This window comes from Bufo gargarizans, chromosome 1 (genome assembly GCF_014858855.1).
Source record: "Bufo gargarizans isolate SCDJY-AF-19 chromosome 1, ASM1485885v1, whole genome shotgun sequence".
Lineage (NCBI taxonomy): Eukaryota > Metazoa > Chordata > Amphibia > Anura > Bufonidae > Bufo > Bufo gargarizans.
This window is the reverse complement of record NC_058080.1, coordinates 55,451,017-55,595,195: the sequence shown is the minus strand read 5'-3', so window position 1 is coordinate 55,595,195 and position 144,179 is coordinate 55,451,017.

Here is a 144,179-nt window from a genome sequence, read left to right as displayed (position 1 = left end):
TCCCCCATAACAGTGCCATCCACAGATCCCCTCCATAACAGTGCCATCCACAGATCCCCCATAACAGTGCCAACCACAGATCCCCCATAACAGTGCCAACCACAGATCCCCCATAACAGTGCCATCCACAGATCCCCCATAACAGTGCCATACACAGATCCCCTCCATAACAGTGTCATCCACAGATCCCCTCCATAACAGTGTCATCCACAGATCACCCATAACAGAGTCATCCACAGATCCCCTCCATAACAGTGTCATCCACAGATCCCCTCCATAACAGTGTCATCCACAAATCCCCTTCATAACAGTGTCATCCACAGATCCCCCATAACAGAGTCATCCACAGATCCACTCCATAACAGTGTCACCCACAGATCCCCTCCATAACAGTGTCATCCACAGATCCCCTCCATAACAGTGTCATCCACAGATCCCCATAACAGTGCCAACCACAGATCCCCATAACAGTGTCATACACAGATCCCCCATAACAGTGTCATCCACAGATCCCCCATACCAGTGCCATCCACAGATCCCCCACAATAGTGCCATCCACTGATCCCCATAACAGTGCCATCCACTGATCCCCATAACAGTGCCATCCACAGATCCTTCATAACAGTGCCATCCACGGATCCCCAATAACAGTGCCATCCACAGATCCCCTCCATAGCAGTGCCATCCACAGATCCCCTCCATAACAGTGTCACCCACAGATCCCCTCCATAACAGTGTCATCCACAGATCCTCTCCATAACAGTGCCATCTACAGATCCCCTCCATAACAGTGCCATCCACAGATCCCCTCCATAGCAGTGTCATCCACAGATCCCCCATAACAGTGTCATCCACAGATCCCCCATAACAGTGCCATCCACAGATCCCCTCCATAACAGTGTCATCCACAGATCCCCCATAACAGTGTCATCCACAGATCCCCTCCATAACAGTGTCATCCACAGATCCCCTCCATAACAGTGTCATCCACAGATCCCCTCCATAACAGTGTCATCCACAGATCCCCTCCATAACAGTGTCAGCCACAGATCCCCTTGATAACAGTGCCATCCACAGATCCCCCGCAACAGTGCCATCCACAGATCCACCATAACAGAGTGCCATACACAGATCCCCCATAACACTGCAAATAGACCTCTAGCACAATTCCCTTAAAATATCGCATCGCATCCTGTTTGGGAAAAGCTGGTCTACTGTGATAATATAAACAATGGGGGTTCTACAAAAGAGCTATTGTGGGGCAAAATTCATATTCGTGTTTACACACGTGTTTTAAAATGAATGCTTTCGCCTTTTATAAACTATATATAAAGTAAATAATGACGCAATGTTGTGGGGCTGGTATGCAATTTTTTCCAGGGCTGGTTTTTATCCCCAGTCTGGACCTGCTTCGCACGGGTATATTTCATCTATTTAATTTAACAGTGACCTCACAGTACCCTGCTGCCTTAACAGTGACCTCCACAGAAGTTTCCCCTTTAATAGTCTAAAGCTGACCTACAGCAGTGAAGAAAAATAGCTGGGTTGTTATGGAAACCTGGAGTAAAACTGTGTGTATGTGGAGACTAAGGGCCTGTGAGCTTCTATTGGCTGATAAGTGACATGTGACCGTGTGTATGGCAGAGGGGATATGAAGAGAAAGACTTGCAGGCTTGTATTGGCTAATGCAGGTCATTTTTTGGGAATATCTCAGGAACAGTACGTCCTAAAGAGCTGAGACCCCCACAAGATTTCTTTCCAGGTAGCAAGGGATGTGTATACCAAGTTTCGTTGAAATCAATGGTTGGGTTTTTGAGTAATCGCGGAACATAGTACATACATACATTCATACGTCCTTCTTTATATACAGTATATGTAGATTATAGTCTTTTCCTTTTTTCTAGATCTGGAAACTCCTAGTTTGGTAAAATATAACAATCAGGTCTTTACTTGTTATTGCTGAGTTAAGAAAGCCCCTGGCTGTATGACAGCATTCATCACAACGGAGCCACACTCATGGGGCTGGGCTCTTCCTTCACCCTTAAGTTCAAATAGATGTTCACCTAGTTGCTGAATCTTGCCTAGTGCATTTATTTAAGGATTAGGGTACACAAATGTTTTTGCAAACCTACTACCCTCATCATTGTGTATATTGTGTGGATTTCATGGTTGAAACCACAAGGTATAGTATAAAGACATTCCTCCTGCCTAAAGGGGATGGACGTTTTTTTGGCTACCGTCGACCAATGTGTAGGCAAGATTGCAATGAGCCGTAGGGGCATGAACAACTATGGGTGACCAGATGGAAGTAGTAGTAGTACTCACAATTGTGACGCTGGGCTCATACAGTGATATAGAAGGGCGCACCTTTCTTCCTTTTGGGGTATACTGTGGTTCTGGGGTTCTCCTACTTGACAAGAGTTGAGGTGCCCTTGATGTTGAAGGTTTTGACGTGCAAGGCAGGGTCCTGGTTCTATCACGATCGGCGTAACTGTCACATACGTGACACGGAGGGAGGAAAAGAGGGAGGCCCTGCCCTAGTGAGAGGGAAGGTGGTGACCCCTGACTCACCTTGCGACTGGCGCCTGGCTGCCCTGTCGTCCCTAGACGGGTTCCTCACCCGTACGCCGATCACGTGCCTAAAACCCTGGCTTTCCCTAGGATGAGCCCTAGATAGTGAACAGGGCGGTGGGAACACTAGTCCGCACCACTAGCTCTAAAGGAAAACACCAAGGGGAGGACAGACAATACAAACTAAACATATAATCCCAGGAGGGCAAAAACAGGAGACAACAAAAGCCCAACAGGGATCCGGAGGGTAGCACTCTGGAACAACAACCAGATTCTCAGCTCCAGTGGGTCAGCATAGATGTCCAGGCAGGAAGCTCTATAACTGGCAACAAGAGAAGTGTGAGAGGAGAATATAAGGAGTTTGGGAGTGGCAGACAAGAAACAGCTGAGGAGAAGCTACGGATCCCTGAGTGAGACAAAAAGGATAGCAAGGCAAACACAGAAAACAAACACTAAGAAACACTGTGATCTTTAGAGATAGAGCGCGCAGCCACCCGCTGCGACTTCCTGACCCCGGGTATAACGGAGTCAGACGTGGCTCTTGACACCCTCGTGACAGTACCCCCCCTTTCACGAGGGGCCTCCGGACACTCAGGACCAGGTCTCTCCGGATGAGAGACATGGAAAGCCTGAATCAACCTGTTGGCGTTTACCTCTGACGCTGGAACCCACATTCTTTCCTCGGGACCGTAACCCCTCCAATGCACCAGATACTGAAGAGAGCGGCGGACCCGACGAGAATCAACAATTCTGGATATTTGAAACTCCAGATTACCATCCACAACAACAGGAGGAGGTGGCAGCGGTGATGGTTCTAGAGGTGGAACATACTTCTTGAGCAGCGACTTATGGAAGACGTTATGGATCTTAAAAGTCTGAGGTAGCTCCAGGCGAAAAGCCACAGGGTTAATGACGGCTACAATTTTATAAGGACCAATGAACCTAGGACCCAGTTTCCAAGAGGGAACCTTCAACTTAATATTCCTAGTAGACAACCACACATAGTCATTCACTCCTAGGTCCGGACCTGGCGACCGTTTCTTATCGGCCATGCATTTGTATTTACCACTCATATTTTTCAAGTTAGCTTGCACCTTCTGCCATACCGATGAAAGAGATGAAGAAAACCGTTCCTCTTCGGGAACCCCAGAAGACCCCCCCTCTTTGAAAGTACAAAATTGGGGATGAAAACCGTATGCACCAAGAAATGGTGACTTGCCAGTGGATTCCTGACGGCGATTATTTATGGCAAACTCGGCTAACGGTAAATATGATGACCACACCTCTTGGTTTTCAGACGCAAAACACCTTAAATATGTTTCTAGGTTTTGGTTGGTACGCTCAGTCTGTCCATTCGACTGAGGATGGAAAGCTGAGGAAAAGGATAAGTGTACCCCTAAACGGGTACAAAAAGCTTTCCAAAACTTAGAAATAAACTGGGTTCCCCGATCCGAAACCACATCGGAAGGGACCCCGTGAAGCTTCACGATTTCACTGATAAACACCTGAGCAAGAGTCTTAGCATTAGGAAGTGCGGGTAGCGCAATAAAGTGTACCATTTTGCTAAACCTGTCTACTACTACCAAGATAACTGTTTTACCCGCAGACAAAGGTAAGTCAGTGATGAAATCCATTGATAGATGTGTCCATGGTCTATTGGGGATGAAAAGTGGCAATAAAGACCCTGCTGGACGTGTATGAGAGACTTTCGCGCGTGCACAAGTAGAACAAGTAGACACGTAATCTATTACATCCTGACGCAACCTTGGCCACCAAAAACGACGAGACAATAGCTCCAAGGTTGCTTTACTACCCGGGTGCCCAGCAAGTGCCGAATTATGATGTTCCTTCAATAACTCAAGACGCAGGTTTAACGGTACAAACAATTTCTCTGAGGGGCAAGAGGCCGGGGCGTCCCCCTGGGCCTCTAACACCTTTCCCTCTAGAACAGAGTGTACAGCAGAGACAACCACTCCTCTTTGTAAAATAGGTACCGGATCACTAACATTACCCCCTCCAGGGAAACTACGAGACAATGCGTCTGCCTTGGTATTTTTTGCCCCAGGACGATAGGTGATTACAAAGTTAAATCTGGTAAAGAATAGCGACCACCTAGCTTGTCTAGGGGTGAGACGCTTAGCCGATTCTAGGTACAGAAGGTTTTTGTGATCCGTAATTACCGTGACGGGGTGGATTGCTCCCTCTAAGAAGTGACGCCACTCTTCAAACGCCAGTTTAATCGCCAACAGTTCCCTATTTCCAATATCATAGTTCTTTTCTGCTGCAGATAATTTTTTGGAAAAGAAAGCGCAAGGACGCCATTTGCCAGGAGACGGACCCTGAGACAATACAGCCCCCACTCCCACCTCCGACGCATCAACTTCAACAATAAAAGGCTGGGAGACATCAGGTTGAATTAGGACAGGTGCCGAGGTAAATCTCTCTTTTAGAGAGGAAAATGCAATTTTAGCGGCGTCAGACCATTTAGAAAAATCAGTCCCCTTCCTAGTCATGTCAGTAAGGGGTTTAACGATCACTGAATAATTTTTAATAAACTTTCTGTAGAAATTTGCGAAACCCAAAAACCGTTGTAGAGCTTTAAGGTTCTCAGGAAGATCCCAATCTAAAATTGCCTGGACCTTCCCAGGATCCATACGGAAACCTGAAGCAGATAATAGATACCCCAGGAATTGTATTTCCTGAACGGCGAAGACACATTTTTCAATTTTCGCATATAATTTATTCGTCCGTAGGACCTGCAGTACTTGCCTGACATGTACTTCATGTGTTTTCAGATCAGCCGAATAAATTAAGATATCATCTAGGTATATGACTACAAACCTGCCGATGAGATGACTAAAAATATCATTAACGAAATGTTGGAAGACAGCAGGGGCATTGGTCAGACCGAAAGGCATGACTAAATTTTCGTAATGCCCCTCAGGGGTGTTAAAAGCTGTCTTCCACTCATCCCCTTCCTTGATACGAATCAGATTGTAGGCCCCCCTAAGATCAAGTTTGGAGAACCACCTAGCACCCGCAATCTGATTAAAAAGGTCAGGAATGAGAGGAAGAGGGTATGGGTCTCGGACGGTTATCCGGTTTAGCTCACGGAAATCTAGGCAAGGACGCAGGCCCCCATCTTTCTTTTTAACAAAGAAAAACCCTGCAGCCACGGGTGAAGAAGAGGGTCTGATGTGTCCCTTGGCCAGACTCTCGGAGATATAATCTTTCATGGCTTGTCTCTCGGGACCCGAAAGATTATACAACCTGGACTTGGGTAATTTTGCACCGGGAATCAGGTTAACCGGGCAATCATAAGGACGATGAGGTGGTAGCTTCTGACAACCCTTTTCAGAAAAAACGTCCTCAAAGTCCGAAATAAATGTAGGTAGGGAAGCTATGGAGGCGATTAAGCAATTGTTATTTAAGCAATTCTCTCTGCAATGCTCACTCCACTCCAATATCTCCCTGGCCTGCCAATCCACCACTGGATTGTGCGCTACCAACCAGGGAAGACCCAATACCACAGGAGAGGGAAGGCCCTCCAGAACGTAACATGAAAGACGCTCCTTATGGTGGTCCCCTACCCGAAGATGTAAGTTATGGACAACGTGAGTGAGGTTTCTCTGAGACAGAGGAGCAGAGTCAATAGCGAATATGGGAATGGGTCTCTGCAGCGTACAGAGAGACAAACCCATAGTGCGGGCAAAATGGGCATCTATCAAATTTACCCCTGCACCACTGTCTAGAAAAAAAGAAATAGACTCCGTCTTAACACCAAAAACAATAACCGCTGGCAACACAAATTGAGATGTTCGTATGGAGGAAACGTATACCCCCCGGCTGACATCCTCCGCACAGCCTGGGGTTAGTAGTTTTCCGACGGTCTTTTGTTTTTGGGAAAAGGAGGGACAGACATTAATGAAATGACCCTTCCCCCCACAGAAAAAACAAGCCCCCCACCTACGGCGAACCTCAGGAGGACGGACCTGACGAGAAGTTCCTCCTAGCTGCATAGGCTCATCCAAGTCAGTACAGACTAACTGCTGCTTGGGAGAGGTTACCGATTGCTCAGGAATTTTCGATCTCTCCCTAAGACGTCTATCTATCCTGATAGAGAGGGACATAACAGCATCAAGGGAAAGGGGGGTCTCATACAGCGCCAGCGCATCCTTAACCCTTTCAGATAACCCAGAGCAGAACTGACTCCTGAGAGCCGGGTCGTTCCACTGAGTATCCGTAGCCCACCTGCGGAACTCTGAGCAATATTCCTCTGCTGGCCGATCTCCCTGTAGGAGTCTCCGTAACTTCGACTCAGCCAGGGCGACACGGTCAGGGTCATCATATATGAGACCCAAAGCCCCAAAAAATCCCTCCACTGACCGGAGAGCCTGGGAACCAGGGGGTAACGAGAACGCCCAGGATTGCGGGTCCCCCTGAAGCAGGGAAATAACAATCCCCACCCGCTGTTCTTCATTACCTGAGGAGTAAGGGCGCAGCTTAAAATATAACTTGCAGGCCTCACGGAACAACACAAATTTGTCCCTTCCCCCAGAGAATCTGTCAGGAAGAACAACCTTGGGTTCTGTAACAACCTGGTTACCCATAGCAACCGCTGGGCTTACGGTCTGCTGCATTTGCTGCTGCTGTTGGAGGACAGACGCCTTCAATCCTGCCACCTCCAAAGACAGGCCTTGAAGCTGTTTTGCCAAAGCAGCAATAGGATCCATATTGGATTCTAAGTAGAGAAAAAAAAAAAAAAATAATTATATATTTTTTGTTTTTGTTTTTTTTTTTTCTCAAAAAAAAACATAAGGGCCAGTTATAATATCACGATCGGCGTAACTGTCACATACGTGACACGGAGGGAGGAAAAGAGGGAGGCCCTGCCCTAGTGAGAGGGAAGGTGGTGACCCCTGACTCACCTTGCGACTGGCGCCTGGCTGCCCTGTCGTCCCTAGACGGGTTCCTCACCCGTACGCCGATCACGTGCCTAAAACCCTGGCTTTCCCTAGGATGAGCCCTAGATAGTGAACAGGGCGGTGGGAACACTAGTCCGCACCACTAGCTCTAAAGGAAAACACCAAGGGGAGGACAGACAATACAAACTAAACATATAATCCCAGGAGGGCAAAAACAGGAGACAACAAAAGCCCAACAGGGATCCGGAGGGTAGCACTCTGGAACAACAACCAGATTCTCAGCTCCAGTGGGTCAGCATAGATGTCCAGGCAGGAAGCTCTATAACTGGCAACAAGAGAAGTGTGAGAGGAGAATATAAGGAGTTTGGGAGTGGCAGACAAGAAACAGCTGAGGAGAAGCTACGGATCCCTGAGTGAGACAAAAAGGATAGCAAGGCAAACACAGAAAACAAACACTAAGAAACACTGTGATCTTTAGAGATAGAGCGCGCAGCCACCCGCTGCGACTTCCTGACCCCGGGTATAACGGAGTCAGACGTGGCTCTTGACACCCTCGTGACAGGTTCAGTCTAAGTAGCAGTGCAGAAAGCAATAATGAGGCAGTTGTGCCATAGAACAGTTCTCACTGCATAAATAAAATGAAAACAGATCAGGACAGTTCATAGCATCAAAATGGACTGGCAGTTGGGGCAAAAAAAATGCACTTTACAGAGACGTTACAGGTTTCACTGTTGCATAGGCAGTTGATAGGCTAAAGTGTCTATTTAAAGTAGTCTTCCTTACACTGCACTTCTCTAGCTAACTTGTACTTAAGCGTCCAGGCATGGGATATAACACTTCTTGTAAAGCAATGCAATGCAACCAACAGGGTGGTTCCCACTAAGGCAAATGCTCTGCACCTTTCATGAACAGGTTGTTAATCCACTATTCCCCTGTGGGAAGTGGGTAATGTACTCACACAGATGGCCAATCTCTGGTATGTGTCCAGGCACCAGAGGAGTACTCCTGAACACAGGACAATGGAGACTTAGTGGTCTTCTTACAATTCTCCAATGACTGCAAGGTCCCATTCAGACGACTGTATGGCCGCCATGCCCATATTGCAGACTGTAAACAGCAGGTCCACAAAACACGGGCACCAGCCACACGTGGGCCCAGTGACTTGAATGGGTCAGTGATGCGCAAGATGCATTGAAAGATAGGACATGTCCTATCTTTTGCGACACTGAGGCACAGACCTGGAAACCAACGGAAGCCCTTCTGTGGGCTTCCAGGTCTGTGGTGGCTTTCCAAAATTTGCAAAACTTTAACCTAGAGCATAAGGTATCCCACAGGCTTTTAACAAGTAACTATGGAATCCTTTAGCAAAACCTGGAATGGGGCTCCACCCTATGATGACTTCACAGCGCACTAGAAGCAATGATCTGCAGTGGGAGAAAGGAGGTGAGAAGGGGAAATGGGACAACCCCTTTAACTACCACAGACCTCAGACCAGACTCTAAAATTAATTCTGACCCCAGACCAGCTTCTCACTCCAAGGTCTTCTCCACATCCAATCACTGTCGCACGTAATGTCCTGGTGCTGGTTGGAGGTGAAGAGGAACCAGGACAAGGAGCATTTAAAGACTCCAGCTGCTGGCTAGCGAATCAAATGCAGTAGGTAATGGTTGGCATCAAGCCTCTTGATTCCACAGGCCTGACAGTGGCACAGGAAGGTATGCCCCTTCATTTCATGTTACCTTTGGATACATTGTTTTGTATATAATACAATTACTTTTCGTCATGTTTCTAGGTGTCTCCATATCACAAAAGCAGTTCTTAATAAATAGACAACTTGGAACCTTCTCATGTTTTAGTTTACATAAATAGTAATGTTATACTAAGAGAGTCCTCCTTCTATTATCTCTTCTCGAGCCTTGGCTTGAGATGATACACATCCAAAATGATGACATTATGAATGCTTTTATAAAGTTTCTTCGGAGCTGGCTAATTGTTCTATTGTGGGATGCATTTAGTCGTTGGATCAAGGTACTCGGGTGGATGATGTGCCGCACCAATTCACTGCACCTGGTCTAAAGAGAAGGCTTTTTGATCACGTTCTGTGTTTATAACATTGAAAGGGAACATTCTTATTATACCTTTGGTAAAGCCTTGGAAGGACTGAGAATCTGAAAAGCAGTTGCTCGGTACAATGATTCTCTTTGTTATTATTGACATGTAGAGCCATATAGAAAATCCTTGCTTGGAATGTTTGGATAAGGATCATTGATTGAGCAGATTGGGAAAGGCATACATCAGACATTGGCAGAATTCTACTGAGAAGACAAGAGATGGAGTAGAAAAGTAAACCAACAAAGGTGATGAAGTAGTTGAAGTAGCTGGTACTATAGTGGAGACACCATGGACAACTGGTACTCTGGGAGGTCGACTAGAGACTACGGGCACTGTTGTGGTGGCTCTGTGAACAACTGACATTACTCTGGGGAAACTGTGCAGCAACCCAGAGGGAATGTGGAGTGGATGGGAGTAGTAGTGTACAGGAGGTAGGTGTTAGTCATGGTCTTCATGGTGGCTGGGCATCTCTCCACCAAACCTCCTTGACTCATAGGGCTGGTCCAGTGATGAGGGGGTCGCTTGAGCTGAATTTGGGGTAGTTATACTGCCCTGGCATTTTAGGGGCCCTAATGTGTGAGAAGTAGTTTGAAATCAAAATGTGTAAAAAATGCCCTGTGAAATCCGAAAGGTGCTCTTTGGAATGTGGGCCCCTTTGCCCACCTAGGCTGCAAAAAAGTGTCACACATGTGGTATTGCCGTACTCAGGAGAAGTTAGGCAATGTGTTTTGGGGTGTCATTTTACATTCCCATGCTGGGTGAGAGAAATATCTCGGCAAAAGACAACTTTTCCCATTTTTTTATACAAAGTTGGCATTTGACCAAGATATTTATCTCACCCAGCATGGGTATATATAAAATGACACCCCGAAACACATTGCCCAACTTCTCCTGAGTACGGCGATACCACATGTGTGACACTTTTTTGCAGCCTAGATGCGCAAAGGGGCCCAAATTCCTTTTAGGAGGGCATTTTTAGACATTTGGATCCCAGACTTCTTCTCATGCTTTAGGGCCCCTAAAATGCCAGGGCAGTATAAATACCCCACATGTGACCCCATTTTGGAAAGAAGACACCCCAAGGTAATCAATAAGGGGCATGGCGAGTTCATAGAAAAATATCTTTTTTGGCACAAGTTAGCGGATTTTTGTTTTCTCACAAAGTCTCCCTTTCCGCTAACTTTGGACAAAAATTTCAATCTTACATGAACTCAATATGCACCTCACGGAATACCTTGGGGTGTCTTCTTTCCTAAATGGGGTCACATGTGGGGTATTTATACTGCCCTGGCATTTTAGGGACCCTAAAGCGTGAGAAGAAGTCTGGAATATAAATGTCTAAAAAATTTTACGCATTTGGATTCCGTGAGGGGTATGGTGAGTTCATGTGAGATTTTATTTTTTGACACAAGTTAGTGGAATATGAGACTTTGTAAGAAAAAAACACAAAACAAAACAAAAAAAAATCAATTTCCGCTAACTTGTGCCAAAAAAATGTCTGAATGGAGCCTTACAGGGGGGTGATCAATGACAGGGGGGTGATCAGGGAGTCTATATGGGGTGATCACCACCCTGTCATTGATCACCCCCCTGTAAGGCTCCATTCAGACATCCGTATGTGTTTTGCGGATCCGCAGTGTCCGTGTTTTGCGGATCCACGGATCCGCAAAACACATACGGATGTCTGAATGGAGCCTTACAGGGGGGTGATCAATGACAGGGGGGTGATCACCCCATATAGACTCCCTGATCACCCCCCTGTCATTGATCACCCCCCTGTAAGGCTCCATTCAGACGTCCGTATGTGTTTTGCGGATCCAATCCATGGATCCGTGGATTCGTACAACACATACGGACGTCTGAATGGAGCCTTACCAGGGGGGTGATCAATGACTGGGGGGGGATCAGGGAGTCTATATGGGGTGATCACCCCATATAGACTCCCTGATCACCCCCCTGTCATTGATCACCCCCCTGTAAGGCTCCATTCAGACGTCCGTATGTGTTTTGCGGATCCAATCCATGGATCCGTGGATTCGTACAACACATACGGACGTCTGAATGGAGCCTTACAGGGGGGTGATCAATGACAGGGGGGTGATCACCCCATATAGACTCCCTGATCACCCCCCTGTCATTGATCACCCCCCTGTAAGGCTCCATTCAGACGTCCGTATGTGTTTTGCGGATCCGATCCTTGGATCCGTGGATTTGTAAAACACATATGGATGTCTGAATGGAGCCTTACAGGGGGGTGATCATCCCATATAGACTCCCTGATCACCCCCCTGTAAGGCTCCATTTAGACGTCCGTATGTGTTTTGCGGATCCCATCCATGGATCCGTGGATCCGCAAAACACATACGGACGTCTGAATGGAGCCTTACAGGGGGGTGATCAATGACAGGGGGGTGATCAATCACAGAGGGTGATCAGGGAGTCTATATGGGGTGATCACCCCCCTGTCATTGATCACCCCCCTGTAAGGCTCCATTCAGACGTCCGTATGTGTTTTGCAGATCCGATCCATGGATCAGTGGATCCGTAAAACACATACAGACATCTGAATGGAGCCTTACAGGGGGGTGATCAATGACAGGGGGGTGATCAATGACAGGGGGGTGATCATGGAGTCTATATGGGGTGATCAGGGGTTAATAAGGGGTTAATAAGTGACAGGGGGGGTTGTAGCGTAGTGTGGTGTTTGGTGCTACTTATTACAGAGCTGCCTGTGTCCTCTGGTGGTCGATCCAAGCAAAAGGGACCACCAGAGGACCAGGTAGCAGGTATATTAGACGCTGTTATCAAAACAGCATCTAATATACCTGTTAGGGGTTAAAAAAAATCGCATCTACAGCCTGCCAGTGAACGATCGCCGCTGGCAGGCTGTAGATCCACTTGCTTACCTGCCGATCCTGTGAACGCGCGCGCCTGTGTGCGCGTTCACAGGAAATCTTGCGTCTCGCGAGATGACGCGCCAATGCGTGACTCCAGAATCCTACAGCATACAGGGTGTCGCTGGAATGTCAGCATGATGTCCTCTGGATCCCAAACAAGGTCTGTGGTGACAGAGCAAAAAGAATAATCACATAAGGAAGGGATGGTGACTTCCCAGCAGGGGGGCTGTGCTGCCCAGTAAGACCGAGCCATCCCAATAAAACGGTGTGTGGCCCCTTCACAGTAGTTATATCCACCTTGTGCCCCTTCACATTAGTTATACTCACCTTTGTGCCCCTCACGGTAGTGATGCCCATCTTTGTGCCCCTTCACGGTACTTATGCCCACCTATTTGCCCCTTACAGTAGTTATGCCCACCTTTGTTCCCCTTCACAGTAATTATGCCCATCTTTGTGTCCCTTCACAGTACTTATGTCTACCTCGTGCCCCCTTTACACTAGCTATGCCCACCTTGTACCCTTCACAGGAGTTATACCCATAGTTGTGCCCCTTCACAGTAGTTATGCCCACTTTTGTGCCCCCTCACAGTTGTTATACCAACCTTTGTGCCCCCTTCACACTAGTGATGTCCTCCTTGTGGCCCCTCACTGACTGTGGAAACTTCACACTGGACCTCAAGCGACTTGGATTGTGTGCCTCTCCGCCCGTCCTCCAGATAATTATTTTGACCATGTGGTATAAAACGCTGTTGAAAACGCACCTGGTTTTAATGGACAAACAGAGTGAGGGCATAGGACCTTTTACCTCACTTAAAGAAAAAAGTAAAAAAATGCCACCATCTGAGGGTGTCTCATGTTTGGATGTCTTCCTCCAAATAGTCACCTTGGAGCTGGGGGAAGTAGCATCTCGCAGGGTGTCGGGCAATCTATCCAGTGGTGAACGGGAGGCCATCTCCGCTCTAAAAAACGATCATACAGTCACAATTAAACCATTTGACAAGGGTGGGAATACTGTCATTATGAATACTGAGGACTACTGCAGAATGTGTCGACAACTCTTGACTGATAAACAAAGTTATGGTATACTCACCACAAACCCTACTGTTCCCTACTTGGTAGAATTGCACGAAATCCTGCTAGAGGCGAAAACTAGTCGGATTATTTCGGAGACGGAATTAGATTTTTTTATATCAGAAATTTCCAGTGACCGCCACCTTCTACGGGTTACCTAAAATCTATAAAGGCACAAATCCCTTAAAAGGACGACCTATCGTCTCAGGAGTGGGGAGTATCTCACAGAATTTGGGCAAATACATTGATAGTATACTTGTACCATTTGTGATATCCCTGCCCTCGTACATTCGTGACAGTATGGATCTCCTCAAAAGGATAGATGGTATTACATTGGATCACCAATCTATCCTTGCAAGTATTGATGTGGAGGCACTCTACTCATCCATTCCGCATGAAGCAGGCCTCCAGGCAGTGAGCTACTATCTAAGCATGAGGGGAAGACAATTCAGGGAACTCAACCATTTTGTCCTGAAACTTTTGAGATACAACCTCACCCACAACTTTTTTCTTTTTGATGGCAAGTGGTACCACAAGCTCAGGAGCACCGCAATGGGATGTTCCTGTGCACCATCCTATGCAAATTTGCTCCTTGGCTGGTGGGAAGCAACTACTGTATTCAGTGATGGGATGTCGTCATGTACCGGACCCATTTCAATGTGGACCCGGTATATTGATGACATCTTCATCATATGGAACGCGACAGAACTGGACTTTTCAACATTTGTTGAAAGGCTTAACAATAATGACTTAGGACTACGTTTCACGTATGAGACACATAAGAACACTCTCCCCTTCCTGGATATTTTAATTTAAAAAAAGGGTTCTGACGAACTAACCACTAGTATCTATCGGAAACCTACTTCCACAAATTCGGTACTACACTTGAACAGTGGCCACCCTCTACCTCTGAAGAGAGGAATTCCACGTGGCCAATATTTGCGCATGAGACGCAACTGTTCTGACAAATCCGAATTTGTGAAACACGCCGCTATCCTTAGGAGTAGATGTCTCTCCAGGGGATATCCTGATTCAGTTTTAAGACCGGCCTATCAGGCTGCGCTCTCAGTAACATGTGATGAACTACTAGTACCTAAAATTAAACCTCAAACGGAGCAAAAAATCTGACTGATAGGTTCTTTTGATGAGGCAGCCAACCAAGTCAGAAACATCTTACAGAAACACTGGTCAATACTATTAATGGAATAAGATCCATAATTATCCACAGATAACATTTCGGAGGGGGAACAGCCTCAAGGACTTACTGGTGCATAGCCACTACAATCCATCCCCCAGGGGGAGTACATGGCTGGATCGCACACGCCCTTGGGCTGTTTTAGATGTAGTAGGTGTGTTGCCTTTGGCACTATGCAGACAGGCAAGGCGTTCACGAGGTCCTTTACAATCAAGGACTTTGTCAACTGCAGAACGCGAGGCGTTATCTATAAACTAACATGTAATTGTCCTATGGAATACATAGGAAAAACAAAGAGAGAACTACGTAGACGGATAGGGGAACACCTGGGGGACATCTCCAATCAGAGAGACACAGCGGTGTCCCGCCATATGCAAGAGTTTCATCATGGGGACCCCCAGAGCATCAGGGCCATGGGCATCGAGGTCGCAGGGGAAACTGGGACCGCGTACTACTCCAACATGAGGCCCGATGGATCCATATTTTACGCACTGTGCTCCCCTAGGTTAAAATGAACAACTCTGCTATAGTTGGTTTATTTAATTATACTGCGTTACTATGAATACATACATCTTAAGTAATGATCCTTGCAGGCATAGAATCTCCCTTTATAATGCCTGGTTCAGTGCCCCATTGGGATAAACTCGATAATGGGGCAGATCCTATATACCTCCATTTAACTATGTCCCTGTATGTGGGCCTTTGTAATCAGTAAACCTTTATATTTTATTATTATTTTTCCACAAAATGCCTGATTTGTTGAGCGCTGCTTTAAGGTTATGACAGCGCTGTATGGCAACGGTGTTCACCTTAGCCAATGGAGTATATGCGTCTGGGGCTGATGACACACACACTCCACTGGCGTCCGCAAATGACGTATGCCCGTTCGGCTGCGCCTTAATTGCAAGATGTAGTCCTGGAAGCGCTACGATCCACAGTGCGGACTGCACATGCGCGAGTGCGTGACCCGCCCCCCTTACGTCACCACGCTGTGCTCCAAGCCTCATTCTGAGGTTTGGATGGATTCAAAACAGCGCGGGCGAGCGTCCTCAGGTAGGCACATCATAGCCTCAGGACATATCGCGGCACGCTGTACGTCAGGGAGCTGTACACCAGCAGATCGCCCTGTTAGATATATGGCCCCATCTTCTTAGGCCTGTTTCAGCCCTGATACTAAAATGGAACCTGCACTATGGGTTTACCCTTTATAAGTGTCCTCATTGTGTCACACTTGAATATCCTCAGTGTGAATATTTGAATCATTTGAACTAACATTTCCTGTGATTTATGCCCTGCTCGATTGCACAACTGTTCCCCTGATGATTGTTTCATGAAACATGCATGTAGGGATCAGCTGCACTAGGGCACAACAGGGCCAAGTAGCGTTAGGGTAAGGTTCCGGACGGGCTCGTTCTTTTTAGAACGAGTGCTCCGTGGTTAGGACGCCAGGGACAAGTTAGTATCCCTATCCTAGGATGTAATAGGGACTTAGAGCCAGGGGCGTAGCTATAGGGGGTGCAGAGGTAGCAGTCGCTACCGGGCCCAGGAGCCTGAGGGGGCCCAAAGACCCTGGTGCCACATAAGAAGACACTGGTATTATAGAAAGTGCATACTGGTCAAGTTACACCTCTGGCTAGAGGAAAGGGGTTAGATCAAGAATTTGGCATGGGGGGGGGAATCGTTTCAATTTTTGCCTCAGGCAGCACCAAGTATGTGCTCCCCTGCCCCTGGCCACAAAGCACTGAGAGAAGGGAGGCCTAAGCTGAACTCTTGCACCAGGGCCCATGAGCCTTTAGCTACGCCCCTGCTTAGAGCCCACCATCATCTACGTCTGGTTCCTCCCAAAGAAAAACTATTTTCTCTTACAGCAAGACCATCATCTTCTGAATATCTGTAAAGACCGGAAGACACCTGGGTCACGGTAGGACAACCGGTTAATCTCTCAGGTGCCACCGCGCACTTGTTACTCATTGTGTAAATGGGCACTTTTTTGTTTGTTTAAATTTAGGGATCTTTTTCTATCTTTGCATTAATTAAAAGTTAAGTTTTAACAAGATCACCATTTCAACCTTCCTTTGTATTCGGCCTGGTTATTAGCCATGCAATTTATATGAATGAAATACATTTATGCTACTTTTTTAACCTGGAAAAATGCATGACAAATATACAGTAACCACATCGCAAAACCGCAGCAATCCTCACATAATCCCCTCAGTGTCCTAGATCACCAGGTGTACTGACATCAACCCCTTCACTACTCTAAACCATCAGGAATATTGACATTAACCTTTTCATTGCCATAGATCACCAAGGATGCATACATCTTTGATGCCATTGACCACCAGTCAAACAATAACCCATTCACTGCCCTAGACCTCCAGGGATGTAGACATTAACCCTCACTGTACTAGACCTGTATGCTGTCTAACACTAGTTGCCCGGATGCTATGTGTCTCTGTATATCTGGCTGCCTAATAGCTAATTATTAGGGCACTGTAAGGCTTAAAGGGAACATTGCCCGAAATGCAGCTGAAAGCTATGGGCCACGGCCAGAGGGAATGAAGAGAAGCTGCACAGTAGCGTCCTAAGCACCATTAGCAATGCCCCTGCACCACAGACATTGCTCTTGTTTAAACTTTCCACTAGAAAGATTTCCCATCCTTCCAGGGTTGTCAACTGTCCAGAAATTTCTGTTAGTTCTTAAAAAAAGGTAACTTTTTTCCTGTGTCCTTGAAAAAAAGTAGATGTGAATTTTTTGAGACAGGTTGTACTTGACTAGAATATTTTGGTGGTAATCATCATTTTATAGCTCACAGTAAATGCTGGTAATGAGTTTGTATCAGTATATTAAGCTACAGGCCTGTATTATTTATAATCCTTATAATTCATTGCGGTTTTCCAATAAGTCCGTAGGAAATGTTGTCTGTCCGTGATTTTGGGATAAGTTGTCCAGAAAAAAAAAAAATTCTGGTTGGCAACCCTGCATCCTTCTCATCGTTGGTACAAGATACAGAATAAAGATTTCTTTGAAATTCCAAAGAAGAGCGTCAGCAGAGTATCTGACTGCACATTACATTTTATAAAGTAGAAACAAATTGGGCGTGCAGAAGTATCCATGATGATGTTGATTAGAGATGAGCAAATCGAAGCTGACAAAGTCAAATTCGTTCCGAATTTCACCAAAAATTTGATTCTGAATGAATGCAAATTTCCTCGCGCTTCGTGGTAACAAATCGCAATTTTTCCTACTATGGAGGCTACAATGGCGGCTAAAATGGTGGCTACACGTGTGAGGACATGGGACAAGGAACTCTGGGATGATCCATAATGCCATGCATGCAGCCAATCAGCAGCCAGCTAGCCAGTGATTATAAATACGGCGGCTATCTTAGATTCTGCCATTCACCATTGTACTTTGTTCAGGGACAGGCGTGTATGCAGGCGTTAGGGAGAGTGGAAGGAAACCTCATTGTGAAAAAGAAAAGCGTTTTATAAGTGCATGATAAGGATAGGGAGGAATCATTTCACATCATCTAAGTGAAGGGACAGACGTTGCAGGGTCTACGGAGATTGATATAGAAAACATCATTGGGAAAAAAAAAATATTTACAAGTGCAGGGAAAGATTATTTGGGGATCCAAATAGCCATTATACAGCTCTGTCATTCCAGCAATTTGTTATAGGGGTGCAAGTGCTATGTTGAAAAGCCTTTAGTGGCTTATATATGTGGAAAAAGAGAAATATATACTCTGTTCACTTCTGCAGCTATATGTGGTGAAAGCGTTTAGTGCCCTAAAACAAAATGCAAAAAAAAACTTTTTGTCTGCTGCTGGGCAAAAAGTTTGCGTAGTAAACAGTGTATGAAAATGTAATGGAATAGCAAAATTTCTAAAAAAAGTCTTACTTGAGCGAGGCCCAGTACTGTTAAAAGTGCTTCCGGCATCTGCTTTTGCGTTTGTGAACGGTCATATTTTCCCGTTGCAAAACCCAGCAGTAGTCCCCCATCATGTTGGGATTCCAGCGGCCATTGTAGAAATATCTTTATGGAACCGCTCTCCATGTTCATCACTTACGTGTCCCAAATTGGGTGGGAAAAAGTCAAGATGGGAATGTAAGAAATGCACTTTCAATGACATTCGGCAGCCAAGTTGTTCATCTGCTGTAAGGATGTTGTCTACTAATTCAGCAGAGTTTGCAGCTCGTCTGTTCCCAAGGAAGTTCTGAACTACGAGCACAAATGCATCCCAAGTCGTAAGACGCACTCGCTTTGTCAGATTTTTGCGCTGATCATACGTAGTGTATTTGCCACATATGTAGTAGAAATTGTCTGGATCGTTAACACATTTGCGTTTATCCATCTTAAGTATCAAAACTGATAGCACTATAACAGATCACTTTATCAAAATCTGTCCAGCTTGCCTTATATACTAACTGCTGACATCAGCCTGAGTGCGTCCGAACAGGTCTGGACATGTCAATTGGAATATCTCCAATATAATGCATTAATGTTATAACTGAATAGGCTTTGCATGTACTTAAAATCTAGACATGTCAGGCAAATTCAGCGCGCTAATTTTAGCATAAATCACGTTTTTCTCTCAGTAGCAAAATCATTGTTGTGCAGTGGGCACAATGCGAGAAAAATAGACGCTGTTCACATATGGTGTTATTTGCGCTAAAAGCATTTCTTATCATACTTCTAGAGAAAAGGAGAAAAATACACGCCGTTCACATTTGGTTTTATTTTCGCTAAAACAATTATTGTCAGTTCAGTACAATACGAGAAAAATAGACGCTGTTCACATTTGGTGTTATTTGCGCTAAAAGCATTTCTTATCATACTTCTAGAGAAAAAGAGAAAAATACCTGCCGTTCCCATTTGCTGCTATTTGTGGCAAAAACATTTATTGTCATATTTCTAGAGAAAAAGAGAAAAATACACGCTGTTCACATTTGGTGTTATTTGCGGTAAAAACATTTATTGTCAGATCAGTACAATATGAAAAAATAGACGCTGTTCACATTTAGTGTTATGTGCACTAAAAACATTTATTGTCAGTTCAGTACAATACGATAAAAATAGACGCCGTTCACATTTGGTGTTATTTGCGCTAAAAGTGTTTCTTGTCATACTTGTAGAGAAAAAGAGAAAATTAGACGCTGTTCACATTTGGTGTTATTTGCGGTAAAAACATTTATTGCCAGTTCAGTACAATATGAGAAAAAAAAGACGCTGTTCACATTTGGTGTTATTTGCGCTATAGGGAAAAAGAGAAAAATACACACCGTTAACATTTGGTGTTATATGCGCTAAAAACATTTATTGTCAGTTCAATACAATACAAGAAAAATAGACGTTGTTTACATTTGCTGTTATTTGCGCTAAAAGCGTTTCTTGTCATATTTCTAGAGAAAAATACACGCCGTTCACATTTGGTGTTATTAGCGGTAAAAACATATATTGTCAGTTCAGTGCAATACGAAAAAAAATAGACGCTGTTCACATTTGGTGTTATTTGCACTAAAAACATTTATTGTCAGTTCAGTACAATACGAGAAAAATAGACGCTGTCCACATTTGGTGTTATTTGCGGTAAAAACATTTATTGTCAGTTGAGTACAATACGAGAAAAATAGACGCTGTTCACATTTGGTGTTATTTGCGTCATAAGCGTTTCTTGTCATATTTCTAGAGAAAAATACATGCCGTTCACATTTGGTGTTATTTGCGCAGAAATAATTTAGTAGCCTATTTCAGTACAATACGAGAAATATATTCGCAGCTTTTAGGGGTGTTTTGATTTCTGTTTAATTTGTTTAGTTCAGCTACAAGTATGTCAGGTAGAGAAGTGCCAGGCCGTGCACAGAGGAGTGACAGAGGCCTGAATGTTTCTGGCGCAAGCAGAGTAAGGGGGCGTGGCAGCAGGAGTCGCAGCGGGAGGCCTGAGCTCCCGGTGTCATCTAGCGGTCGTCTTGACCAGCAACCCAGCGGTTCTTGATTGGTTAACTCGGTCATCTACGCCATCCCAAGTGATATCAGACACCCCTAGCCAACAGTCGGTGAGTTCGTCAGACACAACCATTAGTTGGCATGGCCCGGGAGCAGGCCCTGTGCCCTCACCTGTCCTCAACCTGCCTCTGTCCTTTTATGTTCCCTCACCGCGAGAAGTATTATATGCTGTATATTCGGCTCCACTTTTCAGCGAGGAAGAACTACTAGAGGACAGTCAGCAGCTACTGCCCAGCCAAGATCTGGAGGAGACATCTGCCGCTTCCTCCACTAGGCGGGCAAGTAGCAATGAGGAGAGTGGTGTGGGAGCTTGTGTTGCGAGCGGTCAGGCTCATGACCCAGAGACCATTGAGGAGGACATCAGTGATGTGCAGACACTACTCGATGATGATGAAGCTGTCATGGTCTTACCTTCTTGCTGTTCTCCTTCGTTTGACATGTGCTGGCGGCCATCTTGGTTTCTGGGTTTCTTGTAGCCTCCCACCCTGCGGCTTCTCCTTCCCACTGGGAGGAGCTGGATGCCTAGCTCATATATATAGGAGGTCTGTGGCTTCAGTTCCTTGCTTGGTCCTCCTGTGTTCACATGCTTCTAAGACTGCTGCTGCTTCTGGTTCCTGATCCTGGCCTCGTCTGACTACCCCGCTGGTTCCTGATCATGGCTTCGTCTGACTACCCTGCTGGTTCCTGATCCAGGCTTCGTCTGACTACCCTTCTGGTTCCTGACCTCTGGCTACGCAAGACCCTGCTTCGGTTTAGCCATCCGTTTGGACTTTTGCTTACAGCTTGATTTTCAATAAAGCCTTCTTATTTCCACTTATCTCTTATTGTACGTCTGGTTCATGGTTCCATGACAGAAGCCTATCGCACTTGGGAACCAGGTGAAGAAGGGGCTTCGTCATCATCAGGAGAAGAGGGTGGCAGCTTCCCCGTGAGCCAGCGGCAAAGCCAGCAAGTCGCTAGCGTGGCCGGAAGTCAGCAGGGTGGCAGCAGTGGGAGGTCGGGAGCCAAATGGGCATGGGGTAGAACACCCGCTTTGCAGCAGCCTACCTGCCCGGAAATGATTGGTGGAGGGGTTCACGGAGGCAGCGGCGGTAGCAGTCATCCAGTGAGCAGTGTTGGGGGAAAATCAGGTACTCAGCGGTGTGGCAGTTTTTTGTGAAGCTGCCAGAGGAGGTCAACATGGCCATATGTAGAATATGTGGACAGAAGGTGAAGCGTGGGCAGGGTGCAAATGTTGGCACCACAGCCCTGCGGCAACATATGCAGCATCACCATAAAGTGGCCTGGGAGAACCCTGGCTCTGATGTGGTGGTCCAGCCTGCCGCAGCTACCGCTACATCACCCAGTGGCATGCACCCAGTTTCAGCCAGTCAAGGCTCCACCACCTCAGCCGAAGGGAGCTGTCTGTCAATCCCATCTTCTGCTGGTCCTGATGCTTTTGATCCTCCTCCTCCTACTCCTCATCAGTCATTCCGTCAGCAATCGATCATCAAAGCGATTGCCAAGAGACAACAGTATGCGTGCACGCATCCAACGGCGCAGAAGCTGAACGTGCTCCTGTCCAAGTTGCTGGTGCTGCAGTCCCTCCCTTTCCAAGTGGTGGACTCTGCACCTTTCAGAGAACTGATTGCTTGTGCCGAGCCGAGGTGGAGAGTCCAAAGCCTTCATTTCTTTGCAAAAAAGGCTGTACCAGCCCTGCACACACATGTAGAACAGAAGGTGGGCCAGTCCTTGAGCCTGTCGGTGTCTGCCAAAGTGCACGGCAGTGCTGACATGTGGAGCTGTAACTATGGTTAGGGACAATACATGTCCTTTACGGCCCACTGGGTGAATGTGGTTCCTGCACAGCCACACCAGCAACTTGGCCAGGTGACGTCGCTTCCCCCTTCACGTTGTCACGCCATTGGTCCGGCGACAATGTCTGCCTCTGCCTCCTCATCCTCCACCATGTCCTCAGCCTCCACTGCAGGAACAAGTCATAGTGCCACTCCAGCAGGACACGGCGGTGTCACGCTGTTCTGCACCTGTTTTGCCTTAGCGAACGGAGTCACACAGGGGAGGAACTGCTCCGCGTGATGCATCAAGAAATCGAATCCTGGCTTTTTCTGCGACAACTGAAAATCTGAACCATAGCGTTTTATATGGGGGGCTCTGTATAGGGGCATTTTATACTGGGGCACATTATGGTGGGTACTATGGGGAAGGGGAGAGAGGAGTACTATGGGCTCATCTATGGGGGGCACTAAGAAGGGGTATTTTATACTTGCAAATTATGGTGGACACTGAGGGCATCTCCTGGGGCACTATATAGCCGTATTTTATACTGGCACATTATGGGGGCACTATGGGGACATTAGCTCAACAGGGGGCACTAAAAGGGGGTATTTTTTGCACTGGCACATTATAAGGAGAATTATTACTACTGGGGGGCATTATGATGGGCTTTATTACTACTAGGGGTCTATGGGGAACATGATTACTAGTATGGGCACTATGGGAGCATTATTACCTCTGGGGCACAGTGGGGACATGTTGGTGGCACTGTAGGAACACTATTACTACCATGTGTGCTCTAGCAGATAATTATTCCTAAGAGGCACAGTATTGGGGGTGGTAGGATGATTTGTCCAGAAGATGGGAGGATGATGGAAAAGTAGTAAAACTAAGATTTTGTTTGTCAAACTGCAGAGATGAGAAATGGCTGAAAAATGGTGTCTGGTCTGAAGAAGAACATCTTCATTAAAGAGACGTCACTGGTTATAAGAGGAATGTAGCGCTGTAATACCCTGTATGTAGGGGTGTATGGAGGGGTTAGTAGTACAGTACTATCTGCACATTGTAAGAAAAAAAAAAAGTAATCTGCAAAATACTATATATTTGTGTCAGAAGTTGTGCTTTTTTAATTTTTAGAATAATGATACAGCCATTTTATTTGATAATTTAGATTCATTTTTTCTCTCTATATTAACCGCTTGCCGTCACACTAACGCCGAAAAGCGTGAGTGCGGCGGCTCTCTCAGGTCACACTAACGCCGAAAGGCGTTATCTCGTGAGACCCGAGATTTCCTGTGAACGCGCGCTCACAGGATCGCGCAGTTCAGAAGTTCATCTACAGCCTGCCGGCAGCGATGATTGGCTGGCAGGCTGTAGATTTTTAAAAGATCCAATCAAAGAGGTATATCAGACGCCATTTTGTAAATAGCGTCTGAAATACCTGCTACCTTCTCCTCTGGTGGTCCCTTTTGCTTGGATCGACCACCAGAGAACACAGGCAGCTCTGTAAGTAGCAGCAATCACCACAAATACACATTACACCCCCCGTCACTTATTAACCCCTTATTAACCCCTGATCACCCATATTAGACTCCCTGATCACCCCCCTGTCATTGATCACCCCCTGTAAGGGTCCCTCATCACCGCCAGGTAGTTAGCTACTTGCTAGGGAGTTAGCGCCTAGCCCACCGCACCGCAGTCACTGATTAGTCACTGATTAGCGTCATCGCTGTCGCTAATCAGCACTAGTACTATATAGTATCTGTAAGTGATCAAGACTGATCGCAATCAGATCTATTTAAGTACATTAGGGTCACCTTAGGCTCTACAAAAAACGCAGTGTTCGCCTGATCAGGCCTGATCTTGTGCGCACACTTGCGTTCAGTCCGCCCCACTGCAGTGACAGAATTTTTTTTTTCTGATCACTGCAAAAACACCGTAAAATCGCTGCTCCGCTATAAAGATCACTTTTGAGCTTTTGGGATCTTTATTAGCGATCGCAGCTTTACCTTGCAAGCACTCCTTTTTACTAGGCAGGTTTGCTCTTTTTCCTGGGTAGTCTCAGAGGAATACCCCCTAAATTTAGTGAGCCCAAAATTTCAAACAAGGGGTATTCCGCTGAAGAGGACTACAGGATTCTGGCCGTGATGGATAAAAGCGATGGGGACGCCTCACCCGCTAAATCCAGTGGTTCAGAATATGAACCTGTAGACAGCAGTGGCACTCTAACCGCTAGCGAAGATGACGAAGTTGAGGTCCCTGCTACGGTCAGGCGTACCTGATCCCATGTCAGTGTTCTGCATACCCCGCATGATGCGCCTCATTTGCAGCAGAGTGGTGCTAGCGCTGATCTTGTTTATGGTGCGGCATACACCAGCAGCGCAGCACACCCTGGACCTTCTACCAGCACTGCCGTATTCCCTGGTGAAGTGGCGAGCACCAGAAGGGCAGTTCAAGCTGGTACGGTGGCACGTGCAGTAACTCCCCCGTCGCAGCCACCACGTTCACAGGCCTGTAGAGCCCTTAGTCTCCCAGAGGTGCTGGCAAACCCTAATTGGCACTCCCCTGCTTCCGCCGCACCAGTATTACCCCCTTTCACCGCCTAGTCTGGAGTTCACGTGGAGACAGCTCATTTAGGATCAGCCCTCGAGTTTTTTGCGCTGTTCTTCACCACGGATCTCTATGACTTAGTTGTGGCAGAAATCAACCGATACGCCGCAGACTATATTGCCGCCAAACCGGAAAGCTTCTATGCCCAGCCTTACCGGTGGAAACCAGTCACAGTTTCCGAATTACATATTTTTTTTGGCCTTATCCTAAGCATGGGTCTAACTAAAAAAAAATTGATTGCGGTCCTATTGGTCTAAAGGTCCAATACATTACATGCCCATGTTCTCTGCTGCAATGTCCAGGGCACGTTTTGAGGTCATCATGTGCTTTATGCATTTCGCTGACAATAAAACCTGACATCCAAAAGGCCACCCTGCTTATGACCGGCTCCACAAAATTCGGCCCCTCATAGACCATTTGTCATCCAGATTTGCAGATGCCTATACCCCCAATCAGAACATCTGCATAGACGAGTCCCTAGTACATTTTACCGGGCGCCTTGGAATCAAACAGTACATCCCCAGCAAGTGCGCCCGGTATGGAGTCAAACTGTATAATCTCTGTGAAAGGGCCACAGGCTAAGCATATCATTTTAGGGTCTATGAGGGAAAAGACTCAAAACTGGAGCCGGTTAGATGTCCTGACTACCTGGGGAGCAGTGGCAAGATTGTCTGGGACTTGGTGTCACCCTTACTCCACAAGGGGTACCACTTATACGTGGACAATTTTTACTCAAGCGTGGCCCTCTTTCGGCACTTACATCTAGTCGGAATTCAATGCTGTGGCACCGCGCGACCTAGTCGCCGGGGCTTCCCCCAACGGCTCGTTAATACTCGACTTGCACGGGGGGAGAGGGCTGCCTTGTGTGACCAAGAACTGCTCGCGGTGAAGTGGAGGGACAAGAGGGACGTTTACCTTCTGTCCACCATTTACGCAGACACGACAGTGCAAATTGAAAGGGCAACTAGAGTCATTCAGAAACCCCTCTCTGTCCACGACTATAACCTTCACATGGGAGGGGTGGACTTCAATGACCAGATGTTGGCTCCCTATTTAGTGTCCCGCCACACCAGATGCTGGTATAAGAAGGTGTCTGTATATTTAATTCAATTGGCTGCATATAATAGTTTTGTTCTCTACAGTAAGGCTGGGAGAACAGGATCCTTCCTAAAATTCCAGGAAGAGATCATTTCGGAAATCCTGTATCCAGGAGGGTCTGTGCCCTAAGTCCCTAATGTAGTGAGCCGGCTACATGGCAGACACTTCCCGAGTGTCTATCCTGGTACTCCAACTCAACGTTCCCCAAGAAAAAGATGTTGTGTCTGTAGCAGGGGTGGAATAGGGCGTGACACCACCTTTTTTTGTCCTGACTGTCCTGACCAGCCTGCCCAATGCATAGGGGAGTGTTTCCGCAAGTACCACACACAAGTACACTATTAGTGTAGGGATTGTGTGACACAGGATAGGCACACAGGGGTCTTAGGGCCCTTTCACACAGAGCTGCCACAAACCTCTCCTTTCACACGGGACAAAGTGCATAATGTACTTTGTCACATCTCTGGTCGATTTGGGCTTTGCACATTGTCCCATGGGGAAGGAGAGGTTTATCCTCTAAAGGTAAAAAAACAAACAAAAAATAAATAAATAAGGTAAGCAAAAAAGTTAATGTTCTTTTTCAAAAGTTCAATAAAGTTTGTAAAAGTTAATGTTCTGTTCAAATAATATATAAAGTTAATGTCAATAAATTTATTGCGCTGCGGCCTGTTTTTTTTTTTTACCTTCTAGGTGGACAAAGGTGGTGCAGCACTGATGTGCATTCTGACAGAAGCATTGCGCTGTTGTCAGATTACAAAAAGTCGGTGTATGCGGCGCTGCAAGACAAGATTTCTCCTCTGCAGTAAAAAAGATACGTTTGCTGAGGCTTATGAGCTGAGGGGCAGTGTTCATATGCTTTGGCAAACATTTTTTATAAAAAAAAAAAAAATTCTGGCAATGATTTATTCATCCACATCGATTGATGTGAATGGAGAAATCGGGTTTGCCAGGGCATACGGGCTGAGTGGGCGGAGCTCCTATGTCCTGGCAAACGCCTTTCCCCTCCTTTTTTTTTTTGCACATTTTTTGGCAGAGATTTTTTCATCCACATTGATCGATGCGAATGAAGAAATCTGTGCCGTTAATTTTTTCTTTCAGCCCAGAGGCTGAACGGAAAAAAAATCTCATAAAAAATCTCATAAAAAATCTCATTACCTGTATGCTCAATATAAGGAGAATAGCAGAAACTCCTAATGCTGGCCATACATGTAATGATTGTGGAGACCCTCAAATGCCAGGGTAGTACAAACACCCCACAAATGACCCAATTTTGGAAAGAAGACACCCCAAGGTATTCGCTGAGGGGCATATTGAGTCCATGAAAGATTTAACTTTTTGTCCCAAGTTAGCGGAAAGGGAGACTTTGTGAGAAAAATACTAATAAAAAATTTCCGCTAACTTGTGCCAAAAAAAAAATCTTCTATGAACTCGCCATGCCCCTCACGGAATACCTTGAGGTGTCTTCTTTCCAAAATGGGATCACATGTGGGGTATTTATACTGCCCTGGCATTTTAGGGGTCCTAAAGCGTGAGAAGAAGTCTAGATTCCAAATGTCTTAAAATGCCCTCCTGAAAGGTACTCATTGGAATTTGGGCCCCTTTGCGCACCTAGGCTGCAAAAAAGTGTCACACATGTGGTATCGCCGTACTCAGGAGAAGTAGGGCAATGTTTTTTGGGTTGTCTTTTTATATATACCCATGCTGGGTGAGGAAAAGGAAAATGGGAAAAGTTGTCTTTTACAGAGATATTTCTCTCACCCAGCATGGGTATATGTAAAAATACACCCCAAAACACATTGCCCTACTTCTTATGAGTACGGCGATACCACATGTGTGACACTTTTTTGCAGCCTAGGTGCGCAAAGAGGCCCAAATTCCAATGAGTACCTTTAGGATTTCACAGGGCATTTTTTACGCATTTGGATTCCAAACTACTTCTTACGCTTTAGGTCCCCTAAAATGCCAGGGCAGTATAACTACCCCACAAGTGACCCCATTTTGGAAAGAAGACACCCCAAGTTATTTTGTGAGGGGCATGGCGAGTTCATGTAAAATTTTATTTTTTGTCACAAGTTAGTGGAATATGAGACTTTGTAAGAAAAAAAAAAAGAAAAAATCATTTTCCGCTAACTTGTGCCCAAAAAAAATATATTCTAGGAACTCGCCATGCCCCTCACGGAATACCTTGGGGTGTCTTCTTTCCAAAATGGGGTCACTTGTGGGGTATTTATACTATCCTGGCATTCTAGCACCTCAAGAAACATGACAGGTGCTCAGAAAGTCAGAGCTGCTTCAAAATGCGGAAATTCACATTTTTGTACCATAGTTTGTAAACGCTATAACTTTTGCGAAAAAAACTATAAATATTCACTTATTGGATTTTTTTATCAAAGACATGTAGCACAATAAATTCTGACACAAACTTGTATAGAAATGTGTAACATCCTGAAGTATGTTACTAAACTCTCTTTCCCTGCTACAACATGTTAAGTGTAATTTTACTGTCCGTCTGTATAATTATTTTGTCATTAATGTCATTTAATGTATTTTTAGGTCTGTTTCATATATTATGCTGTAATTTCCATGTGCACCAGCAGGTGGCAGCAATGTATGATCAAGTCCATAGCCAGTTTAGTATTGCTAGACTGGAATATTTAATTCCAGTTTTAGCTCCCCCTCCTCTGTGAGCAGAAGTGGGCTGGTCCCATGTCCTATCTCATGGGGAGGAGAAGGAAGTTAAGTTAGTGTAGCAGCTACCCCCGCTTGGGGTAGGCTGTGTTAGTAGGAGCTCCCAGAAACAGGGATCCCAAGTCAGGACCCTGTCTCGGTTGAGACCAGAGAACCTTTCCAGCCTGAGCCATCAGCCTCAGCTGGTTGACAAGAAAAGCAGCCACCTCCAGCCTCCAGGAAGAAGCATTCCCTGTGAGCCAAACTGTGAGTACATATCCAGAGTCCAGGAGAAGCCAAATTCCTCCTCAGTAGAGTTGAGCGAACACCTGGATGTTCGGGTTCGAGAAGTTCGGCCGAACATCCCGGAAATGTTCGGGTTCGGGATCCGAACCCGATCCGAACTTCGTCCCGAACCCGAACCCCATTGAAGTCAATGGGGACCCGAACTTTTCGGCACTAAAAAGGCTGTAAAACAGCCCAGGAAAGAGCTAGAGGGCTGCAAAAGGCAGCAACATGTAGGTAAATCCCCTGCAAACAAATGTGGATAGGGAAATGAATTAAAATAAAAATTAAATAAATAAAAATTAACCAAAATCAATTGGAGAGAGGTTCCATAGCAGAGAATCTGGCTTCCCGTCACCCACCACTGGAACAGTCCATTCTCAGATATTTAGGCCCCGGCACCCAGGCAGAGGAGAGAGGTCCCGTAACAGAGAATCTGTCTTCATGTCAGCAGAGAATTAGTCTGCATGTCATAGCAGAGAATGAGGCTTCACGTCAGCCACCACTGCAACAGTCCATTGGCATATATTTAGGCCCAGCACCCAGGCAGAGGAGGGAGGTCCCGTAACAGAGAATCTGTCTTCATGTCAGCAGAGAATTAGTCTGCATGTCATAGCAGAGAATGAGGCTTCACGTCAGCCACCACTGCAACAGTCCATTGGCATATATTTAGGCCCAGCACACACACAGGCAGAGGAGAGAGGTCCCGTAACAGACAATCTGGCTTCATGTCAGCAGAGAATTAGTCTGCATGTCATAGCAGAGAATGAGGCTTCACGTCAGCCACCACTGCAACAGTCCATTGGCATATATTTAGGCCCAGCACACACACAGGCAGAGGAGAGAGGTCCCGTAACAGAGAATCTGTCTTCATGTCAGCAGAGAATTAGTCTGCATGTCATAGCAGAGAATGAGGCTTCACGTCAGCCACCACTGCAACAGTCCATTGGCATATATTTAGGCCCAGCACACACACAGGCAGAGGAGAGAGGTCCCGTAACAGAGAATCTGTCTTCATGTCAGCAGAGAATCAGTCTTCATATCATAGCAGAGAATCAGGCTTCACGTCACCCACCACTGTAAGAGTCAATTTTCATAAATTTAGGCCCAGAACCCAGGCAGAGGAGAAAGGTCCCGTAACAGACAATCTGGCTTCATGTCAGCAGAGAATCAGTCTTCATATCATAGCAGAGAATCAGGCTTCACGTCACCCACCACTGTAAGAGTCAATTTTCATAAATTTAGGCCCAGAACCCAGGCAGAGGAGAAAGGTCCCGTAACAGACAATCTGGCTTCATGTCAGCAGAGAATCAGTCTTCATATCATAGCAGAGAATCAGGCTTCACGTCACCCACCACTGTAAGAGTCAATTTTCATAAATTTAGGCCCAGAACCCAGGCAGAGGAGAAAGGTCCCGTAACAGACAATCTGGCTTCATGTCAGCAGAGAATCAGTCTTCATATCATAGCAGAGAATCAGGCTTCACGTCACCCACCACTGTAAGAGTCAATTTTCATAAATTTAGGCCCAGAACCCAGGCAGAGGAGAAAGGTCCCGTAACAGACAATCTGGCTTCATGTCAGCAGAGAATCAGTCTTCATATCATAGCAGAGAATCAGGCTTCACGTCACCCACCACTGTAAGAGTCAATTTTCATAAATTTAGGCCCAGAACCCAGGCAGAGGAGAAAGGTCCCGTAACAGACAATCTGGCTTCATGTCAGCAGAGAATCAGTCTTCATATCATAGCAGAGAATCAGGCTTCACGTCACCCACCACTGTAAGAGTCAATTTTCATAATTTAGGCCCAGAACCCAGGTAGAGGAGAAAGGTCCCGTAACAGACAATCTGGCTTCATGACAGCAGAGAATCAGTCTGCATGTCATAGCAGAGAATCAGGCTTCACGTCAGCCACCACTGCAACAGTCCATTGTCATAAATTTAGGCCCAGCACCCAGGCAGAGGAGAGAGGTCCCGTAACAGAGGATCTGGCTTCATGTCAGCAGAGAATCAGTCTGCATGTCATAGCAGAGAATGAGGCTTCACGTCAGCCACCACTGCAACAGTCCATTGGCATATATTTAGGCCCAGCACACACAGGCAGAGGAGAGAGGTCCCGTAACAGAGAATCTGTCTTCATGTCAGCAGAGAATCAGTCTTCATTTCATAGCAGAGAATCAGGCTTCACGTCACCCACCACTGTAAGAGTCAATTTTCATAAATTTAGGCCCAGAACCCAGGCAGAGGAGAAAGGTCCCGTAACAGACAATCTGGCTTCATGTCAGCAGAGAATCAGTCTTCATATCATAGCAGAGAATCAGGCTTCACGTCACCCACCACTGTAAGAGTCAATTTTCATAAATTTAGGCCCAGAACCCAGGCAGAGGAGAAAGGTCCCGTAACAGACAATCTGGCTTCATGTCAGCAGAGAATCAGTCTTCATATCATAGCAGAGAATCAGGCTTCACGTCACCCACCACTGTAAGAGTCAATTTTCATAAATTTAGGCCCAGAACCCAGGCAGAGGAGAAAGGTCCCGTAACAGACAATCTGGCTTCATGTCAGCAGAGAATCAGTCTTCATATCATAGCAGAGAATCAGGCTTCACGTCACCCACCACTGTAAGAGTCAATTTTCATAAATTTAGGCCCAGAACCCAGGCAGAGGAGAAAGGTCCCGTAACAGACAATCTGGCTTCATGTCAGCAGAGAATCAGTCTTCATATCATAGCAGAGAATCAGGCTTCACGTCACCCACCACTGTAAGAGTCAATTTTCATAAATTTAGGCCCAGAACCCAGGCAGAGGAGAAAGGTCCCGTAACAGACAATCTGGCTTCATGTCAGCAGAGAATCAGTCTTCATATCATAGCAGAGAATCAGGCTTCACGTCACCCACCACTGTAAGAGTCAATTTTCATAAATTTAGGCCCAGAACCCAGGCAGAGGAGAAAGGTCCCGTAACAGACAATCTGGCTTCATGTCAGCAGAGAATCAGTCTTCATATCATAGCAGAGAATCAGGCTTCACGTCACCCACCACTGTAAGAGTCAATTTTCATAAATTTAGGCCCAGAACCCAGGCAGAGGAGAAAGGTCCCGTAACAGACAATCTGGCTTCATGTCAGCAGAGAATCAGTCTTCATATCATAGCAGAGAATCAGGCTTCACGTCACCCACCACTGTAAGAGTCAATTTTCATAAATTTAGGCCCAGAACCCAGGCAGAGGAGAAGGTCCCGTAACAGACAATCTGGCTTCATGTCAGCAGAGAATTAGTCTGCATGTCATAGCAGAGAATGAGGCTTCACGTCACCCACCACTGCAACAGTCCATTGGCATATATTCAGGCCCAGCACCCAGGCAGAGGAGAGAGGTCCCGTAACAGAGGATCTGGCTTCATGTCAGCAGAGAATCAGTCTGCATGTCATAGCAGAGAATCAGGCTTCACGTCAGCCACCACTGCAACAGTCCATTGTCATAAATTTAGGCCCAGCACCCAGGCAGAGGAGAGAGGTCCCGTAACAGAGGATCTGGCTTCATGTCAGCAGAGAATCAGTCTGCATGTCATAGCAGAGAATCAGGCTTCACGTCAGCCACCACTGCAACAGTCCATTGTCATAAATTTAGGCCCAGCACCCAGGCAGAGGAGAGAGGTCCCGTAACAGACAATCTGGCTTCATGTCAGCAGAGAATTAGTCTGCATGTCATAGCAGAGAATCAGGCTTCATGTCAGCCACCACTGCAACAGTCCATTGGCATATATTTAGGCCTAGCACACAGGCAGAGGAGAGGTTCATTCAACTTTGGGTAGCATCGCAATATAATGGTAAAATGAAAATAAAAATAGGATTGAATGAGGAAGTGCCCTGGAGTCCAATAATATATGGTTATGGGGAGGTAGTTAATGTCTAATCTGGACAAGGGACGGACAGGTCCTGTGGGATCCATGCCTGGTTCATTTTTATGAACGTCAGCTTGTCCACATTGGCTGTAGACAGGCGGCTGCGTTTGTCTGTAATGACGCCCCCTGCCGTGCTGAATACACGTTCAGACAAAACGCTGGCTGCCGGGCAGGCCAGCACCTCCAAGGCATAAAAGGCTAGCTCTGGCCACGTGGACAATTTAGAGACCCAGAAGTTGAATGGGGCCGAACCATCAGTCAGTACGTGGAGGGGTGTGCACACGTACTGTTCCACCATGTTAGTGAAATGTTGCCTCCTGCTAACACGTTGCGTATCAGGTGGTGGTGCAGTTAGCTGTGGCGTGTTGACAAAAGTTTTCCACATCTCTGCCATGCTAACCCTGCCCTCAGAGGAGCTGGCCGTGACACAGCTGCCTTGGCGACCTCTTGCTCCTCCTCTGCCTTGGCCTTGGGCTTCCACTTGTTCCCCTGTGACATTTGGGAATGCTCTCAGTAGCGCGTCTACCAACGTGCGCTTGTACTCGCGCATCTTCCTATCACGCTCCAGTGCAGGAAGTAAGGTGGGCACATTGTCTTTGTAGCGTGGATCCAGCAGGGTGGCAACCCAGTAGTCCGCACAGGTTAAAATGTGGGCAACTCTGCTGTCGTTGCGCAGGCACTGCAGCATGTAGTCGCTCATGTGTGCCAGGCTGCCCAGGGGTAAGGACAAGCTGTCCTCTGTGGGAGGCGTATCGTCATCGTCCTGCCTTTCCCCCCAGCCACGCACCAGTGATGGACCCGAGCTGCGTTGGGTGCCACCCCGCTGTGACCATGCTTCATCCTCATCCTCCTCCACCTCCTCCTCATCCTCGTCCTCCTCGTCCTCCAGTAGTGGGCCCTGGCTGGCCACATTTGTACCTGGCCTCTGCTGTTGCAAAAAACCTCCCTCTGAGTCACTTCGAAGAGACTGGCCTGAAAGTGCTAAAAATGACCCCTCTTCCTCATCCTCCTCCTCCTCCTCCTGGGCCACCTCCTGTTCCATCATCGCCCTAAGTGTTTTCTCAAGGAGACATAGAAGTGGTATTGTAACGCTGATAACGGTGTCATCGCCACTGGCCATGTTGGTGGAGTACTCGAAACAGCGCAACAGGGCACACAGGTCTCGCATGGAGGCCCAGTCATTGGTGGTGAAGTGGTGCTGTTCTGTAGTGCGACTGACCCGTGCGTGCTGCAGCTGAAACTCCACTATGGCCTGCTGCTGCTCGCACAGTCTGTCCAGCATGTGCAAGGTGGAGTTCCACCTGGTGGGCACGTCGCATATGAGGCGGTGAGCGGGAAGGCCGAAGTTACGCTGTAGCGCAGACAGGCGAGCAGCGGCAGGATGTGAACGCCGGAAGCGCGAACAGACGGCCCGCACTTTATGCAGCAGCTCTGACATGTCGGGGTAGTTGTGAATGAACTTCTGCACCACCAAATTCAGCACATGCGCCAAGCAAGGGATGTGCGTCAAATTGGCTAGTCCCAGAGCTGCAACGAGATTTCGCCCATTATCACACACCACCAGGCCGGGCTTGAGGCTCACCGGCAGCAACCACTCGTCGGTCTGTTGTTCTATACCCCGCCACAACTCCTGTGCGGTGTGGGGCCTGTCCCCCAAACATATGAGTTTCAGAATGGCCTGCTGACGTTTACCCCGGGCTGTGCTGAAGTTGGTGGTGAAGGTGTGTGGCTGACTGGATGAGCAGGTGGAAGAAGAGGAGGAGGAAGCCGAGAAGGAGGAGGTGGCAACAGGAGGCAAAGAATGTTGCCCTGCGATCCTTGGCGGCGGAAGGACGTGCGCCAAACAGCTCTCCGCCTGGGGCCCAGCTGCCACTACATTTACCCAGTGTGCAGTTAGGGAGATATAGCGTCCCTGGCCGTGCTTACTGGTCCACGTATCTGTGGTTAGGTGGACCTTGCCTACAGATGGCGTTGCGCAGTGCACACTTGATTTTATCGGATACTTGGTTGTGCAGGGAAGGCACGGCTCTCTTGGAGAAGTAGTGCCGGCTGGGAACAACATACTGTGGGACAGCAAGCGACATGAGCTGTTTGAAGCTGTCTGTGTCCACCAGCCTAAATGACAGCATTTCATAGGCCAGTAGTTTAGAAATGCTGGCATTCAGGGCCAGGGATCGAGGGTGGCTAGGTGGGAATTTACGCTTTCTATCAAATGTTTGTGAGATGGAGAGCTGAACGCTGGCGTGTGACATGGTTGAGACGCTTGGTGACGGAGGTGGTGGTGGTGGTGTTGGTGGTACATCCCCTGTTTGCTGGGCGGCAGGTGCCAACGTTCCTCCAGAGGCGGAGGAAGAGGCCGAGGCGGCAGCAGCAGAATAGGCCGAGGCGGCAGCAGCAGAAGAGGTAGCAGGGGGAGCCTGAGTGACTTCCTTGGTTTTAAGGTGTTTACTCCACTGCAGTTCATGCTTTGCATGCAGGTGCCTGGTCATGCAGGTTGTGCTCAGGTTCAGAACGTTAATGCCTCGCTTCAGGCTCTGATGGCACAGCGTGCAAACCACTCGGGTCTTGTCGTCAGCACATTGTTTGAAGAAGTGCCATGCCAGGGAACTCCTTGAAGCTGCCTTTGGGGTGCTCGGTCCCAGATGGCGGCGGTCAGTAGCAGGCGGAGTCTCTTGGCGGCGGGTGTTCTGCTTTTGCCCACTGCTCCCTCTTTTGCTACGCTGTTGGCTCGGTCTCACCACTGCCTCTTCCTCCGAACTGTGAAAGTCAGTGGCACGACCTTCATTCCATGTGGGGTCTAGGACCTCATCGTCCCCTGCATCGTCTTCCACCCAGTCTTGATCCCTGACCTCCTGTTCAGTCTGCACACTGCAGAAAGACGCAGCAGTTGGCACCTGTGTTTCGTCATCATCAGAGACATGCTGAGGTGGTATTCCCATGTCCTCATCATCAGGAAACATAAGTGGTTGTGCGTCAGTGCATTCTATGTCTTTCACCGCTGGGGAAGGGCTAGGTGGATGCCCTTGGGAAACCCTGCCAGCGGAGTCTTCAAACAGCATAAGAGACTGCTGCATAACTTGAGGCTGAGACAGTTTCCCTGGTATGCATGGGGGTGATGTGACAGACTGATGGGGTTGGTTTTCAGGCGCCATCTGTGCGCTTTCTGCAGAAGACTGGGTGGGAGATAATGTGAACGTGCTGGATCCACTGTCGGCCACCCAATTGACTAATGCCTGTACCTGCTCAGGCCTTACCATCCTTAGAACGGCATTGGGCCCCACCATATATCGCTGTAAATTCTGGCGGCTACTGGGACCTGAGGTAGTTGGTACACTAGGACGTGTGGATGTGGCAGAACGGCCACGTCCTCTCCCAGCACCAGAGGGTCCACTAACACCACCACGACCATGTCCACGTCCGCGTCCCTTACTAGATGTTTTTCTCATTGTTATGGTTCACCACAACAACAAATATATTATTTGGCCCAATGTATTGTATTCAAATTCAGCGGGATATAAATTTGAGGCCTAGTATTTAGGCGCTGGGTGACCGGTATGGATTTAGTGACAGAATTAGACTTGGAAATGCACAGAAGCGTGTGTGTGAAGTTATTCTGAATGACCCAATGTGCACCTTGAATATTATATACCCTTTTAGGGATAGATTTCAAATAGCTCTGATATAGCAGAAACCACTAAATTATGAAATTGCTAAATTGGGAATTGTACTTCAACCCAGAACAAAAAATGTGCTTTGACGGACACTAAATAACTTTCCCAGCCACAACAGGACAGCGGTAACGAGAGATTTAGAGGGATTTAAATTTGAGGCCTAGTATTTAGGCGCTGGGTGACCGGTATGGATTTAGTGACAGAATTAGACTTGGAAATGCACAGTAGCGGGTGTGTGTGAAGTTATTCTGAATGACCCAATGTGCACCTTCAATATTATATACCCTTTTAGGGATAGATTTCAAATAGCTCTGATATAGCAGAAACCACTAAATTATGAAATTGCTAAATTGGGAATTGTACTTCAACCCAGAACAAAAAATGTGCTTTGACGGACACTAAATATCTTGCCCAGCAACAACAGTACAGCGGTGGGTAACGAGAGATTTAGAGGGATTTAAATTTGAGGCCTAGTATTTAGGCGCTGGGTCACCGGTATGGATTTAGTGACAGAATTAGACTTGGAAATACACAGTAGCGGGTGTGTGTGAAGTTATTCTGAATGACCCTATGTGCACCTTCAATATTATATACCCTTTTAGGGATAGATTTCAAATAGCTCTGATATAGCAGAAACCACTAAATTATGAAATTGCTAAATTGGGAATTGTACTTCAACCCAGAACAAAAAATGTGCTTTGACGGACACTAAATATCTTGCCCAGCAACAACAGTACAGCGGTGGGTAACGAGAGATTTAGAGGGATTTAAATTTGAGGCCTAGTATTTAGGCGCTGGGTCACCGGTATGGATTTAGTGACAGAATTAGACTTGGAAATACACAGTAAGCGGTGTGTGTGAAGTTATTCTGAATGACCCTATGTGCACCTTCAATATTATATACCCTTTTAGGGATAGATTTCAAATAGCTCTGATATAGCAGAAACCACTAAATTATGAAATTGCTAAATTGGGAATTGTACTTCAACCCAGAACAAAAAATGTGCTTTGACGGACACTAAATATCTTGCCCAGCAACAACAGTACAGCGGTGGGTAACGAGAGATTTAGAGGGATTTAAATTTGAGGCCTAGTATTTAGGCGCTGGGTCACCGGTATGGATTTAGTGACAGAATTAGACTTGGAAATGCACAGAAGCGTGTGTGTGAAGTTATTCTGAATGACCCTATGTGCACCTTCAATATTATATACCCTTTTAGGGATAGATTTCAAATAGCTCTGATATAGCAGAAACCACTAAATTATGAAATTGCTAAATTGGGAATTGTACTTCAACCCAGAACAAAAAATGTGCTTTGACGGACACTAAATATCTTGCCCAGCAACAACAGTACAGCGGTGGGTAACGAGAGATTTAGAGGGATTTAAATTTGAGGCCTAGTATTTAGGCGCTGGGTCACCGGTATGGATTTAGTGACAGAATTAGACTTGGAAATGCACAGTAGCGGTGTGTGTGAAGTTATTCTGAATGACCCTATGTGCACCTTCAATATTATATACCCTTTTAGGGATAGATTTCAAATAGCTCTGATATAGCAGAAACCACTAAATTATGAAATTGCTAAATTGGGAATTGTACTTCAACCCAGAACAAAAAATGTGCTTTGACGGACACTAAATATCTTGCCCAGCAACAACAGTACAGCGGTGGGTAACGAGAGATTTAGAGGGATTTAAATTTGAGGCCTAGTATTTAGGCGCTGGGTCACCGGTATGGATTTAGTGACAGAATTAGACTTGGAAATACACAGTAAGCGGTGTGTGTGAAGTTATTCTGAATGACCCTATGTGCACCTTCAATATTATATACCCTTTTAGGGATAGATTTCAAATAGCTCTGATATAGCAGAAACCACTAAATTATGAAATTGCTAAATTGGGAATTGTACTTCAACCCAGAACAAAAAATGTGCTTTGACGGACACTAAATATCTTGCCCAGCAACAACAGTACAGCGGTGGGTAACGAGAGATTTAGAGGGATTTAAATTTGAGGCCTAGTATTTAGGCGCTGGGTCACCGGTATGGATTTAGTGACAGAATTAGACTTGGAAATGCACAGTAAGCGGTGTGTGTGAAGTTATTCTGAATGACCCTATGTGCACCTTCAATATTATATACCCTTTTAGGGATAGATTTCAAATAGCTCTGATATAGCAGAAACCACTAAATTATGAAATTGCTAAATTGGGAATTGTACTTCAACCCAGAACAAAAAATGTGCTTTGACGGACACTAAATATCTTGCCCAGCAACAACAGTACAGCGGTGGGTAACGAGAGATTTAGAGGGATTTAAATTTGAGGCCTAGTATTTAGGCGCTGGGTCACCGGTATGGATTTAGTGACAGAATTAGACTTGGAAATGCACAGAAGCGGTGTGTGTGAAGTTATTCTGAATGACCCTATGTGCACCTTCAATATTATATACCCTTTTAGGGATAGATTTCAAATAGCTCTGATATAGCAGAAACCACTAAATTATGAAATTGCTAAATTGGGAATTGTACTTCAACCCAGAACAAAAAATGTGCTTTGACGGACACTAAATATCTTGCCCAGCAACAACAGTACAGCGGTGGGTAACGAGAGATTTAGAGGGATTTAAATTTGAGGCCTAGTATTTAGGCGCTGGGTCACCGGTATGGATTTAGTGACAGAATTAGACTTGGAAATGCACAGAAGCGTGTGTGTGAAGTTATTCTGAATGACCCTATGTGCACCTTCAATATTATATACCCTTTTAGGGATAGATTTCAAATAGCTCTGATATAGCAGAAACCACTAAATTATGAAATTGCTAAATTGGGAATTGTACTTCAACCCAGAACAAAAAATGTGCTTTGACGGACACTAAATATCTTGCCCAGCAACAACAGTACAGCGGTGGGTAACGAGAGATTTAGAGGGATTTAAATTTGAGGCCTAGTATTTAGGCGCTGGGTCACCGGTATGGATTTAGTGACAGAATTAGACTTGGAAATGCACAGAAGCGTGTGTGTGAAGTTATTCTGAATGACCCTATGTGCACCTTCAATATTATATACCCTTTTAGGGATAGATTTCAAATAGCTCTGATATAGCAGAAACCACTAAATTATGAAATTGCTAAATTGGGAATTGTACTTCAACCCAGAACAAAAAATGTGCTTTGACGGACACTAAATATCTTGCCCAGCAACAACAGTACAGCGGTGGGTAACGAGAGATTTAGAGGGATTTAAATTTGAGGCCTAGTATTTAGGCGCTGGGTCACCGGTATGGATTTAGTGACAGAATTAGACTTGGAAATGCACAGAAGCGGTGTGTGTGAAGTTATTCTGAATGACCCTATGTGCACCTTCAATATTATATACCCTTTTAGGGATAGATTTCAAATAGCTCTGATATAGCAGAAACCACTAAATTATGAAATTGCTAAATTGGGAATTGTACTTCAACCCAGAACAAAAAATGTGCTTTGACGGACACTAAATATCTTGCCCAGCAACAACAGTACAGCGGTGGGTAACGAGAGATTTAGAGGGATTTAAATTTGAGGCCTAGTATTTAGGCGCTGGGTGACAGGTATGGGTTTAGTGACAGAATTAGACTTGGAAATACACAGTAGCGGGTGTGTGTGAAGTTATTCTGAATGACCCAATGTGCACCTTCAATATTATATACCCTTTTTGGGATAGATTTCAAATAGCTCTGATATAGCAGGAACCACTAAATTATGAAATTGCTAAATTGGGAATTGTATTTCAACCCAGAACAAGAAATGTGCTTGAACGGACACTAAATAACTCGCCCAGCTACAGCACTAGGGACAGATTTAGCTGGATATAAATTTGAGGCCTAGTATTTAGGCGCTGGGTGACCGGTATGGATTTAGTGACAGAATTAGACTGGGATATGGCCAAAAAATAAACAGACTATTGCTGGTTAAATGCACTTGGTGTGACAGCTTCACCCTGATGTAGGCTTTAGCCAAAAAACAACCACACCATTGAGGGTTAAATGCACTTGGTGACAGGCGCAGCTTGCCCCTGATTTTGTATATGGCCAAAAAATGAACAGACTATTGCTGGTTAAATGCACTTGGTGTGACAGCTTCACCCTGATGTAGGCTTTAGCCAAAAAACAACCACACCATTGAGGGTTAAATGCACTTGGTGACAGGCGCAGCTTGCCCCTGATTTTGTATATGGCCAAAAAATGAACAGACTATTGCTGGTTAAATGCACTTGGTGTCACAGCTTCACCCTGATGTAGGCTTTAGCCAAAAAACAACCACACCATTGAGGGTTAAATGCACTTGGTGACAGGCGCAGCTTGCCCCTGATTTTGTATATGGCCAAAAAATGAACAGACTATTGCTGGTTAAATGCACTTGGTGTGACAGCTTCACCCTGATGTAGGCTTTAGCCAAAAAACAACCACACCATTGAGGGTTAAATGCACTTGGTCGCAGCTTGTGCTGGCGCACCACAAGACACAAAATGGCCGCCGATCACCCCAGAAAAATGAGACTGACAAACGGTCTGTGCAGCCTAAAAACAGTGAGCAATTGAGGATCAGCAGCTCAATGATCCACAGCTGCAGATCGATCAGTTAATCAAGTCCTTTGGAGGAGTTAATCTGCCTAATCTCGCCCTACTGTCGCAGCCGCAACCTCTCCCTACGCTAATCAGAGCAGAGTGACGGGCGGCGCTATGTGACTCCAGCTTAAATAGAGGCTGGGTCACATGGTGCTCTGGCCAATCACAGCCATGCCAATAGTAGGCATGGCTGTGATGGCCTCTTGGGGCAAGTAGTATGACGCTTGTTGATTGGCTGCTTTGCAGCCTTTCAAAAAGCGCCAAGAAAGCGTCACAAAAGCGCGAAGAAAGCGACGAACACCGAACCCGAACCCGGACTTTTACGAAAATGTCCGGGTTCGGGTCCGTGTCACGGACACCCCAAAATTCGGTACGAACCCGAACTATACAGTTCGAGTTCGCTCATCCCTACTCCTCAGCTAGTCAGGCCCATACCAAGCAGAAGACAGACAGAGCAGAAGATAAATACCTGCCAGATTCTCCAGGCACATAGTATAGAAGCAGAAGAGATATTGATCCCTGCCATACATCGCCTATACCTGCTGGGACCCAAGACTATTGCTGTAACTTGTATGGATTTCTGCTGCCATTCAGTAAAGACAAGTTGGATTATATCTCCAGTCTGGATCTCATTTACTATTACCAAAGTTCCTCAGTTACTCCTATTAACAACACTCATTTTATTGCAAGTGAGCCAGGGTCCAGGAGTCTAGCCGTACCAAGGTGGGAGACACCGTTGACACTACCATATCTGCTATACAGAGACATTATCCCCCTCTGGCATTCCTCACCTGGTACGTGAGCTATAACATCTTAAAGGGCCCTGCTACCGTATCTGCGCAAGCTGCAATTGGCGTCACAAACTACTCATAAATATATATACACATATCCTGACCTACTGCATCATTTGCCATTGTTCCAGTGTCCTGCTCATTGCAAATGTAATTATATTTGAACAATTTAACCAGAGAAAGTTAAAAATACACTTTTTTTGAGAAAATTGCGGCCTATTTTGATTAATATCGGAAAAACGAAAAATCTTAGCAGCAATCAAATACCACCAAAAGAAAGCTGTATTTGTGAGAAGAAAAGTAGGTAAAATAAATTTGGGTGCCAAGTTGCATGACCGAGCAATAAACCGTTAAAGTTGTGAAGTGCCGATTTGTAAAAAAGGCCTGGTCACTAGGGGGGTATAAACCTGTGGTCCTTAAGTGGTTAAGGGACACTATAGTCACCAGAACCACAACAGCTAAGCGTAGTAGTTCTGGTGTCTATAGCATGCCTCTGCAAGCTTTTTAATGTAAACACTGCCAAGGAACACGTCTAGTGGCCACTCATCATTATTAAAGTTTACTACTCTACGAGGTGTGTGGATTTTTTTTTGTGTGTGTGTTGTTGTGGAGGGCGTGATTGCATGCTAGGGTGTGAGAGGGCTGGATCAAGGGGGCCCAAATAAATTTTTGCCCAGGGTCCAATCAATATTAAAGATGGCCCTGCTGGGTAGCCAAACTGGATTTGTGGTCACAACTGGCAGAGTTTGCCCTGGAAAAGCTGTCCTGCCCGGCCAGTAGGGTGTTTAGTGCGGCGGGGGCCATAGTTACCCCAAGGAGAACTCGCCTGTCCACCCAAAATGTGGAGAAACTGACTTTTGTCAAGATCAATCAGGCGTGAATCAGCCAGCATTTCCAACTACCAATTCCTGATGCATTAGACTAGATAATCCATGGTGCCACACCAACAATTTAATACGGTTTCTTCTGACTTCCTGCCTCAGCTACTACTTTGATGCTGCAACCCTCCTGATGCCACACATCTGATGCCAAGTGCTCCTTATTTCACCCACCTTCATCAGTGGGTACTGGTATTGCCACCCACAGCCCCACTTTGTTACAGGGTCACTTTGTTGTCTCCTGATGCAGTTGCTGCTGCCATCACCAAACGATGTCACCTTGCCACTCTGTGGTCTCCGGATGCTGCTGCCATATCCACACTATGTCACCTTGCCACGCTGGCCTCCTGATGCTCTTGCCACCTCCAAATTATGTCACCTTGCCACTCTGTGGTCTCCTCATGCTGCTGCCACCTACAGACTCGTTCATTATGCCACTCTGTGGTCTCCTCATGCTGATGCCAACTCTAGACCCTGTCATTGGGCCACTCTGTGGTCTCTTCATGCTGCTTCCACCTCACCACTATGTAATAGGTCCACTCTGTGGACTTCTCATGCTGTTCCCCCTACTCCCCACTTCATGACTGAGGCACTATTTTGCCTTTCGGCCTGGCTGACATCATGATTTATATGATTTATTTGACCTTTCTTCTGATCTGTCAGGAGGAAGGAAAAAAGAGACGCACAACGGATCCTGTCTGTGTAGCAGCTGTAAGGCCTGTATGGTCCCATCTGAATTGGCTTATGATTTGGTAGCCAAAAGTAGGAGTGGGTACAAAACACAGAAGACATGCAAATATTCCATTCACGTGTCATCTCTGTTTTAGATCCACACTTTTTTTTTATATTACCAATACTGATGGATTATTGAGCGAATGCTGACTGAGTGAAGGCGCATGCTCCACAGACAGGATCTGTTTTTTGTGGGTTATTGTTCTGACGGATCAGAGGAAGGGCAAATTAATCAGTGACGTCAACACAAACTTACTGCTAACACCCTCTCCACTCTGTCGGGGGGCTCTACTTGTATAAGTGTGTAATAGAACAGGTTCTGTAGACATCTATGTGGAATCAGCTGATGACGGTGTAAAAGGAGCGCGCTTCTTCTTGACACTAACATGGACCCTTTAAGGCTGAGTTAATACTTGAGTTATTTGGTCAGTTTTAGGGAATTTAAGTATACTTTCTTATAATTTTAATCAAGTTTTGGTTCAATTTAATATTAAATATTTAATGAATTTACTAATAAAAATTATATGTTGCCTAAGACAGGAGAGAATCGGCTAGTCTTCTGTTTATTCAACAACGTGGTGTTTTGCGATGGAGAAAGCATGCCAAGAAAACAATTCCTCTCGACCTGGAGACGAATCCTGTCAAGATTGCTGCAAGTGCGGTATTGACTGCTTATCGACCAAGATACTTCTGGGGGAAATCTGCCTGGCATGAACAGGCCTCCAATAGCTACTGTAAGGAACCGTACTCACTTGACCAGTGTACAGAGGCAGGGATACCACAAAGTTCATCAAAGTCTTCTTTATTTAGGCTTGTCCAAATACATACAGCCGATAAATCCGGATCACAGCCAGGTCCAACAAACACAGCACACACTGACAGTGTTACCTCACACTGTCTACCTTCTTCCCCAGACTGAGACACACCTAAGTCCAGCAACAGGATTAAATAGAATCCCTGGACATGAGCATGCCCCAAGTCCTGGACTGGAGCATGGGGAACAGGCACCCACCAAGCACATTGCCTGTTCCTAGTAAAAGCCTGAACCAGACTAGCTGGAACCAGTTATGCTGTCTATCCTGGTGTCCACCAACTACCTTAGTGGACACCTAATCTATGGGCCTTTACTCCACCAAGGCCGGGCACCTTGGTGACACGTTCCCGGTGCAAACAAAACCTCTTTTAGAATGTTTCCTGCAGCATTCTGGGTGACACATATCTCCCATCGTAAATTACCCCTGTCACTACCTCACACTACAGACAATAAGAAAACAAAGTGGTGCACGGAGATAGAGAGGGTCTTCTAAAATATACGGACGTCTCAGAAATAAACCGCTGCTCCCAACAGTAGCTCCTTGGAAGGTCATGGAGCTTCCCAGTCATCTGGCATCTATTCGCCCCACTGTAGGATTATTTTTAAAGTCTGTAGAAGCCACACAGGGCCCTCACGCTGCAGATTTATCATGGAGACACCGGATTTTACAATATTACATTATTATTTTGTGCTTTAGCAATACTGATGGATTATTGAGCAAATCCTGATCGAGTGAAGGCGGATGCTCCACACAGGATCCTTTTTTTTGTGGGTTACTGTTCTGACAGATCAGAGGAAGGGAAAAATATTCAGTGACGTCAACACAAACTTACTGCTGACACCCTCTCCACTCTGTCGGGGGGCTCTACTTGTATAAGCGTTTAATAGAACAGGTTCTGTAGACATCAATGTGGAATCAGCTGATATCGGTGTAAAAGGAGTGCGCTTCTTCTTGACGCTAACATCGACCTGTAAGGCTGAGTTCATACTTGAGTTAGGCCCCTTTCACACGGGCGAGTTTTCCGCGCGGGTGCAATGTGTGAGTTGAACGCATTGCACCCGCACTGAATCCGGACCCATTCATTTCTATGGGGCTGTGCACATGAGCGGTGATTTTCACGCATCACTTGTGCGTTGTGTGAAAATCGCAGCAAGCTCTATTTTGTGCGTTTTTCACGCAACCCAGGACCCATAGAAGTGAATGGGGCTGCGTGAAAATAGCAAGCATCTGCAAGCGAGTGCGGATGCGGTGCGATTTTCATGCACGGTTCCTAGGAGACTATAGTGAAAACTCAGCTCTGAAAAAGCTTTTATGCAGACAGATCTGCGGATCCGTCTGTGTGAAAGTAGCCTACGGCCACGGACCACGGACGCGGATGCCAATCTTGTGTGCATCCGTGTTTTTTCACAGATCCATTGACTTGAATGGGTCCGTGAACCGTTGTCCGTCCAAAAAATAGGATTTTTTTGACGGACAGGAAACACGGATCACGGATGCGGCTTCAAAACGGTGCATTTTCCGATGCACGTTGGTATGTAGACACTTCAATTAAGCGCTATAGTTACTAGCACATCATGGTCCTCCTTCCCATTGGTGATCCTACAAGGAGTTTGCTCTATTAGTGAAGCACCGTCTCCAATGTATATATGAACAGGTATTTATTATACTCACAAACTTCCATAAAAGTATAGACAAGTCAAGGGTAAAACACAGCAGCCTTGTGCACGCCCAACCTGGGTTTCGCCTCAAGCTTCGTCAGGGGCATAGGTCTCTGGAACTGAATACACTATCGTATTGTCATTGGTCTAATAGCCACCGCTCAGTACGTTCTACAACCATAGACCCATTCATAAAAGCGCTCCACCACGTGATCCAACTAGTAGTCAGTCACATGGTTTTACACCCACCAATCACAGTTCAGATACACCGGTCAGGTACGCTGAACATAGGGTAATTTGTTTTAAACTACTGGGACATATTTCCTAACCAGTCAGACAGGGTTTCAAGTCAAATTCCACATTCAATTCCCGAGGCTGGATCGTGTCCAGATCGTAGATCCACTTCACCTCCTTACGGTCTCTTAGCCACAGCATCTCCCCCCCGCCAATTCGTCTTCACTAATTCAATCCCTGTAAGGCCTCATGCACACGACAGTATTTTTTCATGGTCCGCAAAACGGGGTTCTGTTGTTCCGTGATCCGTGTCCGTTTTTTCTTCCGTGTGTCTTCCTTGATTTTTGGAGGATCACCAGACATGAAGGAAAGTTAAAGAAAAGTCGTTTTGGTGTCCGCCTGGCCGTGCGGAGCCAAACTGATCCGTCCTGACTTACAATGCAAGTCAATGGGACGGATCCGTTTGACGTTGACACAATATGGTGCAATTGCAAACGGATCCGTCCCCCATTGACTTTCAATGTAAAGTCAGGAGTCCCTATTGGTGCGGCACCTAAGGGGTTAATTGTGCGGATCACAGCCCCCTGTAAGAGATCGGGTGGTGCCAGGCAGCAGGGGGCAGTCATGTACACAGTTCTTAGTATATTTTAACTTGAAGCGTCCCCATCACCATGGGAACACCTCTGTGTTAGAATATACTGTCGGATCTGAGTTTTCACGATGTGAAAACTCAGATCTGAAAAGCTGTTATGCAGACGGATCTGCGGATCCGCCTGTGCGAAAGTAGCCTACGGACACGGATGCGGATGAGAATCTTGTGTGCCTCCGTGTTTTTTCATGGATCCATTGACTTGAATGGGTCCGTTAACCGTTGTCCGTCCAAAAAATAGGATTTTTTTGACGGACAGGAAACACGGATCACGGATGCGGCTGCAAAACGGTGCATTTTCCGATTTTTCCACGGACCATTGAAAGTCAATGGGTCAGAGAAAAAAAACGGAAAACGGCACAACGGCCACGGATGCACACAACGGTCGTGTGCATGAGGCCTTATCCACATGTTTGCGCAGCCGGCATCTCTTCTGTTTTGTTCTGTGAGGAATAGGACCTTTGATGACGTCACTACGCTCATCACATGGTCCGTCACCTGATCTTTTATCATGGTGATGGATCATGTGACGGACCATTTGATGACCGTAGTGACGTCATCAAAGGTCCTATTCCTCACAGAACAAGACAGAAGAGATGCCGGGCTGCGCGAACAAGTGGATTAAGGTGAGTTAAATTATTTTAAATTTTTTTTAACCCCTCCAGCGCTATTTTACTATGCATTCTGTATTCAGAATGCTATTATTTTCCCTTATAACCATGTCATAAGGGAAAATAATACAATCTACACAACCTTCAACCCAAACCTGAACTTCTGTGAAGAAGTTCGGGTCTGGGTACCACATTCAGTTTTTTATCACATGCGTGCAAAACGTATTCCACCCGCGCAATAAAAACTGAACAACGGAATGCAATCGCAGTCAAAACTGACTGCAATTGGGTACCTACTCGCGCGGGTTTGCCGCAACGCATCCGGACCTTATCCGGACACGCTCGTGTGAAAGAGGCCTTATTTGGTCGGTTTTGGCCCCGTGACTGCCCAAATAAGTGAAGTGTCCAGTGATTCTAATAGCGACGCCTGTCATCTGCATGTCATACGGACTAACATTATTATTACACTCCCTATGCGTGTTACTGCAAGGCACAGTGTTCTACACCCATCTAAAGGCTATATGCAGCCAGGAAAAAGATGTTTTGTTTATGCAAATTAATTCGGATTGAAGCTAATTTTTCTGGAAAAATCGGCGAACCGGCCGAATCAAATTGTTTACAAATTTCGCTAATCTCTAATGGTGATGAAGAATAAAATGCCAGGAGCCAGTCTGCAGGAACATAAATAAAGCTGCTGCCTGCCTTATGACCTGGCCCATGTGCTTCTGTATTCTCAGCTGCTCGTTTGCATTGTGCCTCCAACTGTGATTAAAATGAGCACCTGCTTACACGACAGAACTGATGTCTACTCGTTGCCAACATCAACTGTGTGCCAAGTGAAGGGCATTGGTTCTCATTTCTTTTAAAAAATCCAGGGCATGATGTCTACCATGTGTTGGAGGAACACAGGAAGGATTCTGCAGCTATTTCAAATTCCACAGCTGCAGAATCTAAAGCCGGCACATATCTAGTAAGGAGGACATATAATAACTGTGCTCACTTGTTCTCATTTCTCAGAAGATATGGCTGCAATAAAATGGGAATTCCCAATGCCAAGTGTGTAGCGGGTCCCAGATATGTGGCTCATTGTTGCATCAGTAAATGACACACATTATATCTTATAATAATGATGCTGCAAAGGATGTCTTGCCTAGATGACCCTTCCGTGAACTAGGGGTTTGCTGAAGAGCAGCTGAGTAGAAGCTCCAGTCTGTAGATGTGTGATAATCTGAATAATTGACATTTGCAAATTTTGCCATGTACATTGTTGGTGGAACCTAAATCCTGGTGAACTAATAGAAAAATTATGAATCTAGTTGGTGAACAGCTTCCATGAGTGAATGATAAAGCACGAGAATGTTATAATGTTATTGTGTGGAGGCATCTGAATGAGGTTGCCTCGTGTTGGCAGCTGGGCTTACACAGTTTTGAGGATCATCATCTCTTGTGTCTACAGCTGGGAAGCCAGGTACAGGGGAGCTAAGAGTCACAACACAGTGTAAAGATAAGACCCCTCCAAACCAGGTGGATAAGTTAAAGCTCTTTGGTATTATTGTATCTTAACAAAGAGCTGACACCTTGCTGAAAGAGCCAGGATTGGAGATAACTCCAGTCATTGACATTTACCCTAGTAGATGCCCTGGTCAAAAGCAATCTAAATGGGTTTGACAGGATGACCCGTAACCCCTTCGACAAACCCCACAACAAGATTGTGGTGCCCCAGAGGGTCATCATGGAGGCTTTAGGAAGACCTCAGGTTTACCATCTTTGTACAGCTATCTGGTCATAGTCAGGGCCTAACAAAATGCCTGTCAGCGTAGTGTAGTACACTACAGTACAGTAGTATTGGAGGATATTGTATGAGTTATCATAAGAATGCATAGGCTATTCTCCTAGTAGGACAAAAAAAGAATATATATGGGGTATTTTATTAAGACTGACATTTTAGATGCTGGCCTGAATACCCCTTGCGCTGGCGGTGGATGCACCTAAGTTATGTAGAGGCTGGCCTCTACATAACTTAGGGGCATCCACCGCCAGCCTAAATCTACGCCAGCTCCCTTGCTGGCGTAGATTTAGATAATTTTCTACGTCTAAAACAGGCATAGAAAATGATAAATGAGACGGGCCAGCAGGCCCGTCCCCTTCTTCTCCCCCTTTTTTAGATCTGGCGTGAGTGGGGAAAAGTCACAGATTCGGCTGCAAATCCTCTTTGCGACCAAATCTGTGACAGATATACGGTATGCCAAAAATGTGTGTATATCTAGTAATAAATGACCCCCATAATGTCTAAATATATTAGGAAAAAAGACACAAAAATGTTTTTCCCATTAAAAATGTTTTACTAAGAAAAAATAAGAAAACAACAAAAATTAGCACATTATTCGTATCACTGCATCCATAACAACATATACTATTAAATGAATAGGCTGTATATCCTGCATAGTATACACCATAAAAAAAAGACTATGCACCGAGGAAACCACAAAACTTAAGGCAGTTGTTTATTCCACTGAAGTCTTGGCTTTTGCTAAACTTCAATTCTAGGAACTGGAGTTTTGCAACAGCTGGACATCCACAGGTTGGCAGCCTTCACTATAGACTTTCAGGGAAGTTTTTATGGGTTTTCTCTATTTTTCTCACAGTATTGTACTCTCCTTAGTTGTAAAGCTTTAGAAGATGTTGGTGCTATCTTCTGCAGGATAGGGCAGGTGAGTTTGGAAACCCAGTTGATCGACAGTAATGCACTTGATGATAAGGACTGAAGGAGGGATGGATCATAGGACAGTCAAAAAGGGTAATTACCCAAAGTTCACCACCTAGATCCTCCACCTTTCAGTTCTACCAAACTTTGCAAATAAGACATCTGAGATTAAATTGTTTTTGAGAGAACACAGTACAATATGTGACCTGGTGCAGAAGAAACAATTATGGAGATCCATTCTTCACAAGATGAGTGGGTAGCAGAGGACGCTGCTGGTGGGGAACAGAGACATACAGTACATTGGAAAGAATGGTCTCAATTAAAAGGTTTTTTTTCAAATTCATCCCTTTAAATTGGTCTCTTACTATTGGAAGTGACCACCTAAATTTTTTATATATTTTTTGTCCTTTACCCGTGTTATATTTATCATCATTTAACCACCTCAGCCCCCCTAGGTTAAACCCCCTTAATGACCAGACCACTTTTTACAATTCTGCACTACACTACTTTCACGGTTTATTGCTCGGTCATACAACTTACCACCCAAATGAATTTTACCTCCTTTTCTTCTCACTAATAGAGCTTTCATTTGGTGGTATTTCATTGCTACTGACATTTTGACTTTTTTTTATATTAATCGAAATTGACCGAAATTTTTGCAAAAAAATGACATTTTTTCACTTTCTGTTGTCAAATTTTTCAAATAAAACTACATTTCTATATAAATGTTTCTCTACATTTATTGTTCTACATGTCTTTGATAAAAAAAAAATGCAATAAGTGTATATTTATTGGTTTGGGTAAAAGTTATAGCGTTTACAAACTATGGTGCAAAAAAATTTATTTACGCACTTTGACTTTCTGAGCACCTGTCATGTTTCCTGAGGTTCTACAATGCCCAGACAGTAGAAACACCCCACAAATGACCCCATTTCGGAAAGTAGACACCCTAAGGTATTTGCTGATGGGCATAGTGAGTTCATGGAAGTTTTTATTTTTTGTTACAAGTTAGCGGAAAATGATTTTTTTTACCTTAGGGTGTCTTCTTTCCAAAATAGGGTCACATGTGGGGTATTTATACTGCCCTGGCATTTTAGGGGCCCTAAAGCGTGAGAAGAAGTCTGGAATCCAAATGTCTAAAAATGCCCTCCTAAAATGTACTCATTGGAATTTGGGCCCCTTTGCGCACCTAGGCTGCAAAAATAGTGTCACACATGTGGTATCACCGTACTCAGAAGAAGTAGGGCAATGTGTTTTGGGGTGTATTTTTCACATATACCCATACTGTGTGTGAGAAATATCTCTGTAAATGACAACTTTTTACATTTTTTTATACAAAGTTGTCAATTTACTGAGATATTTCTCTCACCCAGCATGGGTATATGTAAAAATACACCCCAAACCTCATTGCCCTACTTCTCCTGAGTACGGCGATACCACATGTGTGACACTTTTTTGCAGTCAAGATGCGCAAAGGGGCCCAAATTCCAATGAGTACCTTTAGGATTTCACAGGGCATTTTTACGCATTTGGATTCAGTGAGGGGTATGGTGAGTTCATGTAAGATTTTATTTTTTGTCACAAGTTAGTGGAATATGAGACTTTGTAATAAAAACAAAAAAAACAACAAAAAAAAAGTCTATTTCCGCTAACTTGTGCCAAAAACAAAATCTTCTATGAACTCGCCATGCCCCTCAAAAGTGATCTTTATAGCACCGCAGCGATTTTACTGTGTTTTTGCAGTGATCAGAAAAAAAAAATTCTGTCACTGCGGTGGGGCGGACTGAACGCAAGTGTGCACACAAGATCAGGCCTGATCGGGCGAACACTGCATTTTTTGTAGAGCCTTTAGAATATGTCCTATTCTTGTCCGCAATTGCGGACAAGAAAAGGCATTTTATATATAGTTCTGGCAATGTGCGGATCCGCAAAATGCGGAAAGCACATTGCCGGTGTCCGTGTTTTGCGGATCTGCGGATCCGCCAAAAAACTCACGGACGTCTGAATGGAGCCTTACAGGGGGGTGATCAATGACAGGGGGGTGATCAGGGAGTCTATATGGGATGATCAGGGGTTAATAAGGGGTAAATAAGTGACTGGGGGGGTGTAGTGTAGTGTGGTGATTGGTGCTACTTACAGAGCTGCCTGTGTCCTCTGGTGGTCGATCCAAGCAAAAGGGACCACCAGAGGACCAGGTAGCAGGTATATTAGATGCTGTTAACAAATCAGCATCTAATATACCTTTTTGGAGTTTAAAAAATCGCATCTACAGCCTGCCAGCGGATGATTACCGCTGGCAGGCTGTAGATCAACTCGTTTACCTCGCGATCCTGTGAGCGCGCGTTCACAGGAATACTCGCGTCTCGCGAGATGACGCGCCGACGCGTCAAGGAGGAATAACCCGGCCGCCTGTAGGACGCATCCCTGCGTTAGGCGGTCGGGAGGCGGTTAAAGAGGTTTTCCTTTTCCTGAGGATAGGCCATCAATATCAATGTGACAGGGGTCAGGCTCTAGTTACAGTTGCAAGAAAAAGTATGTGAACCCTTTGGAATAATATGGATTTCTGCACAAATTGGTCATAAAATGTGATCTGATCTTCATCTAAGTCACAACAATAGACAATCACAGTCTGCTTAAACTAATAACACACAAAGAATTAAATGTTACCATGTTTTTATTGAACACACCATGTAAACATTCACAGTGCCGGTGGAAAAAGTATGTGAACCCCTAGACTAATGACCTCTCCACAAGCTAATTGGAGTGAGGTGTCAGCCAACTGGAGTCCAATCAATGAGATGAGATTGGAAGTGTTGGTTACAGCTGCCCTGCCCTATAAAAAACACCCACCAGTTCTGGGTTTGCTTTTCACAAGAAGCTTTGCCTGATGTGAATGATGCCTTGCACAAAAGAGCTCTCAGAAGACCTCCGATTAAGAATTGTTGACTTGCATAAAGCTGGAAAGGGTTATAAAAGTATCTCCAAAAGCCTTGCTGTTCATCAGTCCACGGTAAGACAAATTGTCTATAAATGGAGAAAGTTCAGCACTGCTGCTACTCTCCCTAGGAGTGGTGTCCTGTAAAGATGACTGCAAGAGCACAGCGCAGACTGCTCAATGAGGTGAAGAAGAATCCTAGAGTGTCAGCTAAAGAGTTACAAAAGTCCCTGGCATATATAACATCCCTGTTAGCGAATCTACGATACGCAAAACACTATACAAGAATGGATTTCATGGGAGGATACCACAGAGGAAGCCACTGCTGTCCAAAAAAAACATTGCTGCACCTTTACAGTTTGCACAAGAGCACCTGGATGTTCCACAGCAGTACTGGCAAAATATTCTGTGGACAGATGAAACCAAAGTTGAGTTGTTTGGCTGAAACACACAACACTGTGTGTGGAGAAAAAGAGGCACAGCACACCAACATCAAAACCTCATCCCAACTGTGAAGTATGGTGGTGGGGGCATCATGGTTTGGGGCTGCTATGCTGCGTCAGAGCCTGGACGGATTGCTATCATCGAAGGAAAAATGAATTCCCAAGTTTATTAAGACATTTTGCAGGAGAACTTAAGGCCATCTGTCCACCAGCTGAAGCTCAACAGAAGATGGGTGTTGCAACAGGGCAACGACCCAAAGCATAGAAATAAATCAACAACAGAATGGCCTAAACAGAAGAAAATACGCCTTCTGGAGTGGCCCAGTCAGAGTCCTGACCTCAACCCGATTGAGATGCTGTAGCATGACCTCAAGAAAGTGATTCACACCAGACACTCCAAGAATATTGCTGAACTGAACCATTCTGTAAAGAGGAATGGTCAAGAATTACTCCTGGCCGTTGTGCACGTCTGATCTGCAACTACAGGAAACGTTTGTTTGAAGTTATTGCTGCCAAAGGAGGTTCAACCAGTTATTAAATCCAAGGGTTCACATACTTTTTCCACCTGCACTGTGAATGTTTACATGGTGTGTTCAATAAAAACATGGTAACATTTAATTCTTTGTGTGTTATTAGTTTAAGCAGACGGTGATTGTCTATTGTTGTGACTTAGATGAAGATCAGATCACGTTTTATGACCAATTTGTGCAGAAATCCATATTATTCCAAAGGGTTCACATACTTTTTCTTGCAATTGTATATAACATTTAGGCAGTACTTTTAGTGTATATGCTGGGTTAACCTCCTGACATATATACATCAATCATATGTATAGTCCATTGAAAGATGTCAAAAAAGTTTCCTACCAACATCTATCAGGCTGGTTTCCCAATCCTCTTATATTGATGGCCTATCCTCATTATGGATCTTCAATATCTGATCGGCAGGGGTCCGACACCCTTACTCCCAACGATGAACTGTTCTGCAATAGCTCTGTCCATTGCGAATAGTAAATGGAGAGGAATACAGTAGTGCTGCTCCTATTCACTTCAATGGTAGAAGCACTGCCGTAACCAAATCGGCCTACAACACAATGGATGGAGCTGTGGTTCCGGTGCAATGTCTGGCACCAGAACTACTGCAGAACATCTGCCTGGAGGGTGGTGAGGTGTTGGATCAATCAGATATCGCTGGCCTATCCTGAAGTTAGGCCATCAGTATAAAAGGATCGGAAAACCAGCCTGATCATTGCAGGTAGGACACTCTTTCAACACTCTGTCAGTTGATATGGATTATGGATATGATTGATGTATATACGCCAGGAGGTTTCCCAGCAAATACACCAAACATACTGTTTAAATGAGATGTGACCAAACGCTAAGATGTATAAAAGGCCTCGGACTGTGCTCATGTTATCATGTTATCCCCTTTCATTATCTTTTTTCTCACATATACTGAGTCATATGCCTTTGTGGTAAACCACAGCTCTGCTCACCACCGGATCACATGTAGAAGGTTTCCGTTGGTCAATCTTATGATATGTCTGTATACAGTTCATTATTTGGATGGCTTATATTCTTGATTTTAAATGTCATATCATTCTGTTACTATAGTTTTACGTTAGTTTCTAAAATGCCTATTTAAAGGTGACAACCAATGAGGCTTCACTTCCTGTTGTTGCTTGTGCTAAAATGGTCGCCAAACCAAAAGAGAATGTGGAGATTTAGGAAAACTGTCTAAAATACTGACTTTGTTGCCATTAGCAACCAATCACAGCACAGCTTTCATTTCATATTCTGCTCTTGAATCATGAAAGCTGCACTGTGATTGGTTGAACACAGAAACACAATGATCAAACTATGGCTGCTGCTCTACCATCGGATTCGCTTATATATGGATATTTAAACTGTGTTTATTCCATTTTAAAAAGATAATAAGTAATATGACAACCCTGCCGCCATATATAAAGCATGCAGAGTAGTCAGTGCAGCAATATTCTTTCCTTAGGATAATTGACTTCTCTAGGCAGAATGCGGCCATACTGAATCAACAGATTCGCCTCTTTGGTCTAAAATTATATTTGTTCCCTTAGTATTGGGAAATCGGCAGTATAAAACGAGTACAGGCACAAAATATGCTATAAAGCAAAATATTTTAAATAATAATTTGCATAGGCAAATTAAATAGAAAGATATCTGACAGACAGATCATGACCCGGTACAGACTGCGCTCACCATCTGGTCATTGAATTTGGACTGGACTACAAGCTCAGGAAAAGCACACCGTTCCAACAACACTTTATGGTGCAAGGCTCTGGTAGGTAGGTAAGTAGGTAGATAGATAATAGATAGACAGACAAGACAGGGTGGGCATGGAAAGAGGCATGCCTCACCAATATTTGGCCTATATAAATAATGCTACTGTGTTCTTGTGCACTCAAACATGGTTTAGAACAGTAATTCTCAACCTGCGGTACATGTGCCCCAAGGGGTACCTGCCGCAGGGAGAGGGGGTTCACGGGACTGCAGCTGCAGTCTCACAGTGACGGAGATGGCGGCACTGAGCATGTACAGTACATACAGTGAGGCTGATGCCCTTATTATGTACTGTAGCGCACAGGCCCAGGCAGAGCGTGGAGAGGTGACAAAACAGGCAGAGGGGGAGGGTGATGGCGTAGGGAGTTAGAAGTGCATGGGGAGGGAACGGGCTCTCTGAAGAGTCAGGCTTGGGCTATACAGGGCAGATGGCTTGGGATCATTAAAGGGGTTCTCCGGGAATTAAGAAAACTAAAATGCGTAAATATTAATTTATCATAAATATATTCCCAAATACCTTTCATTAGTTATAATAGCTCGTTTTGTCTAGGGAGCAATCATTAGGAGAAACAAAATGGCCGCTGTCCTATTAGTGCACGCAAAGCCTTTCCTAATCGCACAGGAGGACAAGTTACTTCACAACACTGAGGTAAAGATCTGCCTCATCCTCCTCTCCTACTTGGATCATGATCCTGAATACAGATGAGAAGATCTTCAGCTGAATCTCTGTAGGAATGGAGCTCATGAGGAGACATGAAGTACTGAGAGGACGGACAGGACAGGCTGTGGTAATGTGGGGCTGTGGTAATGGAGACTGCATACAAGTGCTGCTGCTCATTAGCCACATCTGCTCATGAACTCCATTCCTACAGAGATTCAGCTGATGACCTTATTAAACTGTATTCTGGATCATAATCCCTGACAAGCAGAGCACAGCCCCACATTACCACAGCCTGTCCTGTCCGTCCTCTCAGTACTTCATGTCTCCTCATGAGCTCCATTCCTACAGAGATTCAGCTGAAGATCTTCTCATCTGTATTCAGGATCATAATCCAAGCAGGAGAGGAGGATGAGGCAGTTCTTTACCTCAGTGTTGTGAAGTAACTTGTCCTCCTGTGTGATTAAGACAGGTTTTGTGTGAACTAATTGGACAGTGGCCATTTTGTTTTGCCTAATGATTGCTCCCCCAGAGAAAACAAGCCATTATAACTAATGTAAGGTATTTGGGAATATATTTATAATGAAGTAATATTTAAGTATTTTCATTTTCTTAATTCCCAGAGAACCCCTTTATTATAAAAACAAAAAGACAGTGGCAGGGAAGCTGAAACTACCACAATTTGTTAAAATACATAAAATTTTGCAATGGTCCATTGGCTTCATCAAGCAAGATCATGCCTGATGAAGCTGACCCACTGTCGGCTAAACGCGTTGCTTATTGGCCAATTTATATCCTTATCTGTTATGTTTTACGTATTTTAATAAATCGTGGTAGATTTAGCTCCCCTGTCACTGCTTTTTTTGGGGTCATTTATCAAACTGGTGTAAAGAAAAACTGGCTTAGTTGCCCATAGCAACCAATCACAATCCACCTTTCATTTTCCAAAGGAGCTGTCAAAAATAAAAGCTGGAATCTGATTGGTTGCTATGGGAAACTAAGCCACTTCTATTTGATAAATGACCCCATTTGTTTTTATATTATTAATCATTGATCGGGAACCAAAATGGACATCCTGCTACAGAAGGGAGCTGCTTCATTATCGCGTTCACCTACCTATAAGCGATTTCCAGCATTGTGCCTGTTTAGCACAACCCTTTCCAGTGAGTTACAGTCCCCGGGCACTGAAGGTTTATCGGTCTAGCAGAGTTCACAAAGGGGACGTGGTCTTCTCTGTTCTTTGGAAGTTTAAAAATGCCTTGCTGGTCTTAATAAGCCCCTGCACTGACAATGGATTTGCCGAAATTATGAAGAGGCATTGGCCTCTCCATAACTTCGGCGCATCCAGCGCCAGTCTAAATGTAAGCCAGCTTCCTTGCTGTCTTACATTTAGACCATTTTATACGCCTAAAAAAGAATACCAAACGTTTGAGTGTACAACTGCACAGTTGCATTACTTATATAGGCCAAATATTGGTGATAGATTACCTTTAAGATGAACCAACATACGCGACAATTTTGGCACAAAGTGAGCCAACCAATATGTGGTATAAGGCCAAAGAAAAGTGTCTAAGGAGGCACCAGATTTAAATGTTTTTATTTATAATTTTACTAGGCTAATGGTTAGTAGATCTGCCCTAATGTCTCTTGCTTATGGCATCAGACGGATTATTTTAGAACAGATGCCTATTTTGTTATATCAACCAATTGGGGGTTTGGTGATGTTCTCTTATTAGGAATCAGTGCCTTCTCTCTTTTCAGCCTCTACAACCCAAGAATCTCCAGTCTGTTCTGATGCTACTTTTCAGCCTTAAGAGGAAATGAAATTCTGCAGCAGTCACTGACCATAAATGAAAAAGCAGAGCTCGTATTAACGGAGCTTATGTGGCTGCTGAAAGAAAATGAAATCCACGTAAAAGGTTTCCTTCTCTCTAAAGCAGACTCCTACTGCTAGCCTAGAGGATGAATAGATAGACTCAAAATACGAAGATTTAATCATCTGAAGGGATTTATTAAGTGGAGAGACCTATGGACAAATGAATTTTTGTAGCCAAAAATCAAGCTCTAGCCAAGTTTCCAAAACATCTTGCTGGATAAACAGCCTATTGCCAACATCTAAACTCATTTCTCATTCCATCCATATTATACTTAATTATGGAAAAAAATAGCCTTCTGCTGCCAGGCTTTTGAGGGCAATGAACACGTTCTTTGATAAGAGCTGTTATTGTAAGACTGGTGGGATTTTGTCTTTTGGACTCAACCATCATGATGAAATTCCAAGGGCTAACCCAGTATTCTTCAAATTGAAACTAATTTCTTTTTTTTTATATTTTAGCTTTGTGTTCCTTAAGGGATTGAAACTGGTGGAGCTTATGTTTCTTGGCTGATTTTCAAAGTGAAATCTATTTGTAAATGTTCTTCTCATTCTAACCATGTGTCTACTGTCCATCTAGAGCACTAGCTGGATAGTAAATCTGACTTCATCCAATTAACTGAAACTTTTTAGACATTGCTTCATCTTAGACTTACAATCATTCATTTTACTATATATAAAAATAAAATTGACTTGTGGATTTGATGGACCATATCCCAGTCGATTTGAATCTATTCAATGTGTGAGATTAGAGAAATGTTCTCAACTGCAGGTCTTGTTGCTAAAAATGTTGACATCCCTCAATGTCAAATGTATTATTACTCATGGAGGGGTGGCAAACTGGATAATTGCTTAGAGTAGCTCCAATGACTGGACACAGAGTAGGGCTGGACGTTCAGTTGTTAAAGATGGGACCATCCCAAATGTCCAGTATAATAATACTTGTAAAGCTGTTTTTAGGGGGTGTCAAACTAGGTTATTACCTAGGAAGTTCTAGTGACTGAACTTCCTGGGCTGGAGGTTTGGTTGCTGTAGATGTGGATATCCTTAAATGTCCAATGTAGTATTACTAGCAGGTCTTGTTTTAGGAGGTGGTAAACTGCAGTTGCTTAGGGAAACCCCAATGATGACTCCCAGGATGAATCTAAGAGTGGAGCTAGAATTTCAGTTGCTGAAGATGTGGGCATCCCCAAATTTTCAATGGGGTTACTAGCAGAAGTAGTTTTAAGGATGGCAAACTAGGCAATTGCTCCCAGGAGCAACTTGATGCTAGAGATGGAGGTTTGGTTGCTGATGATACAGTATGAACATTCCCAATTTCCAACACTTGCAGTACTATTTTAAACTGGGTATTTGCCGTGGAGAGCTAAAATGATAGGTCTCCTAGAAGCAACTTAAGGGTAGAGATGGAGGATTGGTTGCTGAAGAATACAAGCATCCCCAAATGTCCAATGTAATATTTCTAACAGAGCTGATTTTAAGGGTTGGCAAACTGGACATTTGGTTAGAAGAGTCCAAAAAACTTTAATCCTAGAAGAAACCTGTGAGCAGATAATGAAATATAATGACCACCATCATGAGATTAAGTGGATGTCTCATCTTAAGATCTCCTTGCCTGCTTACAGCTGTGAGGGCATGCTAGGAGTTGTATTTCCCCTAGAAGCTGGAGAGTCACAGACTCTACTATGTAGATATTTTCTATCTATATATATTTATCCTTAATAGGTCAACTATTAAACTTGACTTGTAACAATTACACTAGTTTTAACTTGTTAGTTTTGGCTTGGGAAGAGTTAAATTATTGACATAAATCTGTCAACTTTTATATTACCCGTCACAATGTTCTACTATGAGACTATGTAGACAGAACTGGAGGCATTTGCGCCAGTTGTTGCAATATCTCACATCAATCTGTCACAACTGGGACTAAATGTTGCCATTGTTAAACCCCCTGTCTTAAGTGTTAGAAAATATGCCAAAATGAGGATAACGAAGGAGTAAAAAGTTGGCAGCAGTAGAAATACCAAGAATGTGACATTAAACTGCTCTCTTCTCCCACTCACAATGAGCATTTGTGAATCGCTCAGGCAGTAAGTTTGTGAACACCATGGAGGGCCTGCCCTCTACGGGACACAGCTACACTGCACAGATGTGCTGACTTAGATAAGGAGCTCATTCTTACCACTTTGTAGAAAAGGGCAAAATTCTTCTGTTTCTCTTCATAGAAAAAGAACTAAACTCATTCCAGTTTTTATTGTGTGTGAGATTAGATCTGTGACTACAATTTAATTGTGCATTGTGAAAAGTGTTATGTAGGTGGTCAAGGACACATCATCTGTAGGAAGAACTTGATATTAAAATGTTCTTAGCCTATACAAGTAGTATACAGCACTTGTGTGAAAAATGTTCCATATAAATGTTATTTTTAATCAAGTATTCCAATCAATATTTGCTGTGATTGCCCTTTGCCTTCAAAACAGCATCAGTTCTTCTAGGTAGACTTGCACACAATTTTTGAAGGAACATGGCACGGAGGTCATTCAAACATCTTGGAGAGCTAACCACAGATCTTCTGTGGATAAAGGCTTGCTCTAATCCTTCTGTCTCTTCATGTAATCCCAGACACACTGGATGATGTTGAGATCAGGGCTTTGTGGGGGCCATATCATCACTTGGAGGACCCCTTGTTCTTCTTTACTAGATAGTACATAATTGACTGTTTTCTTGGGGTCATTGTCCTGCTGCAGGATAAAGTTGGAGTCAATCAGATGCCTCCTTAAGGTGCAGGTGAATGGGCCACACAGTTAACTCTTTCTTTACTGAAGCAGTTTGGCGCGTTTTCCAGTTGTAAACACCAGTGGACCACCACTGATCACAAGAATGGGGACCCTATACCCCACGTTGCCCACTGAATTGACTGGAACGGCAGGTTGAGCATGCTACTGCCACTCCATCTCTATCGGACTGCCAGAAATACCTAAGCTCTTGTACTCTGCTATCTGTGGCAGTCCAATAGAGATGAATAAAGTGGCAGCAGGGGCGTAGCTATAGGGGAAGCAGGGGAAGCGGCTGCTTTGGGGCTTGAATTTAGAAGGAGCCCATCCAGGAGGAGGACTAAAAGATTTTATTGTCAGGGCCCCCTCAACAGTATTATACAACGACATTATATACAGTGACACTGTAGGAAACAGCACCTCATCTGACTAGCCACAGGAGTGGGGATTGCAAATCAGTTACTGAGGGCGTTAAAAAAATTTCTGTGGGCCCCAGTCATTTCTAGTTACACCACTGAGTGGCAGTATGTATGCTTGATCTGTCACTCCATGAATTTCCGGGGCTCTGCAGGGTACACGGTACCTGTTGTCATGATAGATGGAGGTCCCTCAAGTCAGTCCCCAAACAATCTATTATGCCCCATCCTGTAGATAGGGGATAACTTTTTACAACTGGATTATCCCTGTAACTATACATGCCAACCTTTCATTGCCGGCATCAAGGAGGCAGGAGACCTTTTTTTGACATGCCACATCTTTTTCCATGATTTATCATACCCTCTACGTAAACATTTGGGTGCCGGGACTAAGTCTGATGATGCAACATCTCAGCGCCACATACAGTTAGAGTTGATAGAGGGCTGATTTGTAGTAGAAAGCAGCCCTCCACACAGCACCCTTACAGGAGATTTACCAGCTCTCCCCTTTTTCCGGGAACCTCCTGGACGTTCCTGGAGAGTTGACGTTAACAGTGATGAGTGCAGTATGTTTTCCATACTCATGTATAACGGGAACAGTCTATATAATATTAATGATGGCAGTCTCTTGAATCTAAGAACAATTTCAGGCCACAGTCCCAAGTATATAACTCAGCCCATGTTACTATTATTTTACCTCAGTCTCTTTGAACACCAGGTGCCTTATTCTGTGTGTAAGGCCATACTCAGCGATGCTATCATTATTCCTTTCCGGAACTCACTAACACTTTGCTTGCCACCAAGTATCAGGTTGATTCTAATCATGGCTCTCTTGTTCTAGACAGATTCTTGCAGATCCTCTGTACCAGGACCAAAAGACCATAATCTCTCTTGATTCTCTGGTGCTGCAGTGAGTAAGCTCTAAGTTGTCAAGATAAATGGAAAATGTAGGTAGCCAATCATGGTCTGAAAGTGATATCAGGACAAGAACTTGACTATTGAGCACTAGAAACAGGCCACAACATACAAAGACATTTTACACAATTGTCACTTCCATCTTTGTGGGAACAGTTTGGAGAAAGTACTTTCATGTTCCTGCATGACTTCCACCCCAGTGCATAAAGGTAGAACGTGTTGTGATTAGTTTTGGTGTGGAGAAACCCAAGTGGCAACCCAACACCTTTGGGATGAATTAAAATGTATATTATGCGCCAACCTTTCTCAACCAAACCCAGTACCTAGCGTCAAAAATGTTCTTTTGGTTGAATGGGCAAAATTAAAGACTAATTAAAAAATCTTGTGGAAAGCCTTCCCAGAAGAGAGGAGTGTGTTAAATCTGAAAGAGGCAGGGGGCAACTTAGAAATCAGTTGCATCATTCTGTGGAAAAAGAAAATATACCATATGCAACTGAGCAGCTAAATGCACCAAGGATGGGTCCAAGCCACTTGCTTCTCCTTCTTCCTCTGCCAGCTCCTCCCCTTCCTTCTTGATAGGGTGGAGATGACTTTGCAGGAACCTCACCCTGCCAATCAAGAAGAATAGGCAGGGTCTGGCAGAATAAGTGGAAGGGGCTTATTTAAATGTTTATTCTGACAAAACACAATTATGGCATATGTGATCCTGGTCTCATCGGACTGGGATTCCCAACTGTTAAAAGTTGGGGAAACTGGAGTACTGTAAACTCTGCATAGTGTAGGGGATCAGCTCTCTTTCGGGGGTCATTCGCACAGATATCTTCAGGACACCAAGTTTAAGATCCAAACACTGTGCTTTATTGCGGCACATCCGCATAAACATAAACAATAATACAAAATAACAAACACTTGCCCGGCTAGGCTCTAACTAAACAAATAGATGCCTGACTCACCTAAGTCCCTGTTCACACCCTGTGAACACGTGCGGCTTTCTGAGCCAAAGTCCCACAGCCTCCTGGCTGTACAGAGCACAGTACGCCCACTGTCTCCAGTCCAGTGTCTCTTGGGGAATCGTGGTCACTCAGCCCTCCTGGCTTGGACCACACTGACAGAGCCTCCAGGCCTCTGTCCACAGGTACCACACTCCCCCCTTTCTGACACTCTGGGAGGTGCTTTGTGCCAGGCTGATTACCTCCAGCTTCTCTCACCTGTGGTGGAACAGGGGTGTGGACCGAACTATCCACCCCTTCCTTGCCTCTAACCTGAGTGAGACCTGTCACTGTCTCACATATCCCCCCCCCCTTTGTTCAAGCCCGTGAGGGTGAACACCTGCATAACCACGGGAGGCTGGTGAGAGGGTATCGACCTGGCCTGGACGTGGGGAACAGCCACCCACCCTGCTCTTTGGCTGCTCCCAATAAGAACCGGCCCAGATTGGCTTTACAGCCACACTAAGTAACCCAGTGTCAGCGAGCACTAGCTGCCGCTGACACAGAAAATTACCGGTTCTTATTTCACCGAGGCCAGGAACCTTGGTGACACGTACCTTCCCTTTGTTCTGCCAGACCCACGCCATCAGAGCTTGGTTTATCACCAAAACCAACATCTTGCCTAACCAAAACTGCCTAAAGGCCTCATGTGCCCATCTCATGGCCAGATACTCTTTTCTTACTCTTTCCCGAGTGATGATGCGCTGTCGTATATTTTGATCTCTCTCTCTTTTTATATCCTCTGGCTCCTGTACATGCGCCTCACGTCCTTTCTGGGACTGCTGCAGCTCTTGCCTGAACTGTTTCCAGTCATGGTCATATCCCGAGACTTTCTCCTTTGCTTTGCAGGGCTCCTTCAGCAGAGCATGCTTGCCCCTACTCGCTTCTTTTAAGTGCATCTGGGTCACTTCTTCCTTCTTTCCAACAGTAGTTACCCCAGCTACTATGGCAGTTTTAGAGACCTCTGCTTCTTTAGCGGCTTTTTCCACTTTGGCCGCGGCTCCCTTTGGCTTAACTTTGGTCTCTGTAGAACCTGGGGACTTCATGTCAACCAACATATCGGCCTTAACTTTTTCAGTCTTTGTCTTCTTGAAGTCTCCAGTCTCTTTGACCGCCTTCTCATCCTTCTCGGACATGGCACCATACACTTGCCCTGTTAACCCCTCCCCCTCTTTCTCATTGAGGCAGGAGGCACCAGGGTCTTCAACAGACTCCTCGTCTTCTTTTATTTTCTCCAGAGGCTCACCCAGGACCCTGTTCTCATTTTGTGGAGGAGTCAGGAGATACAGGTCATTGTAATAGCCCGGATCCAAAAACTGATCGTTCACCTCCTTGTACTTCTTCCCCAGCAGCCTGCTGGCTATTTGGAAGGCCTTGTATGCAGAGGGGACATCTTCCAGGCCTAGGCTACACGCTACCACGGGTCTGTGGTCTTCGGCATCCACATCAGCCCCATCAACTGGTTTAGCAGAAGCATCTTCCATCTTCTCTGCCACAGCCAGCACCACAGTGCCACCCTCTCCAGTCCCATTTTTAACAGGCTCTGGCTTCTTGACGTCTTCCAGAGAACTCTCTTCTTCAGGTTTCTCACCTTCTACCTGCTGCTCGAGAGCACACTTAGATTTCTCCAACTCATCTTTTAAGCTCATGAGATTTTCAGTCTCTGCTCTGAGTTGCTTGTTCAGCCTCTCCAATTCAGCATGCTCCTCAAGCGCTTCTTCCAGGGCTTTAGCCAAGGAGAGGGCCTTGGTCTCCTTTTCCCAAGCATCAGTCTCTGTTTGGTCACTTTTTTCACCATATCGAGCAGAGATGCATTTCTCTTCAGCTAGGAGCCAGTCACACTTCTCCTGTTTCTTCGTTGGATTAGACATAACTTGCTTCTGGTGGTCCAGGTCCACCATCAGATCATCCAATCCTCGCTGAAGTTTGTTCTTTGTTTTCTCCACCTTTTTGTAAGTCACACCCTGTTTCTCCAGGCGCTGAACCACCAACTCCATGTTTTTCAGCAGTTTCTTTTCAGCTTTTTGCACAAGCTTGTGGGAAGTGCCCCGCTTTTTGGCCTCCGGTTCCAGCTGCTCCTTGCTCGGCTCTGCTGCAGCAGATGTAGGAGTATCACCATTCTCTTTCTTTGCCCTTTCTGAAATTTTCTTCAGTTGCTCTGTGAAGACAGCTAGTCCCGTCTCTAACGTTTCTAGGGAGCGTGAGGAGAGAGAGAGATCATCCTCCTGTTTTCAGCTGTACTGTCGTGTCAGGTCACCTACAACTGTCTGGATATGGGCTTCAGAACCTAGGCTGATGTCACCCGACTTAATTCCCATCTCGTCAGATATAACTGTCTGGTCGCTACTAGTAACCACCTTTGTTTCACAGGACCTTGACATGGTAGCTTCACTCTCTGAGTCGGTCACAGCACATACGTCACCTATACCACTCGTGTCATTATTAATTCTGACCTCTAGGGGCACCGATGAGCTAATCCCCACCTGGGACACTTCCTTAGTAACCGACCAACATTGTGGAGACTGCATTTCCACCTCTGGTACGTGCGGTACACCCTCTAACCCGATCATATTTTCCTGCACCTTCAAACACTGAGCTGGAGCTGGGCTTTGCTCCACACTACTTATATGCATGTCTTCAAACCTTTTGATTACGTCATATCGCGCTTCATGAAACATAGCAGATGCAGAAAATAAAGTTTCATCATCATTTACATTTTTACCACCAGGGGGCGCTTCTCCCCTGACCACAACCTGCAACGGAAAAGTTATATCACTGTCACCACATATTTCATATGACATATTTTCCTTATGCATTTCCGCACTTTTGTCACCATCACCTTGCACTTGACCAGCACCATTGTTTCCAATGGTCAATATTCTTTCCCCATGCAGGTCAAAGTGCAGCTCCCTTAGATCCTCACTTAAAGGGACAGGTACAGGTTCTGCAGGAGTTTCGTCACTATCTGCAGAAGTGTCTACCTTACCCCACAGCAACAAACCGATATCACGGCCCAACACTCCCTCATGCATGAGTGTATCTGTAACATCAAGTTCATCAGTCTCTGTTCTCATTGGAGTCTCACGCTCAGTGAAAATCAGCGGATAGTCCTTCTCCGCACGACTGTCCAGCACCTTTATTATTTTACCAGTCTCAGGTTTCAATATTGTGCTACCCCTTACCCGGGCTAGCATGGGATCCCGGATCTTAGTCATCCCAAAACTAGCTTTGGTCATGGGCAACTGAGGTAACACAGAAACCTTCTCCCCTGCAGGTTTCTGCGAGGGAGCCATCACAGCCGGCTTATCCGCCTGTCCAGACACAGTTTTTTCTCTGTGTGACTTATCACCTACCGGCCCAGCAGGTATCCCCTGCCGCCGGCTCACTGTCACTGGCTCTGCCACATAGTTAATAACAGGAACAGTCTTACCCTTTGTAATCAACCATTCTGGTAAAGCAGTGACATCCTCTCCCGCGGACTCATCAAGGCTGTGGTTGCTCCTAGCAACAGCTTTACCGCACCTCCGCACTTCCTCTCTAGGACTCCGGGCACAGTCGCAGGGAAGATATGCACTCCTGAGAACCGCACCGCTCTCCACCTCTTTGTCTTCCCGACGGTTGCCCTTGGCAACGGCATATCTTTGCCTTTTATCAGGAACTCCGCTCCACAACTGCCCAAACAATGGAAAGTCCTTGCCCAGTACAAACTCCACTTCCAGTGTCTCACATTTTAACAGCTCCCATTGCACAGAGCCATAGTCCGTCACAAAGGTCAGTGACACCGTAGTTTTTGTCTCTGGCCCCCTTGTTACAAAGTCCAGAATTTCAGGCAGGACCCGAGACACTTGCTGGCGGGAGTCTAGAATGACCCCTAGCGGGATTCCGCCGATCACTAACTCGCAGGATTTCTCCCACGGGCTATACCATTTTTCAGCCATTTCCACTGATCAGTCTCTTGTACTGGGCTTCTGGCCCTTTAAATCTTGCACTGTTTGCACCACAGGAAAAAAAAAAATGTCCAGTTTAACACCAGCAGTCTCTGCTCTGCAAACTAGCAGGCTTCCAGCACTTTTACTTCTCAGCAGGGACACCTGCCCGCATCCTCCACCAATTGTAGGGGATCAGCTCTCTTTCGGGGGTCATTCGCACAGATATCTTCAGGACACCAAGTTTAAGATCCAAACACTGTGCTTTATTGCGGCACATCCGCATAAACATAAACAATAATACAAAATAACAAACACTTGCCCGGCTAGGCTCTAACTAAACAAATAGATGCCTGACTCACCTAAGTCCCTGTTCACACCCTGTGAACACATGCGGCTTTCTGAGCCAAAGTCCCACAGCCTCCTGGCTGTACAGAGCACAGTACGCCCACTGTCTCCAGTCCAGTGTCTCTTGGGGAATCGTGGTCACTCAGCCCTCCTGGCTTGGACCACACTGACAGAGCCTCCAGGCCTCTGTCCACAGGTACCACACTCCCCCCTTTCTGACACTCTGGGAGGTGCTTTGTGCCAGGCTGATTACCTCCAGCTTCTCTCACCTGTGGTGGAACAGGGGTGTGGACTGAACTATCCACCCCTTCCTTGCCTCTAACCTGAGTGAGACCTGTCACTGTCTCACAATAGTTATAGAAGCCTGTTGGTGGAGGCCGCCTACAAGAGTTGCTTATGAGTACAACTCTCCTCACTATAATCTATGTGATTTACAGAAACAGGTAGCAGAAGATATTCCATAAAAATATTTTGTTGGAAAACCCCTGTAAGCACTCTGTACTGCAGTCAATCATATTCACTTCAATAGAGTACTTATAAGGTTACAAATATAGTCATAGAATTCTACACAGAGCTGAAACATTTTGGGTTATGCACATGGTACATATTTAGAATCCTTCCTTTCCCTGTTCTTTTGGTGAATCTTGAAATCCAGATGTTGTAAAATGTTAATTTAGAGAAATTATGAATACATAGCTGAACCATGCTGTTCACATTAATTTTATTGCAACATATAAAATAATCCAGACTCTAGTGCCTGGTGGGATTCGGAAATGAGATGTAGAACTTTCTTACAATTGTGAGTTTAAATGTTTTCCACTCATTTTAAAGCATTTATCCATCAATGGTAGATGGATCCTAAAAAACAGTCATGCTGGATATTAATGCATCACATTTGCCAACTTTGAAAGGGAATGCATCTTTAGAAAATGACATGTATTATTTCTTCATTTTTGGAGTCTTTTTAATTTTCTATGTCACTATCCTTGAAAAAAAAATACTTAAAGGGGTTGTCCAGGTTCAGAGCTGAACCTGGACATACCACATTTTCACCCAGGCAGCCCCCCAAAATATAAGCATCTAAAGCCTGCCCATTAGTGCCTGTTGTCTCACCAGGCTCACTGCTAGGCCGAAGCCTCCACCTAGCAGTCCCTATGGAGAGCCCGGTATGTTACCGAAACTCATAAAAATGCATAAATCACACAGGACAAAGGAGAGCATCGGAGAATTAAATCCTCCAATGCTCATTTTAGGGGGTTTGCCTGGGTGAAAATGTGGGTATGTCTGGGTTCAGAACTGAAAGTGAATTAGTTATTACAATGGCTTTGTTTTATCGACTGGAACAGAATGGGCAGAGTCATCTCAAAATCATTAAAGTTTGGGTAGATTCGTGACAGCTTTGTTGTACTGCTGAAAACCTAGATGATTCAGGATAATAACACTGTATACTCACAGGGGTAAGGCTCTGTAGGCCGCTGCCCTGCTATTACCTCGTTTTTGGGGATGAGGCTGTTCTCTGTCACTTCCTGGAGATTGTAAGAGTCTATGGCATTTTTCTGTAGACCCCTTTCCTTTCAGATGCCATAAAACACATACAGTAAATCCTGCTGTTATATCTATACAGTATAAAGCAATTGTTTCTCCGCCCCCAGGAAAGTATTTAAAAATAGAAATTAAACAGCAACCAATTATCAACCAAGAACAAACACATTATTTCTCTTCTAGACATACAGTCATGTGAAAAAATTAGGACACCCTTTGAAAGCATGTGGTTTTTTGTAACATTTTTTATAAAAGGTTATTTCATCTCCGTTTCAACAATACAGAGAGATTAAAGTAATCCGACTAAACAAAGAAAACTGAAGAAAAGTCTTTTCAAGATCTTCTGTAGATGTCATTCTACAAAATGCCTATTCTAACTGAGGAAAAAGATAGGACACCCTTGCCCCTAATAGCGAGTGTTACCTCCTTTGGCTGAAATAACTGCAGTGAGACGGTTCTTGTAGCCATCTACCAGTCTTCGACATCGGTCTGAGGAAATTTTACCCCACTCCTCAATGCAGAACTTTTTCAGCTGTGAGATGTTTGAGGGGTTTCTTGCACGTACAGCCCTTTTCAAGTCACCCCACAGCATCTCAATGGGATTCAAATCTGGACTTTGACTTGGCCATTCCAGGACTCTCCATTTCTTCTTTTTCAGCCAATCTTTGGTTGATTTACTAGTATGTTTTGGGTCATTGTCATGTTGCATGGTCCAGTTCCGCTTCAGCTTTAATTTTCTAACTGATGGTCTCACATGTTCTTCAAGCACCTTCTGATACACAGTAGAATTCATCGTGGATTCTATGATGGTGAGCTGACCAGGTCCTGCTGCAGCAAAGCAGCCCCAAACCATGACACTTCCACCTCCATGCTTCACAGTTGGTATGAGGTTCTTTTCTTGGAATGCTGTGTTTGGTTTACGCCAAACATGTCCTCTGCTGTTGTGTCCAAATAATTCAATTTTGGACTCATCTGTCCAAAGAACATTATTCCAGAAGTCCTGGTCTTTGTCAACTTTATCTCTGGCAAATGTCAGTCTGGCCTCGATGTTTCTCTTGGAAAGCAAAGGTTTCCTCCTTGCACACCTCCCATGCAAGTTAAACTTGTACAGTCTCTTTCTGATTGTAGAGGCATGTACTTCTACATCAACAGTAGCCAGAGCCTGCTGTAGTTCTCGAGATGACACTTTAGGGTTTTTGGAGACCTCTTTTAGCATCTTGCGGTCTGCTCTTGGGGTGAACTTGCTGGGGCGACCAGTCCTGGGCATGTTGGCAGTTGTTTTGAAAGCCCTCCACTTGTAGACTATCTTCCGGACAGTGGAATGGCTGATTTCAAAATCTTTTGAGATCTTTTTAAATCCCTTCCCAGACTCATAGGCTGCTACAATCTTTTTTCTGAAGTCCTTTGACAGCTCTTTTGCTCTCACCATGGTGCTCACTCTCACTTCAACAGTCAGGAGCACACCAAACTAAATGTCTGAGGTTTAAATAGGGCAAGCCTCATTCAACATGCAGAGTAACGATCTACTAATTATGTGCACCTGGTGTGATATACCTGTGTGAGATCTGAGCCAATTTAAGAGGGAATACATGTGAGGGTGTCCTATCTTTTTCCTCAGTTAGAATAGGCATTTTTGTAGAATGACATTTACAGAAGATCTTGAAAATACTTTTCTTCAGTTTTCTTTGTTTAGTTGGATTACTTTAATCTCTCTGTATTGTTGAAACGGAGATGAAATAACCTTTTATTAAAAATGTTACAAAAAACCACATGCTTTCAAAGGGTGTCCTAATTTTTTCACATGACTGTACATCTAATTAGTAAAGCTAGAATAACATTCATTATATATTGCTTATGAAATTCCATTACTGGGAGATTTGAGATATGGCATGCTTTGAGAGTAGTGTTGAGCGAACACGAACTGTAAAGTTCGGGTCCATACCGAACTTTGCGAGTTTGGGTACCCGGAGCAGAACCCGAACTTTGCTGGATAATTTTGGGTTTGAGTTCGGTGTTCGGGCATTTAATAAAGCTTTGGAAAGGCTCAATCAACAAGCTCTTAAGCTGTGGGCACTTAGAAGTCATCACAGCCATGCCTAGTAATGGCATGGCTGTGATTGGCCGGTGCATCATGTGACCCAGCCTCTATACAAGCTGGATCACGTGTAGCACCGCCCATCAGCTCTATGTAGTGCAGGGACAGGAAGCAGGCAGCTGAAGTGAGGGAGAGTGTTAGGAATCTGGCTATTTGTTTTGTGGGTGACCCATAATGATTTTTTGTGGGTGCAATACACCAGCTTTGTACCCCTGACACAGAAATATAATAATTAATCTGGCTGTTAATTCTGTGGGTGACCTATAGTGATTTTTTGTGGGTGCAATGCACCATTTTGGTACCCCTGACAAAAAAATATAATAGTTAATCCGTCTATTAGTTCGATAGGTGACATATACCCATTTTTGGTGTGAGGTACACCTGCACTGCATATTTGACAGGAAAATTAATATAGTTAATCTGTCTGTTAGTTCAGTGGGTGACAAATTCCTATTTTTGGTGTGAGGTACACCTGCACTGCATTCGTGACAGGGAAATTAATATAGGTAATCTGTCTGTTGGCTCTGTGGGTGACATATACCCATTTTTGATGTGAGATACACGTGCACTTTATACGTGACAGGGAAATGAATATAGTTAATTTGACTGTTAGTTCGGCCGGTGACATATTCCCATTTTTGGTGTGAGATACACGTGCACTGCGTATGTGACAGGGAAATTAATATAGTTAATCCGTCTGTTAGTTCGGTGGGTGACATATTCCCATTTTTGGTGTGAGGTATGCCTGCACTGCATACATGACAGGGAAATTAATATAGTTAATCCATCTGTTAGTTTGGTGGGTGACATATACCCATTTTTGGTGTGAGATACACGTGCACTTTATACGTGACAGGGAAATTAATATAGTTAGTCTGACTGTTAGTTCGGCCGGTGACATATACCCATTTTTGGTGTGAGACACACATGCACTACACATATGACAGGGAAATTAATATAGTAAATCCGTCTGTTAGTTCGGTTGGTGACATATTCCCATTTTTGGTGTGAGGTACACCTGCACTTCATACGTGACAGGGAAATTGATATAGTTAATCTGTCTGTTAGTTCGGTGGGTGACCTCAAAGAATGAGGAGAGCCTCAAATAAGGGACGTGGCCCTGGTCGTGGTTGCAGGGAGAAGATGTGGTCGATCTGTGCCAGCTACACACCCAAACAAAACACCTTCTTCAGGTGCACGAAGGCAACAGGACGTTCAGCGTCATTTTGTAGGCCTGAATACCGGTATACGAATAGTGAGGCCAGAACAAGTAGAGGCGGTAGTAGATTGGATGGCTGACAGTGCCTCCAGTTCCTTCACATTGTCTCCCAACCGGTCCCATGCTGAAACCGAAGAGTTGGCACCTGCAGCTCATGGGCATCTGTCTTTCACCTCACCCCCTTGCAAATCAGCCAAGCAGTTTGAGCCCCAAGTCATGCTACAGTCTCTTATGCTTTTTGATGACTCTACTGGCCCGGTTTCCGTGGGCCGTCCACCTAGTCCTGCCCCAGAAGTGGAAGAGATTGAGTGCACTGATGCCCAACCACTTATGTTTCAGGATGTGGACATTGGAGGACCACCGCAGCACGTCTCTGATGATGATGACGAAACACAGGTGCCAACTGCTGGTGGTTACATAGCGCCAGCCGCAGAGCAAAAGAGGAAGCAGGGTGCAAAAGCAGAGTTGCTGTCCCCTAGCCAGTATGCCTGCTACTGCCCACCGCACCCAGGGACTGAGCACACCAAAGCCAGCTCCAAGGAGTTCTCTGGCGTGGCAGTTCTTCAGACAATGTGCTGATGACAAGACGCGAGTGGTTTGCACACTGTGCAATCAGAGCCTGAAGCGAAACATAAATGTTCTAAACCTGAGCACCACTTGCATGACCAGGCATCTAAATGCAAAGCACGAGCTGCAGTGGAGTACACACCTGAAAAAACACAAAAGACCTCAGGCTCCTCTTGCTCCCTCCTCTGCTGCGGTCTACGCCTCTTCCTCCCCCTCTAGAGTGACTAGAGTGACAGTGGCACCTTCCACCCCGCAAATAGAGGATGTGGCAGCAACACCACCACCGTCACCCAGCATGTCCACACTGTCCCATGGAAGCGTTCAGCTGTCCATCCTCCAAACACTGGTGAGAAAGAGGAAGTACCCCCCTACCCACCCACAATCCCTGGCCCTGAATGCCAGCATTTCAAAATTCCTGGCCTTTGAAATGCTGTTATTCCATCTGGTGAACACAGAGATTTTTAAAAATCTTATGGCGGTGGCTGTCCCACAGTAAGTGGTTCCCAGCCGCCACTACTTTTCCTGGCGAGCCATCCCTGCCCTGCACAACCAAGTGGAGGACAAAATCAGGCGTGCACTGCACAACGCCATCTGTGGCAAGGTCCACATAACTACCAATACGTGGACCAGTAAGCACGGGCAGGGACGTTATATCTCCCTAACTGCACACTGGGTAAAGGCAGTGGCGGCTGGGCCTGAGGCAGATAGCAGTTTGGTGCATGTCCTACCATCACCGAAGATTGCAGGACATTACTCTTTTCCTCCTGTTGCTTCCTCCTCCTACTCTGCTTCCTACTCTACCACCTTCTCATCCGGTCAGCATAACACCTTCACCACCAACTTCAGCACAGCCAGAGGGAAACGACAGCAGGCTGTTTTGAAACTCATCTGTTTGGGGGGAAAAAACCCACATTGCGCAGGAACCGTGGACGGTCATGGAACAACAGGTCGATGAGTGGTTGGTGCCACTGAGCCTAAAGCCTGGCCAGGTGGTGTACGATAACGAAATCTCGTAGCAGCTCTAGGGCTAGCCGGTTTGACGCACATCCCTTGCTGGGTGCATGTGCTGAATTTGGTGGTGCAGAGGTTCCTGAAAAATGTCCCCGATATGTAAGAGCTGTTACAGAAAGTGTGGGCCGTCTGTGCGTGCTTTCGGCGTTCTCACCCTGCTGCTGCTCACCTGCCTGCGCTGCAGCGTAACTTCAGCCTTCCTGCTCACCTCCTCATATGCGACGTACCCACAAGGTGGAACTCCACCTTGCACATGCTGGAGAGACTGTGCGAGCAGCAGCAGGCGATAGTGGAGTTTCAGCTGCAGCACACGGGTGAGTTGCTCTGAGGAACAGCACCGCTTCACCACCGAGTGGGCCTCCATGCGGGACGTGTGTGCTGTGTTGCGCTGTTTGAGTACTCCACCAACATGGCCAGTGCCAATGACGCATTACTCAGTGTTACTATCCCACTTCTATCTCTCCTTGAAAAAACACTTCGGGCGATGATGGAAGAAGATGTGGGACAAGAGGAGGAGGAAGAGGGATCATTTCCACGGTTATCAGGCCAGTCATTCACAAGTGACTCAGAGGGTGGGTTCCTGCACCAACAGAGGCCAGGTACACAACTGCCCATCCAGTGCACAGTTCTGCAGGATGAGGAGGAGGAACCGTGTTCACAGCAGGGTGGCACCTAAAGCAGCTTATGGGCATCAATGGAGCATGGCTGGGGGGATACAGAGGATACAGACAATACACCTCCCACAGAGGACAGCCTGTAGTTACCTCTGGGCAGCCTGGCACAAATTAGCGATTACATGCTGCAGTGCCTGCGCAACGACCGCCAAGTTGCCCACATTCTAACCAGTGCTGATTACTGGGTGGCCACCCTGCTGGATCCCCGCTACAAGGACAACGTGCTGTCCTTAATTCCTTCACTGGAGCGTGATCGGAAGATGCGCGAGTGCAAACGCGCTGGTAGGAGCGCTACTGATGGCATTTACACCTGACAGTGGGGGCTCAGTGAAAGCACAAGGCAAAGGCCGAGGAGAAGGAGGAAGAAGTCGTCAATGCAGCTGGGGCACCGCCAGCACCTCAGAAGGGAGGGTTAGCATGGCTGAAATGTGGAAAAGCTTTGTCAGCACGCCGCAACAACCAGCTGATAAGGAACGTCCTAGCAGGAGGCAGCATTTCACCAACATGGTGGAGCAGTATGTGTGCACGTGCCTACACGTACTGACTTATGGTTCTGCCCCCTTCAACTTCTGTGTCTCCAAATTGGGCACATGGCCTGAGCTTGCCCTTTACGCCTTGGAGGTGCTGGCCTGCCTTGCAGCCAGTGTATTGTCTGAACGTGTGTTCAGCACGGCAGGAGGCGTCATTACAGACAGACGCAGCAGCCTGTCCACAGCCAACGTGGACAAGCTCACATTCATTAAAATTAACCAGGCATGGATCCCACAGGACTTGGCCGTATCTTGTGCTGAGTAGACAAGTATATCGGCCGCACCCAGCCATTGTTATACTCCAGCACAATTTCTCTTTACATTCTCTTTTCTATTTCCCAATATTTTGGGGTCTTCCCAAATTAATAAAAAAAAAAAGGAAATTAATAAAGAAAAAAAAAAAAAATAACAAAAAAACAACAAAAACAGTGTTGGCTACCTCCTCCTCCTCCTCCAACGCCGCTTCCACCTACACTGCCACGTCAACCGCCTCCTCCTCCACTTTGACCTCCATCTCCTAGTTCAAAATTATTATTTTTTATTTAATTATATTCTGTTATTTTAAGTCATTTCCCTATCCACATTTGTTTGCGGGGCAACTGTCCATTTTGCTTCCTTTTGCAGCCCTCTAGCCCTTACTACGACTATTTTACAGCTATTTTAGTGCACCAAAGTTCAGGTCACTATTGACTTCAGTGGGGTTCGGGTTCGATTTCGGGTCAAGTTTGGGTCTTGAACCCGAACTTTGACCCGAATTTCGGCCGAACCTAGCGAACCCGAACATCCATGGGTCTGCTCATTCCTATTTGAGACCATTTAAAATATTATTTTATGTAAATTTATATCTATGATTCTGAGAATGCTGGGTAGACCAGACGTCTGATTAAATTATCATTTTTATTTTTTAATTTTTTTGGGGGGAGGGGGTAAGTAGACGTACCCAGCGTTAATCATTAGCCAAAAGAGATTTCCAACATTAAAAGAAGAGTGAAGAGAGAGGCTAGAAAGAAGATCTTTCTCTGGAGGACCTGATATGTACATTCATTATGAGGACAGCCCATTGATTTTAATTGGAAAGGTGTAATTCTGCATTTCCCCTTTGGAGGTGCTGCAGGGTAGCTAACACTCATGAAAGGCTCCCCAGCAGATTCAAGCTGATTCTTGGGTGTCCCAGCAGCAGAACACCCTGTCATCAGCTTCTTTTTGGGGAACCCTTCTAAACAAATGGACCTTTCAAAGTTGACAACCCATTGAAGCACTGATTTATTATATGTAGTTAAATGGTTATATGTACTTAGGCAGTTGGCCGTATGAGCATAAATAGCTGCAACTTGAAGCAGGAAACCATCATAATCCACGAATGTAGTCAAGATTTTTTATTTTTTTTACAATGGATGGGGACTTGTGGGAAAGGGCATGTTTTATGTCTTTGCCGTGATTTCACTCTGATGGGACTCATTACAACCACTATTCAGATTGTCAGCGAGCCATAGAAGGCACTGTTAATAATCCCCATTATTCTTTTTATAAATTGTCTTGTGTTTGGCAAAACTTTTCAACTCCCACTATAAAAATATATTTGCATTAATTAAAGTAGAAATGACTTTCTCTATCTGCCATTGATTTTATTAATAAAGAACGTCTGTTTTCCCCTAAACTCAGAGCAACAATTTGGAGCAACAATTTGGAGCAAAGGTCCAAAATGTCATAAAACCTCATGGGGGGAGGGTGAACGTAGGATGAATGTTCGTGACATGAACATACTGGAATATTAATCGACTAGAAAGTGATGGTTTTATTTTGTTACAATTGCTTTTCACTTTATTACTTTTTAACTTTTATTTCTTCCACATCATATTCGGGCATACGGACACCATAGCACCAAAATGGTGTAAGAGCTACCACTTTATCAATCCACGTATTCATCTGAATGGCCACCATGTACTGCTGCATACTAAATACTAACCAGACAAGGCTTCACTTGGCCAAATCAGTTATTTGCTGGATCCACGTCTACCTTCCAAAAGGGTATGAGGTTGATGAAGCGGTAAAGGGGTGTTCTTACTAAGAAATCCCTTTTCATGTGACCTATTAGGCAATTGGCTATCCTTTGGTCTTTATCTCTGAGCAAGATGTTAAGTATCAATCCTCTGGCATATCCAACCCATACATTACATTGAATGAATGGCCGGCTTATGGTACTACTTACCCCCGTTAGCACCATGCTGATATGACCCCTTTTACATACCTTCTAAAAATGTAACCATTATTGCACTGACTAATGGCGTTAGCCTTTGTGAGCCCACTATCTACCAACCCAAGTGAAGTTCTAATAGGCGGATGCTTAAACTACAGGATCCACTTTTTTGGGGCAGTTCTTCTGATGGATCAGAATAACAGAAAAATAAACACTGATGTGAACACAGCTTTACTGCTGACACCCTCCCCACTGTCATGGGGCCACTACTTGAATCTTGGGCTTCAGTCCATGCCGATAAATTAGACCTCACTTTAACATTGACCTGTAAGGCTGAGTTCACACTTCAGTGTTTTGGTCGGTAATTTCCATCAGTTTTGTGAGCAAAATTCAGGAGCCAAGCCTACTCTCGGATTAGGTATCATGAATAGATCTCCACCTGTTCTGTGGCTTTTGGCTGACAATAAATGATGGAAATAACTGACCAAATAACTGAAGTGTGAACTGAGCCTAATAGTGACGCACAGTCATTCTACAGCAGGGATTCTAACGCATGTGTTTGCACTGCCACAACATGGATTTAAAGAATCCTTTTTTTCCCCACTGCTTTATTGGCACTGCCTTCATATCCTTACATGCAAGGGTGCGCATTTTATTATTATTTTTTGCTTCACTGAAGGCTGCTGTATGCTTTTCTTTTGCTTTAGCTAGCGGTTAGCTAAGACTGTTTGTGGCCTGCGCGATGATGCGCACGTCCATGTATGTGACCCGCCTGTTCTTACCCACAGTAACTGTTTGGCTACCAGAAAGGACTAGCTATGCATGTTGCTGCAATGTACAGTGATGTACACCAACATACATTCTCCCTAAAGTTTACCTGCAGCCTGGGATAGACCTGATTTAATTCGCTTCATGACAAATGAATTTGTTTCTTGGAGAAATTCAGTGAAGCGACCGAAACAAATTTTTGAAAACTTCTCTCTAGTGATGTTAGCAGCAGCTGCAGTAACAGGCTAGATATGTCACTGTGATCTGGAGGTCGTGTTTTGACCAATAATCCAGTTATACTGGAATTGTTGGCTTGCTCTTCACAATTATCTCAAGTAACAACAGATACACACAGCCAGCAATCGGTGGGTTCCTTTGACACCACGTTTAGTTGGCATGGTCCAGGAACTGCCTCTATGCATTAAACCTAAACCTGCCTTTTGCTGCTACACCTGATAGCCAAGTAATGTTTGCCGCCAGTTTTTCAGCGACAATAACCTTTGTGGGGACAGTCAGCAGTTACAGGCCAGAACAGACTTGGAGGAGAGGTCCACTGTGGACTCCTTTAGGTGTGCAACTTCCAATGATGGGAGTATATGTGGTAGCACATGTTGCGAGAAGTTTAGGAACGTGTGTAAGAGACTGGTGAGGGTGACACAAGTGACTCGCAAACACATGTAGATGATGTAGTCAATCGCATGTGGGAGCTGGGTGAAGAGGAGGCATCATCATCATCATCAGGCAGTGAGGTTGGCAGCATGCCCGTGGGACAACAGGGAGGAAGTGTGCCTGTGACACAGCAGGATGGAAGCAAGTGTGAGATGAGGAAACAGCACACAATTTGTGAACATTGTTCTTGTGTAAATGAAGTTAAATGATTTGGACTAACATTCTGCTGTTTGGCCACAAGACGCCGCTGTTTTCTAAGCATAGCTAAAAAGGACTGCATTTGTAGATTCATGTGATGTTGAAAACCTTCAGGTCCGCAGCCATGTTAGGGTGAGCTTGTGAGAAGAATCCAGGAGCTGTGTGTGAGGAGAATCACTCGACATCCAATCGTGAGAGCATCCTCCAGGGACCAGAGCTGCAGCCAAGGGGAGCTGATTGGGTCCATTACCCTGATCTTGTCCATAGGAAGGGGAACTGCTTCCAGGAACTGAGATGGGAGCTGAGGAGTAAAGCCGCAGACACTGCTGTACCACACATTTGCTGGAGAAACCCTTGTTCTATCCTTAGTCGCCAGCTCACACAAAGCAGACCCCAGTTGGTAAGACTTATCGTGCACGCATCTCATACAGTTTTGGCACCTAGGATCCTAGAGACTGAGACCAGGCCTTTAGTTAGTTAGGTTTGCTGTTTGTGTCAGGCCACAAGTATTGTTAACTGCTCTTAACAAGGACTCCACGTTCAAAGTGTCAGTTCACACCTGAGAGCTGTGAAGCTTCATAACTCATTCAAGCCAAGCTGGTGTATTCAGGAGAAACACTATAGGCACATGCTGTTTGGGGGAGGGAATTATTGTAGCATGGAATAAGATTGTAAGCTGTTGGGCTGTACCGCAGGCTAGCCCGCATTACGCACCCAGATAATTGTTCCTGACTCTAGGAAAATAACAGGTAAGGCGTGGCTGATCTATTTGAGCCTGCCAGTAGATACATTTACCGCTAATACCTCTAGCATCCACCTCTGCCTGGGTGTCTGTAAATTTAATTGTGTGTTACCAGTAGAGATGAGCAAATCGAATCCCACGAACTGGAGTTCAGTCCGGATTTCAGGAATTATTGAAAGCCGAATTTCCTTGTGCTTTGTGTCAGCGAATCGATTAATCCTGAAATTCAAACTTACTGACTCCATTTGCGCGCGAAGGGCCGCCAGCCTCCATCTTGCTTGAAGATCTCGGCTGAAATCCGGTGTGGCGCGAGATTACATCATCACGCCGGCTCGTGTGATGACGTCATAAGTCACCACGCCGTGCGGCGTGATGATGTAATCTTGCGCAGCAAGTGATTTTGGCCAAGATCTTCAAGCAAGATGGCTGCAGCCGGCCCGTCGCGCGCAAATGGACGTGGTAAGTTTGATTTAATGGTTTTTTTAAATGTTAATTTCAAACTGTTTGTACACTCAGGTGCCGCGATCATATATAAATGTGAAATGAGCAGGACACTGGTATAATGGCCAATAATGTAGTGGGTCAGGATATGTGTATATAAGTTTATAGTATGTTCGTGACGCCAATTGCAGCTTGCGCAGGTACTGTAGCAGGGCCCTTTAAGATGTAATAGCTCACGTACCAGGTGAGGAATGCCAGAGGGGGATAATGTCTCTGTGTAGTGTCAACGGTGTCTCCTACCTTGGTACGGCTGGACGCCTGGATCCTGGCTCACTTGCAATAAATTGAGTGTTGTTAATAGGAGTAACTGAGGAACTTTGGTAGCAGTAAATGAGATCTAGACGGGCAATATAATACAACTCGTCTTTACTGAATGGCAGCTTTAAATCCGTTACAGCAATAGTCTTGGGTCCCAGCAGGTATAGGCAATGTATGGCAGGGATCAGTATCTCTTCTGCTTCTATACTATGTGCCTGGAGAATCTGGCAGGTATTTATCTTCTGCTCTGTCTGTCTTCTGCTTGTAATGGGCCTGACTAGCTGAGGAGGAATTTGGCTTCTCCTGGACTCTGGATACGTACTCACAGCTTGGCTCACAGGGAATGCTTCTTCCTGGAGGCTGGAGGTGCTGCTTGCTTGTCCACAGTCGAGGCTGAAGGGCTCGGACTGGGAAGGGTGATCTTTGGCCTCAGCCAAGGCTTGATCCTGTCTTGGGATCCCTGTTTCTGGGAGCTCCTACTAACACAGCCTGTAGCTGGTACACCTCACTAAACTTCCTTCTCCTCCCCATGATACAGGACATGGGACCAGCCCACTTCTGCTCACAGAGGAGGGGGCTAAAACTGGAATGAACTATTCCAGTCTAGCAATACTAAACTGGCTATGGACCTGATCACACATAGCTGCCACCTGCTGGTGTACAGAGAACTTACAGCATAATATAAAACAGGCCAAGAAATACATTAAATGACATTAATGACAATATACTTTACATAGACGGACAATAAAATTACACCTAACATGTTGTAGCAGGGAAAGAGAGGTTAGTAACATACTTCGGGATGTTACAAATGCGGCATTTGAGGGGTACGTGACTTCGCTGTATCCTGGGGAGCCCACCCTAGTACACGACTTACACAATCCCGAGAAACAGCAGGGTGGAAGCGTGCCGTGAGACAGCAGGAGGGAAGAAGTGGGAGATCTGCAGCCAAACACATTTTCCGAAAAGATTCGATTTGATCCAAATTTATTTGTGGCAAATTGCATAAAAAACATCTATTTCCTGGCTGCAGAGAACCTTTATAGTGATGTAGAACACTGTGCCTTGCAGTACCACGCATAGGGAGTCTGCTGTGGTAGTGAAATAATACTGTCAGTCAGTATAACATGCAGATGAAAGGCGTCACTCTTAGAATCACTGCACACTTCACTTATTTGGGCAGTTTCGGTACCAAAACTGACCAAATAACTCAAGTGTGAACTCAGCCTTACAGGTCGATGTTACAGTCAAGAAGAAGCGCACTCCTTTTACACCGTCGTCAGCTGATTACACATAGATGTCTACAGAACCTGCTCTATTAAACGCTTATACAAGGAGAGCCCCCCGACAGAGTGGAGAGGGTGTCAGCAGTAAGTTTGTGTGGAAGTCACTGATTATTTTGCCTTCCCTCTGATACGTCAGAACAATAACCCACAAAAAACTGATCCTGTCTGTGGAGAATCTACCTTCACTCGGTCAGCATTTGGTCAGTAATCCATCAGTATTGCTAATGCCAAAAAAAACAGGAGTGGATCCAAAACAGAGATGACACATGAATAGAATATTTGCATGTCTTCTGTGTTTTGTACCCACTCCTGCTTTTAGCTACCAAATCATAAGTCAATTCTGATGGGACCATACAGGCCTCACAGCTGCTACACAGACAGGATCCATTGTGCGTCTATTTTTCCTTCCATCTGACAAATCAGAAGAAGGGTCACATAAATGATGATGTCAACTAGGCCAAAATGGCAAAATAGTGTCCCAGTCATGAAGTGGGGAGGGTGGGAACAGCATAATAAGTCCACAGAGTGGCCTTATGACATAGTAGTGAGGTGGAAGCAGCATGAGGAGACTACAGAATGGCCCAGTGACATAGTGTTGAGGTGGAAGCAGCATGAGGAGACCACAGAGTGGTGAAGTGGCAGCAGCATGAGGACATACGTATCTATCCTATTAATGCATAAATAGTAATTAATAGTAAATGGCTGTAGTAAAATGTAACTTCACCGCTGAACAGCAATTATGACATATATTTTTCCCATTTTTTCCCTAATAATAAACTCCCCCCCCCCCAAAAAAAGTAAAAACAATGTAAAATCAACGCAGAATAGCTAATAGGACATATGTATGTATCCTAATAATACACCCCGTAAATGGCTGTATCACAGAACTTGTACCTCAATCACAAGCAAGGTTTGCTAGAATTAGTGATGTATCATATAGTGCAAACAACCTAAAAGCAATTTGGATCCCCAATAAGAGCAGCAAGGTGAAATAGAATCACTCCTATTGGACCCTGTTCTCATTTTATAGCTTAGATATAGCCTCCCTATCATTTCCCTACACCTTGACTTATCTTTCCCTGAACTTGTAAATCGTATTTTCTACCACTGTCCCTAACGTCTGCTGACGTCTCTCCCTGCACTAAGTACACTGAAAAATTGTAGAATGCGAGATGGCTGAGGCTATTTAGTGGGCTGGGACATCACAAGGGCTGGCTGCTGATTGGCTGCATGCATGGCATTGTGGGTAATCCCTTGTTCCCAGAGTTCTTTGCTGCATGTCCTATTGTGCAGCAGCCATTTTCATTACCACGAAGCATGAGGAAATTCGGATTTGTGCGAATCAAATTTTTTCTGAAATTTGGATCGAATTCCACTTTGTCAACTTCGATTTGCAAAATGACAACAGTATGAGTGCAGTCATACAGAAGCTGAACATGCACCTGGCCAAGTTGCTTGTACTACTCTCCCTCCGTTTCCATGTCCTTGACTATGGAAATAGTATGTAGTAGAATATGGAAATCATTCTTTTTTTATGCACCCCTTAGGGGGGCTAGGTCTTAATGATGGCCATCCTCATCTTTTGCTGGCTTTACTTCTTCCAAATCATCCTTTACGGTCTCCATGTCCAAGAAAAGTCAACAAGATGCATAGAAAGGAGGAGCTGGATATTCCTGATGATATATCAGTGATGGCTAACCTTGGCACTCCAGCTGTGGTAAAACTACAACTCCCAAGATGCCCCCCTTGCTTGGCTGCTCTCAGAACTCTGTAGAAATAAATGGAGCATGCTGGGAGTCGTAGTTTCACCACAGCTGGAGTGCCAAGGTTAGCCATCACTGTGATATAGCATCGGTATTAGATGATGTGGAAAAGGAGGAAAAGCAGATGGCAAAAGAAGGGTATTTCCACCTGTAGGGCAGGAGAGTGATTAGGGTTGTAGAAGTGGGTTCGCAACTGGTTAGGGTTCTTCTTTTGTCACTCCAGGAATGCGCCATGACTGTTTTTCTCTCCTCTGTTCTATCAGTAGTTTTCTATTTGACAGAACAGAGCCATTTACAATTTTGATGTGGACATTTTTATATTTATTCTCAGTCCGTTTTTGAAATTTCTTCATTGTTTGTATTGTTTTCAGAGCATATAGTACGGGGCCCATTTACGTTCCAATATCCATAACTTTTTAATTTTCCATTCATATAGCCATATGAGGGCTTAATTTTGGGGGGATAACTTGTACTGTTTAAGGGCACCATTTAATTTACCAAGTCTGTTATTGGAAAACGGAAAAAAATTCTTTGAGTGGTTAAATAGATTTTTTTTTTTATATTCTGCCAAGGTTTTTGGGGTTTTGCATCATACGAATACTGCGATACCAAACTTGTATTTTTTATTTTATTTTACTCATTTTAAAAAATAAAAACCTTTGGAAAAAAAATCAAAATTTTCTTTGCATCACCCTTTTCTGACAGCCATAACTTTTTTATATTTTTGTCTATATGACAGCTTGACGAAATTTAGATTTTATTGGTACAATTTTTGCAGTATGTACGTCTTTTTGATCACTGTTATTCAATTTTTTGGGGGGGAAAGGGGACAAAAAAATTGTGAATCATGTGTTGAAATTTTTTTTTTCATTACAGAAATCAGTGCACAGAAATTTTTTATTTATATTTTAATAGTTCAGACATTTTCAGACACAGTGAAACATTTTTTTTTGTTTATGTATTTTATATGTAAAATTGGGAAAGGTGGGTGATTTAAACGTTTAATACAATTTTTTTAACTTTTACAGTGACACCTTTTAACCCCCTTAGGGGGCTAGAACCTGGGATATTTTGATCCCTTGTGCTATTCACCCTAATAGAGATCAATTAGCGTGAATAGAATTTTGACATGCTCCTTGCTGAGCTGTGCCTCGTGCACAGAGCAGCAGGAAAGTTATGGTAACCGTGGTAACCGATCGGAGCCCCGTGATTTCACTGCAGGAGCTCCGACTGGAAGGCAGAGGGGCCGCATCCCTCTGCCTTACCTCACAGATTCCACGATGGGTATTGATCGTGGCATCTGAGTGGTTAAATGATGGGGTTCATCAGGATCGCCTTTCCCCGTCATTGCGGCCGCTGTCTGCTGTATGATACGGGCTCACTGCAACATCCCCTTTCATATATTCCCTCTGCCACCTTGACGTACAGGTATACCTGATTTATAGCGATTTGTGACAAATTAATTCAGAACAAATTTCTTATCTAACTTTGGTGAATTGGCCGAATCAAAATTTTCAAAACTTTTCTCATCTCTACCTCCAGACAACTCCTTTAAAGTGGTTTTGACTAGGGATGAGCCAACCCAAACTTTACAGGTTCGGGTTCGGTGTTCGGGTGGTGTAAGAATTCTGGTATGGATTCCTTTGTAATGGAATATAGCGGAATTGGGAGACGGAATTCACAACAGAAGCCTTTAAGAGGTTTTGCATTCCGTCATAATACAGGGATTGCAGAATTATTAGGCAAGTTGTATTTTTGAGGATTAATTTTATTATTGAACAACAACCATGTTCTCAATGAACCCAAAAAACTCATTAATATCAAAGCTGAATATTTTTGGAAGTAGTTTTTAGTTTGTTTTTAGTTTTAGCTATTTTAGGGGGATATCTGTGTGTGCAGGTGACTATTACTGTGCATAATTATTAGGCAACTTAACAAAAAACAAATATATACCCATTTCAATTATTTATTTTTACCAGTGAAACCAATATAACATCTCAACATTCACAAATTTACATTTCTGACATTCAAAAACAAAACAAAAACAAATCAGTGACCAATATAGCCACCTTTCTTTGCAAGGACACTCAAAAGCCTGCCATCCATGGATTCTGTCAGTGTTTTGATCTGTTCACCATCAACATTGCGTGCAGCAGCAACCACAGCCTCCCAGACACTGTTCAGAGAGGTGTACTGTTTTCCCTCCTTGTAAATCTCACATTTGATGATGGACCACAGGTTCTCAATGGGGTTCAGATCAGGTGAACAAGGAGGCCATGTCATTAGATTTTCTTCTTTTATACCCTTTCTTGCCAGCCACGCTGTGGAGTACTTGGACGCGTGTGATGGAGCATTGTCCTGCATGAAAATCATGTTTTTCTTGAAGGATGCAGACTTCTTCCTGTACCACTGCTTGAAGAAGGTGTCTTCCAGAAACTGCCAGTAGGACTGGGAGTTGAGCTTGACTCCATCCTCAACCCGAAAACGCCCCACAAGCTCATCTTTGATGATACCAGCCCAAACCAGTACTCCACCTCCACCTTGCTGGCGTCTGAGTCGGACTGGAGGTCTCTGCCCTTTACCAATCCAGCCACGGGCCCATCCATCTGGCCCATCAAGACTCACTCTCATTTCATCAGTCCATAAAACCTTAGAAAAACCAGTCTTGAGATATTTCTTGGCCCAGTCTTGATGTTTCAGCTTGTGTGTCTTGTTCAGTGGTGGTCGTCTTTCAGCCTTTCTTACCTTGGCCATGTCTCTGAGTATTGCACACCTTGTGCTTTTGGGCACTCCAGTAATGTTGCAGCTCTGAAATATGGCCAAACTGGTGGCAAGTGGCATCTTGGCAGCTGCACGCTTGACTTTTCTCAGTTCATGGGCAGTTATTTTGCGCCTTGGTTTTTCCACACGCTTCTTGCGACCCTGTTGACTATTTTGAATGAAACGCTTGATTGTTCGATGATCACGCTTCAGAAGCTTTGCAATTTTAAGAGTGCTGCATCCCTCTGCAAGATATTTCACTATTTTTGACTTTTCTGAGCCTGTCAAGTCCTTCTTTTGACCCATTTTGCCAAAGGAAAGGAAGTTGCCTAATAATTATGCACACCTGATATAGGGTGTTGATGTCATTAGACCACACCCCTTCTCATTACAGAGATGCACATCACCTAATATGCTTAATTGGTAGTAGGCTTTCGAGCCTATACAGCTTGGAGTAAGACAACATGCATAAAGAGGATGATGTGGTCAAAATACTCATTTGCCTAATAATTCTGCACTCCCTGTAGAAGTCTATTTGCAGCATAACGGACCCATCCTTGTTTCCGTTATGCAGGATGGAAAACAAAGTACTGCATAACGGAAACCAGACAGATCCGTTAAGCTTGGCCATAGACTTCTATTATGATGGATCAGAATGGAATGCCTCTCAAAGGCTTCCATTTTGCATTCCATCTACCAATTCCTCCACCACACAAACACTGAACCCCAACCTGTAAAGTTCGGGTTCGCTCATCCCTAGTTTTGACATATCACTAGAATTTTTAATGACTTTTATTCTATAAAATGATATATTATCAAATCAATCCATTCAGAATTGGCAAAGGGGTCAATGATGAGTAGAGAGATAAGCACCTCCTAATGTAAGGAGAACTGAAATCCGGAGCTCCATCCTGAGACACAGTGCTGGTGGTTGGATTCAGTAGGGTAAGGATTGTCCCTTAAAAAGCTCTTCATTTGGGAGATATTCTGTAAAATTTCAAATGCTCAGTGAATTTATGTCCATGAACTGCACAGATCTACACTAAGCAGTGTAAACATTCTCAAGATGGCTTGAAACGTGTAAGTATGCAACTTGGCACAGACTCTGGAAATATGCTTAAAGTCATGTCTGCAGATAATGGTACAAAATGCAAACAATTCCAGGATAATGTAGGAAATCTTAAGAGACTTGTCAGTTTTCTCTCCTACAGTTTACTGTAGACAGCGGATAAAACCTGATGTGAGTTATCAGAACTCTTGCTTATTAAAGGTTTTCTTTCAGGATATAACATTGATTGTTTGTCCTTAGTAGAATCTATCAATGTATTATTAGTGAAGGTCCCACCACTAGGGGCGCCACCACTCAGCTGATCATAGAGACATCACTGCAATACTCGGAATGGCGATATGAATATGAGCATGGCTGCAGCTGTTACTACAACTGAACAATGACCAGGCACACCCACAGTTGTACGGACGTCACTGCACATTATGTGGATCACACAGAAACGACCACAACATTACGGTGTTTATTGCCTATAAAATTAATTCATTGCTAAATAGTTTCATGTAAAAAAAAATATTCCTTAAAAGAAACTTATTTCAATAAAAAATCTTTTATTTTTCAAAATTGTTTAGCACAAAAAGCATGTTTGCTGCTTTCATAACCTGTAGAATGAGGTGAACATATTATTTATACCGTACAGTGCGTGGCATTCAAAAAATACTGTGTCATATTGAATATTTTTCCATTCCCTCTACAAATGATGTCAATAATTTTATAGATACCTTAAAAAGATAACCAAATCAAAAATATTAGATCTGGTCATTTATTTATTGAGGAGAATGATTCAACATCACATGTCTGTGAGTGGCAAAAGTATGTGAACCTTTAGAATTAGCAGATAACTTGAAGGCAAAATTAGAGTCAGATCTTTTCAGTCAATGGGATCATAATCAGGTGTGAATGTTGACCTTTTTTTTATTTAAAGAACAGGCATCTATTAAAGTCTGATCCTCACATCAAGTGTATCATGGCACGAAGAAAGGAGATTTCTGAGGACCTCAGAAGAAGAGTTATTGATGCTCACCAGGCTGGAAAAGGTTACAATCCCATCTCTAAAGAGTTTGGACTTCACCAATCCACAGTCTGACAGATTGTGTGCAAATGTCGGAAATTCCATTATTACCCCTGGAGTGGTCGACCAACAAAGATCATGCCAAGAGCATGTCGTGTTATAGTCCATGAGGCCACAAAGGCACCCAAGGTAACCTTTATTCTCACATAGCTAATGTTAATGTTCATGCATCCACCATCAGGAGAACACTGAATAACAATAGTGTGCATGGTAGTATTACAAGGAGAAGGCCTCTGCTCTCCAAAAAGAACACTGCTGCCCATCTGCAGTTTGTTAAAGATCACCTGGATAAGCCAGAAGGAGATCAGAACAGTGCACTATGTTTAGGGAAAGGAAAATACTGCATTCCAGCATAAACACCTCATCCTATTTTGCTGCATCTGGGCCTGGACGGCTTGCCATCATTGATGGAACAATACATTCTGAATCACACCAGCAAATTCTAAAGGAAAAGGTCAGAACATCTGTCCTTGAGCTGAATCTTAAAAAAATGTGGGTCATGCAGGAAGACAACAACCCTAAGTGCACAAGTCAGGGTTGCCAAAAAACAACAACAGATTTTTCATTTTTCTGGACAACTTATCCCAAAATCAACCAACATTTTTTACGGACAAATTGGAAAACTATAATGAATGATAAAGAGTACATGTAATACAATATCATAATACAAGCTCAATATCCTAATAACACCTCAATATAATGCATTTACTGTGAGCTGTAAAATAATGATAAATACCACCAAAATAATCCAGTCAAGTACCATCAGCCACAAAAAAATCATAGACACATCTAGGTTTTTTTTCCCAGACACAGGAAAAAAGTTGCCTATTTTTAGAGACTGTCCAGAAATGTCTGGATGGTTGGCAACCCTGGCACAAGTCATTCTACAAAATAATGGCTTAAAATGGTTAAGAATAAAGAATAAAAGGGCACATTTATTAAGACCAGCGTTTTAGATGTCAGTCTTACTAAGCCCTATAGCGGGCGGTGGATCGCCGAAGAAGCTCCACCATGGCGTGCGACAGAATGTGCGCCAGATGTACACCACAAAAGTGGTGTATAACTGGTCATAAATGGCTCCAAAAGTTTTTTAACCAAGTCAAAGTCCTGCCTTTAGAAATTATATGGAAGGACTTGAAGCGAGTAGTTCTTGGGAAGAAGGCCACCAACATAGCATAGTTGAAGCTCTTTTATATGGAGAAATGGGGCAAAATTCCTCAAGCTAATGTGCAGAATTAATCAACAATTACTGGAGATGTTTAGTTGCAGTTATTATCTAAAAAAATAAATGTGAGGAATTGATCTCTGTGTACTGTCCTGTCCAGCCTTCATTGTCATGTCAGAGAGGGTTTTCAGAGTGGCAGATGACATAATCCACTAGTGTATAGAACATCACTTTTGTCAAAATTAATGAGGCATGGGTCTGTGAGGATTTTCATACACCTCTGGCTGAGGCCAATGAATATATCGGCCCTTGCTGCCAGTGCCCTATCATGCCATTGCTGCTGTTTGCCTGCCATCATGTTACATACCTTATGGTTGCTGGTGCTGCCATCATGCCACTGCTTATAGGCGTGCGCAGCCTATTACATTAGGGTGTGCACCCTAAAGCACAAACACACACGACACGCGCGCGTGTGTGTGTATGTATGTATGTATGTATGTATGTATGCATGCATATATATATATTATATCCACAGATCCTCCATAACAGTGTGTCAATTTTTATTGTACTAACCTACTACTTAAAAGACAAGCTTTCAAGAGTTTTCCTTTCTTCCTCGGTACGCTTGAGTATTGAGAAACAATCTATTCCTAAGGGTGGGTTGACATCTGCGTTATGCCATTCCGTGATAGGTTCCGTTTCAAACGGAATATATAATGGAATAGCCAGATGGAATGCAAAACGGAAACCTTTAAGAGGCATTCCGTTTTGCTCTGTCCTAATAGAAGTCTATGAGAAAGCATAACCAATCCGTCTCGGTCCCGTTATGCTGTTATCCTGTCGACAGGACTTTGTTTTCCGTCTTGCATAACGGGAACCAGATGGTTCCGTTTTGATTCCCATAGACTTCTATTAGGACGGAGAGCAAATGGAATGCCTTCTGCAGAGTCTGCACTGTACGAGAGAGAGACTGCTATAGTGGCTGTGAAGGGAAAAGTTCCAGAGCACAATGGCAGCCCCAGAGCCTTTCTGCTGCCTGACCAACCGTATGCTGCCACAGCGCCAGCCCAGCCTGCAGGACATCAGAGAGGCCTGGGGTCCACATTACAGCACCAATACATTTATTTATCAAAAAGCATCATACATAGCTAAAAACAAAACAAAAAAAAACATTTTTTACTGTCCCTTTAAGCAAAAGCCAGAATATAATAAAATACAAAAAAATAAAACAATTTACTTACAAAAGAAGCTGTTCAGTCGTCTGCTGCGCCATCCTCTGCTTGCTTCCGCAGATTCTTTCCCCTCCTTTCTGTCTCTCCTCAGTGCGCAGGCGCACTGTTATGGGGGATCTGTGGATGACGCACTGTTATGGGGGGTCTGTGGATGACACACTGTTATGGGGGATCTGTGGATGACGCACTGTTATGGGGGATCTGTGGATGACGCACTGTTATGGGGGATCTGTGGATGACGCACTGTTATGGGGGATCTGTGGATGACACACTGTTATGGGGGATCTGTGGATGACACACTGTTATGGGGGATCTGTGGATGACACATTGTTATGGGGGATCTGTGGATGACATACTGTTATGGGGGGGATCTGTGGATGACACACTGTTATGGGGATCTGGGGATGACACACTGTTATGGGGGATCTGTGGATGACATACTGTTATGGGGGGGATCTGTGGATGACACACTGTTATGGGGATCTGGGGATGACACACTGTTATGGGGATCTGGGGATGACACACTGTTATGGGGCATCTGCGGATGACACACTGTTATGGGGCATCTGTGGATGACACACTGTTATGGGGGCATCTGACTGTTGGTGATGCATTGTTATTAACAGTGTGTCATCCACAGATCCCCCCATAACGGTGATCCACAGATATCCCCTTAATAGACTGTTAAGGGGATATCTGTGGATGGCACTGTTATGGGGGCATGATCATCTGTGTGGAATCTGACACAGATGCGGGGGAAGATCTGTGGATGACACACATATATAGCAGCGCCAGCATCTTGTGCTATATGTGTCATGATCATCCACAGATATCTACCCCCCCCCCCCCATAACAGTGTCCCTGACAGTGACTGACCCCCAACAGGGGAATGGAGGCCGACAACTATTGTAAGACAGAGCCCGCGTTCCTTATGTAAGTGAGCTTAAAGGGAACCTGTCACCAAAAAATTGCTTATTAAGCTGTTAATAGTACCTTATAGTGCTGCATAGTAGTGTCCTAATGCACTTTTTCATCGTTTAGCCGCATCTAGCCTCCTTGAGAAATCAATGTTTTATTCAGTCGCTGCCCCGTGCTTCGAGTCAGGTTTGAAGTCAAGGGGGCAGCGGCCTAGGCGTCTCCAATCCTGCTCTCCCCGCCTTTATTGACACCACGGATCTCAGTGCCGGGACCGCTCTCCCAGCCCGCATGCGCAGTAAAGGGCTGCTGTAGCGCGATCCCGGCTCCGGCTCGTACACTCAGCCGGCTTCAGTTTTGCTACTGCGCATTCGCCCGCCAGCCTTACATACTAGCGCAGTTACAGAAGATGCCGGGCGAATGCGCAGTAGCGAAACTGAAGCTGGCTGAGTGTACCAGCCGGAGCCGGGATCGACCTACAGCAGCCCTTTACTGCGCATGCGGGCTGGAAGCGTGGTTCCAGCACTGAGATCCGGCGTGTTAATAAAGGGGGCGGGAGGCGGGGAGAGCAGGATTGGAGACGCCTAGGCCGCTGCCCCCTTGACTTCAAACCTGACTTGAAGCACAGGGCAGCGGCTGAATAAAACATTGATTTCTCAAGGAGGCTAGATGCGGCTAAACGATGAAAAGAGTGCATTAGGAAACTACTAATCAGCACTATAAGGTACTACATACTAGTACATACTTTGCACAAGTTTACTATTTACAACTTAAAGGGAACCTGTCACCAAAAAAATCGCTTATTAAGCTGTTAATAGTATTAACAGCTTAATAAGCGGTTTTTGGTGACAGGTTCCCTTTAAGTTGTAAATAATAAACTTGTGCAAAGTATGTACTAGTATGTATACTACTATCTAATAATCTATAATCCTTATCTATCACTTGACACTTCACTAACTTACTACTGGGGACAGTCAGGACTCCACTCCAGACTTTTTCTTTTTACTGCGGCAGACTGCTGGGCTGGCAGTGCACAAAAGAAGATCAGAAATTGAATCCATGGACCATTCACTACACTGGCCTACTGGGCATGGGCAGTTAGGCACACTGGCTCGGTGGCTCCCGCTCTTCACATTCAAAGTAGGCAGCCGGCGGCAGCGTAACGTGACGTCACTCACTCCGTCACGCCGCACGCACATGCTCCTCCCACTTTAGAAGCAGGCGGAGCACGTCGGAGTGAGTGACCTTACGTTATGCCGCCGGCCGCCGGGAGACTGAGACAAGGAGGAGGGCCGGAGGCGGAGCAGTAAGCACAGCAGCACAGCGGAGCGGAGCAGTGGGGGTGGAGTCTACTCTGGACTGGATGCATTAGTGGATAGTCCGATTCACTGATGAGACCAGCAGCAGCATCCAGACCAGCGCAGTATGTAGTTTACTATTAGTATATGTAATGTCACACAGACACTCTCTGTCTCGACTCTGATGATGAAGCAGCTGTGCGGCGCACTGTGGTTGGACACTATTGCGGGGCGGCTGGCAGGCAGTGCAGGAGGCGGAGCACAGGGGCGTGATTAGGGTGTGCCCAGGCACACCCGGCACACCCCGTGCGCACGCCTATGCCACTGCTGCTGTCTGCCTGCCTACCATCATGTTCTGTACAGTATGGCTGCTGCTTCCACTGGAGCTGCTACTCCTTGCTGCTAATCCCCCTACTGCCACCTCCATGACCCCTACTGACACTGCTGTTACCGAGTTACAGCCGCTACTAATACTACTATTCAGGACTGGAATTAAGAGGGGGGCCAAACTAGGCAATTGCCCAGGGCCCTCAAGCCTAAAGGGGCCCCCAGGGCCAGAACAACAGGGCACATTTTTAGTTTAACTAATGAGCGCTTCCACTGTGGAGGTGTTCATTAGTACAGGACACCCAGGGAGCAGCGAGTATGTCATTACGAGCCCTATGCAGGCATTACTCGCCAATCCCTCGTCCTCTTTACTGCGCTCTGGTGACATAGATGCTACTATGACCTGACGCTGTGTGATGTCAGGTAACAGTGCACCACGGGCCCAGAGCACAGGATGACCGATGAGCGTTTTATTTGTCTGGTCTGCGGTCTGCATTTAGGGGACCGTAAAGTGGGGGGGGATAGAGGGCACAGGGGTCTGAAGGACTTTGTTGTCTGATCTGGGGTCTGATTGAATTTGCAGTTGGATCTGAGAGTTTGTATGAATAAGGAGGCCTGAGCGGGGGTCTGAACGAATTAAGTGGATGATCTGAAGTCTGTATGAATTTGTGGGGCTGACCTGGGGTCTGCATAAAGTTTGGGGATGATTTGTGCCTTATTAATTTGGGGGCCGTTATGTGGATTGTATGAGTTTTGGAAGGGGCTGCTTTATGAGTTGATCTGGGGTCTGTGTAAGTTTGGGGGCTGATCTGTGGTCTTATGAATTTGGGGTCTGACATTTTGGAGCTTGTTATTTGAGTCTTTAATTTTGGGGTATATGGGTCTGTATTAAAGGGGTTGTCCGGGATTGCTGACATTGTTGTATGTGTACAACAGCCCCCTAAATATTACATTCATGCCTGTCCTACCTTTAACAGACATTTCTGATGCCCCTTTTGCAATTCACAAAATCTCAGCCGGAAGTGACGTTTTTCTAAGAGTCCGTGACGTACCAGTTGCCTTTCTGCAGAGCGAAGCCTCTTTTTCCGCTTCGCAAGGAGCCCAGGGACGTCATCGTCAGCCAAAGTTATTATTCAGAGCTCATGGATGGGCGGTAGCTAGTCGGCAACAAACCGCACTAAGCCACGCCCCTCTGATCCGGTGACGTCACCAGGCAGGGAGCTTTATTATCAGTGAAGGAGGCAGAGTTTAGTGCCGTAACTAAGGAGGAGGAATATGTGCGGCAGGAGGCGGTATATGAATCAGGGGGGTGGATGCGCGAAGGAGCAGACAGACACCAGAAACCACGCAATGCTGCTCTGCGCTTGGACCCAGAAGGCAGTGCGGCAGGAAGTTACCACACACAATCAGTGGGGGACTGTCGGAGCACTGCTGATGTTGAAAAATACATAAAAACATCTGGGGAAACCTTGAAACAGCTATTAATAGTGAGTAAACTGTTTTGTAAATAAAATTTTAAACCCGGACAACCCCTTTAAGTTTGGAGTCTAGTCTGAGTGTATGTACTAATTTGGGGATTTTTCTGCAGGTTCATATTCATTTTGGGGTCTGTATCAATTTTGGATCTGGTCTGTGTGTCTATGTTAAGTAGGGGTTGTTCTGCCATTCTGTAAAATTTATTTTTTAGGGCTGATTAGAATGTGATAAAATAATAAAAGTAGTGATAAAATCCCACGCCACTCTCCTTACACTGCTTCCTGTGTCCTCGCTGGTCTCTACTTTCAAGTCCCACCGGACTCAGACATGTGACCACTACAGCCAGTCATTGCGAAGTAAGCGGCGGATGATCAATAAGATCAAAGTGAGCACATGGAGCAGCAGGGGGCACAGTATTGGTGGAAGCTACAGTATGGCAGTGTTAGGCTACTTTCACACTAGCGTTCGATCGGATCCGTTCTGAACGGATCCGATCATAATAATGCAGACGGAGGCTCCGTTCAGAACGGATCCGTCTGCATTATTTTGGCATATAAACAGCTAAGTGTGAAAATAGCCTCGGACGGATCCGTCCAGACTTTCAATGTAAAGTCAATGGGGGACGGATCCGCTTGAAGATTGAGCCATATTGTGGCATCTTCAAACGGATCCGTCCCCATTGACTTACATTGTAAGTCTGGACGGATCCGCACGCCTCCGCACGGCCAGGCGGACACCCGAACGCTGATGCAGTCTGAGCGGATCCGCATCCATTCAGACTGCATCAGGGCTGGACGGCTGCGTTCGGGTCCGCTCGTGAGCCCCTTCAAACGGAGCTCATGAGCGGACAGCCGAACGCTAGTGTGAAAGTAGCCTAAAATGGGACAGCTGGAAAGGAGGTTTCTTTGTTATCGATGGTGGGGACAAACTACAGAAGCAATAAGTCAGAGGTGTAACCTAATCTCCAGGGCCATAATGAAAAATCTTGTTATCTTCTTGTATTGCAGAGGGGGCTGCACAGCTCTGGGCAGAGAAGTCAGCACAGTAAACTCTGCAGTCTAGGAGAAATCATCATGATGGTCTGGGCCAAATGTAGACAAAAAGGAAAGTGTACAACTCAAATCAGTGAAGATGTCACCTGTGAGTATATTGTATAGGATTGGCTTACGCAGTATAGAGGCAACAACAAGTTATTTGGATCAAACAGTTCAGTGTTTTATTCACACTTTAGGCAAGTGACAAAACAAGCAGTCATATTCAAACAAAAAGTCACCTTGTGGAGTTGGTGGTAATTCACACTATGCAGCAATTCTGCCTCAAAGAGTCCTTGCTCATAGCAGCACCAACCTGTTTTCAAGCCAAACAGGTAGCAAGCCTTCATCCAGACACAAGGCTCCCAGATCCCAACACAGAGACATGGCTTCTGAGCCCAGCTGCCTATTTAAGGACAGCCAGGTGCTGCCAAAACCTGGTAAATCAGCCCAGCTGCACATGCTGGGAGGAAAATACCTGTTTTCCCAGACCAAACCTCTCACTGTGTCACATACCCCCCCCCCCCCTTTGTTCAACCCTGAGGGGGTAAACACACCTCAGACAGTGTACCCGGGACAGGGCATTCGTGTTTCCATGTAACTGGCCTGCCCTGTGTTCCACATAAAAACTTAAAGTTTTGTAGGGAGAGAAACCATCGGGTGATGGGCATTTCTGTCTTTGGCCTGGCTCATCCATTTGAGAGGGTTGTGATCAGTCACCAGGCGGAATTTTCTCCCCAATAAATAATAGCGGAGAGATTCTAGTGCCCACTTGATAGCCAGGCACTCTCTCTCCACTATACTATACCGGGTCTCGGCTGGGGTGAGCTTGCGGCTGAGGAAGAAAAATGATCCTCCCCGTTGACTTCCTGAGACAGTACAGCACCGAGGCTTACTTCGGAGGCATCTGTCTGTACTATAAACTCCCTTTTGAAGTCGGGTGTCACCAAAACCGGGGACCCCCACAGGGCTGACTTCAAAGTGGAGAAAGCCTCTTCCACCCGATCATCCCAGCGAACCATCATTGACTTGTGTCCTATCAAGAGTCCAAACAGTCATATTCAAACAAAATGTCACCTTGTGGTGTTGGTGGTAATTCACACCATGCGGCAATTCTGCCTCAAAGAATCCTTGCTCATAGCAGCACCAATCACGCCAAACAGGTAGCAAGCCTTCATCCAGACACAAGGCTCCTAGATCCCAATACAGAGACCTGGCTTCTGAGCCCAGCTGACTATTTAAGGACAGCCAGGTGCTGTAAATCAGCCCAGCAGCACATGCTGGGAGGGAAATACCTGTTTTCCCAGGCTAAACCTCTCACTGTGTCACAATATCTATATATAATAATACTCGTGCATTATATATTGGTGTATACTGTACCTGTGTGCACTATATGTAGGTACAGTATATACTGATTCATCGATTATGGGCCTCTTGCCTCTATTCTCTTTATAATACCCCTTTCTGCCCAGAAACACTAATTACATACCAACTAATGTTCCCACACAATAAAAATGTTATAATGTATAGGAGGCACAAAGGGGGTATTGTTACTTTGTAGACACAGAAAGGTGGGCATTTTTGCTGTGTGATGGACACAAAAAGTTATTATTATGTGAGGCACAAGGAGGAGCACTGTTGCTGTAAGTGGAACTGTTTCTGTGTATACACTATTACTGTGTGGACCACTATATGGGGCGTTATGTGTCCCATGGTGTGACAGTATTATTTGTATAGAGGTATAAATGGTAATATTTGCCTTTGTAGATTGCTTTGTATTCAGCAACAGCATAGTAATATTATTCAGTCACTATGTATTGGTAATATGTTATCATGATGTGGAGGTGTTATTTGGGCCTTGTGTAGTGGTATTATTGGTAATATTTGTCTTTATGTAGTGGATTTTATTCTGCAGCGGTATGGTAATATTATTCAGTCACTATGTGGCGGTAGTCATAGTGTGGCTGTGTTATTTGCACCATGTATTATTGGTAATTGTGTTTTTCGTGTAGTGCCTTTTGTTCGGTAACATTAAAGGGTTTCTGTCACCACAATTATACATGTGCAAATGTCACCTGAATTTAACTCTGCTATTTTTCAAGTATGTTTAATAGCGGAAATTGTGGTGACAGAAACTCTTTAAGGAGGTCATATTTAATCATTGTATGGTGGTAATATGTGATCCTGTTATAGTGGTTTTATTTGATAAGTATTAAGGCTGGTTACAGCCTGCATTTGTGGGAGGGGCTGCTGACTATATGTTCCCCACGCGTCCTCACCTTGAGGTCGGTTGCTTCATGCAGCTTCCTCGATCCGTCCCGTCACTTCCGGTTTGCAGCGCGTCACTTCCGGGGCTCCTCCGAGCGGCGGTCACGTGCTCCTTGCACTCTGGACCCGAGCGCTCTGCCTCCCCCACGCGTCGGCGGGACGGGTAGGGTCCGGCCTGCGGGCTACCCCCTCCTCTGGGTCTCACCCATCCTCTGGCTTGGGCGCTGTCCCAGGCCGGCGTGCGTTCCGGCGGGGGACGCGCGCCGGAGCTTCTCGGCCGGGCCTGGGCTTCCGGTCACGTGATCGGCGTGCGTTCCAGCTTGGAGCGCACGCCGGAATCCGGCCGGGCCCGGGCCCTCGGTCACCTGCTCGGAGTGCGTTCCGGCGTGGAGCGCGCGCCGGATCCCTCACTCAGGCCAGACGATTCCAGGGCAGCGGCCCCAGGGCAGGTAAGCTCTGTCCCCACCGGGTCCCTCCTCACCGCAACTCCCTGTCCGGGCCCCCTTCCGGGCTTCTTGTGGTCGGATAGGCGTGCGTTCCAGCGCGGAACGCACGCCGATACCTGCTCAAGCATGGTTTTATTATGCATACATACCATGTTCACAGGAAAGGCAATTATGGACGCGCTTGTAACCTCAGTTGGTCCCTGTGATGTGTGCCTAGTGAACTAATGTTTAGGAGACTGCAATATTTCATTAGAAAATAGTCACATGCCTACAATAGAAAGCACATTTTGAATGATCTATCTGTACGTAGGGTTTTCCTCCCAGTGCCTGTGTTTACCAGAATGGTTAACTACAATATTGGCATGATGTTCCTGAAGAGAATTGCAATGATCCCTTATTAATATTTTACATCTGTACTTTCTTGCTGCCCAGAACTATCGAGTTGACATTGCTTCAAATAATCAATTATAGTGCAGCATAATCATGCTTCAACACTCCTCCAGTCCATATATCATATGCGTGATATACCCAGGATAACACGCGATACACATGATAGATACGTTCTATCCACTGCTTTTTCGAATTCCACCCTTGTTCCGTGCTCGTGCTTCTCACCATATGTCTTCCGCCCCCAACATCAGACAATGCTCCGCACTGTTTTTCATAGGTTGTCATTTTTTACAATGTTTGTTTCCACAATGTCCTCTGAGAGATGTGGATATTTTCTTAAGCAGGTGGCCCCGGTGCATTTGTTTATGGCGCAGCGGCGTTGGGGCCGCCGTCCTGTGCACACGGGTCTGGCGGCCGTGTCTGCCGCCCTCCTGGGCGCATGCGTCTGGCACCATTGTAGTGCCGTCCTCGCATGCTCAGGTTTGGCACAGCTGTCCCGTGCGGCCCTCCTGGGCACATGCGTGTGGCACCGCCGTGTTACACCTAGGTGCTGATTATTGCTTGTTGTCTATACTTGGGTCTGTTTTCCATGCTTCTTATCTCGCTCGCACACATCATCCGTAGTCTTCCTGGATCACCCAGGCTCGTTCCGCCTCTGTCATCCTGGATCGCCCAGGCCCGTTCCTGTCTCTGTCATCCTGGTTCGCCCAGGCCCTCTCTGCCTCTGTCATCCTGGATCACCCGGGCCCACACTGCCTCCGTTATCCTTCCTTGCTCCCCGCCCGGTCCTCCGGTCCCGCATCCTCTTTCTCTTCCCTGCTCTCCTAAAGCGATGTTTAAGAACAATGATAATATTAAAGCCAATTGGTATAAGTTCTTCTTTGGTACACCGGACCTGGGGGTATCTACAACTGTAATCAGGTATAATTGCATGTATTGTTTCATAATTGCATGTATTGTTTCTATGTTTCATTTATTTTGCAGTACATTCCAGCCGAGAAGCCGTGGTTAGCAGGCACGGGGCTGGCCGGTCTGTTTCTCCATTTCGATTTAAAAAAAAAAAAAAAAAAGAGAGAAAAGAAGCTTCAGGAACGCAGCAGAGACCAGACGCCGGTGTGATCATTAAGGCGCTGCCTTGCGGTCGCTGCCGCAGGGGTCTGGAACTGCGATTCTGGTTCCCATCGTCTAGGCTACCGCTGGCCCAGGTTAAGTAAGTTCGAACCTCCAGTGGACCCCTATGCCCACAAAGGCCTTTTAATCCCTCCAGTGGACCCCTATTCCACAAAGGCCTTTTAATTGCTGCACAATCGCTCTCTGCCTCCTCGACCGGAACCAGAAACTGCACCTTCCACTGCTGCTACCAGATGTGACACAGGTTATCCCCTCCGGGGTAGCTAACTCCATGGATGTCATTTTAGTCGTGGGGTTTTTGTTACTGTGCCATTTTTCCGGTTTCCTAATGTACCATTTTGGGCAATCTTTTCTATAACAAACAGGGCTGCGGTGCTGTCGTTTATTCAGCCCTCCCGATCAGAAGTAGCGGCTCATCAGCTTCCCGAATTCTTCAGGTATCAGGTATACGCCTTTTGTCTGTCTTCCCTGTCGTCCTGGATCACCCAGGCTCTCTCTGCTCCTGTCATCCTGGTTCGCCCAGGCTCTCTCTGCTCCTGTCGTCCTGGATCGCCCAGGCTCGCTCTGCTCCTATCGTCCTGGATCGCCCAGGCTCGCTCTGCTCCTGTCGCCCTGGATCGCCCAGGCTCGCTCTGCTCCTGTCGCCCTGGATCGCCCAGGCTCGCTCTGCTCCTGTCGCCCTGGATCGCCCAGGCTCGCTCTGCTCCTGTCGCCCTGGATCGCCCAGGCTCGCTCTGCTCCTGTCGCCCTGGATCGCCCAGGCTCGCTCTGCTCCTGTCGCCCTGGATCGCCCAGGCTCGCTCTGCTCCTGTCGCCCTGGATCGCCCAGGCTCGCTCTGCTCCTGTCGCCCTGGATCGCCCAGGCTCGCTCTGCTCCTGTCGCCCTGGATCGCCCAGGCTCGCTCTGCTCCTGTCGCCCTGGATCGCCCAGGCTCGCTCTGCTCCTGTCGTCCTGGATCGCCCAGGCTCGCTCTGCTCCTGTCGTCCTGGATCGCCCAGGCTCGCTCTGCTCCTGTCGTCCTGGATCGCCCAGGCTCGCTCTGCTCCTGTCGTCCTGGATCGCCCAGGCTCGCTCTGCTCCTGTCGTCCTGGATCGCCCAGGCTCGCTCTGCTCCTGTCGTCCTGGATCGCCCAGGCTCGCTCTGCTCCTGTCCTCCTGGATCGCCCATGCTCGCTCTGCTCCTGTCGTCCTGGATCGCCCAGGCTCGCTCTGCTCCTGTCGTCCTGGATCGCCCAGGCTCGCTCTGCTCCTGTCATCCTGGATTTCCAGTCTCCCTGGATCGCCCAGGCTCGCTCTGCTCCTGTCATCCTGGATCTCCAGTCTCCCTGGATCGCCCAGACTCGCTCTGCTCCAGTCTCCCTGGATCTCCAGTCTCCCTGGATCGCCCAGACTCGCTCTGCTCCAGTCTCCCTGGATCGCCCAGGCTCGCTCTGCTCCAGTCTCCCTGGATCGCCCAGGCTCGCTCTGCTCCAGTCTCCCTGGATCGCCCAGGCTCGCTCTGCTCCAGTCTCCCTGGATCGCCCAGGCTCGCTCTGCTCCAGTCTCCCTGGGTCGCCCAGGCTCGCTCTGCTCCAGTCTCCCTGGGTCGCCCAGGCTCGCTCTGCTCCTGTCTCCCTGGATCGCCCAGGCTCGCTCTGCTCCTGTCTCGCTGGATCGCCCGGGCTCGCTCTGCTCCCCCTAGGCTCGCCCTACCCCGGTCATGCTGGATCGCCCAGGCTCGCTCTGTCTCTGTCATTCTGGATCACCTCTCTCATCCTGGGTCGCCCAGGCCCATGTTGCTTCTCACATCCTGAATCGCCCAGCTTGCTCTTCCGCCGTCACCGGAACGTCACGTCACTAACTACCCACTGCCTTCCCGGTTCGCTCAGGTCATTTAACAGCCCAGCTCCGGCCTGAATCACTCGTGCCCTTGTTACCTCCCGTGTCGGTCGGTTCAATCAACATTTCCCTCCTACAGCGTGGGTAGTCTTCTTGCCCACTTATCCAGGCCTACCCCGCACTGGCTCCAGGCACAGTTCAGCCAGACTGATCTTGGAGGGTGATAGGCATCCCTCCCGGCTCCACGCCAATGTACACCTCAGCCCCTACCACAATTGTATTAAAATGGGTCCATGTGAAGAGACATGCCGTATACCTTGGGATTTTTCCGATCTTAGAAATGCCCCTCTGGACGCACTAGAGATGTAAGCCGCGGGTCTCTGAATGCCGCCTTCTCTGAATGGACTGAATGTGACTATATTGTTGGTCCACTATTTAAAAATTTGGGGTCCCACTTATAATTTTGCCCCAGGTCATGCTTGGTCTAAAACCGGTCCCGCTACTAATACTACCCCAACACAGCCACACCCACATCTACTTGCCGCCATGTCTGTTCCATGCTGTGCTGCTTCTGCTGGCTCTACTATCTCAAGGACAGGTTTATCTATCATATATTTGTCTTTTATTTAGTATTTTTATTTATTTACATATTTTTCATTCCATTGTAACAATTTGGATTATATTCTCAGGTCCATTACATAAAATCTAAATTAAACTCCATTTAAATTTCAGGTTGTATTGCAACAAAATAGAAAAAAATACCAAAGGTGCAACACTCTGTATTTCTTCTGACAGTTTCCATTTCATGAAACACGTAACATGAAAAAAAACATAAGAAGAAGATAAAAGTCGCTATAAATACAAACAGCCAGCGATTTCTTCACTCTGGTGATTACAGACCTTAGATGTCCTTGTGTAATGTATGTTTAGAATTTCTATAGATTTCGTATTCTATTTCCTCCCCCCGTTAAGGAAGTTCGTGCAAACTTTGCAAATGCAATAATGAAAAATCTTACAATTCCCAGTAAGATATTGATGCTCAACTGAAAAACAAAAATGGAAAAAAAACATCTCTCTTCAAAGAGTTGTGTTCAGCGAGACTGGCCGCCATCCAGAAGAGTCAATAGAGAGGCCTTTATGTCATTGTTAGATGAGCGTTATTAGTATCAGCATTAAACATGGCCATTAAAGCTCGGCACAGAGTCCTTTTGTTGCAGCATAATCTACAAGTCATTTTAGTTTCTTGCTTTGCTAAAACCAGTTTCAGCTGGGAAGGGTGAACTGCTGAACACATGGAACACAGATTTTACATAAAAATAGTAACCCTAATTTGTAAATTGCCAACATACTCTACAGTGCTGTACAATCAGATGCAGCTGGAATCAGTAATACAAGAAGAGACAAGGGAGCCCTGCACATAAGAGCTTAATGTTAAAGGAGATGATGGGAGTGATACTTTATGCAATGGATCACCTACTGGGATATTTTATGGCGGCACGTGCTGCCAGCATCGGGTCAGTAATGGACCCGGCAAAGGTGTAAAACGCATAGTAATGCAGATTTGGGTCAAATAGAGCAGAATCTTAGATTTAGGCCTCATGCACACGACTGTATGCATTTTGCAGTCCGCAAAATACAGATCCCGTCCGTGTTGCAACTGCATTTTTCCGAAGCCATTGAATTCAATGGGTCCGGGGTCCGTACATTAATGTATGTATTTTGCAGTCCGCAAATTGTGAATCCGTAAAATACAGATACCGTCCGTGTTGTATCTGTATTTTTTCCGGAGCCATTGACTTCAGTGGGTCTGTGGTCCGTATGTCTAGGTCATGTTCTATCTTTTTGTCTAATTAGTGTTGAGTGAAGCGCCCTTTGGATCATAGACCCATCTCCATACAACATTCAAATGTATGGGCTTCGCAGAGGTGAAATTAGTTACATTGAATAACTTCAGACTTCGATTATTCAACTTGAAAACCATTTTAAGACCGGGATCCGAAGTCGGCTTTTGTACCGGCTGGTCTGAAGCACGCTTCGATCAACACTACTAACGGATATATGGATGCAGAAAACACACAGATCATCTGTCAATGGGTCCACACAAAAAAATGAAGACAGCACACCAACCGTGTTTGTATTTTGCAGATCAGCGGTTTGTGGACCACAAAATGGACATGGTTGTGAGCATGAGGCCTTAGCCTGGCAAAGAACTAGAGCTTTGGCCTGGAGCTGGACTGGAACTTGTTGCTGGAGACTGTGGCTTGGAGTGTGAAGAAATATTGAAAGGATATGCCAGTAGAAAAAAAATAAGATCTTGGATGGCCATGAAATGGCTATGACCCACCTCAGCCAGTGATTGGCTGAACGTCATTCTCAGCCAAGTGGGGAGTGCAGTGGGGATCCGAACCTTGAAGGGGCGGCAGGGGTGGATGATAGGGGACGTGAGTATAATCTAGTTAATTTTTTTAATCATTTCATGGTCATCCAATTTTTTTTTTTAGTCTACTGTTTTGCCCTTTTAAACCCAGAGCAGGTGGCCTGGAGCTATAGTTTAGGGTTGGACGAGAACTGGGACCACCACTAATCACAAGAACCTTGTTGCCATATATAAATGGAGCAGATACTTCATTCATCTCATTGGGAATGCCGAAGAAAATGCAAGTACAGCACTTGGCCATTTCTATCAGTCCTATAGAGTTGAATGGACCTGCACCGTGTGGGCTTGACCACTACTCCAGTCATAAGGGGGGAGAACACTCTCGGTAGTTGGGAGTATTAGTCCTATGGACAGCTTAAATCTTGGAACAATGCCTTGAAGCCATTAGCAACACCACAGATGTAGTCTGCAGTAAAAATTGAGATGTTGCCTGGAGCATGACTGAATACTTGATCTCGAACTGTGCTGAAGAACCAGATGAGAAGCCTAGAGAAGAACCAGAGATGTGGCCTAGTGTTAGACCACATATAATGCCTGGAGCAGCACTGAAGCTGCAGCTTGGTCGCTGGACTAAGGCTATGGCCCAGAACAAGACCAGATGAAGCCAGGAACAGGACTGGAAATATAGTTTGGAGTGGGACTGAATCTACAACTTAGAACAGTGATCACAGCAAGAGTGGGAAGGAATGGGAGACTCCCAACGTAGGTGCTCCAGTACTGCTTCTCATTGTGCCCCTTTCCTCAAACTGTCCTTTAGGGCATAAAGTTGTCATAGATAGGCATCACTGGAACTCTACTCTTTGTGGCAGAATGCAGAGCTCCTTTTTAAAGGGGTTATTCCATGATTAATGTAAAAAAAATAGAACCAGCCCTGTACAAGATATCTCTACATTCATTGTTCTAATTGCTCTCTCCCTATGAAAACTCAGGAGGGCGTCCTTTCTGCTTCAACTCTCTCTATCAAAACTCAAGGGGTGTATCCTTTCTGCTGCAGCTCTCGCCCTATCACAGCTCAGGGTTTGTGTCCTTTCTGCTGCAGCTCTCCCCCTGTAGTTGTCACAGCTTCTAACAGTAGATATGGTTGGTGGCAGTTGAAGGATGGAACTCAGGATGTGTGACTTCCTCAGAGATGTTATTTCGGTGGACAGAGAAATAAGTAAATAATAAATGGCAGGTGGCACTATACAGATACATTTTATTGGATAACTCACTCGCTGTTTGAAAAATTTTCAATATTTTTTCTGGAGAAACTCTCAAAGGGTTCAGTCACAAAAGCAACCCACAGGATAGGGAACAGCAGCATACCTGCTCAACACGTTGCTCCATTCATGTAGGGGGCTTGTGATCACTGGGGTTATGAGTAGTGTTGGTCAAGCACCAAAGTGATCGGGTGCTCGAGAAGAACACCTCGGGATGCTCAGGTGCTCTACCGAGCACAATGGAGGTCAATGGGAGAACCCGAGCATTAAACTAGGCACCCCCTGCTCTGAAGAGGGGAGGGTGTCCAGGTTATAGAAAAAGGTCAGAAATTGATAGAAACAGTTCAGGAACAGCATGGGCAGGATGTCTGGATGCATCTTGGACTCCCAGGTCGCTGCTGGGAACAATGTTGTCCGAGTAGTACGCCACTTTTACAGACAATAATACGCACAAAACTGAAGATAATATAGATTTTAGAGGAAAAATTGTTAGGAAACATTCTTTCCTGTATATTTACTTGTATATAAAGTGCAAGTGCTGTCAAAAATTACAAGGAATAGGCACATTGTGGTACAATTGTTCAGGTAGTGGTACTCCTACACTTATAAAGCCTATCCACTAAGTGAAAGGGCTGCCAAAAATTACAAGGAACCGGCACTCCAATACACCCTTTATTACACATAAAGGAGGGCATCATACACACCCTTGAAAAATTATAATTTATGGCCTGCTGGTGACCATCAAAAACATTAGGAGCAAGAGCCTGCTGGTGACCCTCTAAAACATTAGGGACGAGGGCCTGCTGCTGATCTGACCATCTAAAACATTAGGGATGAGGGTCTGCTGCTGAGCTGACCATCTAAAACATTAGGGGTGAGGGTCTACTGCCGAGCTGACCATTTAAAAAATGTTGGGGGCGAGGGCCCGCTTCTGAGATGATCCTCTAAAACATTAGGAGCGAGGGCAGCCTAATAAGCATGTTGATATGATGGAGGAGGAGGAGGACGAGAAAAGGGAGATTGAACCATATACCCTTTTTGTGGTGGAAGGGGTGCATGGGAATACAGTGTATTCAATACACCATAAAAGTCACATTTTAAGTGACTTTATGTTCAGCCGCTTTCCTCTGGTGGAGTAGAGAAGTCAGGGGCAATCCAGGCCTTGTTCATTTTTGTAAGAGTCAACCGGTCAGCATTTTCAGTTGACAGGCAGATGTGTTGATCAGTTACAGTATTATGCCCCCAGCAGCACTAAATACACGCTCTGACAAAACGCTGGCGGCAGGGCAGGCCAGCACCTCCAAGGCGTAGAGCGCCAGTTCATGCCACGTGTACAGCTTGGACACCCAATAGTTGTAAGGCACAGAGGGATCACTGAGGACGCTGACACGGTCTACTACGTACTCCTACACCATCTTTCAAAATTTTTCCCTCCTTGTGACACTAGGCCGCATATCAGGTTGAGGGTACTGGCAGGGTGTCATAAAACTGTCCCAGGCCTTGGAGAGTGTTGCCCTGCCTCTGTTGAAACTGTTGTGTGTTCTCCTCGTCTCCCCTCCTCGGTTGGCCAAGGAACTACGTACTCTGCAGCCAGTGTTGTCAGCTGGAAATTTTTGGAGCAATTTTTCACAAGGACCTTCTGGTATTGCACCATTTTGCTCGTCCTCTCCGCCACAGGAAGGAGAGATGAGAAGTTCTCTTTGTAGCAGGGGTCGAGAAGGGTGAACAACCAGTAATCGGTGTTGGCCAAAATGCGTACAACGCAAGGGTCACGGGAAAGGCAGCCTAACATAAAGTCAGTCATGTGTGCCAGAGACCCAACAGACAAGACTTCGCCTCATCCTCTTCCTCCTCTTCTACCCATCCACGCTGAACAGATGGAATAAAACTTCCATGGGTACTATCCTCTGTAGCAGAGGCAACTGTCTCCTGCTCCTCCTCATAATCCAATTTGCGCTGAGAAGACGAACTGAGGGTGGTCTGGCTATCACCCTTTGTACTTTCTTGCCCCATTTCCACCTCTTCCACATGCAAAGCGTCCGCCTTAATTGTGAGCAGCGAGCGTTTTAGTAGACACAGAAGTGGGATGGTGATGCTGATAATAGCGCTATCACCGCTCACCATCTGTGTTGATTCTTCAGAGTTGCGTAAAACCTCACAGAGGTCAGACATCAATGCCCACTCGTCGCTTGTGATGAGCGGAAGCTGACTGGAAAGGAGACGACCATGTTGCAGCTGGTATTCCACTACTGCCCTCTGCTGCTCACAAAGCCTGGCCAACATGTGAAATGTTGAGTTCCAGTGCGTGCTCACGTTGCACAAAGGTTGGTGAGCTGACAATTGCAAGCGTTGCTGCAGCATTGCCAGACCGGCGGAAGCTGTAGATGACTTTCGGAAATGGGCACACACATGGCGCACCTTCACCAGTAGCTCAGGCAAATTGGGGTCGTTTTTGAGAAACCACTGAACCACTAGTTTGAACACGTGGGCTAGGCCTGGTGTGTGTGTGAGCTTGCCGAGCTCCAAAGCCTCCACCAAGTTACAGCCATTATCAGACACAACCATGCCTGGTTGTAGGTTGAGTGGCAAGAGCCACAGCTCAGTCTGGTCCCTTATACCCTGCCACAGCTCTGCGGAGGTGTGCTGTTTGTCATATAAGCAGATCAGTTTAAGCACGTCCTGTTGCCGCTTCCCCACTGCAGTGCCAGACTGCTTCCAGCTACCGACTGATGGCTGGCTGGTGCTGCAAGATGATAATTCAGAGGTGGAAGTGGAGGAGGAGACGGAGGAGGAGAAGGGGGGGTTGCAGCCACTAATGTAGGTGGTGGCGGAAACCCTGATGGAAGTAAGGCCCGCAAGCCTTGGCATCGGTAGTACCTGTGCCATCCCAGGGAACGACTCGCTCCCGGCCTCCACAAAGTTCACCCAGTGTGCTGTCAGGGAAATATAGCATCCCTGGCCAAAAGCACTTGTCCATGTGTCAGTTGTTAAGTGGACCTTCTTAATAACTGCGTTAGTCAGGGCACGGGTGATGTTACGGGACACATGCTGATGTAAGGCTGGGACTGCACACCGTGAAAAATATTGGTGGCTGGGGAAAGCCTCAGTGTCCACAAGCCTAAATGGCAACATTTGCAGGGCCAGCAATTTGGAAAGGTGCACATTTAGTGCTATGGTCTGTGGGTTGGTGGCTGGGTATTTGCGCTTTCGTTCAAAGGTCTGGGGTATAGACATCTGTACGCTGCGCTGGGACACAGAAGTGGATGTATTAGCTGATGGTGCTTGCGAAGGTCCAGGTGCATGGGGGGAGGCATCCGGGCCTACGTCTTGGACAGGGGATTGGCCAGAACGTAACACAGGGGCAGTGGTGTGACCCGCAGACACTGGTTGTGGACCAGGCGTTCGGCCCACCTATTAGGGTGCTTTAATGCCATGTGGCGGATCATGCTGGTGGTGGTGAGGTTGCTAGTGTTCACGCCCCTGCTCATTTTTGTACGGCACAGGTTGCAAATGACAGTTCTTTTATCGTCCGCACTTTCCTCAAAAAATGCCAGACTGCGGAACACCTAGGGAAGGCAAGGGAGATTGCCGCAAGGGGGTGCTCCGGAGAACAGTTGCGCAACTGTTTGGTGTGGCCCGCCTTCTCCCTTTTGCCACCCTACTGCCTCTTCCAGCCTGTTGATCCCTCCCCTTCTGTACTGCTGTCCTCGCTCGGCTTGCCACCTTCCCAGGTTGGGTCAGTGATTTCATCGTCCAGCACCTCCTCTTCCACTTCCTCACTCTGCTCATCCTCCTGACTTGTTGAACTAACAACAACCTCAGTTATTGACAACTGTTTCTCATCCTCATCATAAACCTCTTGAGACACTAATTGCGGTTCACTTATTGGCAACTGTGTCTCATCATCATCACCATCCACCTCGTGAAACACACGCAGTATTCAGCCGAACACGGCGATGTGCCGAGCAAAAATGTGTAAAAGTAAAATTAGTGTTCGACCGAGCATGCTCGCCCAACACTAGTTATGAGCCTTCAGACACCCACCAGTCACATGCTTATCACCTCTCATGAACAGGAACGGACTGGCCATAGACCCTACAGGGAAATATTCTGGTGGGCCGATGCGCAAGTTGCTCCTCATGGCCACCAGTCAGGTACATAGCATTCTGATGCTAAGAGCATCTTGCACTTGTAAACCTGGATGGCAGAAGAAAGTGTTCTCCTGCATTCAACTGTATCTGGTTCTGCTGGGTCAGTATTTTGTACTGCACTACAGTATTTCTGACTAAACTTTATAGTAGCCCTGCCTTGTGTCAGTTTGGACCCACCTACAACATGGGGCCACTTTTAGGTTTTAGCAGGGCCACTTCAAATTTCCATTCCGCCGCTGCTCATGAGAGCTGGTTTCGTATTAAGAGACTGCCCTATGCTTTGCCTTTGGACCTTTATTTGTGAGAACATTAGCGTTATGTAACATGCTATCATGTGTCTATTCACTAGCAGAAATAGCAGTGAACTAGTGATACAATGTTACATCATGACTTGCCAAGTTTTTCTCAGTTTTCCATCCACTGACACTTTCTGCTCTCACATCCCAACAGCTGCAGCAGATGTGATATTTAGCAGCATCTGTGCCGGCCTCATGCTGTCCACAGATAGCCAAGACCACATTGTGGAATTTTATGACTATGATATTCTAGGAGCATTTAAGTCGATGGATGTGATGCCAATTATAATAGATTCATGAAAAGCAGATCTTTAACATAAAACCTGAACTTATTTTACAGGAGGAATATGCCATAGAGTTGACCATATGGATGCTGTTGGGTTCATGTGCGGCGTGCCACCCCCCAGGGACGATCGGGTCCCAGTGTTAGGAGGCCAAGTGATATGTTTTGGCCCTAATAATTTGTGTCACAGTGCTCCTACCTGGATAATGTCGCTCCCCGGGGTTAGGCTCCGTAGCAACAAAGAAGTTGTAGTTGGTGGAGTAAGTAGAGTCCAGACTTGGTGAAGTTTAAACTTGCAATAAACTTGTGTTATCCAATCAATACTTGACCTTTCTCTTGGCTCCAGCAGGCTAAGGGTAAACTGGCAGGTAAATTTTAATACTTTGCTTTCCCTCTCTGCTGTGCCAATCTCTGGCTTCAGTCTGGTTCCTATCAGCCTAAGTTACTGTTTCTTATGAGAGTGAAATATTCTGTGACTCGTTTTGCTGAATAGGGGTCTTTGGCACCGTTTTCCCTCTCAGAGGTACTGTGACCACCAGACATCTGAGAAGCTCTGACAGACGTCCTTCAGAACCTCCTCCTTGAGGTTCCTTTTGTTTTGCTTTCATTTTCTCATCTTGTTAGCCTCTCTCAGCTGTCATGTAGTTGCACTGATTGCATCCCTTTAAATCCCTCCCCATACTGCATCACTTTGCGGTTTATATTACTTCCTGGAGTGTGTGCATGCTGATCCTACTACTGAGTCTTCTACAGATAAGTTTTGTTCGTTCATTTGTGTTTTCCTGTTTGCTGGATCCCAGGTGACCCTGACTCCCTCCGTATCAAGTGTAGGGAGCCGGTGGTCGTGTCCCCTTACTATTATAGGGTGTTCAGGTGTTATACAGTCGAGGTACGAGGATATGCGATCATCTACCATTGGGATTTTCGCATAGGCTGAGCAGTTAGGGAGAGAGCCAGGTCTGATGCAGGGCTCTCCCTTTTGTTCCTTAGTTTTGGATCCAGTCAGTCGGATCTTCATTTTGTGTCTTCTAGTTTTCTGTACACCTTCCGTGACAGGTACTAAGTCCTTTTATATATCAGGAAGGGGCTGCTCTCTGAGCTACTTTCCCAAAGCTCCTGCAGCAGTGAGGGGAAAGCGCTGCCTCACCACACTATGCTACTTCAATATCTCCTTCCAACTCTCAACTCCACTTCTCAATTTCTCCACTCTTGATTCCACTTCTCCACTCTCAACTCCACTGTAGTTTTTTCCAACTCCTCCCTTGGTAGGAAACAGGACTAGATTATATGGTACAGTGGCTCAAACCTCCTATACCACCTGGATACGGTGCACAACCCTTGCGGCCTACCCTTGGTCGCAGTAGAGAAAATGAATAAAATGAATAGTCAGGGGGCACTCGACTATCTGGAACCAATGGATGTTCAATATAGTATTAGAGTTGTAATATAATGGATTTATTCAATCAATCATTAGATAACAAATTCCTATCACAACTTATAAAAGGCGCCAATACAATACTCAATAAAACACTAATAAATAAAATGTAAATATATAAAAATAAATAAAAATAAACAATATACACATATACAGTACAGACCAAAAGTTTGGACACACTTTCTCATTCAAAGAGTTTTCTTTATTTTCATGACTATGAAAATTGTAGATTTACACTGAAGGCATTAAAACTATGAATTAACACATCTGGAATTATATACATAACAAAAAAGTGTAAAAAAACTGAAAATATGTCATATTCTAGGTTCTTCAAAGTAGCCACCTTTTGCTTTGATTACTGCTTTGCACACTCTTGGCATTCTCTTGATGAGCTTCAAGAGGTAGTCACCTGAAATGGTCTTCCAACAGTCTTGAAGGAGTTCCCAGAGATGCTTAGCACTTGTTGGCCCTTTTGCCTTCACTCTGCGGTCCAGCTCACCCCAAACCATCTCGATTGGGTTCAGGTCCGGTGACTGTGGAGGCCAGGTCATCTGGCGCAGCACCCCATCACTCTCCTTCATGGTCAAATACCCCTTACACAGCCTGGAGGTGTGTTTGCGGTCATTGTCCTGTTGAAAAATAAATGATGGTCCAACTAAACGCAAACCGGATGGAATTCCATGCCGCTGCAAGATGCTGTGGTAGCCATGCTGGTTCAGAATGCCTTCAATTTTGAATAAATCCCCAACAGTGTCACCAGCAAAGCACCCCCACACCATCACACCTCCTCCTCCATGCTTCATGGTGGGAACCAGGCATGTAGAGTTCATCCGTTCACCTTTTCTGCGTCGCACAAAGACACGGTGGTTGGAACCAAAGATCTCAATTTTGGACTCATCAGACCAAAGCACAGATTTCCACTGGTCTAATGTCCATTCCTTGTGTTCTTTAGCCCAAACAAGTCTCTTCTGCTTGTTGCCTGTCCTTAGCAGTGGTTTCCTAGCAGATATTCTGCCATGAAGGCCTGATTCACACAGTCTCCTCTTAACAGTTGTTCTAGAGATGTGTCTGCTGCTAGAACTCTGTGTGGCATTGCCCTGGTCACTAATCTGAGCTGCTGTTAACCTGCGATTTCTGAGGCTGGTGACTCGGATAAACTTATCCTCTACAGCAGAGGTGACTCTTGGTCTTCCTTTCCTGGGGCGGTCCGCATGTGAGCCAGTTTCTTTGTAGCGCTTGATGGTTTTTGTGACTGCACTTGGGGACACTCAAAGTTTTTCCAATATTTCGGAGTCGGACTGACTGACCTTCATTTCTTAATGTAATGATGGCCACTCGTTTTTCTTTACTTAGCTGCTTTTTTCTTGTCATAATACAAATTCTAACAGTCTATTCAGTAGGACTATCAGCTGTGTATCCACCTGACTTCTCCACAACGCAACTGATGGTCCCAACCCCATTTATAAGGCAAGAAATCCCACTTATTAAACCTGACAGGGCACACCTGTGAAGTGAAAACCATTTCAGGTGACTACCTCTTGAAGCTCAACAAGAGAATGCCAAGAGTGTGCAAAGCAGTAATCAAAGCAAAAGGTGGCTACTTTGAAGAACCTAGAATATGACATATTTTCAGTTGTTTCACACTTTTTTGTTATGTATATAATTCCACATGTGTTAATTCATAGTTTTGATTCCTTCAGTGTGAATCTACAATTTTCATAGTCATGGAAATAAAGAAAACTGAATGAGAAGGTGTGTCCAAACTTTTGTTCTGTATTGTATATGCACAGTCTTGTGTTAGGACAACTGTTCAAAGAACTCCTAAAAAGGCACTGATTTGCAAGTAGAGGATTACTATAGCTGTCCTCACACTTTGGTCAAGGCAGACCAGTGTGTTCCAGTCCTCAATGTCACAAGATAAATGCTAGTCCACGAGGGGTTAATGATGCAGTCTATGCAGCGAGGGTTAGCAACACTATATAGTTTGTAAATGTCAATGAATAACTCCTACAGTAATAAATAAGCACCCGGATTTCATTATGCTATTCCGTCACTTATAGTTCGGACCGACGTATCCGATCAAGGCATCAAAGAGGTGAATGTATAAATAGATTCGATGCGTATATTCGATACGTTATAAATAAATTCGATGCGTATATTCGATAAATTATAGATATATTCAGTACGTTACCCTTCTAAGCGCTAGTGTTGAGCGCGAATATTCGAATTGCGAATTTTTTTCTCGAATATCGCAATTTCGAGATTTCGCGAATATTTAGAATATCGTTCTATATATTCGCGAATTCGAATATTCTTTTTTTTTATTTTTATTATTATATTTTTTTCTTTCCCACTTCTCTAAAGTTGTTCTTACCTGTCCTTTGGATTCCTGGCTTCCTGGCTGCTCCAGTCAGTGGCGTTTTCAACTTACTGCTATATTCCATATTAGCTAAATTAGAATCTAATCTATATGTGTATTTTACGAAATTTCGCAAATTGCGATGCGAATAATATAACACGAAATAATCGCATGAAGATTTCAATTTAGCACTGCTATATTCCATATTCTAGCCTAATATGGAATAGAGCTGTGCTAAGTTAGCACTGCTATATTCCATACTAGGCTAGAATATGGAATATAGCAGTGCTAAGTTGAAATCTTCATGCGATTATTTCGTGTTATATTACTCACATCGCAATTTCGGCTTTTGCAAATGTTCTTAATATGCTCTAACTTCGTCTTTTAGAATATTACGAATATTCTAAAAGACGAAGTTAGAGCAATATTACGAAATTTCGTAAAATACACATAGATTGTATTTAAGCTAATATACTGCTATAGTAATATTTTTTAATAGTGTACATATTTTACAAAACTTAAGTTCAGAAGAGGCAAAAAAAAATTAGAGGCAAAAAAAGGGATTATAGCACTATATTAGCTAAATTACAATCTATATGTGTATTTTACGAAATTTCGTAATATTGCTCTAACTTCGTCTTTTAGAATATTCGTAATATTCTACGAGACGAAGTTAGAGCAAATCACGAAATTTCGTAAAATACACATATTAGCCTAGCCATAGTCAATTAGCATAGGAACGTTGCCTTATACTATCAAGATAAATAATCGCAATACGCGAAAAAAAAAAAATTCGTATATTATTTGCGATAATTGGAATAATTACGAATATTCGATTTCGACGAATATAACACGAATATTCATTCGAATATTCGCGAAATATCGCGAAATCGAATATGGCACCTCCCGCTCATCACTACTAAGCGCCACATACGATAATTAGATCCTCCTAGATCGGATTCTGTCTTCATGCGGTCAAGACGCCGGCTTGGTATGGAGGACCTTCCTGTTGAGTCACGTGTTGTCTGATCAGATGATCTACTTTATCCACGTGATCCAGTGTGGGGCGGAGTTTAGAGGTGGTGTCGAAGGCTATAGCAGCTTATGGCAGCTTATAGCAACTCACAGTTCTTAAAGTAATAAGGCGCGCAGCTATTTGTTGGTCACTCCGCTCGAATAGGTCAATCCTTAGAAGTAATTTTGAAGACTTTTTTTTCTCAATAGGGCCATACAATATGATGGCTTCTCTGGGTCCTGTAGCTGCTTATGACCAATGGTGAGAAAAAAAGTCTTCAAAATTACTTCTAAGGATTGACCTATACGAGCGGAGTGACCAACAAATAGGCGCACGCCTTACTACTTTAAGAACTGTGAGTTGCTGTAAGCTGCCACAAGCTGCTATAGCCTTCGACACCACCTCTAAACTCCGCCCCACACTGGATCACGTGGATAAAGTAGATCATCTGATCAGACAACACGTGACTCAACAGGAAGGTCCTCCATACCAAGCCGGCGTCTTGACTGCATGAAGACAGAATCCGATCTAGGAGGATCTAAGTATCGTATGTGGCGCTTGGAAGGGTAACGTACCGAATATACGTACCGAATATATCTATAATTTATCGAATATACGCATCGAATGTATTTATAACGTATCGAATATACGCATCGAATCTATTTATACATTCACCTGTTTGATGCCTTGATCGGATACGTCGGTCCGAACTATAAGTGACGGAATAGCACACTGAAACCTGGGTGCTTATTTATAACTGTAGGGGTTATTCATTGACATTTACAAATAAATAGTGTTGCTAACCCTCGCTGCATAGACTGCATCATTAACCCCTCGTGGACTAGCATTTATCTTGTGACATTGAGGACTGGAACACACTGGTCTGCCTTGACCAAAGTGTGTGGACAGCTATAGTAATCCTCTACTTGCAAATCAGTGCCTTTTTAGGAGTTCTTTGAACAGTTGTCCTAACACAAGACTGTGCATATATATGTGTATATTGTTTATTTTTATTTATTTTTATATATTTACATTTTATTCATTAGTGTTTTATTGAGTATTGTATTGGCGCCTTTTATAAGTTGTGATAGAAATTTGTTATCTAATGTGAATTTAAATGTTATAAATACATAATTGATTGAATAAATCCAATATATTACAACTCTAATACTATATTAAACATCCATAGGAAACAGGACTAGCCCACTTCTACCAAAAAGGGGGAGAATGGAATGGTAAGTTCCATTCTATCTAAAGGTATTCTCTGCCAGATACATTGCCACCTGCTGGTCAACCAGTGACATTATATGTTATAATAATTGCATAACAATATTATTAAGGCACAGTATCAGAGGACCTGGAAATAAATACACAGATGACATTCTCTGCTAGCCATTGGAGAAAGTAGCTGTCTCTATGTACTACATATGGAGACAGTAGGCTTGGCCTCACCCCCTTGTAGGCCAAACTCGTGGTATATGACTCCCCTTTCCAAAGAAACTGCATGTTACCAAATACAGATTTGTAGGAGATTGGTCCAAAGGGTCAGGGAAAGGGGGTGGAGAGGGAAACAAATATGTGGTCCATTTGTCCTGGGTGGCAACAACTTTTACCACAATGGGACTCCTCTCTTCTATGTACATTACTGGTCATTTAACTTGGTAGAGCAGCAGCTCTAGAGCTGAGACAAGGAGTTGCAATCGTTGGCCACCATTTTTAGGCTATGAAGAACTGTCTCTGGTCACCCAATTACGTGGTCTACATGCAGTTATACACTATTCAACTCTACCCTACTATCTGCCAATTGTTACTTCCAAATTTACCCTATTGTACCTACTGTGTCTACACCAGTCCTCCTATTTTACTGCCCTGGACCATCATCAAACTTTTGACTGGCCAAGATCACACAGAACTTGTGATCCATTAAAGGAGATGACTGTAACGGAACCCCCGGACATAAAAGGGGGTAAACGCTGTTTATGAGATATTCCCCTTCCAGAGCTACAGGCACAGCTACTTACAGGACACCAAACTCCCAAACGGCATAAAATGGAATACTCCAAACTCCCGAACGGAACCTCACGAATAGCTGCTAGCAGACGAATAGGAAACGCACCCAAGTGGCTTACACTCCTAGCAATCAGTCTCTAAGAGCATACAGTGAATCCCCCCAAGAACGAGACAAGGCTCCGTGTTGAGGGTGAAGCAGTGGACAGCCAGAGCTGTGTGTTTATTGTTCTTATATGCACATTCTTACACATTAGTACTACCCACAGGGTTTTGTAAAACAACCAGTAACCCCGTACAATACACTCAGACACTCCCACACAAAATCCTCCCCTCTGCCTGTGATACAATTACCTTACACAATGGGTTAATGTAATTATCACAGGCAGGAGAATACACAGTTTTACACAATGTCTTCTGTCCTGGAGACAATTGGGAAGTAATCCAATTTATCTCCCAGGGCAGAGGCAAAACTTTATTAGCCACATGGTAGCAAAAGACAATAAAAGACATAAGAATATTTAGCAGTGCAGCTATTGCATAAAACATAGATATTTAACATATCCCCAGATAGCTTGGATCTGAGCGCATTCAATTATTAGGTTAATGGCACTCAGACTACACGAATACAGTTCAATTGCCATGGAGCCAAATTCTTTAACATAGTCTTTGCAGGGGAAAATCAAGCGTTTCAACATGGGGCCATAGTCTAAAGGAAGCAGGCGGGCAACCAGGCTTCTCTAATGCAATGTGGCAAGATTGGTCTCGTTACAATGACCCTGCACTAGGTAGAGCACTTTGTATTCAGTTTTTCCAAGAGTGTTTTTTTCATTGAAGAGACCTACTGAGCGCATGAAGGCACATTTTCAGGCAATGCTCCATGGGAAGCAAATTAGACCATCAACCAAAACCTGAGACTCCTCCCAAAGGAAGTGCAACCAATCTGTCGATAGCTGTTTTGAGGTTCTTGCCTCTCGTCAGGGCACTGATTGATTGGAGTGATCTTCTGAAAAGGCTGCACAGTAAACAGATATAGGAGTTCTAAACTTGAGTGTGACATCCATAAAAGCCATTGAAAAAGTCAGTTTCTTGCCACTGTTTACCTAAAGGGGTTGTGTCATCTCATATATTGGGAGGATATCGCTAGTGACCCACACCTATCTCTAAAACTGAGCCCCTAAAGAGAAGAAGGGCAGACCGCACATGTGCTGCCATCCTCCATTCATTCCTATGGGACTGCTGAAAATAGCCGAGAGCTGGCACAGCTATTTTCTTCAGCTCCATAGAGGAGTATAGAGTTTTTAATGCGCCTGCACAGTGCACTCCCCATTCATTTCAATGAGACTTCTAAAAAATAGCCATGCACGCTGCTCGGCTTTTTTTGGCACTCCCATACAAATAAATGGAGGGTGGCTGCGGGTGTGAGGTGCATCTTCACTTTGAGGGCTCCATTTTAAAGATAGGTACGGGTCCCAGAGGTGGGACCCGCAGCTATCAGACATTGGGGGCATATCCTAGCATATCCTAACCTGAGTTGTGCATTTTTTTTTTCTGTTAGGCCTCTTTCACACGGCCATTGCGGAAACATGTGCGGGTGCGTTGCGGGAACACCCGCGATTTTTCCGCGCGAGTGCAAAACATTGTCATGTGTTTTGCACTCGCGTGAGAAAAATAGCGCATGTTTGGTACCCAAACCTGAACTTCTTCACAGAAGTTCGGGCTTGGGATCGTTATTCTGTAGATTGTATTATTTTCCCTTATAACATGGTTATAAGGGAAAATAATAGCATTCTAAATACAGAATGCATAGTAAAATAGCGCTGGAGGGGTTAAAAAATAAAAAATAAAAATTTAACTCACCTTAGTCCACTTGCTCGCGTAGCCGGCATCTCCTTCTGTCTTCATCTTAGCTGTGTGCAGTAACAGGACCTTTGGTGACGTCACTCCGGTCATCACATGATCCATCACCATGGTAAAAGATCATGTGATGGATCATGTGATGACTGTGACGTCACCAAAGGTCCTTGTTGCTACACAAACCTAAGATGAAGACAGAAGGAGATGCCGGCTCCGCGAACAAGTGGACTAAGGTGAGTTAAATATTATTATTATTATTTTTAACCCCTCCAGCGGTATTTTACTATGCATTCTGTATTCACAATGCTATTATTTTCCCTTATAACCATGTTACAAGGGAAAATAATAATGATCGGGTCTCCATCCCGATCGTCTCCTAGCAACCGTGCGTGAAAATCGCACCGCATCAGCACTTGCTTGCGGATGCTTGCGATTTTCACACAACCCCATTCACTTCTATGGGGCCTGCGTTGCGTGGATTATCGCACCGCAACGCACAAAGAGGAGCATGCTGCGATTTTCACGCAACGCATAAGTGATGCGTGAAAATCACCGCTCATGTGAACAGCCCCATAGAAAGGAATGGGTCGGTATTCAGTGCGAGTGCAATGCGTTCAACTCACGCATCGCATCCGCGCGGAATACTCGCCCGTGTGAAAGGGGCCTTAATGTGTTCAATCTGCTGGAAAATCAGTTTTGTTTTTTAATATTTGTAACAATTTTTGGATACCTATTTATTTTATTTTTTATTGTTTATTTTTATGCGTAAAATTGTGAAAGGGGGTTGTTTTTATTTTTTATGTTTTTATTTTTGTTTATTTTTAAATATTTGCTACTTTCTATATGCGATCTTCTGATACTTTCATACTAGTATATTAGAATACCATTGTAGTCCAGGGATTTTTTTGGCTGCCTGTCATGCCTTGCCTCAGGCAAGGCTTAATGGACAGTCTGCTGTGGCAGGCCTGGGCGTCTTCCATCAGAGGGCAGAGGGAGCCTCCTTTCTGTGTCTAACTGATCAGATGCCACAATCTCTATTGACCAGTTTCAGGGTATCATCTCCAATCCTAGTAATTTTATGGAGTCAGATCAGCTAATTGCCCCTCTCCATATACCTCAAGCTCCCCGCTAATGTACGTCAGGGGTCTCAAAGAGGTTAAAGGTGAATTACGAAAAACTTCTCATCTAAGTTTGCTAATGTATCTGCAGTCAAATCCAAATGTATTACCTGAAGGTCTTGCCATGGAGTTTTTTTTCCGAATTTGACCAGATAGATTTTACAAAGCGTAAAATCTAAGGCCAGATTTGCAAATGCTTATAGACTTAATATAGCTGCCATCGGTTATCTTGTCAATAGTTGACCAATCATTAGAGAATATATAACATTTACAGTACATTAGTAAGGATTAATTACAGATAATTATTTTCATTGGGGACAGACCAAACATCGGGATGTGACAGTGACAGGAGAGGACATGGTGACCCAAAGAAAAAGACAAACAACATCATGGAAGATAGTAAAAAAATGAGGAAAATTATATAATCATTGAAAAAGGTCACAGGTTTATGAGGGCAAGAGGAGGAGCAGGGGCAGCATGAGATGGTAGGAAAGGAGATTCCAATGATGGTGGAAGTCATTGACACTGAGAGAAGAGTGCCATTAGTAAGAAGCAGGATCGCCAAAGTAAGATATAGATAGACATTACAGAGAGGAAGATCATGATCATGTGGTGGGTCCAAAGCAGGGTTTCTCAACTCCGGTCCTCGGGACCCACCTACCAGTCATGTTTTCAGGATTTCCTTAGTATTGAGCAGGTGATATAATTAGTGTCCATGCATCAGGACTTACCACAGGTATTCATTCTGTGGGATATTCTCAAATCCAGACTGGTAGGTGGGTCCCGAGGACCGGAGTTGAGAAACCCTGGTCTAAAGCAAGATGAAGAGTAACAGCAAAAAGGAAAGAAGAAATGGAGTACATCAGTGAGGAAACATCAGAAAGAGAAGATGAGAAGAAGAAATGAATAACAAAGACAGTGAGTGTTAGGCTACTTTCACACTTGCGGCAGAGTGATCCGGCAAAACGTAGGCCAGCTGATGGCATTAGTAAGAATGATCAGGATCCTAAAAAATGCCAGTTCAGTCAAAAAAATGCATTCAAATGCCGGATCCGTCTTTCCGGTGTCATCCGGCAAAACAGATCCGGCATTTATTTTTTTCACTTTTTTTTCGGTCTGTGGTATTTTGAATGCCAGATCCGGCACTAATACATTCCTATGGAAAAAAATGCTGGATCCAGCATTCAGGCAAGTCATTATTTTTTTTCGCCGGAGATAAAACCGTAGCATGCTACGGTTTTCTCTTTTGCCTGATCAGTCAAAATGACTGAACGGAAGACATCCTGATGCATCCTGAACGGATTACTCTCCATTCAGAAGGCATGGGGATAAAACTGATCAGTTCTTTTCCGGCATTGAGCCCTTTTCACGGAAAAGAAAAACGCTAGTGTGAAAGTACCCTTAGGCCTCTTTCAGACGGACGTTGCGGGAAAAGGTGCAGGTGCGTTGCGGGAACATGCGTGATTTTTTCCGCGCAAGTGAAAAACATTGTAATGCGTTTTGTACGCGTATGAGAAAAATCGGCATGTTTGGTACCCAAACCCGAACTTCTTCACAGAACTTCGGGCTTGGGATCGGTGTTCTGTAGATTGTATTATTTTCCCTTATAACATGGTTATAAGGGAAAATAATAGCATTCTGAATGCAGAATGCATAGTACAATAGCGCTGGAGGGGTTAAAAAATAAAATAAAAATTTAACTCACCTTAATCCACTTTATCGCGCAGCCCGGCTTCTCTTCTGTCTTTTTTTTTGCTGTGTGCAGGAAAAGGACCTGTGGTGACGTCACTCCGGTCATCACATGGTCCGTCACATGATCCACCACCATGGTAAAAGATCATGTGACGGACCATGTGATGACCGGAGTGACGTCACCACAGGTCCTTTTCCTGCACACAGCAAAAAAAGAAGACAGAAGCGAAGCCGGGCTGCGCGAGCAAGTGGATTAAGGTGAGTTTAATTATTTGTATTATTTTTTTAACCCCTCCAGCGCTATTGTACTATGCATTCTGTATTCAGAATGCTATTATTTTCTCTTATAACCATGTTATAAGGGAAAATAATAATGATCGGGTCTCCATCCCGATCGTCTCCTAGCAACCGTGCGCGAAAATCGCACCGCATCCGCACTTGCTTGCAATTTTCACGCAACCCCATTAATTTCTATGGGGCCTGTGTTACGTGAAAAACGCACAAAGAGGAGCATGCTGCGATTTTCACGCACAAGTGATGCGTGAAAATCACCGCTCATGTGCACAGCCTCATAGAAATGAATGGGTCAGGATTCAGTGCGGGTGCAATGCGTTCAACTCACGCATCGCATCCACGCGGAATACTCGCTCGTGTGAAAGGGGTCTTACTAAATGTCCTCCAGTATGTGGTGGAGGAGGGCTTCATGTTAGTTTGGTGCATTCATTGTCTCTGTTGCATCAGAATAATTAGTCACAAGCCTGAATTCTCATCCCGACACAGCCTCTCCAGTTCTAATGGCAACAGCTGGATGAATGCTCCTGGCCAGATCAAATGTCATCTTATCATTAAAAAAAATCCCATTAGTTTTATGCATCTACATTCCATGAGACATCAAGTGGTAATAGTAGAATAAAAGTCAATAAAACAGAAGTTTACTGGGTACACGGATCGTAACAAGCGAGATATTCTGAGGTCATTCATGGTCACCTCTGGACACCATCTTACAGTTAATTCTCCTATACAATGACCACACATGGAAAGCTGAGCCACATTACAAATACACTGGGGTAGATATACAAATATCGGTGTTTCCTAGGCTAGCCTTGGTCAAAAGTGCACTGGTGTAAGTTGCCCCAAATTTATCAGGCACAGGCCTCTTAAACAATTTGGCACAGCTTTTGCTGTCCGTGCCCCAGAAACTGAAATCTACGCCAGCCAGGAGCTGATGTAGACTGCAGCTATAGTTTCTAGTAAATCCAGCGGGCCAAGTGAGGACCCGTCCCTATTCTTGACTATTAAAAAGTGACGAGGAGCTCATAAATTAGCAATTTATAGGGCAAATATGGCATGCCCGTTATTGTTTTAGTTTCTTTTTGCCACAATGAGTTAATAGATCTGCCATTGGTTTTGGCTTCCAAAACTGCATCAGGAAACCTGACTGTGTGGTCATACCCTTAAGATTCCAGGAGCACGAAGTTTTACATTCATTGGGGGACCCAAACTAACATGAAATAGTAAAAACAAAGTCCTCTTATACGTTGCCTGGATAATTAGCCGCAGCAGGTCCAAAAGTGATGTGGGTTCAATTCACACTCAGTTCTATGCGTTTTGGTGGACCGCGCAAATTTAAACGATTTTCAAGGTACCCACTCCAAGTTAGAGTTATCCACTCCTGCACGTATGGGTAAAATATTAGTCTCCACAGGGGTCTTTCCTCCTCCAATAGTTCCCATGGAATGTCAGAAAATCACACTGATAGTGAAGTACTGCTGCTATTAGCTGTATGCACTCCTGATAATATACTCACAAGCGCACGTTGGTATGTAGACACTTCAAACAAGCGCTATAGTTACTAGCACATCATGGTCCTCCTTCCCATTGGTGATCCTACAAGGAGTTTGCTCTATTAGTGAAGCACCGTCTCCAATGTATATATGAACAGGTATTTATTATACTCACAAACTTCCATAAAAGTATAGACAAGTCAAGGGTAAAACACAGCAGCCTTGTGCATGCCCAACCCGGGTTTCGCCTCAAGCTTCGTCAGGGGCATAGGTCTCTGGAACTGAATACACTATCGTATTGTCATTGGTCTAATAGCCACCGCTCAGTACGTTCTACAACCATAGACGCATTCATAAAAGCGCTCCACCACGTCATCCAACTAGTAGTCAGTCACATGGTTTTACACCCACCAATCACAGTTCAGATACACCGGTCAGGTACGCTGAACATAGGGTAATTTTTTTAAACTACACAGGGACATATTTCCTAACCAGTCAGACAGGGTTTCAAGTCAAATTCCACATTCAATTCCCGGGGTTGGATCGTGTCCAGATCGTAGATCCACTTCACCTCCTTACGGTCTCTTAGCCACAGCATCTCCCCCCCGCCAATTCCCCTTCACTAGTTCAATACCTGTAAGGCCTCATGCACACAACAGTATTTTTCACGGTCCGCAAAACGGGGTTCCGTTGTTCCGTGATCCGTGTCTGTTTTTTCTTCCGTGTGTCTTCCTTGATTTTTGGAGGATCACCAGACATGAAGGAAAGTTAAAGAAAAGTCGTTTTGGTGTCCGCCTGGCCGTGCGGAGCCAAACTGATCCGTCCTGACTTACAATGCAAGTCAATGGGACGGATCCGTTTGACGTTGACACAATATGGTGCAATTGCAAACGGATCCGTCCCCCATTGACTTTCAATGTAAAGTCAGGAGTCCCTATCGGAGTTTTCTCCAATCCGATGGTATATTTTAACTTGAAGCGTCCCCATCACCATGGAACGCCTCTATGTTAGAATATACCATTGGATTTGAGTTAGATAGTGAAAACTCAGATCCGACAGTATATTCTAACACAGGCGTTCCCATAGTGATGGTGACGCTTCAAGTTAGAATATACTAAGAACTGTGTACATGAATGCCCCCTGCTGCCTGGCAGCACCCGATCTCGTACAGGGGGCTGTGATCCGCACAATTAACCCCTCAGGTGCCGCACCTGAGGGTTTAATTGTGCGTATCATAGCCCCCTGTAAGAGATCAGGTGCTGCCAGGCAGCAGGGGGCAGACCCCCCTCCCTCCCCAGTATTAAATTCATTGGTGGCCAGTGCGGCCCCCCTCCCTCCCTCCCCTGTATTAAATTCATTGGTGGCCAGTGCGGCCTCCCCTCTCCCCCCCCCTAATTAAAATCACCCCCCCATCATTGGTGGCAGCGGAGAGTTCCGATCGGAGTCCCAGTTTAATCACTGGGGCTCCGATCGGTTACCATGGCAACCAGGACGCTACTGCAGTCCTGGCTGCCATGGATACTTAGCAATTTTAGAAACATTATACTTACCTGCGCTGTCTGTGACCGGCCGGGCGCTCCTCCTACTGGTAAGTGAAAGGTCTGTGCGGCGCATTGCTTATAGCACAGAGGGAGGGGGGTCTGCCTCCTGCTGCCTGGCAGCACCCGATCTCTTACAGGGGGCTATGATACGCACAATTAACCCCTCAGGTGCGGCACATGAGGGGTTAATTGTGAGGATCACAGCCCCATTGTGCGGATCACAGTCCCCATCACCATGGGAACGCCTCTGTGTTAGAACATACTGTCGGATCTGAGTTTTCACGATGTGGAAAATCAGATCTGAAAAGCTGTTATGCAGACGGATCTGCGGATCCGTCTGTGCAAAAGCAGCCTACGGACACGGATCACGGACGCGGATGAGAATCTTGTGTGCCTCCGTGTTTTTTCACGGACCCATTGACTTGAATGGGTGCGCGAACTGTTGTCCGTCAAAAAATAGGACAGGTCATATTTTTGGGACGGACAGGAAACACGGATCACGGACGCGGATGACAAACGGTGCATTTTCTGAGGTTTCAACGGACCCACTGAAAGTCAATGGGTCCGCAGAAAATCACGGAAAACGGAACAACGGACACGGATGCACACAACGGTCGTGTGCATGAGGCCTTAAAGTGTAGCGATACTCCATGTGTCTCTAATCCTTTTTTGATGTTCCTAATATGTTCTTGTATACGTGTTTTAAGTTTCCGCATAGTGCGGCCCACATACAGAGGGCGGCCTTCGTGATATTGTGTAAGGAATGTGAAACGTCCTTCTTTATCCTTTTCTCCCCTTGATTTCCTTTTGAAATTCCTACAACTTTAATATTCCTACTGCAACCTATTAGCTCCTCCCTTTAACATCAATTTTTTCCACAAATCTATCTTGTATGATCTGACTCTGTTCCCTATATGTGTTAACATCTGTGCAGTTGTGATGGATCCTTTTCATCTGTCCCTTCGGGATGTTCCTTAGCCAGGGGCTATAGTGACAGCTATGAATGTCAATGTAACCGTTCACATCTGTCTCCTTAAAGAAGGTTTTTGTTTTCAATAAGGTCCAAGGTGCAAGAAGTTCACCGCTTCATTACTGATATTGCTGGTGAACCTTAAGTTCCAGTTGTTCATGTTCAGTACTCTAATGAGAACTGAGTGGAGACTAATATTTTACCCATACGTGCAGGAGTGGATAACTCTAACTTAGAGTGGCCACTTGAAAATAGTTTAAATTTGCGCGGTCCACCAAAACACATAGAACTGAGTGTGAATTGAACCCACATCACTTTTGGACCTGCTGCGGCAAATTATCCAGGCAACGTATAAGAGGACTTTGTTTTTACTATTTCATGTTAGTTTGGGTCCCCCAATGAATGTAGAACTTCGTGCTCCTGGAATCTTAAGGGTATGACCACACAGTCAGGTTTCCTGATGCAGTTTTGGAAGCCAAAACCAATGGCAGATCTATTAACTCATTGTGGCAAAAAGAAACTAAAACAATAACGGGCATGCCATATTTGCCCTATAATTTGCTAATTTTTGAGCTCCTCGTCACTTTTCAATAGTCAAGAATAGGGACGGGTCCTCACTTGGCCCGCTGGATTTACTAGAAACTATAGCTACAGTCTACATCAGCTCCTGGCTGGCGTAGATTTCAGTTTCTGGGGCACGGACAGCAAAAGCTGTGCCAAATTGTTTAAGAGGCCTGTGCCTGATAAATTTGGAGCATCTTACACCAGTGCACTTTTGACCGAGGCTAGCCTAGGAAACACCAATATTTGTATATCTACCCCAGTGTTTTTGTAATGTGGCTCAGCTTTCCATGTGGGGTCATTGTATAGGTGAATTAACTGTAAGATGGTGTCCAGAGGTGACCATGAATGACCTCAGAATATCTCGCTTGTTACTTCTGTTTTATTGACTTTTATTCTACTATTACCACTTGATGTCTCATGGAATGTAGAAGCATAAAACTAATGGGATTTTTTAATGATAAGATGACATTTGATCTGGCCAGGAGCATTCATCCAGCTGTTGCCATTAAAACTGGAGAGGCTGTGTCGGGATGAGAATTCGGGCTTGTGACTCACATAATTATTCTGATGCAACAGAGACAATGAGCTCTTTTATTGGCTCTATTTATACAGCCGTGACAGCCCGAAATAATAGTGATGCTTTATGGGTGACGTTATGATTAGTGTGCTGGGGAAAGCTGCCTGCCAAATTCCTTTGACTTAATAGAGATATCAGTAGATACGAAAAACAAGACTATTATAAACAGCGAGGACATCAAATAGTAGAAGAAGTAGGACTTGGATGCACTTTGACCCACTGTAGAAGCCGTGAAGGATGGACTACACTCAAGTATGAAGAAAGCATCCAATAGAAGATGTCAAGTAGTGGCTAGACAGGGTGCAGGAGGGCAGTTCGCCTCTGGCCATGCTTGTTTTTAATAGATGAGATCATTACTGGAACCGAGATAAGGCGTCTTTCTACATACTGTACTCGTATACTGTAGACCAGCTCTGGTGGCGTGGACGTGATCCTTAATATATTTGCTAATGGTGGAGTGGAGGGATGCTCTGAGTTCCAGAACCAGTTTTCTAAAGCAGAAATAACTTGCAAACATCATTCGATGCATATCTCCAGGTCGAGGTCGTATGACAACAGGGGCAATAGTGTCCCATAGTGTCCACCACCTAACCTCTGCCAAGCACAAGAACAAGTCCAACTATAACAAGACATATTCCTAACTAGGACATTGATGGCATACCCCACCTTTGTGGAGAAAGAGTTCCTTGACTGGTGAGGTAGCTAACTACCACCATACCCAGGTTGGGAAAGAATGAAGTGGGGCCCTTCTTCACATAGGTTCAGGTCCCAGAGGTGAGGCCTGAATCTTTAAGACTAGTATTACATATCCTGTGGATATAACAATTCATAGCAACATTATGGACCTTCAATCCAAATTATGCTAAACCATATCTTTTATTACATCATTTGTAAAACTAATAGCCCCGTATCTAATTAGGGTGTCTGTGCGGATAAGGATTACCTTAATATCTGCTCCAATAAATGGGGAAGTTCAAGATGGCGTGAAACAAAACAAGGCTGAACCAGCTTAGTAATACTATGAAACTTGAACTGTGCAAGCTCAAAAACAGAAATATCTTAATGCCATCAAAAGTCCCAATGCATTTTTCCTGCCTGGCCACCAAAACAGCATATACAACCAGAAGTTGTGTGGAGATAGGAATATAGACTTATCCTCCATTGATCTAACAAACATGGCTAGACAATTTTCTTCAGCTTCATCTTCCTCTGAGGGCACGTAAGGTGTCTGGCAGTGCTTGAATTAAGCACTGAGCCACTTTATAGGATGATTATTATGGGTGTGCTATCTTGACCACACCTAGCTGATATCTTGACTCTCATTGTACATACAATGCATTCGGAAAGTCTCCAAACCCTTTCACTTTTTTCACATTTTGTTATGTTGCGGCCTTCTGCTAAAATAAAAGAAAACTACAAAAAACTATATAATGACAAAGTAAAAACTGAATGTTAGAAACTTTAGCAAATTTGTTAAAAAGGAGAAACTGAAATTTTTTCATGTACACAGGTATTCAGACCCTTTGGGATGATACTTTACATTTAGCTATGGGGGCCTCCCATTTGATCATATTTATTTTATGCATTTTATATAGCGCTACTATATTCCACAGCGCTTTACAGACATTATCATCCAACTGTCCCCAATGGGGCTCATAATCTAAGGTCCCTATCAGCATGTCTTTGGAGTGTGGGAGGAAACCCCACGCAAACACAGGGAGAACATACAAAGTCCATGCAGATGTTGCCCTTGGTCGGATTCGAACCTAGGACCCCAGCGCTGCAAGGTAACAGTGCTAACCACTGAGCCACCGTGCTGCCCATATCTGAACTTGAATGGAGTACACCTTTGGTAAATTCAGTGGATTGAACATATTTTGGAACACAGCCCTGTCTATATAAGGTCTCACAGCTAGTAATACACATCAGAGGAAAAAACAATCCATGAGGAGGAAATAAGTGCCTGTAGAGCTCAGAGACAGGATTATGTGCAGGCACAGATATGGAGAAGGGGACAAAAACATTTCTTCCGCACTAAAAGTTCCTAGGAGAACAGTGGACTCCATAATTCTTAAATGGAAGAAGTTGACTCTTCCTAGAGCTGGTCGCCTCACCAAACTAAGTCATGAGGGGAGAAGAGCCTTGGTAAGAGAGGCGATGGTCACTCTGGCTGAGCTCCAAAGATCCTGTGTGCAGATAGGAGAAACTTCCAGAAGGTCAACCATCACTGCAGTACTCCACCAATCTGGGTTTTATGGTAGAGTGACCAGGAAGAAGCCTCTCCTCAGTTAGGCTGGGTTCACATCACCGTTTTCCATTCTTCTGATCCGTCCTGTATTTTAAGCATCCGTTATGCTCAGTTATACACATTTTGCATCCAATTTAGCCGTTTTCAGATCCGTTATTTTAGACATGGACCTTTTTCCCCATGTAAAATAACGGATCTCAGACGCAAATGGCTAAAATGAATGCAAAATGTACATAACTGAGCATATTTTTTGTTGTTGTTTTCTGTTCTTCTGACGGATCATATGAACGGAAAACGAAACGCCAATGTGAACCCAGCCTTAGGGTGCATTCACATGAATGTATATATATTACACAACCCGGATACGCAAATACGGATGGCGTTCATATGATGTCTATGTCTCATCCATTATTATTTTTATTTTTTTTACGGACCAACTGTAACAATGCCTATTCTTGTACGCATTACAGATAAGATTAGTACATGTTCTATTTTTTTCTTTGCGGGACTGCAGAACAGACATACGCATTTGGACAGCATGTGGTGTGCTGTTAGCATTTTTTTTTTTAGGCTCCATTGAAATGAATGAGTCCACATCCAATCCGCAAAATATACAGATAGGGTGCGGACCAAAAATACGATTGTGTGTCACATGAAAGAGCACCTGGTGTTTGCACCTAAGCACCTAAAGGACTCAAACTGTGAGAAACAAGATTCTCTGGTCTGACGAAACCAAGATTGAACTTTTTGGCCTCTATTCTAAGCGTAGTGTCTCCTCACCTGCTCAATACCATCCCTGCAGTGAAGCTGTGGAAGTGTTTTACAGTGGATAGGACAGAAAGACTGGTCAGAGTTGAGGGAAAGCTGAATGGAGCAAAGCACAGAGATATTCATGATGAAAACCTGATCCAGAGTGGCCTAGGCCTCAGACTGGGCTGAAGGTCCACCTTCCAACAAGACAATGACCCTAAGCACACAGCAGTGGATTAGGGACAACTCTGTGAATGTTCTGCCCAGCCACATCCCTGACTTAAACCCAATCAAACATCTCTGGAGAAACCTGAATATGGCTTTCCACCGACGGTATCATCCAACCTCCTAGAGCTTGAGAGGATCTGCAGAGAAGAATGGCAGAAGATCTTCAAATCCAGGTGTTGCATCACCCAATAAGACTAGAGTCTGTAATCACTGCCAAAGGGGCTTCAACCAAGTCCTGAGTAAAGGGTCAGAATACTTATGTCAATGCAAGATTTTAGTTTTTCCTTTTCAATAAATTAGTAAAGATTTCTAACATTCTCGCGTTCTCATTATGGGGTACTGAGTGCAAATTTGTAAGCCGTGTACTGGGGTGGGCTCCCCAGGATACAGCTAAGTCACGAATGAGAAAAGCAACTCTGACACCAGCTTTTGCAAAACAGGCTTTTTACTACAATATGACACTGAATGCAAACCCCAACCTCTGGGAACATAAAATGGATTTACATACACTCAGCCCGCAGGCCGAGACCCTTGTGCTGCACAGCACGGTGCCCTGCAATGGATGCCAGAAAGAATTGCACTAGTTTGCCTACTGGCGGGCACAACTAAAACGGCCACACCGTACCTGTTATTACCCTAGAAATGAAACGAACGATTATGTGGGTGCATGATACGGGCTGGCCTGCGGTGCAACACAAAGGTTAACAATCTTATAATAAACTACAATATTCCCCCTCCTGTAACTGGTCCTATGGCACGTGCCTGCGCATTACGCCAACGCAAAACACTGGGCTGGATTGAGCCGGTGAGACGTCTATCAGCTCTCAACTGTGCAATGTCTCTTTTTTTTTATTATGGAGTTCTTTTGTGAACAGCAGAAACACTTTTTGTCCTGACACACGAAACAGAGACCCTAACTAGCTAACTACAGGCCTGGTCTAGTCTATTCCAGTATATTGGGCAGACTAGATGGACCAAATGGTTCTTATCTGCTGACACATTCTATGTTTCTATGTTTCTAGGTGCCAATATTGCAATAAGGTGCGTGCACGATCTTACCGACCTGGGTCTGCTCTGTCTCCGCTGATGACTCCGAACCGAACAAGCAGTCTATTCAACAAACATACGGTACTGCAGAGCAGGTAGTTTGTTCCTCAGCTCTCACCAGCACTCCTGGCAGAAGTCCTCTGTCCCGTGGGCAGAAACTGGGTCCTGAACAGCAATCAGCTTAACTTGGCTGTAGTTGTGGTCGCAAAATGTTGATCCCACGCTTGGATGTGAATGGATTCACTTCTCTCTGTGTCTCTGTGTCCTTCCAATATGGCGACTTCATCTTTCTCCGTCAGCCTGGTAACTCCACTTCTCATGAATACGGAAATATGTATATGCAGTCAGTCAGCTGTGCCTAGGAAACGGCGGCATCTTGTGGCCAAATAGCAGAACGTCAGTCCAGAACATATAATTTAATTCACACAAACAGTGTTCAACAATGTTTCCCTCACAGATTGATGGGGAAAACTGGATTTTTTTATATTTTAGAACAAGGCCACCACAAAGCAAAATGTGAAAAAAGTGAAATGATCTGAACACTTTCTGAATACATTGGATTTTTGTGACATCCTGCTCTATTCTGGTTATTTTTGGTCCAAAGCCATGGACTCTCCCTCTATGATGTTCCTATGCTCCAATAGTGAAGGTGGACTGGGGTTGTATAAGGCCACTGTGGATTTTTGTTTGGCAAATCCTGCACACGCTGGATAAAAGCAACACAGCGTAAATTGACCTACTGCGCTTATTTGAAATCTGCAGATCTCTCCCTCAGATTTCACCTTTTGGAATGGAGAAGGTGAAGTCCACGGCTTTTCTGCATGTAATAAATGTGGTTTTGTTGCAGTTTTTGCTGCAGAAATGCAGCAAAACCACTGCACATTTTATTGCTGTATTTTCAGTCAGCTCTGAACCCAGCCTTAGGGCTCATGCACACGACTATGTATTTTGTGGTCCGTAAAACACGGATCCGCAAAAAATACGGATGACGTCCGTGTGCATTCTGTATTTAGCTGGCCCCTAATAGAACAGTCCTATCCCTGTCCATGATGCGGACAATAATAGGACATGTTATTATTTTTTTGCGGAACGGACATGCAGATTAAAGATTAGACAAATCTCACGTACACTTTGCTTTTTTTCATCCATGTGGAATTCGACCTGTCATGCGGATTTAGAAATCCGCAGAACGTCAGTTGTTTGAGTGATTTTTTTATTTTTTTTGTGTGCGGATTAGGTGAGGGAACGCACAGAAATCGGTTCAGTTTTTCTGTTTGTAAGCCTGGACCCTGTGCTGGTACTCTTAATTAGGCTAAATACTGAACACAGTGGCAAGACTTGGGTCAATTATGAAACCTGCAAGGGGTGGCAGGTGGCAACAGCTAGAAATCCGATTAGCTATGTTTTATTGGTCTCTGGATTAGATTTTTTAGGAAGAATCCTTAAATATTACAGAAAGGTTGTTACATTTTTCAAACCAGCACCTGGATCTAAAATATTTTCTTATGTAATTGAAAATTTAGTATAGCCGGTGAACTATCCCCCCCAAAAATCTATCTGTGTAGCGCCACCTGCTATATTTACTTATTTCTTGTCCACCTCACTGAGGTGGTCGCACACGCTCATTTTTAATCTTCTACTGTCACCAGCCATATCTTCTGATGTGGCAGTTACAGGGAAGGAGCTACAGCATAAAGGCACGCCCCCAGAGAAAGGACACGCCCACTGAGCTACCAGCTTGATATAAATCAAGCAGAGCAATGAATGTGGAGATCTCTGGATCCATGGGAGGTACAGGGCTGGTTCTAGCTTTGTTAGAAAGAGATTTTCATTTTTTACATTATTCGTGGGATAACCCCTTTAACTAGTAGGGACCAGTCGCCTGCTCTACATCAGTATTAGGTAACCAGTTACTCCAGAGCCACAAACTAGAGATGAGCAAAGTTTTGCAAAATTTTATTTGGCGGCTTCGCTGAACTTCAACAAGAAATTCGAGTCGTTACAAATTACATCACGAATCGCTTTCCATTGTATGGAGCAGGCACAATGATGGGGAATGGCGATTGTGCCCCTCCTGTCATTTAACCCCTCAGATGCCATGTTCAATGCTGATCTTTGACTCATATTCAGCCTTTCAGGGGTTAATCAGGGGGTTAAAAAAAAAAAAACATACTCGCCTTATCGACTTACTCTCAGAGAGGCCGACCGCTCCCATCTTGATTGAAGAAAACCCGCCAAAGGACCTGCGGCGAGCATGATGACATCACCACGTGATCACGCTGGGCACACACTAGAGAAAATATGAGATCTGCACACCCTAGATGGTGGGTGCTCGTAGAGGACAGGCGTCAATAGATTCACAGGAGAAATCCACGGCACACCAAATGCATTTCATCAATTAATCGTTTTTAATTCATAGTAGTTTATACATCACAGTGCCCTCCCAGCGTGATCACGTGGTGACGTCATCATGCTCGCCGCAGGTCCTTTGGCGGGTTTTCTTTAATCAAGACTCTCTTCAAGGAGGTGGATGAGGTAAGTATTATTTTTTGAGGCCCATGTAAAAAGGGGCTGTTACCATTGTTGATCGAGCACCAAAGTGCTCAGGTGCTCTGGTGCTCGAGTAGAACACTTTGTGATGGAAACACCACTGAAATGGTTCAGGAACAGCTTGGGGAGGATGTCTGGATGCATGTAGTACGCCATTTTTACAGACTGACAATAATGCACACGAAACCAAAGATAAAATCGATTTTAAAGGTAAAATTGTTAGGAAACATTCTTTCCTGTATATTTGCAAAAATGACAAGGAAGAGGCACTCCGATACAACCTGTATATCACATAAAGGAGGGCCTCATTCCCATTGTGGTACAATTGTTCAGGTAGTGCGACTCCTACACTCAAAACCATTAGGAGCGAGGGCCTGCTGAGCTGACCCTCTAAAACATTACAGGCGAGGGCAGCCTAATAAGCATGTTGATATGATTGAGGAGGAGGACGAGAAAAGGAAGACTCTTTTTTGTGGTGGAAGGGGTGCTTGGGAATACAGAGTATTCAATACACCATAAAAGCCACATTTAAAGTACCTTTATGTTCAGCCGCTTTCCTCTGGTGGAGTAGAGAAGTCAGGGGCAAACAAGGCCTTGTTCATTTTGATAAGAGTCAACCGGTCAGCATTTTCAGTTGACAGGCGGATGGGCTTATCCGTTATTTTGCCCCCAGCAGCACTAAATACCCGCTCTAACAAAACCCTGGCGGCAGGGCAGGCCAGCACCTCCAAGGCGTAGAGCGCCAGTTCGTACCACATGTCCAGCTTGGACACCCAATAGTTGTAAGTGCAGTGTCCCACTACATGACAGTGGGCACCACGAACGTGTCTTTATCATGTATTAATGTCATGTGATATGCCTGCATTTAGTATTTTATCTCCTGTCATATTCTCCCATGCCACAATGTGATTCTATATGCAAAGCTCCTTTACACAGGCCTAGTCAGGGTGCACTACACTTGTTTCTACACAAGATGGAGCAGTGTCAGTGTGTAGTGATGGACGAACATCTGCCAGGACGGATCGCGCGAACGCGATCAAATGTTCGCGAACCGCAAGTTCGCGGCGGGTCCCATTCATTTTATTGCCAGGTGAACCTGAAAAACCTTCAGCTCATATCTGCAGCCAAGAAATAATTACTAGAAGTGCACAAATAGTCCCACAACATGGACAGTGACATACCAGATGAATTATTCGAATTTGTGATCTCCATTCTTTTTTTTTTTCAATGCAAAATATTGGCAATATAATTTTCGCGTACGCGCATGCGCAAAAGCACTATACAGTACCCAAATGCACTATAAAGAAAGTATATTGGTATATAACACCCCGCTTCAATCAGTTTTTTTGGGGGGCAACTGGTATATCACACCAGTAGAAATGATTTGTTCCAATAGCGCTTGTCCCTCTATATACCTGCAGTATCGCAGCAGAACCGCGCACAACTGCCGCACAATACAAATGCACTATAATAAACTGTCTAACATAGAAAGTATATTATAACATTGTACAAGGAAGGCAATCCATTAGAATATACATGAAGATAAAACGTAACCTTTAATAATTTTACTATGAGGGTCCATTCACACGTCCCTAAGTGTTTTGCGGATCCGCAAAACATGGACACCGGCAATGTGCATTCCGCAATTTGTGGACCGCACATCGCCGGCACTGTAATAGAAAATGCCTAATCTTGTCTGCAATTGCGGACAAGAATAGGACATGTTCTATTTTTTTGTGGAAACGGAAGCACAGATGCAGAAGTGCGGATCCGCAAATGCGGATGAGGACAGCACATTCCGGCCCCGTTGAATATGGGGAACGGATACGGATACAAACCCATTTTGCGGACGTGTGAATGGAAAAGATATCCCTCAAAATGAAAATAAATTTAAATTATTGAAGTTAAGCAAAAAGCATAGATGTGGTCGGCAATAACAAGTGCTCGGCGGCACCAAATCAGAAACCATATGTCCTACCACAATCCGGGGGGCTCCAGTGCACATCCATGAATCCCGGAGGGAAAGCAAAAAGCATCTATCCCTGGGCTAGATGATGATGTGGTATTGAAGGACAGGGTGGGCAAAGAACTGTCCCTGATTTTGCCCTACAGGGGGTGCTATTCTGTCCCTGATAGCCTAACCACAGACCACCTGCCCTGATAAGAGCGACCCCGTCCGGAACCTTACCCTATATAAAAATGGCCCTAGTAAGCCCCTAGCCCCTAGGCCCCTGACTTCCAGGTGATCACTATATACTGTAGATCTATGTGTAAAAGTATATTATAAGTATATCGCACCCCTCTGTGTATCACACATATCGATAGCACACCTATACCAGTCCTTAAAATGACTTTTGTGGCCCTATTAGCTAGCGTTTGGTGTCCCTAACAGCCTGTCCCTGCTCCACACAGCAACCTCTCCCTACACTGGCAAAACACAGAATGTAAAATGGCAGCCAGATCGGGTTTATTTATAAGGTAGGGGGTATGTCCATGTGCTGAAATGTCTCAATTGGCTGTCCTGTACCACCTGATGGATGTGTCATGGGTCAAAGTTCTTCACAATGTAATAGAATATGGCGGGCGTGAATTTCTCCATATGTTTGCATGTTCGGCGAATTGCGAACACGCAAAGTTTGCCGCAAAATGACCGCCGGGCGAACCGCAAGGCCATCTCTATCAGTGTGTATAAATAGCTTAGCTCAGACCTAAGTTAGGCAGATCAGATCAGTTGCTGGTTGAGGTCAATCCAAACCAGATCAGTTGAGCTCAGGTCAATCCAAGTGGGAGTTCAGTTGAATGCAGTTCTCTTATGAGCCTACAAGAAAGCAGCAGCGATGTAGCTGAATACCTGGAGGGAGGCCTCTTCATAGCCTCTCTGCTCTGTCCCTGTCGGCTCCATAGTCCAGGGTTAAGGCCTGCAAGTATTCTTCCTAGAGGTGAGCAATCCACTCTTATAAATCGCTCTTCCAGGGTGACCAATGTCTAAACTGCATGCAGCCGAGTATTTAAGGAATTATCAAGTTTTTATGCAAAACAAAGGATTAGCAAGATAGTCATTACATGAGGACTTATTAGGCACCTTTGTAGTAGGTGTAGGAGACAGCATGAAGCATCTACATCTCCAGTTCAAACTCTGAGGACAGTCAGGCCAACTGTCAGAACAACATTGGAGGAGAAGTTTCAGGATTCAGAAAAGCACCTTTAATCAAGGATTAGGATCAGGCCGGAGTTGTGACCAGTGTAAGACTTTCATTATTACAAGCCTAGTCTGAGCAGTAGCTACCCTCTGTAGCAGTAATACACTTATGTATTACAAGAGCCTGTATTTCATTGAGGACTTGAATTTCCCTTTCCCCATATGTATGGGAGATGGTGCTTAATGCCGGACTGTATCAAGAGACTGTTTTAATGCTTTTCCCTCCTTGTGACACTAGGCCGCGCATCAGGGTGAGGGTGCTGGGTGTCATGAAACTGTCCCAGGCTTTGGAGAGTGCTGCCCTGCCTCTGTTGGAACTGCTGTGTTCCTCGGTTGGCCAAGGAACTACTTACTCTGCCGCCAGCGTTGTCAGCTGGAAATTTTTGGAGCAATTTTTCCACAAGGACCTTCTGGTATTGCACCATTTTGCTAGTCCTCTCCACCACAGGAATGAGAGATGAGAAGTTATCTTCGTAGCAGGGGGTCGAGAAGGGTGAACAACCAGTAATCGGTGTTGGCCAAAATTCGTATAACGCGAGGGTCACAGGAAAGGCAGCATAACAAAGTCAGCCATGTGCCAGAGTGCCAACAGACAAGACTTTGCTGTCCTCATCAGGAGGATGACTCAATATCCTCATCCTCTCCCTTCTCTTCGGCCCATCCACGCTGAACAGATGGAATAAACCTGCTATTGGTACTACCCTCTGTAGCGGAGGCAACCGTCTCCTGCTCTTCCTCCTCTTCATCGTCCAATTCGCGCTGAGAAGATGAAATGAGGGTGGTCTGGCTATAACCTTGTGTACTGTCTTCCCCCATTTCCACCTCTTCCACATGGAAAGCGTCCTCCTTCATTGTGAGCAGAGAGCGTTTGAGTAGACACAGAAGTGGGATGGTGACGCTGATAATAGCGGCATCACCGCTCACCATCTGTGTTGATTCCTCAAAGTTGTGTAAAACCTCACAGAGGTCAGACATCCATACCCACTCATCGCTTGTGAAGAGTGGAAGCTGACTGGAAAGGCGACGACCATGTTGCAGCTGGTATTCCACTACTGCCCTCTGCTGCTCACAAAGCCTGGCCAACATGTGGAATGTGGAGTTCCAGCGCGTGCTCACGTCGCACAACAGTCGGTGAGCTGGCAACTGCAAGAGCTGTAGATGACTTGCGGAAATGGGCGCACACGGCGCACCTTCACCAGTAGCTCAGGCGAATCGGGGGTAGGTTTTGAAAAACCGCTGAACCACTAAGTTGAACACGTGGGTTAGGCATGGCATGTGTGTGAGCTTCCGAGCTCCAAATCTGCCATAAAGTTACGGCCATTATCAGACACAACCATGCCTGGTTGTAGTTTGATTGGCGAGAGCCACAGCTCAGTCTGGTCCCTTATCCCCTGCCACAGCTCCGCGGTGGTGTGCTATTTGTCACCTAAGCAAATTAGTTTCAGCACGTCCTGTTGCTGCTTCCCCACTGCAGTGCTACACTGCTTCCAACTACCGACTGATAGCTGACTGGTGCTGCAGGATGAGAATTCAGAGGTGGAAGTGGAGAAGGAGGTGGAGGAGGAGAAGTGGGGGTTGCAGCCACTAACGTAGGTGGTGGCGGAAACCCTGATCGAAGTAGGGCCCGCAAGCCTTCGAGTCAGTAGCACCTGTGCCATCCCAGGGTATGACTCGCTCCCGGTCTCCACAGCATTCACCCAGAGTGCCGTCAGGGAAATGTAGCGTCCCTGGCCACAAAAACTTGTCCATGTGTTAGTCGTTAAGTGGACCTTCCCAATAACTGCATCGGTCAGGGTATGGGTAATGTTACGGGACACATGCTGGTGTAAGACGGGGATGGCACACCAGGAAAAAAGTGGCGGCTGAGGACTGAGTATCCACAAGCCTAAATGGCAGCATTTCCAAGGCCAGGAATTTGGAAAGGTGTGCCCGAGCATGCTCGCCCAACACTAGCTGTTATCTCTCCTGACATGTTGTGGTGTATAGTCGCATTCCCCATGTAATATCTATTCTGCAGAATCTATTCTTATGACTATGTTAGGGCATTCCTCTATTGTTCCTGTTAGAAGTTTACAAATTAATTACCAGTTGTTTGTAATGAAGGTCCACCTTGCTGTTGCCAAGTCACGGTGGGGAGTGGGGGAAACCACCCACCGTACAATGTAAAGGGATAAGGGATAGCTGCTAGGCCAAGAATCCAGGAAAAGGGAAGCAGGTCTCCTCCTATAGCGTCCCTAATCCTCTCCCTAACTCCTCACCGTATAAGCGGACCCCAAAGGTAGGACGGCTCATACCCTGGGACCCTGAGTCGCCCTGATAATCGCTCAGATAGGTGCAGGGGGGAGACGTCCTGTTCATCCAAGACACGGAAGAACAAGAGTCTCTAAAGACCTAATAGCAGGGAAAAGGAGAGACCATATATAGCAAGAGGATCGGCGGGTAAGAACACAAGACAACACACTTACCTGCCGAAGTCTCCACGACTGGAACCCGTGCATATGTACAGGAGCCCTAACACCAAACAGTTAATTATTCATATTTGAGACATACCCTGGGTAAGGTTTATCAAATAGTTTATTTACAGATGCCTATGCAGGCGTTGAACCTATCTTGTCCCAGGTGAAAATTTAATACTTCACTTTTATTATTATTTGGGTTAAAATACGTGCTTTATACCTTTATTTAATTTTACTTAATGAACCAAATAATAGAAAAAGATAAAAAATACAGTAAACACTCCACTACGTGGTCAAATGATGCTCAGTGAGTCAGGAGGGAGAGCACGTGCACTATCTCTCACCCCTGTCACTTATAGGCAGTTAGCTGCCTTCATGTCACTTGCAGTGACACCTTCATCTAGACTAAGTTGTGGGAGCTGAACTCACTCTTCCCACTTCTAATACAGCACTTGGATAATACCATATGTTGGCTGACCTCTGTCTATCCCTTTGGTGGTGCACACTGCGTACATAACATTTACGGTTTGAATACCGTATCACACTGCTAAACTACTCTAGCTTTGATAAGTAGGCCGGCCGGACTACTGCTAACTAACTGACAGTGGAGTGGATCGCTGATTTAAAAGCTAAATCTGCTCCCAACATGTTTCACCAGATAAGTGTATTGGAGATACTGCGCTGAAGGACGAGTTTATTATAAAGGGTCAGTGTTGTTGTGCAGGTATTTGCAGCTGGGTGCAGGCTGGCATGCGAAAGCGTGTCACTATACAGGTATTTTAGCTGGTTAGAAAACCGCTTACCTGTAGTGAAGACTTGGATTGGCGTGCTTTTGTCTGCGTCCCTGTAGTTTAGGTAAGGAGGCTTTTTTTCTCCTCTCTCCTTCCCCCCTATGTTCTTTGTAATTCTTTGTTGCTTTGTTGCGTCTGTTGTTGGTTTGTATTTTCTTTCTTTCTCTTTTTCTTTCTCTTTTTCTTTGTCTATCGATGCCTCAGGTCAGGATATGATGAGATAATCCAGCTGTAGGATGGCCTGGCGTGCTGTCTCGTGTCCCGGCCGGTGGCACGCTGCAGCCGCAGGTGGAGGTGTGTGTAGGGGAGTGGTTGGCGCTCACTTGGAGTTAGTTAGTGACGTCACTGAAGCGGTCAAGCGTTGACCGCTAGGTGCCAGGTATCCTTCTCCAACGCGTTTCGAACAGGCGCTGTTCTTCCTCAGGGAGTGTTGCCTGGCTATTCGTACACCCTTTTTATAGGTATTTCTCCAAAGCTTTAACCTCTTCCATGGCAAGGAAGAGGTTAAAGCTTTGGAGAAATACCTATAAAAAGGGTGTACGAATAGCCAGGCAACACTCCCTGAGGAAGAACAGCGCCTGTTCGAAACGCGTTGGAGAAGGATACCTGGCACCTAGCGGTCAACGCTTGACCGCTTCAGTGACGTCACTAACTAACTCCAAGTGAGCGCCAACCACTCCCCTACACACACCTCCACCTGCGGCTGCAGCGTGCCACCGGCCGGGACACGAGACAGCACGCCAGGCCATCCTACAGCTGGATTATCTCATCATATCCTGACCTGAGGCATCGATAGACAAAGAAAAAGAGAAAGAAAAAGAGAAAGAAAGAAAATACAAACCAACAACAGACGCAACAAAGCAACAAAGAATTACAAAGAACATAGGGGGGAAGGAGAGAGGAGAAAAAAAGCCTCCTTACCTAAACTACAGGGACGCAGACAAAAGCACGCCAATCCAAGTCTTCACTACAGGTAAGCGGTTTTCTAACCAGCTAAAATACCTGTATAGTGACACGCTTTCGCATGCCAGCCTGCACCCAGCTGCAAATACCTGCACAACAACACTGACCCTTTATAATAAACTCGTCCTTCAGCGCAGTATCTCCAATACACTTAACTACCTTTCCAGTGCGGCAGGTTTGTGTGGTCCCTGCCGCGATACTGCTGCTTCTGGTATATAGCTCCCACTGAGCGCCACCCCTGCAATTCTTTTATTCTATGTTTCACCAGATAACTGGCTTCTTCAGGGGATTTGGGCAGCAATGAATACCCTATACCAGTGATGGCTAACCTTGGCACTCCAGCTGTGGTAAAACTACAACTCCCAAGATGCCCCCCTTGCTTGGCTGCTCTCAGAACTCTGTAGAAATAAATGGAGCATGCTGGGAGTCGTAGTTTCACCACAACTGGAGTGCCAAGGTTAGCCATCACTGCCCTATACGACTGAAAGTTTATATAGGGGGTAATGTGATTGACAGACTTTGCACCCAGTACAATGAGTGACTGGGTACCTGTCATCTGCCTGCGACTGTGACCACACCACCATGATGTGGTCAACTACCAGACTAAGAAAGAAAGTAGTAATGTCCATCAAAAAGAAAATAATTGTGCGTAAGTAAAAATTTAAGGAGAGTAAGAATGAACTCATTATGTGCACTGAATTGAGTGCTCTTAGTGGAAAGAAAAGTGGAGACTGCCTTAATCCCTAAATCGTGCCTGATGTTAGTGTACAAAGCCTCAACATCGAGGCTAGCTAATTTGGTCTGTGATGTGACCTGTATATCATGGAGCCTGATGACCACATCCTTGGTATCCCTAATATATGAGGGTAAGCTGGGTACAAATGGTGCCAAAAACTCATCTACATACTGGCTGATATTTTCTGTCATGCTATTATTGCCGGATACTATCGGTCTGCCCGGCACTGGTCGCCTTTGCTTATGCACCTTTGGAATGGCATAAATGGTGGCAGTTGTTGGATGCATCTTAAGGAGGTATTTAAATTCCTCCTTAGAGATGAGTTTTTCTTCCTTTGCTACAGAGAGTATCAATTTAAGGTCACCCAGAAACTTGTCTGTCGGATTGTGATCCAGCTTTTGGTAGGTATCTGTTTGTTTAACCAGGTCTTCAACCATCTTTTTAAAATCCAGTTTGTCCATAAGGACAACGTTACCGCCCTTATCTGAGGGTTTTATTACAAGATCATCATTCTTGCTGAGTTCATCTAGCGCTTGTAGTTCTTCCACCTCAAGGTTTAACTGTGTGGTGGGTATTTTGGTATTGAGGGTTTTAAGATCCCTTGTCACTAGTTGGACAAAGGTATCTATATTACCGTATTGAGAGAATGAAGGCGTGTATCTGGATTGCGGTTTTAGTGATGAAAAAGGTGCCTCAACAAGATCTTGGGCATCAGCATTATAGGTGTCCAATGATTCTAAAATGGCCACAGCTTCTTTTTCCTTGGCCTGCATTCGGTGGAAATCTCTGGATTGATGGTTAAAAGATTTATGGAGAGCAAGCTTTCTCGCAAACAAATTTATGTCCTTAATAGTGATGAGCGGGAGGTGCCATATTCGATTTTGCGATATTTCACGAATATTCGATTGAATATTCGTCGAAATCGAATATTCGTCATTTTTCTATTTATCGCAAATAATATACGATTTAATAATTTGCGTATTGCGATTTTTCTTTTGACAGTATAAGGCAACGTTCCTATGACATTGACTATGGCTAGGCTAATATGTGTATTTTACTAATATTCATAATAATGCTCTAACTTCGTCTTTTGGAATATTACGAATATTTGTAAAATACACATATAGATTGTAATTTAGCTAATATAGTGCTATAATCTTTTTTTTTTTTGTCAAATTTTTTTTGCCTCTTCTGAACTTCAGTTTTGGAAAATATATACACTATTAAAAAAATTACTATAGCACTATATTAGCTAAATTGCAGTCTATATGTGTATTTTACAAATTTTCGTAATATTGCTCTAACTTTGTCTTTTAGAATATTACGAATATTCTAAAAGACAAAGTTAGAGCAATATTACGAATATCCGTAAAAAACACATATAGACTGTAATTTATGTGTACTGTTATTCCACTTTGGCATACTGCTCCCCGACAAGCGTCCCCGTAACCATGGGAACGCCT